Source organism: Callorhinchus milii, unplaced genomic scaffold, assembly GCF_018977255.1.
Source record: "Callorhinchus milii isolate IMCB2004 unplaced genomic scaffold, IMCB_Cmil_1.0 Scaffold3, whole genome shotgun sequence".
NCBI classification, from domain to species: domain Eukaryota; kingdom Metazoa; phylum Chordata; class Chondrichthyes; order Chimaeriformes; family Callorhinchidae; genus Callorhinchus; species Callorhinchus milii.
Genome location: NW_024704744.1, coordinates 12,647,936 through 12,769,831, shown reverse-complemented (window position 1 = coordinate 12,769,831; position 121,896 = coordinate 12,647,936). Strand labels below are relative to the sequence as shown.

The 121,896-nt window shown below is 40.9% G+C and overlaps 1 protein-coding gene across 1 annotated transcript; it reads left to right on the top strand.

Moving 5' to 3' along the window:
* Positions 1-1,497: 1,497 nt before the first annotated feature.
* LOC103185976 (peroxidasin homolog) lies at positions 1,498-111,961 on the top strand. The gene is made up of 23 exons (XM_042333275.1): positions 1,498-1,694; positions 41,613-41,684; positions 54,710-54,781; positions 62,296-62,367; positions 75,565-75,636; positions 76,907-76,978; positions 77,589-77,758; positions 78,256-78,373; positions 79,329-79,498; positions 82,723-82,995; positions 83,533-83,649; positions 84,573-84,731; positions 85,541-85,653; positions 87,009-87,165; positions 88,553-88,661; positions 90,615-90,772; positions 93,953-95,456; positions 95,726-95,860; positions 98,456-98,664; positions 106,187-106,322; positions 107,082-107,229; positions 108,403-108,516; positions 109,733-111,961. The coding sequence occupies exons 1-23, from the start codon at positions 1,525-1,527 to the stop codon at positions 109,856-109,858; spliced, it is 4,446 nt and encodes a 1,481-aa protein (XP_042189209.1). The 5' UTR covers positions 1,498-1,524; the 3' UTR covers positions 109,859-111,961.
* Positions 111,962-121,896: the final 9,935 nt, after the last annotated feature.

Here is a 121,896-nt window from a genome sequence, read left to right as displayed (position 1 = left end):
CTGGCAACAATTTAGACAAGACTTGTGATGGATTAACTTGCACCCTTGGCACTCCCAACCCCAAGATTTAAAGGCAACTTATTACAGTCTGCAGATCCAAGTGAACAAAATAGCACTAAACCAAACCACTCTGTAACTGAAGCTGTAAACAACTGAGTGACAGGTTCCGAGCCGGAAAGCAGGGCGACGCATGCCACACAAGGATTAATTTGAGCTAATTTGAGTTAAACTCCAGCAGCACCCCCTGTCGTCCTCGTGCATTGGTTATGCCAACTTGCAACTGATGCTTTCTGGGTTTAGGGTAAACCTAGAGGCGTTACTCTAGGGAAATAATGCACTCCACTCCAGACAGAGAAGCTTCCATACATATTGTGGAACTCTCAATAGTCTGGCTTTGATACCCAAGTACAAGTGATGGGTTTAGGCACATATCAAAAAATAATGGTCCATGTCAGCAGTGTCCGGTATCCCATTTCTGGTGTACCACACAATACCAAAGCCGGGCAGCCTGGAGATGGATTAGATTTTGCCCACAAGTACACAGGCAATCCACTTTATAGTATATCCTGTGAAGCGCTTTGAGACGGCTAGAAAGGCACCAAAGAAGCGCAGCAGCAAACGCAAGGATTATTATTATAGGATGATTATCGTGGAGTCCTGTAGCTCAGTGGTTAGAGCACTCGCTTTGCAAGTGAGAGACCTGAGTTCAATTCCAGGCAGAGGGCGAAACCTTGGGCAAGTTTCCTTACTCCACACAGAGCCTAATAATAATCCCTCCAAAACTAAAAACAATAATAAAATTGGTCATTTTTAATCTACGACTTTGTGGGACATTGCTGTGCGCAATTGGCTGCCGCGTTCGCCCACAAATATACAGTCAATTCACTTTACAGTGTGTTCTGTGAAGCGCTTTGGGACGTCCTCCCGACGTGAAAAGCGCTATATCAAATGCAAGGATTATTATTATTATTATTATGATTATAGATCTCAGCGCACCACAGCTGAGCTGCTTCAGCCAGGACGGCTGACTCCTTGCAGGATTGCACCGTGTGTGTGTGTGTGTGTGTGTGTGTGGGGGGGGAACACACACACACACAGATCCTAACCCCAATTGCAGCCAAGAGAAACCCACACAACTGACCACCAAACCAAACCCCCAGTCTGATCCACACACCAGGGAGACCCCGCCCACCGGGCCCCGCCCACCCGTCAATCACCAACCCCAGCGAGAGAGAGAGGGGGGCGGGGCGGGGGCGACGGGGCGCAACCTAACCTGCGCGGCGCTCCGATTGGCCGGGCCGCGCGACAGGCGTTCCACTCGGGCGGCGCCGGCCGCCGCTGTGTGGCCGAGGCCGGCGTCAATCGTCGCGCGTCACAATGGGAGGGGGGTGGGGGCGGGGGGTGTCATGTTAGGTTGGCCGGGAGGGAACGCTCTGTGCGCAGTGAACGGCGGAGAGAGTGAGAGGAGAGAGAGAGTGAGTGAGTGTGAGAGAGAGAGAGAGAGAAGGCGAGAGAGTGGCGACGATGCTCTGCAAAAGCGGCTCCTGGCTGTCGGTGGCGTGGCTGCTGCTGGTTGCTGTCCCGCAGAGGGCCGGTTGCTGCCCGAGCCGGTGCCTTTGTTTCCGCACCACGGTGAGATGTATGCACTTAACGCTGGAGCACATACCTGCCGTGTCCCCGCAGACCACCATCCTGTGAGTATACACAGCACAGCGTCTCTCTCTCTCTCTGTGTGTGTGTGTGTGTGTGTGTGGTCAGGGCTGCAGCTCTCAGGGTAGGAGTCAAACCCATCTTTATTTGGGGGATATGTATGCCTTCCGTGCATATAGTGATTTATTCTTTTCTCCCCCCCCCCCACCTCACCCCCCACCACCTCACCCCCCACCTCACCCCCTGTGCATTCGAGGGAAATGTCCAACCATTCGGGGGATGCACTTAACATTTTGCTTCTTGATGGGAGACTGACTGTCTGACTGACTGTCTGTGGCTCCGGAGTTGAGCTGCACTCGTTAAAAGAGCTCTGTTCTGCTCGCGTTGAACTGTGTTCCCCCTAAATGGGGGGTGGGGGGTGTGTGTGTGTGGTGGGGGGTTAAAGGCAGTCATGTCTGGGGGTAAAGGAGGGAGTTTGTATGTCCCTCTTTATTGCACCTGTTGAACAATCTGAACTCCTCTTCTTTCCCCCCAGTGTTACAGTTGTCTTTGCTTTGAGCGGTGACCCTGAGCCTCTCCAGAGATCCCTAAAGCCCAATGATAAACCTCAGATGTTTTGGTGTTCTTTGAGGAAGGGGGTGGGGGGGAGGGTGGGGGGAGGCGGGGTGGGGGGGGGTGGGGGTTTGGGGGTGGGTGGGGAGGGGGGGGTTTGGGGGGTGGGGGGAGGGTGGGGGTGGGGGGGGGGAGGGTGGGGGTGTTTGGGGGGAGGGTTTTGGGGGTGGGGGGGGGGGGGTTTGGGGGTGGGGGGGGGGGGGGGGGGTTTGGGGGTGAGGGGCGGCTGTTGAATCGCCTGGATATGCAGTGTTGGGGGCAGATGGAGGTGTAGGTGTGGATGGCACCAGTCACCAACACCGGCAGTTATTTGCTCAAACGCCTTAAGATGTGTTGTGGAGATTACTTTGCAATCCAACACTTCTTTTGCGCGCACAGCACCGAAACATCCCCCTCACCCCCTCCTCCCCCTCACCACCCCCCTCCTCCTTCCCCCCCTCTCCCCCCTCCCCTCCCTCCCTCCCCCTCTCCCCCCTCCTCCTCCCTCCTCCCCCCCTCACCCCCCCTCCTCCTCCCTCCCCTCCCCCCCCCCTCACCCCCCTCCCCTCCCCCCTCACCCCCTTCTCCTCCCCCACTCTCCCCCCTCCCCCCCCCTCACCCCCCCCCTCCCTCCCCCCCCTCCCCCCCCCCCCCCTTCTCCTCCCCCACCTCCCTCCCCCCCTCACCCCCTCGCCCCCCCCTCCCCCCCCCCCCCCCCCCCTCCCCTCCCCCCCCTCCCCTCCCCTCCCCCCCCCCCTCCCCTCCCCCCTCCCCTCACCCCCCTCCCCTCACCCCCTCCCCTCACCCCCCCCCCCCTCCCCTCCTCCCCTCACGTTCAACACGAGCACAGATGCGGAATGTAAACATCATCGGTTACACCTCGAAAGGAGTCGACGATACAGAGGGTCTGAGCTCTGACTCTCTGCGATGTTGAACACGTTTACCTGAATGCAAAGTGTCCTCACACAGTCCGCACGTTGTCAGCGACACATAGTGACTGAACTCTGCCGAAACTTTAGGTAGAAGTGGATACAATCTTCCGTCTTTCTTTCTCTCTCTCTCTCTCTCTCTCTATCTATTTCTCTCCCTTTCCCACCCACCTGTCCAGGTGAGCACTTTCTGATCAATGTGAGGTACATCTATCCTTGTGTGTGTGTATATATATGTGTGTGTATATATATGTGTGTGTATATATATGTGTGTGTATATATATGTGTGTGTATATATGTGTGTATGTATATATGTGTGTGTGTGTATATGTGTGTGTGTATATATGTGTGTGTATGTGTGTGTGTGTGTATGTGTGTGTGTATATATATGTATATATGTGTGTGTGTAACCTGGAAACTCTCAGTATAACTACGTGAGTGAGTGAGTGAGATCAGCCCGAAAAATAGTGGGCAACTGTTCAAGAATGTACAAATAACGGAGGTTGGAAGCAAAACATTTCCTTTTTTTTTGTCGCCTGCCCTTTTGATCGTGGTATTATCTCATAAATCCTAGGCGTCCCGGCTGCTCTGTCATAAAAAAGGATCTCTGAATTGACTGTCTGCCACCCTCGCTGCAAAACCCCTGAAGCGACTTCTTTAACCCCAATGGGATGATCTGAGCACTGAATGGAAATGCTGTGTTATTTATTGGTTGGGGAGGGATTTTCCTGTATTGATGTGCGGGAATGAGCAGAGGTTGGAATGAGGGCTGTTTTTTATTGCAGTGAAGTTTGAGTGGGAATGCGGTTGTTTGCACGAAGTCTTAGAACAAGCCAACTGCAGGTTTGCGTGTGTGTGCGCGTGTTTGTAGACTTTGCCGGACAGATTGTGTGTGTTTTATGTTCTGATTTTTGGAGAAGGCTATACAATACTCAAATGAATCCATAACTTGGCTTGAGGAGGGAGTGATTATCCCACTGTACACTTATATACAGTAAATCTCACATAAGTTGTATCGCTGGGACCATATATTTCATACGACTTATGCAAAGTATAAGTTATGTCAAGCTTGCGTAGAATATAAACTTCTGAAAGGGACCTGGGCAGATGTACGACTGATGCAGTTATAAGATTGATACAGATCAGCTTTATGCAATTTTTACTGAAGTATCAACATCCCCCTGACCGTACTTTGATCCAGTTAAAAAGCAGAAAAGACTGCAGTTCCACGTCTTGTGCCTGGTATTCTGTGTGTGTGTTTTGGGAGCGAGAGAAAGAATATTGCCCTCTGCTTGGCTCTTAACCCTTTGCCCTCATTTGGGACTCTGCGAGTCTGCTTCACCAAAAAGATATTCTCTTAAATGAATGAATGTCCTTACTTCTGGCAAGGGGAAAGGTTAAAGGCTTGTAAGTGAGTTTGACTGAGGTACTGTTTGATGCTGTTAACTTGTGACTGATTAGAGAAGGCAGAAAAGTGAGGTGATACTTTCACACATTTTTATGTGTTTCTTTGTTTTAAAAAAAGCGCTGCCACAACTCAAGTTGCTTTCTCTTTGGGAATCATTGGGAGTTCTTCCACACATTAGTTTCATGCCTTGATTTCTTTTATAGACTGCTGCGTGTGTATATTTATTTATATATGTTTATAAACATCTCGCTTATCCATTAATATGAATCCAGCATTGGATACGTTTTTGCGAATGTCCGAATGTCAGCATTCAGGCTTATGTCTCCAGTTTATCTTAATAGGTTGATGTTTTCCTATGTTGTGAAGGGTATTTATGAGGCAGGGACCTACTGAAGAGAAAGTTGACTTTGATAGTGAACAGTTGTCATTTTTGGCCTTTGTCACCACAAATTCTGAACGTATTCTGTTGATGAATAAACATGTCTCTAAATCTGAAAGCCTTTTGATCAACCCGTAAGATTTTCCCCTGCAAATTTAACACTCTTGTATGTTCTGCATAAGAATGGGATCACAGTGGAGTCTCGAAGCTGAGGAGGTGCAATTGTTATAATTGGAATGAACTCCAATGGTTGGTATAAACCCAGATATATTAATTCTCATTTTTAAAACTACATCCAGTCCATGACTGATTTTTCTACCCCAAAAAGGTGTTTGCACAGGAATCTGCCTTCTCATTGTTACCTTGAGTATTTTTGTTTGCAATGCCCCGCGATGATCATGTTTTTCAAATGTGCAGTAGAAGGATTGAGTGTGGGGGTGGGGTGGGGGGGGGGGGGGGATGAGGGGAGGAAGCAAGATTCCTCTATACAAGGATTGACATTATCAAAATTGCAGGTTTAAACATTTCCATTTAATTACAGACCCAGAATTGTGTAATCAGAAAAGGGAAGAAACAGATTGTTTAGGATTAATCATTTCTTCACAGAGAGTGGTGAATCTGTGAAATGGAGGTGGTCAATACTGATTGTATCAGCAGATCTAAAGGGATTTAAATTGATTTGGTGAATAAGATGGTTTGAAATTATAAATGGATCTTAAAAAAAACACCCTTTGGGACAAGCTTGATGAGCCATATGCAGCAGAACAGTGCAATAAATCTCATCTTTTTAAGGTTGTGTACAGATTGGCTGCTGCACTTGTTTGCAAATAGTCCTATCAGTTTACAGAACTTGCTGTGAAGTCTTGGCAATGTGATAAGGTTGTGTTTTATCAAATGCAAGAATTTTTATGACATTATGAGCGACAGATTACTGCTAGGATCCTGTGCTGAATAAGGATATAAATGATTGATTTACAAACAATGTGCAGTGCAGAAACAGGCCACTCGGCTCAACTAGTCTGTGCCAGTCGGTGTTTCTACTCCACCCAAGGTTTCACCCATCGCTCCCTTACCTTTCTGTTTCCCACTCCCTCATGTCAAGGTCTAACGTCCTCTGGAATGCATTAGATTATGACATACATAGTTAATTGTGCCGTGACAATTTGCAGCAGTGTGGTGCAACACATTGAATATGCAGGATTTGTAGTTTTTGAGGTTATACAATGTGACATGTAGTTGCATGCTATTCATGTGCAGTAATCTGGAGCAGTGGCAGTGCAGAAGTGTCTTATCCAACCCAAACACAAAATGCATTCACTTAATGCTAGATGTGCTGTAGGTTCCAGAATAAGAGTAAGAGCAGGTCTCCTTCTCCCCTTGCTTAAGAAAAATAGTAAAACTTGAAGAACAAATGATCACATGGAAACTCGTAGTCACATGTATTGTAATACAGTAGTTTTCGATTAAACTGTAGTACTGTTGTGTATGTAAATAAGTACAGAAAAATGTAATGTACATTATTCATTTGAACTGTACTGGCTTCAATTTCTTCAATGGGTTTTGCAAGACGTATAATTGGATTTGTTTTTTTACCATTGTATAACAGATATGTTGTTTATATAAGATTTTTGTCACTGGACCATCAATACAAATGTTGTAAATTGTTGCAAGTTTATTTGTGTGGATTGAAGAAAAGCACAGACTTCAAATGGCTCTGAATTAACCGTTTAGTAATCACTGTCAGCACACTGCTCAGGCTTATTCAAGAATGTTCACTGGAAACATTTCTCAATAAAAATAAAACTGATGAGTTTGGCCACATGGAACTCATGTTTTCACGTGACCATAATTGCTGTGACAGACCAGGGTAGAAGCAGATAGACCCATTTTTGGTCAATGTTAGACAAGGCAGAAGGTACTCGTGTTCATTCCATTTCTAAGCCACCGCTCCCCCCCCAAAACACTGATAATTGGATAAAATTTTACCAACTTATATAGGTACTAGCTGTACCCGTTGCGGCTTCGCTTGCAACCAAAGGATCCAATATGGAATTTAGATTGACACACAGACAGATATTTCATCTTTATACTCCTGGTGGGAGGACTCCTGGTGGGAGGACTCCTGGTGGGAGGACTCCTGGTGGGAGGACTCCTGGTGGGAGGACTCCTGGTGGGAGGACTCGGTGCTTTAAAAATGTAATTTTGTTGTTATTGCCGTGGCTTAGCTTCGTCTGTGTTCCTTATTTTGTTCCTGCCCCTTGGCTATGTTCATGCTGTATGACGCAGGATGCCACAGTGCCACGGTCAACCGGTGTGGCCACCAGGTGTAACTGCAGTGTGTGCGTACATACGTAGGTGCTCTGTGACCCATGATGCCACAACGCCACTTTGACGCTGCGTCCACCAGGTGTAACTGCAGTGCAAAACATAAAACTGAAAATAACTCATGAACGGTAGGAGATACACAAAAACAAATATGCCCATGTTACTCCCAGTAGCATGACCTTTCTGACGAGATATAAATCATGTCTCTCCGTCAATCGGTTATTGAGATTCTTCTTGAAGCGCAAACAGACATTGTTGTTCTGTTAGTACAGAAGATTAATATAGAAGAAGAAGATAGATAGAAGATAAAAGGAAGATTTCTAGACACACAGGCAAATTGTGGAGCATAAGATTTATGTAAGAGCAGGGGACAGGTATGATAATTTTTAGTAGATTATGAAACTATTCAAAGCCAAAGTAAATGAATACAGGTCAACTTCAAAGTGAGTTAGCTGTAACAGCTTTGTTTTTAAATAGCACAATATTTGTCTCTGATATGGTAACAAAAATATAATCAAATGCAACATTTTGGAAGGTTAAACAAAGTGCTTGTGCTCAATTGCTTCCTCTCGGATGAAGATGTTGAATGACTGGTATTGTAAGCAACCATTTGTCATCGTTGACTGGATTGTATTGCAATATTACACACTATGAAAGATTATAATCGATTTTATTAAGCCCTCAACGTGGAGCTCAGGTTTATACTCCCAAGTCTAGGTACGTTTGAAATCACAAACTCACCTAACATTGTGACTAGTATGTCAGTCATAAATGTGATGTATGGAAGATGTATGGGATACTTTAAACCTTTGGTCCGATTTCTGAAAATTCATCTTGTTATACTATAAATTGTTTCCGCTTTAAACACATTTGTCTTTTTCTTGCATTTTACTTTGGACATCGTGGATAGGTGACAATTGATATTTGCAGTTTCATGCTGTGACTGGAAGCCAAACTTATAAAGTTCCACACTTTTAGAGTTGAGAGGTTGGTAGAAGCCTGTGTGTTCAGGTGAACTTCAATGCTTGAGGTGATGGTTGATATGATAGATTAAGGAGTTAGGTGCAAACAAAGGCAGAAAGGCCCAACCTCAGCAAACAGAAGGAAACGGCTCTCCTGTGGAATTTGCTGCAGTGAGGTTTCCATTCTTTGTGCTGTTGTGGAATGCAAAGCCAAAAATCCCTAAAGCATTATAAATTCCTGCAGACGCCTGTAGTGTTTTTGTAGGACAATGGATACAAAACATTGTGTTTTGTTTCCACAGCGCTGTTAAAAGCCAGATGACATTGTCCTTTTTCGTTTCAACTGTGATTGTTTTGCTTCTGGTAACTCCATTTCTTTTAAATTTAAGTGATTATTACTTAGCGCTTGGTTCTATTTTGGAACGAACTTGCACCAGCTACCTTGTGCCAACACAACTGTCAATTCATTCCTTGGTAATCCTGAAGGAACAGCTGTGGTCATGCATCTGTCTAGGCAATGAAGCGGTCCTGTTGTCCAAAACTGTGGAAATTGATAATAGGCTGTACATTCCTGACCTTATTAAATACTCATCAAAATTGCTGCTGTTCTGTGTGATGGTGAGTTCCAACTTCATTTTCAACTCAACTGTTAACATCTTCTCCCTTTTTTATAAATATTGTTACCAACTCATCATCATAGTTGATTGTAGAATTGTTTTTTATATATACAGTATTTATGTATACACTGTTGTCATAACTACATAAAAATCATCTTAGTTGGAATGGTGATTATCTCTGTATGTCTGACAAGCGCTCCGGGGAACTACTCCAGAGCTAAATAAATGCAAGTTGTTGTTGTTATCGTTGACTTATAAGCTTCGCTCTTTCCTCTCCTCTCACTCCCTCCATGAATCCCTCCAATCGCTCTGGTCAAGGTCACAAACGACATCCTGACCATGTGTGACCAGGGCTCCCTCTGCCTTCTCGACCTCTCCACCGCGCTTGACACCGTGGACCACTCAATCCTCCTCCGCCGCCTCTCCTCCCACCTCAACCTTCAAGGTTCTGTCTTTGGTTATTCAGGTCCTACCTTTCACACTGCTTCCACTTTGTCGCGGCAAACGGCTTCTCCTCCAGTCCCCGCACTGTCTTGTGCGGCGTTCCTCAGGGCTCTGTCCTTGGTCCCCTCCTCGTCACCCTCTACACGCTCCCCCTTGGTGACATCATCCGCAGACATGGGGTAAATTTCCACATGTATGCAGATGACACCCAACTCTACCTCTCTGCCTCCACCCTGAACTCCAGGACTACTGGCGTCCTGACCGACTGCCTGTCCGACATCAAGTCCTGGACGAGGGCCAACTTTCTGCAACTCAACGTCAGCAAGACCGAGGCCCTCCTGGTTGACTCGCGCCAGCACCTCCGCACCTCAGGCGCTGGCAGCATCAGCCTCCACGGCTGCACACTGAACCTCAATAAGCCAGACAGGAACCTGGGTATCTTGTTTGATCCCTGAACTGTCCTCTCTCCCCCACATCTGCGCCATGACCGGCACTGCCCACTACCACCTCCGCAATAAAACCAGACTCCGCCACTGCCTCACCCCTCAGGCTGCCGAAACCATCACCCATGCCTTCGTCACCTCAAAGCTTGATTACAGGAACTCCCTCCTCATCGGTCTTCCCAACTTTTCCCTTCACAAGCTGCAGATTATCCAAAACTCTGCAGCTCGTGTACTCTCACGCACCAGGTTCCGCGACCCCATCACTCCCACCCTCGCCCGACTCCACTGGCTCCCCATCCCCCAGAGGATCGAATTCAGGATCCTCATCCTCCCTTTCAAGGCCATCCATGGCCTTGCCCCCTCCTACCTCTCTGACTTGCTGATTCCCTACCAACCTGCCCGCTCCCCTCCGTTCATCGGGCTCCGGCCTGTTCCATGTCTCCCGCCCTACCATCAGTGGCTGAGCTCTCTGCCCCCACACTCTGGAACTCCATCCCACGGTCCCTTCGCCTCGCTTCATCCCTTGTCTCCTTCAAGGCCGGCCTCAAGATCTTTCTCTTCGATCGTGCCTTCGGTCGCCCTCCCACCTCTCTGCCTTCCCTCACCCCTACACTAGCCCTCCCCCATGCTTGGGCCCCGACACCTTACTGTTCAGCGCTTTGGGACATCATCCCGACGTGAAAGGTGCTCTATAAATGTAATTTTGTTGTTGTTGTTATAAGTATCTGTAAGATTCACACAAGAATCATATCCTGTAAGTAGAAGTTTAAATTGATTTCACAGTGTGCTTTTGGTCTGTTCCTGTTTTGTTTAATTCAGTGGGATGCCTTAATATATCTTACTTTTTATCCACCAACTTTACAGACCAATTACCTTCAACAAATAATGATAATTATTGCATTTGATGTAGTAGTCTCTTGTCAAGAGGATTTCTCTAAGTGCTGCACAGGATTTACTGTAAAATGTAGTGACAGTATTGTGGAGGCATTTGTGCATTGCATTGTCCTACAAACAGCAATGAATCTAGAAAATTCTAACATTATAATTACAGTTGGAAATTATGTTGGAACTCTTAAAAGTAGCAGTGATGTTAATGAGTATAATGTACTGAAATATTGTGCTGAAAAAATGGCGACATTTGATGTAATAATTGTAGCATTGAAAGCAACTGGCCTGGATTCCTGTATTGTTGGAGGTTGAAAAGTAAAAGTGCCAACAGTCCACCAAATAAAATTGGTCATTCACTTTAGACTATAAATCAGGGCAATATAAATTCTCACTTAGAAAAATATGGTTTAATTAAGGACAGTCAACACGGATGTGTTGAAGGCAGACTGTGTCTGACAAATCTAATAGAATTTTTGGATGAAGTGACTGAAAAGATGGATGATAAACTATGTCTACTGCACTTAGAGTGCAGTAGACATAGTTTATCTAGATTTTCAAAAGGCATTTGACAAAGTGACTTATAAACAAAATAGAAGCCCACAGTATTAAAGGGACTGTGGCAACATGGATTCAGAACTGGCTAGGATACAGAAAGCAGAGAGTGGTAGTAAATGGGAGATGTGTAATGGTGTCCCTCAGGGGTCGGTATTGGGACCACTGCTCTTTCTGATCTATATTAATGATCTGGACCTGGATATAGGGAGCACAATTTCCAAATTTGCAGATGATACTAAGCTAGGAAAAGTAGTTAATGGTGAGGAGGATAGCACCAGCCTCCAAGAGGCCTTAGACAGATTGGTAAAATGGGCAGAAATGTGGCAGACAAGGTATAATGTGGAGAAATGCGAAGTGTTGAATTTTTGGTAGGAAGAATGAGGAGTGGCAATATAAGCTGATGGTACAATCTTAAAGGGGGCAAATGAACAGAGAGACCTGGAGGTCCACATAAGCAAATCTCTGAAGGTGGCAGGATAGGTAGATAAAGCTGTTAAAAAAGCATACGGGATACTAGGTGTTATAAATAGGGGCATAGAATTCAAAAGTCAGGATGTTATGTTGAGTACTTATAAAATGCTGGTTAGGCCTCAGTGGAGTATTGCGTTCAGTTCTGGGCACCACACTTTAGGAAAGATATTAGGGCATTGGAGAGGGTGCAAAGGAGGTTTATTACCAGGATGGTACCAGGAATGAAGGACCTGAGTTATGAGGAGAGGTTAGCAAAACTAGGATTATTCACCCTGGAGCAGAGAAGATTAAGAGGGGATTTAATAGAGGTTTTCAAGATCATGAGAGGATTTGATAGGTTGAACCGGGAAAAACTGTTTCCACTGGCATGTGGGTCAGTAACCAGAGGACACCAATTTAAGTTAGTTGTTAAAAGAAACAGAGGGGAGGTTAGGAAAAAAAATTTCACCCAGTGAGTTGTTCGGATCTGGAATGCATTACTTGAAAGGGTAGTGGAAGCCGATTCAATAACAACTTTTAAGAGAGAGGTATTTGGGGAGGACAATATTGCAGGACTATGGAGAGAAAGCAAGCCAGTAGGATTGAGTTGGATTGCTCTTTTCGGAGTTGGCGCAGACACGATGGACCGAATGGCCTCTTTCTGTGCTGTATGATTCTATGATATGATTCTATGATTTATGGCTGTTTGTGGGCCATTGCTGTGCAGAAATTGGTTGCTGTGTCTGTCTGCAAAATACACCTTCACAACACCTTACAATGACCCATGTGAAGCGTTTTGAGACGTCCTCCTGATGTGAAGCCCGTTGTATCAGGTGCACGTTTTACATTTTTTTATTATAAACTATTAAAAGGTTTGAGAGAATAATTAGAAAATGTATATGGATGGGTAGTGAATAGACAACTGGTGATTTTAGTAGCATGGAGTTTATTTTGCCTTATGATGGACTAATGTGTTGAAGTGAAGAAAAGTGGGATAAGACCTGTGGAATCCACTAGAAAGTTTCTGAAATACAGAAAAGACATTGCACTATTTGATAACAGTACAATACATAGTTTTCTGTACTGAATAAATATTATCTATTTTGATGAAAAACAAAATGAAGTGGATGTTCTTTCAGAAGTATAGAAGTGTTTTATTTTGTGAAGTTTATTTTATTCTAAACCAAAATCTATAATCACTTTTTCCAAATTATCATTATTTCATTACTGACCATAGAGTTGTTGGACCTTTGCCTTTTTTATTGGTAATCAAACATGATGGAAATAATTACGTTGATTCAAGACACCAGTGAATTCTAAAAATGGTTAGCAATTGTGGTTAGGTTTAAATTTTCTAACTTCCTCGGTTTATGCTGACATTAAGAATAAGGCCCAGCTCATTTGGAACATACATTTATGATTATAACTGGAAGAGTTCTAATCTTGATGGAATATATTTTGATTTATGGCCACACCATAATTGGATGATTATAACTGGAAGAGTTAAAGGGGTGGTTAACATAAACAATTTCCCAAAGAAGGTTGTCAGAAAAAATGGAAATGTTTGCTACAAGCGGTTGTTGAGGCTGAGAACATAACATTTAAAAAGAGACTGAATAAATATTTGTAGAGGAAACTTGTTTCTTGTCAGCTGGGTGTCTGATACACACGGAAACGCATCACCATGCTTAATAGTATTAAACCAGGCTGCAAGTTCCACATATGTGTGCCACCTACACATAGAGATTTTGCTGTATCTGGAATGGAAAGTGCACTCTCCCTGGAGGACGTACACTGGTTACCTAATTCCGAAGCGTTTTGAGTACGGTTGTGTGAGACAAGACTTTGGGACCCCAGAATGTGCATTAGGGTTCTGCTTGGTTTGACGATTTAAATCGGCTCTGGTGGCCGGCACATGGGGCATCAACAAGTAGCCCACCAAACATTCGCACTAGTCTGAATAAGTCTGTGTTAATATAAGAACATAAGAAATGCTCGACGAAAAAAGACCAAGGTCCATCTAGTTTGCCTTCCATCATCCTGGCAGTCGCATGCACATATCTCCCGAACTCCCTCTGTACTATATGCCATAGCGTTATTTCCTAAAAAGAGAACTATCTAATCTGTGTTTGAAGGAATCAACATTTCCTGTTTCAATTATCTCCCGAGGGAGCCTGTTCCACAGGTTCATTATTTGTTCACAGAAAGTGTTTCCGTAGATGTGTTCTGAATTTACCCCCTTCAATCGCAGGCCATGTCTTCTGGTTTTACTATTCTGGACAAGTTGAAACAGCCCGTCATGTTTGACGTTGTCTATCCCCTTTAGAATCTTAAAGACAGCAATCATGTCACCTCTCAATCTTCTCTTTTCCAGCGTGAACTTGCCCAGTTTACTTAGTTGCTCCTCATAGTCCAGTCCTTCCATTCCCTCAATCATTTTGGTTGCCTTCCTCTGTATCCTCTTGATTGCTCCCATATCCTTTTTGTACTGCGGCAACCAGAACTATACACAGTACTAAGTACGGTCTCTCCAATGATTTATACAGTGGTAGGATTACACCACTGCTTCGGCTTGCTATTGATCTTTTGATACATCCAAACATCTGGTTTGCTTTACTCACTGTTAAATCAATATTTTGTTTCCAGTAGCTACTGAGTACCGATATTTGTATCGTGGCCATAAATCAAGAAATATTCAATCAAGTAAACAATATTTGGTTGGTCACCAGTGACTTAAACCACATAGTGTACCACTGTTTGGCAAGCTTTCTTTTGCTGGTTCAGCTTGAACCATCCTCTTGTTAGAACGTTGGCTTGCAGGGGTATCAGAAGGCGAATGGAAAGAATCACTGACACCAGTGATCCTCCCAAGTTCTGCTGATCACCCAGGATGGCTGGTCTGTCGCCAGCTGTGCCTTGAAGTACTGTGCACCTGCCTCACTCAGGATCTAGAGACTGCTACAGAGGTTGACTTGATTCTGACATTCTGTTGCTAAGCATGTCACCTCCAGCTCAGCTTCAAAGAGATCCAAGTTTATCTCTGCGTGTTCAGGTGGACATGAAAGGAAAGACCAGACAGTTTCTCCCAGTGTCTTGGACAACAATGCAGTGATCTTCAGGATATTGACACTTTTGACTATTGGCTAAAAAACGTTCAGTTCTGTTTTATTGCGCAATTCTGTAAACCAAATTTTGGTAGGGATCTTAATCCTAATCTGTGCTCAAATAGCACAGTTATGATGAAGTGTATTTATTTTGTCTATTTAAAAAGATTACCTAAGATAAAAAGTTCCAAAGAACTATTTTAGGAACTTTGACTTAAGCTGACTGAGTGGTTCTTTCCATTGACAAATGGTATGCTATTGATGTTTACAGCGTGCAGGTATTTGCATTACCAGTTTGTTCTCAGAAATGTTGGCTATCTTTGTAGCATTATCTTTAGCACATAATTTGTTGTGCTAAAGTCATAAAACGGTATTAATAGTTGAGGTATTCCACATGTGTATCAGAGAATGGAAGTGTTAGGGATGCCACAATCTTTCCTCCATAGGAAACCAGAGATTTTATAAGATTTTTTTAATATGCTCTTTGCATTTCATTTGTTTATTGCTCTGATTTGACCAAAGTACAAATTTAATAAAGGAATTGTTGCTAATAATAATAATCCTTGCATTTGATATAGCGCCTTATCACGTCTTCTAGGTGTCTCAAAGCACTTCACAGAATATACTATGAAATGAACTGACTGTATATTTTGTGGGTGAAACATGCCAGCCAATTGCGCACAGCAGTGTCCCACAAACAGTCTTGGATTGAGTGACAAAATTATTATTATTAAGCAAATCACTATAGCTGTAAATATATAATGTAGCAGAACTTCAATATTACAGATTGTGAATTGGAGAGGGGAGAAAATATTATAACTCATTTGAATTTAAAATATGATATTCTACAAGCTGTATTTGTTGTGTTAATTGTGATTTCTGGTTGAATTATAACATTTGCAGCCAGAAATCTGTTTTTAAGTCCCCCAAAAAGGCTTGTGGACAAAACAGCTGAATGCATTTTGTGACTATGATGGTTGAGCCCCAATTGTCCTACAACTTTCAATAAAACTACCTGTTTTACTCGCTGAGCTTCATATAATAACCTAAATCTCTGCTTCGGTCTATAGAAGCAGTTTTGGTATTAGTAAAGATTACCCTTGGATCTAGCTCATTCTTAGCATGTAATCTGTTTGATCATTTCTGTAGCGTCACTTTTGTGCTACAGTACTTTTAGTATATGAAGATTACAAGTAATAGCCCAATAACATCTGCTGTACATTTCCTTGAGGATCAATTTGGTTTGGGATTTAGCCATGGCATTCTTCCAGAATCAGATTACAGCTTCTTCTGCTGCACTGCTGGCTTTTTAAGTCTCCTTCGCAGACCCTTTTATGTGGGCCAGTTGTTCAGTTCTCTTTGACTTCTGTTAGCCCAAGGTCAAGATCTTTGAAAAGGCTTCTTAAGCAGTAAAATAGAATGACAGTGCATCCTGCTGATGAAACAAAAGGCTTGACAGTTCACACCTATTGTCACTTTGCTTCAATATTGAAGTGTGACTCCGTTTAAGGAAGCAAGGTTTAATTTATTCAGGTCGCCATGTGAAAAGTAGGAGGATGTGTTTCATGCATTAGTCTTGAGCAAATAAAAAGAAAGACGGAAGGCTGTATAACTGTGAAATTCCAACAGTGTAACCTAGACTAATCCAGGAAATGATAGGTCTAGGATGGCTGACCAAATGAATGTGCTGTTGACCTTAATTGTTGTGACTAAACCAGTATTCATGCGTCACTTACTTTGTAGTTTTCATGTTCTGCTCTTTTTGGTGGGAGCCTTTGTCTTGCATTCCGTATCTTGCTGTGTTGCTCTTCAATTAACCTGGTGTAAAAGTGAAATGGATGAAAGACTGGAAAGCTCGCTGACATTTGGAGAGTTTTTATTCTGCAAATCCCCGCTACCAAACTGGGCATTTTGCCTTCCAACACAACTTGGAGCTGCACTTGTGAAATACATAATGAGCCAGGTTCAATAAAAGTTTAGACTAATGGGTGTCAGCCAGGCTGTTGGTCAGGCTTTTTTTTAGATTACAAGCTTTTTTTTCCTCTCCTTTCATTAATAAAAGCCATTGAACCAAATGAAGGTACAGTAAAGATCAGTCACATAAAAGTGGCTTTGAACATTGGCTGATTAACGCGGCTTGACAATTATTGCTAACAGGTCAAGATAACTGCAAATGCTGACTGGATGTGAAATGTTACCCACTACTTTGGTTGGTCTGCATGCATCTGAAGTGAAGTTACTTAGCTAGTTATTAAAGTAGAGTGATGGACAGATGCTGCTTCACCTGAATGCTTTGGTCTGACGTTGCCTTATTCTGAGAAATCTTTGTCTGGAAAGGTTAGGTTTATTTAGGTTCCCTTTTAACACCTGGCTTGCTGCCAGCGACATGTACTCTTTATGTGGCAACTTAATTGCAAGAACATTTCAGCACTTCTGTAAATTCACCTTTCATGCTGGTTCATGTTTGGGTTTGGCTATTTGGAAATTTCACAGCAAATGACAAATTGTCAACTTCGTACAAGTACTGCATTTCAACAAAAGTGAATACACGTGTCAATGTATCGTTTATTGATGGTGACTTTTCTTAAGGAAATTATTAATTTATCCTTGGCCTCTGCTTTCTTTTTACGCTGCAATACTTTAATAACAAAACTTGAATTTAATATAGCATTTTATCACGTCATCAGTGTCGCAAAGCATCAATAATAATCTTTGCATTTGATACAGCACTTTATCACGTCTTCAAGATGTCTCAAAGCGCTTCACAGAATATATTGTGAAGTGAATTGACATAAAGTGTATATTTTATTCAAGCGTTACGCAAGATTTATGTAAGTGTAATGACTGTGCACCTGTAGACAAACTTGAATACAGTGGTCAAATGGATATTTCTTGCTGTTTACTAAGGATCGTAATGTTAATTGATGATCTGTAGTGTTACACAGCACTTCACATATCTTGAATCCTGCACTGAATTCATACATTGTGCCATCTACTGCGATTAAATGGTTCAGATAAAATATTTATTTTTGTTGCTTTATATTTTAAACTGGCAGCCACACAAGTGGTACAAATCATAGCATCAGGAGTGTTGGTTTACTCAAAGCAAAACTGGAGTAATGTAAATCCATTTTATTCTTCTTTGACTTTTGAGCTTGGAGATTCCCTAACTTTGTCTGGACAGCAAGACAATTGTTTTTTGTATGTGGGACAGCAGCATCGAGGAATCATTTGATCGTATCCAAAGTAATACCATTCAGTTGCTTTAAGTTGCTCAAACTGCTCCCATCATCAAAGTGAGTGATTTTTACAGGTTCCTACAAGCATGCCATGTTTGTTCAAGCAAGGAAATCCAGTAAAAGTTAACCACGACCTTAAAGAAGTAGTTGTAGAATTTCTTTTGATGTGCGCCACGGTGTTCGTGCATTCTAAAAGCAAAGGTTTGCAGTAAAACCTGTGAAATTTATTATCTACTGTTTCTATCTCCTCTTCCTCCCAAACCCCACCCTGCAAACAGTTTAATGGTTTTTGGTTTGTAGACCTGATTGATCCAGAAAGGGTTAAGATGAGGCAGTGGCACTCTTTGTGATGATTGTGTTGACTGATTACTTTTTTGCCCTTATACACAGTAAAACATTGCATTATTGTATTTCTACCTCCTTTTTTATTCATCGTTAATGCCCTTTAGATTTTATTAATGGATGATGATGATTTGGGGGAGCCAAGAGAAATTCAAAGGAAAAACAAACTTTTTTTTAATATATAAATCTGTCAATACTAATCAATTAGGAGTGACATTTACAACTGCTAAAAGACATGAAATGATGTACATTATTCAAACAATCTTGTGCTGCATGCTTCACTGGCGGAAGTTTAAAGGAAAAGCTTAGGGAGGTAGAAAATGAGTGCGATAGGTAAGGTAGGATGGATAGTTGAAAAGACAATAAATAGTCTGAGTGTTTTGTACCGACTTGAATAGAACAAAAGTTACCAATATAAAAATGAGAGGCAGGGAAGGGGCCAGCCAGGTGTCTGACACATGCGGAAACCCATCACAATGCTTGAGTATCTAAACCAGACCGATGGTTCCATGGACTCTCATTAAATTTGTATTCTTTTCAAGGCAACTCCTACATAACTGCTGGTGAGGGCAGAATCAGGCTTCCTTATGATACCACTGTGATCAAAGTACGTCCAAATACTCTCTGCTAGGGCTCAAGCATGATTAATGGCTGCTTGGGTAAGGTGCTGGATGGTGCCTGGCACTTGTGGAATTGTACCTGAGAAGAAAAAAAAGGAGACTTCAGAAGGAGAAAATTGCAGGCGGAAAAATTGTTGAGAGACTGGGGCAAATTCGTGCTTTGCTTGAATTTCACGTGTCAACCTGGCTCGGTGGTAGCACATTGTCCTTGAGCCAGAAGTTTGTGGATTCAAACAGGGCAGGCCAACTGCTGGCCCTTCTCCTCAGCTCCAGAGGGACTTCCTGAAACCCTGCAGTCATGCGAAGCTATGTTTCCACTCTCCACAGCAAAATGTGCTGCAATGTCAGGCAGCCCCTCTTTCACCCACAAATTATACAGTCAATTCACTTTACAGTATATTCTCTGAGCGCTTTGAGACGTCTCGGAAATATAAAATCAAATGCAAGGATTGAGCTGAGGGGAGGCAGGTGGGTGTCCTCATCAAGCAGGTTCTTCCCGCTGCCAGATAATGAGCCCAGTTTGAGCCGTTATTAGGTGGATGGCAAGTACCAGGAACCAGCAAGTACCAGCAAGCTTCCTGCTGGGCAACGCAACTCAGTTTGAAATGCATGAGATCATTGCTACCATCCATCTTCCTGCCCTCAGTTCGGACACACATCAAGGTGGATTCCAAATACTGGATATACGAACTCATGTTCATGAATTCGGATTCGAGGTAATGTTTTCCAGCAGCTGTGAGTTGGTGACATTGGGTAGCCTCGCCCATTTTCAAAAAGGATGGGCTCATTGAGTCCATTGTCTGCACTTATACAGATCTTGGAGCTGCAATGCACATTCTGAATAAAATTCTTGATTTGGCCAAGTATTAGCATTGCTTCCACTTTCATCATGAGATTCAAGGTTAAAAACTTGTGAAATTGACAAGTGCAATGTTGATGAGTTTAGCTTAGCCTTACGACATTCTGCGATCATACACACATTCCTTGCGAGAACGGAAACCAGCCTGTTCTTTCCTGATCAAATCCCAAGCCTATTGGACTGGAGTGTAACTAACCTGTTTTTTTTATAATATTCATTTTATAGACTAAACTAGACATTCTGTGTGTTTATATATAACTGCAACATGGTCACGAATGTACACAGAAGGTGAACAACCACCACATAAAGGAGCTTGGATTTAAAAAGCCTCTTTCCATGAAGTGCAATTTACAACACGCTTGTGTGTCTGGTTTGTGCTGCAGTTCGTGCTGTTCAAAAGAATTATTCTCCAGTTTTGTTTGAAGAAAAGGTTCTAAGCTAAACTCAACTCGGTTTACTACTAATGCCCCATTATCTCTCTCCCGCTCTCTGTTCCACTACAAAAGGTTGAGCCTTCAGCCCTATAGTCTGGAATGCTTCCAATTCACTTCAACTTTGTACCTCTCTTCCTGCCTTCTGCAGACTGGGAAAGACCTTTTTGTTTTTTACTTTGTTTTCATTCTCCTCAAAATTCCTCACACTTTTTTTTGCTTTTATGGGAACCACTCATTTGTTAAGCACTTTGAGACATTTGTTTGTACAAAACTGTTCTGTGTATTTTGTTTGTACATACTAGCCTATTACAGTGTAGCCCTGTAGCTGGGGTCCATAACTTCCCAATGCAATGCTATAACTGGAAATGATTGCTGTGTTCACTGTGCATGTGTGCAGAAAGCCAACATACCATCCAGGTGCAGGAAGCCACAAAAGGGGTGACTTTGTGGGCATTCGGTCTCTTGTTGGGCTGGAAGTCATCCATTGCGGCTTCCTATGGTGGCAACGCACCAGTGAAACTGAAGCACATTTTTGGAAGTTTTAGGTAAGTAAATGGTGGGGTCCACATCCCAATATATAAGGAAATCCATGTTATAATAAAGCATTTAATAGTCCTACTGTAGAATGTGATCTCCCCCAGCTCGGGGTCAGACTGCCACTGTCAAGCGCTCCAGGACTCTACCCCAAGTGAAAGCTGTTGTTGTAGATGAAGATTGAGGATAGACGTACAGGGACATGTGATGGTGCTTTTCTTGCGTTGTCTGGGCACAGTGGTGGTATGAGAAGATTAGAAAATAACCAGCGTTTCCAATGTTTCCCAGAGGTTAGATGCACAATTATGGAAATTTATAGGACCTTTAGCTCAACAAGTGTACTGGAGAGTATCCATTTGAGGATATTGTAAACAAGTAGTTAAAGCGCATTACTTGAGAATAAGGCAATAAATTCAACCCAACGTGGTACTGTGAAGGGAAGATCCTGTGGATCAAATGTTTGGCCTTCTTTGAATGTATAGCTTTGTTGGTGGGAATGATTAAAGTTAATATGAAATATTTTCTAAATGCCCAGATGCCTCATTTCATCTCACAAAAGCTTGCGCAATGAAGAAAGATGTCACAAATCCAATAATAAATTGGCTGGAGAGCGTAAGAAAGTAAGGAAAGCAAAACTCAAAATACTGCAGATGCTGGAAATCTGAACCAAAAAAATAGATGCTGGCTGATCTGCTGAGTGTTCCCAGCGACTTCTGTTTTTGTTTCAGAAAGTAAAAAAAAAAGTTCTGACTTGGATGATTGTCTTGTATCGCTGCCCCTAAGATATCTGCCAATGCTTGTTCATGATGATATTCTTATAAAGTGTTGAATATATTTAAATTTTGAATTTCAAAACGTTTTAGCAGCAGAGGACAGTGTAAAACATGTGAATTGTATTGTAAGGTAATATTCTTTGGTGCTGAAAAATCATTGGGCGAAGTGCTGAACGAGCTAGAGCGGGAGAAAGTTCTAGGTATAACTGTTACAAAGGCTATTGGAATGCTGAAGTTTATAAGAGGTCCATACCATACATGCCCGAGATAGTAATGTTAACTTGCATGTCTAATTCCGGCGCCAAATTGCCACTGGAATTGGATAAATGTGGTGCATACTTACTTTCTGGGGGGGAATGTACATTCTGTTCAAGATGCGTTATGTGTATGTAACTCGCATCTACTTCTGCCTCTCATCATAGCGAAATTCCTTCACCCCAAGTATTAATTTAGTGAATTGTTCCTGGATGTCCTCCAAGACCAGTTTATCCTCCCTCAGATTTGGTGCCCAAAAGCTAAACATAATACTCCAAATGAGGTCAGACAGGCATTCTGTTTAAACGGAGCAGCACTTCCTCACTTTTATATTCCAGATGTCTTGTTATAACGCCCAGCTTCCCATTAGCCTGATTGATTGCTTTCAGCAATTGTCAGCTAAATTTTAACTACCTATGTACTTGGACCCCTCTTTGCTCAACTACCCTGCAGAGATCCTCAAGTTACCTTGTGCCAAATTTGTACTGTAACTTCCATAAATTTCTGTTTGTTGGTATCAACATTTAACAACAATGAAACCAAACAATAAATGAGTATGTTGTGGGAAGCAGCAGAACATGGGATTGGTGTAAGGAGTGAAGAGAGGTTTTATGTTGATGAACAGTCCATGAGGGTATTGGAAAGGTGGACCTGAATGAGTTTGGTTCATTCAATGAGTTGAGAGTTGATGCTAAGCTTGTTAAATTGCTTTACTGTAATAATAATAATCCTCGCATTTGATATAGCGCTTTTCACGTCTTCTCAATTACTCAAAGCACTTCACAGAATAGACTGTAAAGTGAATTGACCGTATATTTGTGGGCGAAACGCAGAAGCCAATTGCACACAGCAGTGTCCCACAAACAGTCGTGGATTGAAAATGACCAATTTATTATTGTTTTTGGAGGGATTATTATTAGGCGTGTGGAGTAAGGAAACTTGTCCAATGTTTCGCCCTGCCTGGAATTGAACCCAGGTCTCTCGCTTGCAAGGTGAGCGCTCTAACCACTGAGCTACAGGACTCCACTACCTACTTTCTCACAAATTCCCATCTGAAAGGAGCTGGTAGGCTACCTGGGCTTTGACTCAATAGGCTCTTGACATTTTACAACTTGGCTGAATAAATTATTCCGATCAGTGACGTGGAGCCTGCCAATGGAAATATTGTGCTAACATTTTCATCTACTCTACAGCTTTTTGATATTCCATTATCAAAAGATTATGTTAAGTTTTATTTTGGGTGAAAAAAGATGAATGCATTTGACAACATATTGCACCAGTAGAAAGGTACAAACAGGATATATTATGTCGAGGGAATGAGAAATCAGTTGAAATGTCCATTTAGTATTTTTGTTTGTTTTAGACAGTCTAAAGTGCTGCTGTTACTGAGCATGGATATCAAGCGTTCCAGAACCTGGTCAGTTAGGATAATGTTTAATCCATACCCTCCTCCTTGAGTGGGGTCTCCATGAAGCTGTACTGGCGGCCAAGTGACATGCCTGGCAAGGAATAACAAAAATCGAGTCAAGCCTCTGTGGTGGTCTCAGTAGTTCAGTTCCTGAGGAGATCTGCAGCATTCCAGGGCATTGCTAAAGACAGACCAGCCAGCTGGCTCATTGATGAGATTTGGAGAGGCACAGATTCTCCCCACTCCTATTAACCCTTTAAGCAAAGAACCTTATGGCTTACGATGATTCTAGCTGAATAAGCTTTGGCGGATGGTGTTCTCAATCCAAAATATGGGGTTTTCCTGGTTAAATTCTAGCAGTATCCCAGTGCACATGGCTCTTGCCAACCTATGTAGGGCAGCAGGGTGTATTCTTCTGGGGAGAGTGGACATTCCATCCTAGACACAAGGAAATGTACGTATGTACATGTACATGGAATGTGAAATCTGGTTTGGATACTCTTAAGCCTGGTGATGGAATTTTTGAAATGGGTCCAACTCCTGGCTGCAACCCCCTCCCCCCTACCCCCCAGTATTAATCTATGCAATAGTGTCTAGTTTGAGTCTGAGTTATTGTAAAAAAAATTAACTTTTTGATGTAATCTGCATGTTCTGGACAATTGCCAATAATAAATAGTATTCCTTGTACAGTCAAAACGGTTTTCAGCAACCACTTAGGGGACTGGACCAAAGTGGCCTTTTTTTTTATAATAATAATAATAATAATAATAATAATAATAATCCTTGCATTTGATATAGCGCTTTTCACGTCGGGAGGACGTCCCAAAGCGCTTCACAGAGCACGCTGTAAAGTGAATTGACTGTATATTTGTGGGCGAACGCGGCAGCCAATTGCGCACAGCAATGTCCCACAAACAGTCGTAGATTGAAAATGACCAATTTAATTATTGTTTTTGGTTTTTTGGAGGGATTATTATTAGGCGTGTGGAGTAAGGAAACTTGCCCAAGGTTTCGCCCTGCCTGGAATTTAACTCAGGTCTCTCGCTTGCAAAGCGAGTGCTCTAACCACTGAGCTACAGGACTCCACCCTTTATATAAGGGTGGCCTCGGAGTAAGGGTTTGTTGGTATGTATAGAATGTTGAAGTGTACAGAAAAATATAGTGCACATATGAACCCATAAATCATACTAGTTTTAATAAAGTAATAAATGAATTACAAAAAGCAAATCTGATCTGGCCTCTGAAAACACCAGTAGGGATTTAAAAAAAATGATCACTGGTTGGGTTAGAGTGTTGGTTGTCGAATGGAGGTGGTATATTATGGAAAATTGGTCTGGAATGGTGGTTGACAGCAGGTGGTTGCCGAATAGAGGTGGTTGCTTCAACAGGTTTGACTGTACTTGATCTTGTGCCTTACCCCATCATCAGTGTCTCAAAACGCTTCACAGTATTTACTGTAAAGAGTAGTGACTTGATTTGTAGGCGAACCATCTCTATTACCTTTCTAATTGTATCCATATTGACATTTACAGAGCCAGAGATTCCTGTTAGTTGGAGCAACTTGAATCAAAATGTGGCAGTAAATTTTAATTTCTAATTAAAAAGATGAATTAACTGTCGGTATGCTACGTTCTCTGACTTCAGTACTACTTCTGTGCAGCAGTTACTAAGATTAACCTTGATCTGCAATACATTGTTCAGTTCCAGTTGATTTATTAATGTGCCTGATCAAGGCGCGACATTGTTTAGATGAACAGTACCTGGAAACTATTCATGTTTTTCTTGACGAGGGGAGATTGATTTTGTTTCCTATGAGGCAAAGCTGTTCCGTTGGATACACTATATTTAATTGTATTTTAAAATGGTTTTAAAATGCTACTACATATCCTTTGCCTGGCATTGGCAAGATACTTTTCAGCCAGAAGATTTTTTCCATTGGTATGTGGTTTACTGTAAAGTGTTTTTAAGTTTTTGTGAAGTCGTTTGTGCGATATTGTAACCGTATCGGACACCAAATGTACTAAAACTATTTTGAGTTCAATTCCAGACAGGACGAAACCTTGGGCAAGTTTCCTTACTCCACACGCCTAATAATAATCCCTCCAAAACCAAAAACAATAATAAATTGGTCATTTTCAATCTACGACTGTTTGTGGGACATTGCTGTGCGCAATTGGCTGCCGCGTTCGCCCACAAATATACAGTCAATTCACTTTACAGTGTGTTCTGTGAAGCACTTTGGGACGTCCTCCCGACGTGAAAAGCGCTATATCAAATGCAAGGATTATTATTATTATTTGGTCACCTTCATGGATGTACTCTACACCTCACGGAGCCGATACGGAACCTTGGTTTCCTGTTCAACCCTGAGCTGTCCCCCACATCCATGCCATGACCCGCTTCACCATTCCCCAACTCCGCAACATTGGCTCCACCACTGTCTCACACCGCAGTGTACTGCAAAGGTTCATCGTTTCCACCTGAACCTCCATCACACAAATATTTGATTTTACAGGTTCAAAATTTTAAATAATGTCCATTTTGAAATACTTCCAAGGTTGTCTTTAATCTTTTCATGCCACACATTTTTTTTTGTGTAAGAGCCTATCTTCACTTCTAACCAGCAAAACACTCAACTCTGTCAAGTTGCCGCACTATTCTCTCTTATAGATCATCATCAACAACACTACTTTATGTTCCCAAACAGTGAGTACTGTTTGTGGAACATTGCTGCGCACAAATTGGATGCCATGCTAGTCTAAATTACACAGTCACTACACTTAATAATCATTTCTGTGAAGCACTTTGAGACATTTCAGTGACGAGTGCTTTATCAAGTTGAAGAATGATTTTAATATTTATTATATTGCCTGGTTCAGTTGGTAGCTCTCTCTGAAGGTGGTAAATTCAGACCCACATCAGGATTTTGAACTGTAGTCTAGGTTGCCACCGAGGTCTCCTCTGCCTATTCAGGTGGACATTAATGATTCCATGGCATTATTCAAAAAGAGAAGGGAGGCTTACTCTGTTCTGACCAACAATCCCCCAGATCAATTCATGCCCCACAAACAGTCATGAAGTGAAGCCCGAGTAGATTCGCTAGGATACTTGGGAGAAATTCCCTTCTCTTTTTGAGAAGTGTCTAGGGATCATTAATGTCCACCTGAACACATAGATGGGACTTTGATCAAACGTCTCACCTAAAGTATGGAACTTCCAACAATGCAGTTGTAGCTCTATATGTGATTGTCAGCTTAGACTATGCAGGTTTGAAGTCCTGAATTGGTGTATTGAACTCACAACCTCCTAACTCTGAGGTGGGAGTGCTACCATCTGAGATGGGTTGTGCCACGCTTGGGGGATGGGAATGGGGGGTGAGAGCCACCCTTTCTCCTTTCAGATAGTGCATTAATACTGTAAAATTGAATTGTATGATGATTTTTCTACCTTTTTTTAAAATGGTTGCCTTAGAGATGAAGGAAACGGATCCAGTAAACAGTTGCGTGAACGAATACACAACATCTCATCCATTTCCTGTTTAGTCTTTCCATCACAAATTACTTTAAGAGACTGTCTCCTTTCTGTTCCCGGAAACATCTCATCCAGTTTATTTAACTAATAATTCTATCCCACAACACCCCCTGAGTTCCCACAATCATTCAGGGTCTTGATGTTCCAAGTTACGTACCACATTTTTAGTGGCTTTGGTCATTCTATCATTCATGTGTCCTTTTGGGTGAGTCACTTTCCCCATTGTGGAAATCCTCCCTCAGAGTATGGCCACCATCTCATTGTAACCTTGATCTTCTTTTCTCTCTTTCTCTCTCTTTGTAGTTAGATCAGTCTTGAACTTCGCAACTGGAGGTTTCCTGTGCACAAAAAGAGGGCATATTGTGACTCAGCAAATTGCAGATGTTAATTTTCTCAGGGCTTTCTACCGAGTGGCTTCACCAATAACAGATGTTTTAGTTTCAACTTCATTCTTCCATCCTTCCATTTGGAACACCAGAGAAGACTGCCAAATAATAATAATAGTAATCCTTACATTTGATATAGTGCCTTTTATGTTGGGAGGATGACTTCAAAGTTCTTCCCAGAATATATCATCATGCGGAATGTCCGTCTATTTTATAGGCAAACGTGACAGCCAATTTGTGCACAGCAGTGTCCCACAAACTGCTATGCTTGCATTGAAGACAATTTTGAACTAATGCCCATGCACAATTGTATTAAAAAAATCTGTGCTGAGTGCATATTGCGACTCAGCAAATTGCAGATGTTAATTTCTCAGTGCTTTCTACCAAATTGTTTCACCAATAACGGACGATGTGGTTTCCTTACATTTGATATAGTGCATTGCCAACAGCATCTATTCAATGACGAATGATTATATTGTGGACTATATTCCATGCCACTTCATGTGTTCCCCTCCTGGCCAATAGGCTGACCATTCCCTATTCCTGGTCTCGGTTTACATATTTAGCTGCCGCCCCTAACCCAAAGACAGTGATCCGAGATACTATCATGTACAAAAGCTGCTATACAAATGCATGTTGTTGCACTTAATTCTTTCTGACTTCACGTGTCCTTGTTGTATAAATTGAATGTTTTTTGGGTTAGGTGTCCCAATCCCAATATTTGAAAAGTGAAATTGCCTAAATCTTTTCCTTTGTGATCTTATTATTCCCTTTCCTCATCCCTCACTTCTGCTGTACGTATAGAAAACATACTGGTGGATTACAAGCTCTACTGACGACTTGTCCTTGCTCCTGTCCAGGACAATATTACGGTGATATTTAATGTGAGATTCTTGTCAGCCTGGCTCAACTGGCAACACTCTTGCCTCTGAGTCAGTAGGTTGTGGCTTTGAACACCATGTAGGGACTTGATCTCACTTGACACTCCAATGTGGCGCTTGTGGACGGCTGAATTGTCAGAGTTGCTGTGCTTTGGATGAGAAGTTAAACTCAGATCTGTCTGTCTATTCAGGTGAACATTGAAGATCGCATGGCATTATGGTACTATCCCATGGTACCCTGGCCAACAAACCCTTGCTAAGTTTGTTCATTCACTTTGTGTCTGTTTATAGGATGTTGCTGTATATAAATTAGCTGCCTTGTTTGCCTACAAATAGTCACTACACTTTGAAATCTTGTGAACGCTTTGAGACATTTCAACAATGTGATAAGGCGTCACATCAAATGCCGGTATTATTGTCCTTTCTGGATCTGGATATAATCAGTTTTGGTGGCGGAAGTGAATTATTTCCTTATTTACTGATTGAAGAAATGAATGCAACATCGCTTGGCTCCACCACTGTCTCACACTGTAGGCCGCCGAGACCCTCATACACTCATTCATAACATCCAGGGTCGACAATGCAAACTCCCTGCTTGTCGGCCTCCCCAACTCCTCCCTCCATAGGCTGCAGATCATCCAGACCTCTGCAGCCCGTGTCCTCTCCTGCACCAGGCTGTGCGACCCTATCACCCCCATCCTCACCCGACTCCAATGGCTTCCCATCACACAGGATACAGTTCAAGACGCTAGTCCTCACTTTCAAAGACCTCCAAGGCCTTGCACCCCGTCCCCCACCTCTGCGACCTCCTAATGCTCTACCTACCTGCCACCCGCCTCCGCTCAGCGGGCTCCAGCCTGCTTCATGTCACATGCCTCATCCGCCCCATCTTTGGTGGGTGGGCCTTCAGCCACTCTGCCCCCATCCTCTAGAACTCCATCCCTCCGTCTCGCCCCCTCCCTTGCCTCTTAAGACCCTCCTCTTCGACTGTGACTTTGATCACCCTCCTTGCCCCCCGCCCCGGCCCTCCACCTTCCCCAATTCCAACCCTTAGTTCAGGTCCAAAACACTGATTGTCCAGCGCATTGGGACTGCCAATGTGAAAGGCGCTATGCAATTGTAATTTTTTGATGTGGTTGAATGGCATGCTTAAGACCAGATTTACCCAATGTAGAAGCAATCCTGTAATTATTGAAGAGTTTGGGTTCGGGGAAGGAACTTGCTCAGTATTATGATTTCTATAAGAATATGTGGAGTCCTGTAGCGTATTGGTCAGGCACTCGCTTTCTTACTCCACATGCTTCTGTTTACCTAGCAGTGAATAGAAACCTGGTTGTTAGTCAATTGGTGGATCGCTTTATGGGGCTAATAATCCTTTGGAAAAAATAATGATTTGGTCACTCAATCCACGACTATTTGTGGAATATTGCTGTGTGCAATTGGCTGCTGCGTTTCGCCCACAAAATATCCAGTCAATTAACTTTATAATATTTTCTGTGTAGTGATTTGATGTCTCAAAGACCTGCTAATGCGCTATATCAAATTTAAGTATTATTATAACATAGCTGCTTTGTTTTAAAATAAAACTGCAAGTGTGGGGAGTTGGAGGAATCTTATAGAGTGGATGGAGTGTCCCAGTGCAGCAGAAAACCATTGTGAAATGGGGATTTACTAAAAATGCTTAAATTGGATTGCATGTGGTTTTCTGTTGCTTGAAGGGATCCTGTTGTCATTAAAAAGTTCTCATGAAAACTAACTTTATATAATAACTCCTGAAATATGTTGCAGGAAGTATTCATGAAAATCGTAAAACAATGGGATTTTACCAATCAACAGATTGTTGTTGTCTTTGATCTTGTTGCTTTATCTACAGTATAAGTGGGGTGTGGACCCTGAGGTTTACTTAACAGAAAATGTGCTTAGAAAGCACCCAAATACTAGCTGGATCATTGTGTCATTCCATGTGACAATGGTGACCCAATAACCCAGAAGCTGGCCATCCACTCGCCTGTGAAGTGGCTGTTGTGTGGGACGATAGTTAGCTTTCTGTGCATGAGCACAGTGACTGTGGAAGCACTGACCACCGATTGTGTGCTGTTATAATCCTGGTTGGTATTTGTTGGGATTTTGTGGACCTCCCAATGACCAGGTATTATTTGGGCTCCACAGTGTGTTACTTACTATTTTCTGCGTTGTTTTTGATTGTGAGAAGATGAGAAGACTGGCAGTTCATCAGAGCTGAATGGGTCATGTGGGCAATAATAAGAGCTAAGTATGACACTTTAAGTACCTGACCAAGTAAGATCTATTCTTACTCAGGAGCTAAATTCAGTTATGTACGGTTTCTATAGTTGCTAATACAGGAAATAACCTGATTTATGTACCACCATCATCACGTTCAGCATATGCTATTGTTGACAACCTGACTTATGTGGCTTGCTCTAATGAGCTGCCAGTAGTTTTGCTATTAGGAGCAAGGGTTCGAGTTTAGAAGAAATTTTTTGTTCAGCTGGGTGACTTGACAATTCGAAACCCATCACCATGCCTGAGTCTCCAAACCTGACAGAGTTCCACATATGTATGCTATCTACACATGGAAATTTCCTTGGTTCTGGGTTGAATTGGACTATGCTCTCTCCCATCCCTGGAGGGATGGACCCTGTTTACCTCATTTTGGAGAGTTTAAGCACTGGTTGGCGAGAGTTGACCCCAGAGTGTGCTTTGGGGTATTGCTAGCGTTTAAAGAGCTAAAACCGCATTACTTGCCATTGAGTGAAGATACAAGCAGACCGTTCAGATTTAATTATGTTGCACGCGTAGATACTGGAGGCTTATATATGCACTTGGTTTTTAAAGCAGTTTTTCATTTCATGAAAAAATAGAACTTTCTCAAATATACAGCTCTATTATTCGGATGGCATTTTTTCGTCCAACACTTTTCTCCTATTGAAGCATCTTTTAAAACATTTGTTGACTTTTGATTTCAGTGGTATTCTTAATCTTGCATCTATTTCAAATTCATTGGCAAAATGATGCTAACAGCAGTACTATTCTGACAATAAAGCAGTAAATTCACAAACCGTTTCTATGTCTCATAACCTGTGACCTCAGTTAGTGTGCAGAGCTATGAAGTTTTTGAAAGATGCATGTTTATCCCTTTAACTGTGAAAAGTTTCAAGGTCTTGGCTGTATCTGAGAAGCAGTTGATCTGCCCCATGTCAGTTCTACAAGTTGTTTTGAAATGCAGGCCATTATAGTACTTTGATTTGTTTCTTTATCTGGAAGTGGATATAATGTTGACATCTAAAACAGTTGTTCATATTCTTTAACGTCTCTCCTGACAGATACAGCTGTTTTTAGTCCACTTTTGTCCAAATTCCTAATGTAATCAAAGGCTCAATTAAAACTTTCATTTAGTCCCACTCAGTCTTTGGGTATATAGTACAGTTTTGCGTTTGTAGAAATACACAACAGTATTTTTTAAAGTAGAATTAGAATAGGAGCATAATGATATTTTACAATTAATAATCCTTACATTTGGGTGGATAAACTGTAAAATGCAGTGACTCTATTTTGTGGGAAAAAAATCTGAATACATTTCTATTTCATCCAGGCTCTTGCTTCAAGTAGCAGTCAGTATGTTGGTTCAGTGATTAAACCAAAGAAAACTTGGATTCCATAATTAACTCTACTGAAGCAGTTTGGTTGATTGAATACTACAAAAACTCTGGAGCAGGCATATTTGTTTCTAGGGAAATGTTGTCATAGGAACATGCCCCATGTTTCATGTTTACGGATGAGCATCATTCTTAAAATATTCATGATTTTCCAAACTCTTTCCTCTTCCATCCTGCCCCCGAGTTTTTAACTGTCTGAATTAATAATATGAATGCATTATGACTGGGTGGTGTTCCATACTTTCCCCTTGCTAAGTTTTTCTGCTTGCTCAATTTCTCCATTTCCTTCCCCTATTAACCTTCCTATCTCCCTGCCCCTATCCTGTCTCCTCTAGCTAGGAATATAGTGAGTTGAGAAACCTTTTAAAGTATAGATTTCACTGATTACAACTGGGCAAAGTTTAGATCCGCTCAAATTGGCTTGGGAACCAATAATCCGCGTAGTGATCAATGAGCACGTCCGGAAGAAACTCCAAAGAATTAAAATGTCTGCAGGGCATATGAGAGAGAGGTTAGAATTCTCAAGGGAATGAGAAAGGAAGCAGTCATGGGTTTAATGTAAGAGCTATACCTGAGCAATGAAGGATAGTAAGACATGCATCAGAGAACTGCAGTCAAGTTGGTGTAATTTCCATAGTGAAGAGTGCACTGGCAATATCTCGAATCTCTCTCTGTTTTCATATGAAGAGAATACATGAACAGACAGATTAGGAATGTAGTAGCAATTTGGGGCAGGAGTGGACCGTCTCACCTATCTATCCAATTTCCCAGAAGATTCCAAAATATCTCTAAATTGAATGACCTTGAATCATTTGACAACTGTTGACGGTAATGTCTAGTTTTACAAGCAGTCAGTGATGCATCACAAATCTGCTGGAATTCATTGAGGATGTAGCTGAGGTAAATTAGGCCTATTCACCATGCGTAGCTTACTTACAACTGGTGGGGTGGGGGAGCAGGGATTCTTCCCACTCAACCCTTGTTAACCTTGCAACCCAACTACTGATAATAGGTTGTCCAAGCTGGATAAATAGCAGGAAGCTTGCCAGACAGTGCTCTCAATGGCAAGCTATGTGATTTTAGCTGGTTGAACTCTAATGGTATCGCAAGCACATTCTGAGCTCCCCAAGGCTTGCGCATTCCATTTGAAATTTCCATGTGTAGGTGGCACAGGTATGTGGAACTCTAAATCTGTTTAAGACACTTTGCACCCTAAGCGTGGTGATGGCTTCCCCATGTGTAAGACACTTGGATGACCAAAAAAAATCTTTACTTTTTTTAACAGACATTTGATAAAGTTCTTTGAAGAAGATTAAAGTTTGTAGAATAAGTGGCAAATAAACTGTTTGGATTGAACTAATCTTGGAACATCAGAGAGACCTTGCCAAAGATGCCAAGCTGAGTGGCTAGTTAATGTGTGTAACAGAGATTAGATATTTATTTGGAATTATCTGAATGCTGAGTGGATGCTCTTGTACGTAGCAGTTTTTTTTAATAGATGAATATAAACTTAACTAGAACTGAATTACAATTCTTTGGCAAATGGGAAAAAGGAGAAGAATGTATGTACATCACACGTGACCATATTGTTTTTTGGTGGGGGGGAGGGGAGCAGAGGAGAAACTGTTTGCAGAGAAGAAGTGAGGGCGGTGAGTTAAGTAGGACTCATACCAGAAAAGTCTGGTTCCCACTGAGTTAAATGAGTGAGAAGAGGCAGTTGAGGAGGACGGCATAGTTGACTGTGTCAAAGATAGCAGAGGAGGCCAAGGTGGCAAAGGGAGCTGTGGACAGAGAGAGAGAGGACATCATTTGTGACTTTGCCAAATGCTCTCTCACTGCTGTGGGGAGGGTGGAAACCACCTGGAGGAGCTTGAGTAGGAAGTGCAGAGAAGGGGTGAATCACGTTGGTTGGCAGCAATGTGTTCCAGGGCTTAAGTTACCGGCTTGATGCACATTGCAATATTTTCTTCTCTGTAACAATTACTGATGACAGTACTTAGTGCTTATTTGCAGTTTTTTATGTGCAGAAAATAATATAGCTTTATCTTAACATGAAGCGCCGCTAAAAATGCCTTGTTATCGTCCAAAACAGGGCTTCAAAGTTGCATGCAACAAATGTCTGGTTTGTACTAGTGTGTCATGGATTAGTGAGTGGAAAACCAACTACTGTACTCCTTGAAGAATTGACATTAGACAGAAGAAGTCTTTGTCCAAACAACTGCTGGGAGCTGCTATACAACTGGAGAATACAGTAGGGATAATGTTACGCCACTGTTGAAGGTTTTAGTAATTTGAGGCCGTAACTGCTGGTGGCCCTCGCTGTCTCACTTCTGTTAAAGTGTGAAAAGTACAAAGCCGTGTGGCTGAATAAGTTGCTAGAAGGCTTCGGATTTCAACCAGACCAGTTAGAACGTAATATGAGGAATAAAAGGCGACCACAGATGGTGGCTAAGTAGTGGCCTTTATGTTAATGCAACAACAGTGCTACACTAGAATGGCATTAATCTGGACTTCTCGGATCAAATTCCTGAGCTGATTTTGGAGATGAAAACCTCATGGTGGCTAATGAACCAAGTGAGACATCTGCATGTTGAGGCCGGCAGGATCTTTTCTTTACTGTGTGTACTTTTTAAATAGTACTTGAAAATGAGAACTTGTTTGACAGACAAATGGGTTGACCATCCTTTATGTCGCTTTACACTGAGGGTGTTAATCAGCAAGCTCCTTTTTGATTGTTTTACATTTCAGATGATTAAATGCACTTTTGCACAATTCATCTCTTTGGCCTGCATTAAACAATACATCTATTCTGGGTGAAAATGAATGAAACGTTAAAACGGAGGGCTCATCTGGCTGATCTTGCATTGCTCTAGGGTCATCTTATGCTCGAAAAGTCGATGAGATGAACTTATGGCTTGTGATATTTGAGGCATCCTTCTGAACTGAAAAGCGCTATATAAATGTATATTGTGGAGTCCAATAGAGTATTGGTTAGAGCACTTGTCTCGCAAGCGAGAGGACTTGGATTTGATTCCTGGGCAGGACAAAACCTTAGGCAAGTTTCCTTACTCCACATGCCTCTGTTCACCTAGCAGTAAGTAGGAACCCAGTTGTTAGTCAATTGTCGGATCGCTTTTCCGGGGGTAATCATTCCTTCAAAAGAGAATTGGTCACTCAATCCATGACTGTTTGTGGGACACTGCTCATGTGCGCAATTGGCTGCTGTGTTTCGCCCACAAAATATACAGTCAATTCACTTTACAGTATATTCTGTGAAGCGCTTCAAGACATCTCAAATATGTGATAAGACGCCATATCAAATGCAAGCATTATTATTAATATATAGTGATGTACTCTAGAGCACGAGCTTGCACTGTTCCTGGCATCACTTTAGTACACCAATTTCACTAACAAAAAATTCTCATTGGATGTCAACCTTTCCACATGTAACTGTTTGAATTGAGTAAAGCCATTTAAGAATGCATGAATCTCAAACACAATAAATTAGTAAATTACAGGGGTGTAGGGGAAGGGCAGGTAAATAGGACTGCAAGGATTGCTCTTGAAAGAACCAGCACAGACACAATGGGGGCGATTGGCTTTCTTGTGTGCCGTAAATTTCTTTAGTTCTGGTAAATCTGATACTCGTTTGGATAACAAATGCTGTGCTTATTTGTTGAGCTTTTGGAAAAGGATGTTTGACTTTTTTTCCCATGACATTTGGCTCTGCTACAAATTTACTCGTTAAAATTTTAAGTATCAACTTTATATTGGGCAAAATTCTTGAAATTAAGAAATCTTTTCCCCTGCACGCCTGACTTCCTGTTGATAACTCATTCTGATCTTTTCTGAGAAATGCTGAATTCCTCTCTCCCTACAGAGGATCATAAACGTATCATCTTGGCTCAGTTTCTAACCCTCTTTGTCTCTGGGTAGGAACAGCAGCCATATATATGGATAACAACAAAAAAAAATACATTTGTATAATGCCTTTCACGTCGGGAGGATGTCCCAAGGCGCTGGACAGACAGTTATGCCCAATCCACTGTACTTTAAATGCTTTAAGATGTCGTCCTGATGCGAAAAGCACTATATAAATGTAAATTGTGCTGCATCGTAAATTGTATGGTATTCTATGCATCTATCCTGTACTGTGCACACCCAGGACATCCTCTTGACGTGAAAAACTATGTAAACGTAAATTTGTATTGTACAACAACAACTTGCATTTATATAGCACCTCTCACACAGGGCAGCGTCCCAGAGCATTAGACTTCAGTAGCAACAGACTGATTTTCAGACATTAAGCCTTAACTTACCCGATACACTTCCAAAATCCACCTCGCAGCCCCCTTCTGCTTTTAAACTTTTTTTAAAAAAACTGACTGCACTTTAAGGCACCTCCCTCCTCCTTTCACCCTACTTCCCATCCTGCTTGGGCTCCCACTCTTTCTCTTTAAAGCCCTTTGAGATGTTTTCCTATGTGAAAATGTTATCTAAATGCTAGTTGTTCTGAATGACAATCCTTCAAATAAATTAGCCAGTCATTTGATGGCTGTTAGTGGGACCTTGCACAGAACATTTGCCTCCACATTCATCTACAAATGCACAGTCACCGCCCTTGACAACATTTATTTGTGAAGACTTTTTGACATAGTAGAAGCTATAACAAATGCAAGAATTATTATTACTGTACATAGTTGCATTATAACTATATCAAATGCAAAGATTAACAAAAGTTTGCATTTATATCGCGCCCTTCACATGGGGCTTATGGTCACTCTGTTTCCTCCTTTGCCTCAGCATCAGGCTCTGCCACCATTGAGCGCTCTGACACGCTACCCTATGTGAAGTGCGCTATATAAATACAAGTTGTTGTTATTGTCTTGGAGCACTTGATTAATACTTGTGAAAAGAGAAGGCTATTTTTTCCAATGCCCTGGCCAAAACCCCTCCAGATGTATTCATCATTTACATCATGGTTGCTTGTGTGACCTTGAAGTGTGCAAAATGACTGCTGCCTTTTCCCCCTCAAAAAATCACTTGACAATTAATGTAAAGTGCTTTGAGATGTTTGACGTGTGAAATGCTGTAAAACATTGAAATTCTTCAGCAGACTTGGTTGAGGAGGCAGTCAAAAGTAATATTTTTCGGACTGTTAGCTGTAGTACTGGGTTAGAGTTCCTGTGTGATGTTTCTGCTGTTACATAAAACTTTTTGTAAAGCCATGAATGTGGTGACACTCGACTTGTGATTAGCGCAGAATATTAGTAGTTTTGTCTTTGAAAAAAGGCTAACATTTAGAAGATAATGATAGGGAATTTGGATATCATGCTGTACATTCCACACGAGTTCAGAGCTTCGCAAAGAATAAGTGAAACCCTATTGCTCAGAAAGCAGCTGGGTTTAATTTTAACCCCATGTATTAGACACTGAATGGACAAAGCTTTTGGCAATGCTTAAGCGTCTCATTTTTGAGTGCAATATTTTAGTTTTACACTGGGTATTACGAGTTCAAAAGTGGATTCTAGAGTAATCAGCGGCTGAGCAATAGCTGATAAATTGAGCACTTCTGTAAAGCTTGGATTAAAATTTGGACTGACTGACCTTCAAACCATGTTGAATATGGTCCCTTTCACAACAACAACAACAACAGCTTGCATTTATATAGTGTCCTTTAAGTCTCGCAGCGCTTAACCGAACCGGGGTAAGGTAGGTGACCGGAAGCATGGTTGAAGAGAAAGGTCTTCAGTCATGAAGGGGAAGGAAGGGACAAGGCTGAGGGATTGGGGAGAGAGTTCCAAAGCTTCAGGGGGTAGTGGCTGAAAGTGCGGCCTCCAATGGTGGTGCGGAGGGGACAAGGGACAAGCAGGAGGCCAGAGCCAGCCGAGAGGAGGCAGAGTGCAGTGGAGTGGGGAAAAAAGAGGTCAGAAAGATAGGAAAGTGCCAGGGAGTGACAGGATTTTGCACTATTCATTTACTCTACACTGCCTCCAACACTAAGAAAAACATTTCTACTTTGAATGTGCAAATATTTTTAAGGAACTTTTTCTGCTGCAGGTACACTGTGGGTATTATGTCTGCGCTGATGTTTTCTTGGTCAGCTGGGTGTCTGACACTTGTGTAAACTAATCTAACGAAAGGAGAAGGGAGTTTTTCTTCCTGTCCTGGCCAACAATCCCCCAAATAAAATTAGTTGCTCACTTCATGGCTGTTTGTAGGACATTGCCGTACGTAACCTGCTGCGTTTTGCCAACAAAACAGTCAAAACCACTTTACAGTATGTGCTGTGAAGCACTTTGAGGCATCTTGAACATGTGAAAAGACGCCATATCAAATGCAAAGATTATTGTTAGAAACAGAACCATAAAAATCCTATAGAAATCCTGTTTTAAATGATGTAACTTAATTTGACTATAATTTGGTTACAATTGCAAACTTTAAATAAGCAATGTAAAAAATTTATACAAATTTTAGAACGATAATACAGCCAGCAACAAGTTATCTGTGTGTCCCTCTATCTCTGTCTGTCTGTGTGTGTGTGCGTCCCTGTATCTCTCTCTCTCTGTCTGTGTGTATGACTATCTCTCTTTCTCCTGTTAGCGGTTTGAAAGTGTTGGACTGGTTCTGCTGCTAGCCAGAAGCCTGGGCTCTGGACACACAGTGGAGTCCTGTAGCTCAGTGGTTAGAGCACTCGCTTTGCAAGTGAGAGACCTGAGTTCAATTCCAGACAGAGGGCGAAACCTTGGGCAAGTTTCCTTTCTCCACACGCCTAATAATAATCCCTCCAAAACAAAAAAAACAATAATAAATTGGTCATTTTCAATCTACGACTGTTTGTGGGACATTGCTGTGCGCAATTGGCTGCCGCGTTCGCCCACAAATATACAGTCAATTCACTTTACAGTTTGTTCTGTGAAGCGCTTTGGGACGTCCTCCCGACGTGAAAAACGCTATATCAAATGCAAGGATTATTATTATTATTAGTGTGACTGTGTTCGCAGGACAGAAGAAATTATCCCTCGGACTGAATGCGTCCAGTTGGACCACCCTGGTCCAACTAATGTCTTGTACACATTCAGCAAAGTCTTTTATTTGTATTCAGTTCCCCTATCTTATTAATATAAAAAAAACTCAAAACCCATTTAGCCCTGTTTATTGATTTTTACTGACCATCTGGAATCTCACTGCAAAAGATGAGCATCTGGATCTCTCTGTGCGTCCTCTCTGTGTACAACCACGATATTGCCATTTCATGTTTCAGTCATTACCTTGTTGGAATGTTAACTGCTGTGTCAACAGCCTTTTCACAGATGAGAATTGTGCTTTGGGAAAATATCCTGGTAGATGCATTTGTCAAAATGTGGCATCAGTTAAATTTTGTGCCAGCATATAGGGCGGACAGTATGAATGGGTCCAGATACTAGTATTAGGAGTAGAGCCGGGAATCTGAATTGAACAAAAGTACTGAAATTGCCCAGCAGTTCATTCAACAACTGAGAGAGACAGCAAGAGAGAGAGGTTAATCTTTTAGGTTTGATCCTTGTTCAGAACTTTTATACTGCTGAGTATTTCCAGCGTTTGTTTTGTTATGACTGGTCTCAATCACATTACGTTCAGCCATTTTTTTTGTTCATTAGACGTGGCTATAGACATGATAATAATCCCTCAAGAAAAAAACAATAATGATTTGGTCATTCAATCCACGACTGTTTGTGGGACACTGCTGTGAGCAATTGGCTGCCGTGTTTCTCCCACAAATATACAGTCAATTCACTTTACAGTATATTCTGTGAAGCACTTTGAGAAGTCTAGAAGATGTGAAATGCGCGATATCAAATGCAAGGATTATTATTATAACTTGTCTCACAGATGTATTGTTCAACCCAATTTGATCATAAACACAAGTCTGTGCGGTTTCTGGCCATAATGAACTGCTTTATGTGATTCTCTTAACTATGCAAATACGTTTTTGTGCAATAGTGAGAGAGAATCTTATGAGAATTGAATAAATAGTTTAGAAGGGCTAAAGGCTAGTGCTGTCTGAAATTGTTACTATGTCTAGTTCTGGATAACTGAATCCAATTGCATCACTTTCCCACAACCTAAGTTGCCAGCAGGTCTGCCTCACCCCCCGATTATGCAACACGTCATTCGATCAGTGGTCGAAGCGGTCTCTTGGAGATCAGCCAGACTGATTCAGATCTGTGGTGACCTTCTCTTTCCACTGCTGGATATTGCAGTTCTCAATCACAGCTGGATGCTATTACGCGCTGAAATAGTCCTTGATTGGTTTGCTCTGACATAGATGTGTGTTGACAATCCTAAGCTTCTTTTGGATTCATGTTGACATAATCTCAACGTTGCAATGACAAATTGCAATGAACGCACCTTTTTTGGTAGGAATTCTGAAAAATTACGGAACTGTGGGAATTTTCGTCTGGACTACTAGCAGTTTGTTATCACTCCCGAACTCCTTTGTCATCACTGCTAAACGATCACCTCTACCGCATATTGTTTGGCATAGCACGTGAATAATAGCACAGGAAAGACCAGCATCTCTGTTTCACTTTTAAATGAAATATTGGAAATGTCAATCTTTTCCTCATCCCTTGTATCTAAATCTTACTCTCCCGAGTCTCACTTTATCCTGTTTTTGTTTCTCTCTCAATCAATGGAGTTATGCTTATTATTGTTCTGAATGTCTCTGTTCTCACGAATACTGATGTGCTATGCTACATGTCGGTCTTCCTCCCAGTGTGTTGAAATCAAGAGTCAGTACATGAATCATTCATTTCCCAGGACTTTAGAAGTGCTTTCCTCCTTCAATTTTTCCTGAACTCCCACAGATGAAAACTCAATCTCAGGAGCATTTAAGAACTTCAACAACAACAAGATTTCATTTATAGAGCGCCTTTCACGTCGGGAGGACGTCCCAAGGCGCTGGACAGTTGGGTCGGGACCCGAGCAGGGGGGAAATGGTCAGGGTGAGGGGAGGGAGGAAGGAGGGGGTAGAGAGTCGAGAGGGGAGCTGAAGGCACGGTCGAAGAGAAAGGACTTGAGACCGGCCTTGAAGGAGGAAAGGGAGGAAGGAAGGCGAATCTATATAATTGTCTATATAATCCTAATCTATATAATTGTCTCTACTTTTTTTAAAATCTTGGTGATGTGTTACACTGTGGGTCATGGGTGTTCAGAATGTCCAGGTAAACTCGCACAATTCATCTCACTGTAAATCGTATAAACCTCCAAATTGTACATGTACCCAAGTCCTATTCAGTTTCTACCCGAAAGGCACTTAGATTTCTTTACAATAGTTGTATTTTACAAGTAAGATGAACGGCTAAATTGTAATGGTTTCTTAATCTCAAATAATTCTAAATCCTGATGCAAATCATCTTCTAACTCGTATCACCACTACCGCATTTACCATCTGCACTGATGAAGTACTAATACGCAGTGCTGCGTTTGAAACACTAAAACCCGGGAAACCAGGTCATCATGGCGCTGTACATTGTATAGGTCCAAATATAGCTCAAGGGACTGTACTTATTCTTTGCTTAAGAATGTCAATTCGATGTCTAATAATACAGAAACTTAGAGTTTTTTAACAAAAGAAAATGCAAGTTATACATAATTTCCCATACGTCACATTAAGTTGACTGATATGAATTGTGCGAGTTTACCCGTTACTCGTACTTTGCATAAATACACTAAATGTTAAGGTACGTTGTATGAATTCTTTGATTTTTGTGACAGTAGCACTTCTGCAAGCTGTTAAGGAGAGGGTAAGAAAAATGTAAAACCCTAAAAAAAGGCAGGAACTGTTACTTTGTTGTAAATACCATGCAAGCTTCTTGCGAGATCTTGCAAGACAAAAGTAGATAATTTGTGACTAAAGTTATGATTTACTTCTTGTTTCTGGCAGGGACTTGCGGTTCAATAAAATCAAAGATATCCCGCCTGGAGCCTTCCGACGGTTGAAGAACCTTAACACACTGTAAGTGTCTCTTCCATTTTTATTTCCCACATTAAGCTTCTTTTCAAATGTTTTAAAGGGGTAAGAAAAGCCAGGTGCACTTTAACACCTTCTGACCTTTAAGAGCTACTTTTGGTTAATGATTGCTGCCTATAGATAACCATAAAGTGAATTTATTTGCGGGTGCCTTCAAAGCAATCTTATAATGCTGTCAATCTGACTGTAGGTAGGTAGGAGCTATCTTACATTGATAACATTGCAGTGCCTCTCTTTGAATATTACAGGAATGCCTGAAAAAGAAAATTTGTGTCAGTTCATACTTCACAGCAGGTTCACTAATTCAAGTAACCTTACATTGTGTTGGTTTATGATGATTTAACCTCCAATCTAAACTGTGTGCTTATTAATAATAAAGTTCTGAAATTTGTGTGTACAAATGCGTTTTTATCTGGTCAGCCATAAACCCATCACCTTGCTTAGGAGTATCCAAATCAAACTGAGAATCCCATTTACACATGGAAATTCCAGAGATAGATGGTTGGAATGGAATGCACTCTCTCCCCAGAGGGACTCATCCTGTTTACCTAATTCTAGAAAGCGTTAGCGCAGATTGGCAGAAGCCCAGACTGCTGGAGTCAGACTAGATAAAGCTACATAGCTTGCCATTGATGTCGCTGTCTGGCAACCTTTCCCGCTGCTTGTCCAGCTTGGATCACCCTATCTGTTAGGACTTTGGCTTGCAGGGTCAACAGTAGCTGTGTGGGAGGATAGGTGTCAGCCTGGCTAAGTTGGTACTTTTGCGTGCGAGTAAGAAGGCTCTGGGAACAACCCCACATTGGGACTTTGAACTTGTTGTCTTGGCTCACACTCCAATTCAGTTCTGTGCTGTGCTCTGTGGCTCTGGAGGTTCCATCATTTGGCTGAGATGTTAAATGGAGTTCCCGTCTGCCTGTTCCAGTCAAATATAAATTTACTAAAGAAGGGATGGAAGAGACTAAAGTGGTCTTGGATGCCTGCAAAGAGGAAGTGTCCAAAGGAAAAGTAAGATTTGAGGCATGATTTAAAGACAACGAGAGGGTCTGAGACAGAGTGATAGAGGGAGGGGGTACAGCTGTTGGAACTGAAGGCTCGGCCGCTGATGGTGGTGCAAGGGGAGGAGGTGTGCAGCAAGCCTGAGTTAAGCAAAGTGGAGGGGATGTGCGGAGGAGAAGCTTGGAGAAATGAGGCGACGCATGGGAGTGGATAGATTTGTAGATGAAGGTGAAGACCTTGAGATCAAAACCATTGAAGTCTCAGCAGACACATCTTGTGGTGTTTCTCTTTCAATTCTGCACTGTGTCCTTTAAACAACAAGACCAGCTGCGCGGATGTAGGATTCCAGTTTGTTATTCCCCATCTGTACAAGTGCAGCAAATGGTATAAACACTTGCATGTTAAAATCATTGCAATAATGTTGCGGTTGCATCTTAACGTTAGAATAGTGTCAGCCTCAGTTGGTAACACTCTTCTAAGTCAGAAAGTTGTTGATTCAAAACCTTATGTGGAGAATTTGAGCTCATAGTCTCGATACTGACACTCTAATACAGAGCTGGGAGAGAACTGCATTCCTCAACATGCAGCTCTTCAGATGCCACATTAAACCGAGGCCCCATCTGTTCCTTCAAGTAGACTTTAAGATCCCTTAGCATTCTTTAAAAAGAGTTTCTTCCAGTCTAGTGACTGTCTATTTGTTTCGCCTCTAAATGCATAATCACTACAGTACAGTAAAAATCCTGTGAAGTGTTTTGACGATGTAATGAGGTGCCAGCTCAAATGCAAGGATTATTACTGACTGTTCAATCAAAACATAACCAAAAATAACATGCTGCTGTCCTGAAAGTCTGTAAGATGGAGCAGCAAAAATTAAAATACGGCTTTACCGGGATCAAACAATTGGTAATCTTGCTAGATACATTATTTCCATATATATTTTGTAACTGTAGGTTGACCCCATTATAACTATGTTTTGGGATCATAAAATTAGGCCCCATTGTAGGATTGCTTCCAAGTCACACTGACATCACAGCTGGCTTGCTGGGCACACAGGAACTGGGGGATCCAGAAGACATGCAAACCTATAATTATCTTTAAAAGTGAACTTGTGTTCTAGTGAACCACTTTAGAAGTTAACTTCTGGCTTGGTTTTGTCACTGCTGTTTAGGGTTAGATTTGATCACAATCCCATATTAGAGGCAGTGATTTGTTTACATTGCGAAAATAAATAAAAATTCACTGAAATTCTGATTTTCATTGGAAAAACAATCAAATCTTTGGATGCTCTTGTTGGAAGTTCGACTGATGTTTTGGAGAGAGAAAAAGGGGCCCAAATTGGAACTTGATGTTGGTAACTGAACATAAACCTCAACAGATGTATAAATCTGAATATTTGGTTCCCACGCTGTCAGAGCAAAACATTACAATGAGAATGGACACAGAAATGGCACAATTCATTGCAGATCACAGAGTAACTTGTCACTTTTTTTTGAACTTGTCATGGAATTATCACTTTGTTGTATGAAGTTGATTGAAGTTGGTTCATGTGTTCATTCCAGTTCTGTTCTACATTCTTCCTCCTATTCATCTGAAAGATTATCAAAGGTACAATACTTCATAATTCATAATAATCCTTCTATTTGATATATTAATTTCACTTTGGGAGGACATCTAAGAGTGCTTCACAGTATATATTGTAAACTGTAGTGACCGTTTATTTGGAGATGAACACATCATCCAATTTGCACATAATACATTTGCCACTTTCCCCTCACCTTTACATCAGTTTATTAAGTGCTTTGAGTCGCTACCCTGCATAAAGGGCGCTATATAAATGCAAGTTGTTGTATTATTGGACGCTGGGAGAACGGTATTGAATGTTACCATTTCTGAACATTGTGAGGGAATTGAATCAACAGTAAAATAAATCGGACCTCCAGTATACCCTGGGAAAATGACTTCTCAGTTTGTTAATTTAGTTCCCATTGTGTTATGGGGCTTAGTAGAATTAATTACTCCCAATGTTTTCATTGTATTATTGAAACTTTCAACTTTGAGAAGCTTTTGACCTGCCCTCTTCATGTGAATGCACCAATTCCTGCTTCTTAAATACTCATTGAAATATTGGAGGAGTTTATCTAATTTAACATTCTTAAATTTGATGCGAGTGTAAGATTGAAAAATGCAAATTCTAACATCTGATGGATGTGAACTACTAAGTTGGAAATCTAATAATTGGTTGGAATCTAGATTTAAATTGTATACGTCCTACTGCTGTACACTCCAGTTATACTGCATTTCCTTGGCCATGGCACAAGAACAACAACTTGTATTTATATAGCTCAGGTCTGGGTGGAAGGGGAGGTGACTGTAGGCTCCGTTAAATAGGAAGGTCTTTAGGCACAACCTGAAGATGAGGAAGGAACATGTAAGGCACATTCCAAAAGCGAAAGAAGTTTTTCCCGATGTCCTGGCCAACAAGCCCCCAAATAAACTTTGGTCACTCCATAGCTGTTTGTGGGAGGGTGCTGTGCGCAAACTGGCTGCCGCATTTGCCTACAAAATATAGTTATAGTATATCCACTTTACAGTATAGACTTTGAAGTACTTTTATTCATCTCAACAACATGATAAGCGTACTATATCAAATGCTATTATTATTTTTCCAACCCTCCTCCTTCATTACTGAAGACTATCCGTTGCTGGAATAAGGTACCTTCAGCTCCTTCTGGTACCTGGCTGAAGTGACCGTTCTTCATGTGTCAGCCCAGATAGTGAGTGGGGACATACTACACAACTGTGAGAAGTTTGAACACTGATGGAAGTGCTAAGAATCAACAAAAAGTTAGGTTAAAACAAATTAAAACCAGAGGCAAAAGTTTTGAAATGATCTGAAATATTGTAACATTTTAAGTGTGGACCAGATATTGGCTGCCATGACAAAAGATGTATGCTGCTGAATAGAAGGCAGATTATACACACTTACTAAGTTACAGCCTTGAAGTGGAACCATAATTAGACAGCCCTGAGGCGGAGGAAGACTAAACAGTGTTGAGACTAAGGTGAATTGCCATTTTATGTAGAAAGCATAATTAATTTAATTAATTGGTCATACAAACAGCAATGCGTGACAATTTCATACAAATAAATAATCCTTGCATTTTTAATACAGCATCTTATTGCACTTTTGAGACCTCTCAAAGCACATCGGGGTATACTGTAAAGTGGTGTGACTGTATGTGCTTGTGGGTGATAGTCAGTTTGCACACAATGTTCCACAAACAGCCATGGAGTGATTGACAGAATTTTATAGAACCGTGGAAATTTACAGCACAGCCATTTTACAGCTATTTGACCATTATGTCTGTTGGCTCTTTTAAGAGCAATCCTGCCTGTTGCATTTATCCACCTTTTCCCCTTACTCCTGAGGGATTATTGGCCAGGACACAGGGAGATACTCCCTTTTCTTTTCAAATAATGTCTTGGGATCCTTAACATCCACCAAAACAGTTGGGCAGAACCTCAGTTTAATGCCTCATCCAAAGGATGGCAACTTCGGCAATGCACTGAACTCTCAGCCCAGCAATTGGAGTGGGTTGAATGGCCTCCTACTTCAACAGATTTCTAAGGTGCTTGATCAAAGAAGGCTTTGGGAGCACAGTGTTAAATGAGTATTCGGGCACATCTGCACTCTGTTCCTGCCAATGAGTTTTGATTTTGGAATCTGAGTTGCGTTATGGAGGATGATTTGGAGCGAGTGAAAGCCCTTATTGACTATAAAGTCAAACTTTGTTTTCCTTCCAAGAAAATGACATAAATGATTGTTTTTAGCAAGACATTTAGAAAACTTGATTCTTTCTCACTTCTCTTCCCCCTTTCCCCCCAACCCACACACATTTGGTTGCAGACTTGAGTCTGTAAAGTAAAATTATGTTTTTTTTGGGGGGGTTGGTGGTTTAGCCGAGTGAACACATACAAAAAAGCATCACGATGCTTGCGTTTCCTAAACACGTGACAGAGTTCTGCACATGTGTGGGAATTTCTGTTTGGCTAGTATGGAGTGGGTTGCATTGTTTAGCACAAGCCAAAGCTTGGGGGCCCCAGAGTGTGTGGTGGGTTACTGCTACAGTTTAAGCAGTGAGTGCTGGTAAGCTTTCAGCTGTTTGTCTGATTTGTCTGACTTGGACCTCTCTGCTCATTACTATTTTGTCATGGAAACTGAGGAATAGCCAAGTTGAAGAATCCCAGCCCCCAGTGACTGGTCTCCTCCTTCAAGTCGCGTTGATGAGTCAGGCTGGCTTGCCCATCATTCACAGTGCCTTCTTGTTCTGCAGACCTGCCGGTCTCAGGAACAAGCCCGAGGAAAGCACTCTGGGATGTTACCCTACGCGAAGGGCACTACATAAATGCAAGTTGTTGTTGGCCTAGTGCAAGGACCATGGACTTGATTTTGATATTCCATTGCCAAGCATATCACCTTGGATCTATTTAAACCCAAGGAGACCCTGCTTGCCTCTCCTCCCTTGGAGAACAATCACTTGATGAATAAACAAGCCCAAAAACTGGTTCCGGGGCTGAAAACAAAATTTGGACCCAGAAAGTGGCTTTCAGGATTCCTGTAATGTTTGAAAATCATCGTCATGTTAAACCATTATGCAGCAGTGGGTGGAGGGAGGTTCACTCTCACTTGCTTGGGAATGTCATAAAAATGTGACATATTGTCAACTTTGACAACCATTTAATAATCATTGAATTGACTTTGTCTAAATTGAGTCAGGGAGGACAGTCTAGTACTTGCTGCAGATAAATAGGCAAATTATAGAAGCCCAATAAGATTGAGTTACCTGCATGGGCATTTGATAGAGTAGGGGTGTGTGTCTAATTCAAATAAAACTTTTGTGGAGCTTGATCTAGATGACAACAAGATTATTCCAAGGCACGTCCATACAAAGTGGTAAAGTTAGTTGGGACTTTTCAATATTCATGTTCATAGAATCATACAGCACAGAAGGAGGCCATTCGGCCCATCGTGTCTGTGCTGGCTCTTTGAAAAGAACTACCCAATTCAATCCCATTCCCTCTTCCCATAGCCCTGTAAACTTGTCATCCCCAAATAATTATCTAGGATTATTATTATTATTATTATTACTTCTCTCTTGAAAGTTGTTATCGAATCAGCTTCCATCACCCTTTCAGGGAAAGAATTCCAGATCCGAACAACTCGCTGTGTGAAGAAAATTCTCCTTACCTCCCCTCTGTTTCTTTTAAATCAGTGCCCTTGGGTTACCAACTCACCTGCCAGTGGAAATGGTTTCTCCTTGTTCACCCTATCGAATCCCGTCATAATTTTGATAACTTCTATTAAGTCTCCACTTAATCTTCTCTGCTCCAAAGAGAATAATCCTAGCTTCGCTAGCCTCTCTTGATAGCAGAAGTTCCTCATAGCTGGTAAGTCTCCTTTGCACGCACTCCAATGCCTTGACATCCTAAATATGGTGCTCAGAATTAAACACAGTACTCTAGCTGAGGCCTAACCAGTGTTTTGTAAAGGTTCATCATAACTTCCTGACTTTTGTATTCTATGCCCCTATTTATAAAGCCTCACATCCCGTATACTTTTTTTAACAGCTTTATCTACCTGTCCTGCACCTTCAAAGATTTATTTACATGAACCCTCAGGTCTCTCTGTTCCTTCACCCCCTTTAAGATTGTACCATCAGCTTATATTGCCTCTCCTCATTCTTCCTCCCAAAATGCGTCACTTTGTATTTCTCCTCATTAAATTTCACCTGCCACATGTCAGCCCGTTTTACCAGTTTGCCTATGTCCATTTGCAGTTTGCTGCAATCCTCCTCATGGTTTAGTACTTTTCCTAGCTTAGTATCATTTGAAAACGTGTATTCCCTATATCCAAGTCCAGGTCATTTATATAGATCAAAAACAGCAGTGGTTCTAATATTGACGCCTGGGGGACACCACTGCACACTTCCCTACAGTCAAAAAAACATTTATCATAAACCTTTTTTTTTAATCCCAATTTCCTTCGTCATCCAGGGAGGTTTTCCCCTTTGTGGGAATGCATCTGTTCTGTCCCCGAACTATCTCCTCCTTGAAGGCTTCCCATTGCTTGTTAGCTGTTTTACCCACCAGTCTTTCTTTTCAGTCCATCTTGGCTAGTCCCTTTTTAACCTCACTGAAATTAGGCATCTTCCATTTGAGTATCTTCATCTTTGATTGCTCCTTGTCTCTTTTCATAAGTACTCTAAACCTAATGATGTTGAGATCACTATTGTCCAGATGCTCTCCTACTGAAACTTGCTCCACTTGCCCAACTTCATTCGCCAGAACTAGATCCAGCACTGCTTCCTTTCTCGTTGGCCTGGAAACGTACTGATCCAGAAAGTTATCCTGCACACATTTCAGGAATCTTTCCCCCTTCTTACCCTTTACACTGTTATTTTGCCCGTCTATGTTTGGATAATTGAAGTCCCCCATTCTCACTACTCTTATTGGTTTTGCATCTTTCTGAAATGTGCTTGCAGATTTGCTCGTCTATCTCCTTCCCAATATTTGGTGGTCAATACTATACACGTAACAGAGTAACAGCTCCTTTTCTGCTCCTCAACTCTAACCAAATAGATTCTGGTTTTGGACCCTCTAGCACATTGTCCTTTTTCAGGGCCATAACCATGTCTTTAATGAATATTGCCTCCCCCTCCTTTTTTTCCTTCCCTATTCCCCCTGAATACATTGTAGCCAGGGATATTCAGCTCCCATTCCTGCCCTTGTTTGAGCCGGGTCTCAGTTATTGCCACTACTTCATAACCCCATGTGGCAAATTGAGCCTGCAGCTCACCAATCTTATTTGTCATACTCCTTGCATTTATGCACATGCACTCCAAGACCAATTTCGTCTGTTCTGCATTTCCCTCCCATTTAATCCCTCCTTTTTCTGGATTACTTCTTATTCGTCTCTCCCAGCCCTCTATGTAACTTCTTTGTCCTGTCTAATGCTACATCCTGATTCCCTTCCCCCCTCGAAATTAGTTTAAATCTTTCCCCACAGGACTAGTTAACCTCCCTGTGAGGACATTTGTCCCAGCCCTATTCAGGTGTGACCCATCCACCTTGTACAGGTCCCAATGATTATATAATATAAGTTATATTAAAATAATGTAAAACATGTCTGGGAACATGGCAGGGCAGCTGAGACTATGGAGTCCTGTAGCTCAGTGGTTAGAGCACTCGCTTTGCAAGCGAGAGACCTGAGTTCAATTCCAGGCAGGGCGAAACCTTGGGCAAGTTTCCTTACTCCACACGCCTAATAATAATCCCTCCAAAAAACAAAACAATAATAAACTGGTCATTTTCAATCTACGACTGTTTGTGGGACACTGCTGTGCGCAATTGGCTGCCGTGTTTGCTCACAAATATACAGTCAATTCACTTTACAGTATATTCTGTGAAGCGCTTTGAGACGTATAGAAGACGTAAAAAGCACTATATCAAATGCAAGGATTATTATTATTATTACTAGTTGCATGCACAGAACTGGTCCCAATGATTCAGGAACTTAAAGCCCTCTTTTCTGCACCATTTCTCAAGCCATGCATTCATGTGTTTCATACTGCTGTTTTGATACTCACTTGCACGAGGCACTGGGTGTAATCCAGAGATCATTCCTTTGAGATCCCACTCTTTAGGTTTTTCCCTAACTTCTGACACTTTCCCTGTAGGATCTCAGCCCTTTTTTTCCCCCTACATCATGGATCCCAACATGGACCACAACTTCTGGATGTTCCCCTTTCCCCTGTAGAACGTTTTGCACCCACTCCGTGATATCTTCAACCCCGGCGCCAGGGAGGCAACATACCATGCAAGAGTCACGTCTTTGGTTGCAGAAACACCTGTCTACTCCTTTCACCATTGTGTCCCCAATGACAATTGCATTGATACTCTTGCCTGTGTCCCCTGTGCATCCATTTGCTTTTGACTTCCCTCCCAGAGGTGTCATCACCCTGACCAGTATTCAGTACAGAGAACTGGTTTGTGAGTGCCACACTCTCAGGTGATTTTTGCACTGCCCATACCATCTTCCTACCATGCCGGGTGGTCACCCACTCAATCTCCTTCTGAATCCTCTGTGGCTGTGCGGTGACCACTTCCTGAAACATTCAATCCATGAACTCTTCAGACTCCCTGTATGCTATGTAGTGACACCAGGCTCTCCTTGAACTCAAGCAGCCAGAGGCACTTCCTACGCATGTGTTTGTCCAGGGCACACAGTATCCTGAAGTTCCCACATGACACACATTGTGCATACAACCACTCTCAGCTGCCCTGCCGTATTCCCAGACATGTTTTATATTATTTTAATATAACTTATATTATAATTATCCACCTCTTTCCCCCCGATGCACCAAATTCCTTAACAGAATCCTCATTCTGTTCCCTCCTCACACTGCTGGGCTCTCCCAAGTCTTCCCCTTTATATTGGACTAAAACAAAAGCACCCAGTTTCAACTGGTCAGCAATTTTATTAATTCCCAATGCCTTGCCAATGATTAACTGCTAATTGACTTGTTTGCTGCTTACATATAAGGTTGCCTGTACCTCAAGATAGATTTCCCACCCTTCTGTTGAATGAAAGAGTTCTCTCTTTCTCTCAGATATCTCTCTTGCTGAAGAATTCTCACTCTCACCAAATTCATTAACAGAATTCTCGCTCTGTTCTACCTCACTCAGTCCCCTCCTCACGCTGCTGGGCTCTCTGCTCAAACTTTACGCAATAATCTAAATGCAATACAAATTCTATGAAGATTACAAAAACAGAAGCAACATCAGTGTATTATTTATTAGAAATGGCATATTTTGTTAATGCTTGTTTTTTATTTTAAGATACCCATTTATTATAATCCAGTATATACTGGATAGTGTTGCATTGTCAGAGGTGCCATGTTTTCAGCTACTATTTTCCAACCCTCTGCAACTCCCTGCCACAGTTTCTATGCCTCACCCACTCTTTGTCTTCGGATCACACTTGAAGACTTTCCACTTTGATCTTGTTTCCAATCACCCCTCCGGCTCAACTACGTTGCTGTTACATGTTCTGAGATGTTTACCCAGGTGAAGGGCGACATAATCAATGCAAGTTGTTGTAGTTTTTGATGAAATGTTAAACTGATGTGCCAACTGCCTTATCGGTGGACGCTAAAGATCCTTATGACACTATTCAAAATGAGAAGGGAGTTTCTCCGAGTGTTCTGCCTAATATTCCCGCAGATTTTTTTTAAAACAAAGTTTGTTCATTCATTGGCTTTTTGTAAGACATTATTACTGTATGCAAATATGCTGTTGGAAAATGTACTTACCAGTGTCGTTCAGTACATAATCAGTTGTACAATTGAAGACTTGGGGTTGCAGTTTATCCTTGCATTTGGTGTAGCACTTTTAGCTTTAGGAGAAGTTCTCAAAGCACTTCACATGATGTACTATGCAAGTGGTGTGATTGCATATTTTGTGGAATATCTGGCAAAGAAGGGTAATTTTAATTTCCCAGCTCTTGTGCAGTCCCACAAGTATTGGACAGTGAATAAACACAACAGCAGCTGTGTTATCTGGAAGTCTAATCAAGCTTCTTCAGCTGCTGTATATTAATAGTTAGCAGGTCATTCATTTCAAATCACTCACACTGTCAAATTATTCCAACCAAATAGTTGCAGTGATGAGATTTTATACATAGCTTTTCACCATACTTTTATAACACAAATTCTTCTGTTGTTCAAAACATAAAGACGGAATGAGGAAGACCATCAAATGGATGACCAATTTCCACCCTCAGCAATGAGGCCTGATGTTCAAAATGTATAACTTCTTTCACATCTAGAAGATGTCTCAAAGTGCTTTACAGGAAAAATTGTTTTACTGTGTATTTGTAGCCAGTTTGTGCAAAGTGATGTCTCACAAACAGCCATGAAGTGGATGACCATTTTTTTTTTGGGTGGGGAGGTCAGACAGGTGTTCAAGTGTCAGCCCTAGGATACATGTTCAAAAGGCCCAACATGTGCCTTGTACCCACAATCTTCTGATTCAGAACTGATAGCGCTACTAACTTAGCCGGGCAGTTAGCCAGACACCCAATCTGTGGAGGAATTGAGTAGAAGTTCCTCCTCATGACTGGATTATATTGTTCTACTTAGAACCACAGAAATGTACGACACAGTAGGAGACCATTTGGCCTATTAGTTTGTCAGCATTTGTTCCTCTGAGAAATCACCATCCTAGTCCCAAATCCCTGCTCTTTTCCCATATCCTCTAATTTGCTTTCTCTGCATGTGCTTATCTAATTCTTTGTCAAATGCCCAATCATCTTTGCTCTAATCTAAATAGCCAGTCCAGAAAATTCATTCCATCCTCTGACTACCCTCTGGGAGACATTCTTCTAAATCTTTCCTTTCATTCCCCGTGTCACAATCTTGAATTGATGCTTGTCCTCTGATCCCCTACCAGCAGAAAGAGCTTTTCATAATTATTTCTTTATTGGATAATGATGTTGTAGAATTCCTTGGCTTTGATACATGCGTGTGTGTGTGTTGCACTATATTGTTTGAAACTCCATCCCACACTCCCTTCGCCTCACTCCCTCCCTTGCCTCCTCAAGATCCTTCTTTTGGACTGCACCTTCAGCTACCCTCCCTGCCCTCCTCCCTGACTCCAACCCCCCCAGCCCCCTGCATGGGACCAAATCCCTGACTGCGGGGGTTTGGGACATGAAAGGTGCTATGCAAATGTAATTTTGTATTGTATTATTGCTTATTGTATTGGCACAGCACTACTTGTGCTGTAATTTTGAGTAACCAGTGAAGGGGACAGTTCAGATAACCTTCAGTTATTGCAGTGCAATTGTATTTCAGAAATACTAGTACAATGTGTGTCAGCCTAGCTCAGTTGGTATCACTTTCATCTCCGGTTGTGGGTTCACGCCCCTTGTCAGTTCTTGGAACTCATATAGTCTATGCTGACATTCCAAAAAGTTACTGAGCAAAATACATAGACAATCCACTTTACAGTATATTCTGTGAAGCACTTTGAGGCATCTCAACGATGTAACAAGGCGCTATATCAAATGCAAGGATTATTATTAAGCAGTTTCTTGCAGCATACTAACTGTTATGGGGAGGGGAAGGGAAACACAGAATACAAATAAATCTGTATCTAGGTGGTATGGATTTAAAATAATCATGAAAGGAATTGAAGCGACGTTTAGAGAAAAATATCTTTGCAGAGGGCGATTGGAATGTGGAATATGCTATTGATGGGAGGCAAAGCAAACTAGATTAACTACTTGAAAAAGAGTGGAGTAAGACCCAGGCTTATCAAACTCCAGATATCCAGAATTGAAACCTTGCTAATCTTCACAGTGGACAGAAATATCAACTTTGACTCAATGTTTGAATCCCGCAAGCAGAAATTAGTTTATCCGCTATTTTCTACTCATGTAATTCAAGCATTTTTTAAAAAAATGCTGGCATTGTACTTGCACTTCGCCAGAAATTCTGGGTTACCAGACGAGATCTCCACACCCCCGTTTGTCTGGCTAGCCGGGGTTTAGTGTAATGATTAAAATGGGCCAAATGGTCACCTCCTGTGACACATTTCTATGGGTATGGGGAGTGATGAAGTAAATGGAATTGGATTATAATCCTTGCATTTGATATGGCAACATATCATGTCTTCGAGATGTCTCAAAGTGCTTCACAGTGAAGTGTAAACTGTAAAGTGAATTGACTATATTTTGTGGGCAAAGTGCGGCAGCCGATTGCACACAGCAGTGTCCCACAAACAGTTGTTGATTGAGTAACCAAGCTTTTTTTTATTATTTTGAGTGTCTTGGGCAAAATATTTGATGGTCACGGTGGCCTGTTTCTGTGCTTTAACAGTCTATGAACACAAAGTTGGGTATTTTATTCTTTTGGGTCTGTAACACAGCAATTGTTTTTTTTACCATTTTCCAGACTATTGAACAACAACCAAATTAGAAGAATTCCCAGGGGTGCATTTGAAGATTTGGAGAGTTTAAAATATCTGTGAGTAAACCACTTCAATGCTTGTCCCCAGTGGAAAATGTTATTTATCGTGCATTTTATTATTGATCAGGCATGTGTTCTGTTGCTTCCATCATTCTCTCATCTAATGTTATTAATGCTTCTCAACTTCAAAATGTTATGATAATTGACTGATTTTAGTAATTCATGTGCTTCCTCATGCTGTGATGTTTGATTTGAGTCTCAGTATCCAGTGTGGAAAAATGGATTGCATGTTTGAACGTGTCAGGGGAGGTTGGCAAATCCATCATTGATTCTCTTGTGTTGCTGTTGATTATATTGCCAACTAATTTACATGTTAAGAGTTCGGTTTGCAGATGTTCCTGGCAAAGGCTACATTGAATTAAGTTTCTGAAGCATTTAATACGCCATCCTGTGTAAACTGGAAGAGCATCGTAATGCAATCTGGTTTAAGACTGTAACAATTTTGAAATAGTGAAAAATCAAACCTACACAAGATTCTTTGCTGTTCATGAACAAAACCACCATGAAAAGAATGTTGATTGCCAACTCATGTAACGGTAACAGATTGAAAACAAGAAACACATTGGAGTGAATTTCTGAAACCTTACATTCAGTTTATATTAATCAGTTAGTGATTGTAACAGAAACAAGAGCTATTTCTTTCCTTTTAGTAGTTCTGTTGCTTGTGCTGGATAAAACTGATAGATGTATATTGATATTGCGAGGTGACCTACCATTTCTTCCCTGGCTTTATTCCCTTTTTGTTTGAAGATGGTGACTCAAAATGGGGTGCAGTATGTGGGAGTCAGCTACCCACAGGTACCTTTCCTTAAATAGCCATTCTTTATTTGTTGGCTTACCAGTGAGGCAATTACTGAATGGTGATTCCCTCTTCCCCACCTCACACCCCAACCCAACCAATTATGGTGTCATAGCTGCCTCCATGGCTAAGATCAGATAGATCAAAACTCAATACAGACCAACGAACAATCCTAACTATTTGCCTTATTATTGCCTCAAATGGTGCATTTACACATTGATCCATTGAGGAGCTCTTTCTTTGTACTTCATAAGTATATTTTTAATTTTTTAAAAATGAATCTTCAGAATTCTGCTTGATGTACAATTTTGGTCTCTGTATTGTGGCAGGTCATTGTGTAACTAACTGATGGTGCTGATGCAATCTAAACAGAGTAAGCATGCAAACACTCTGCTTAAAACTATACAAATTGCAAACTATTTGTTAGAAAACTGCTGAACCTGAATCAAAACAAAGATCCCCTGCATTAGAGCTAACTTGTTTGAGTTTCCCTTTTTATCTGTGCCAAAAGTTAAGATTATGCTGCGATAATATTTTCGTGTCTCTGCACTTTTTTTTCCATGGCATTTTGGTTGCTTTATGCCAAGCATTTCACAACATTCACTAACATGATTCCAGGTGAGATTTGTGTAAAATGTTCATGTCATTTTTGGGGGGATTTTACTCATGTTTGAATTACAATATTACTGTTCCTGAACTGCATCTAAAGTAACTCCGAGAGGCTAGTCATTTGAACAAGAATAGAAAAAAGCCATAGAAGACAAGTGATTCAATCAAGGATATAAAAATCTATGCATCTATTACTTATGAATGGATTGGTTACACATTTGTAGATTGATAGACCAGGTAAAGGGATGAGGTGGTGGTAAACAAATAGAAGCACAAAATTTTACTTTGCTTTCCTTCAATATGGTGCAGATTGAGAAAACATCTTACATTGCTGACATAGCTATTGTGGGTGCAGCTGGATATATCTGTGATGCAGTATTGCATAATATCTTCACCATTGGCTTCAGACAAATATACATTTTATTCTTGTGTAGGATGCCTGTTTCCTAAAACTTCCTATTACCGTTGGGCACTTCCTGTCATTATATAGATTTCCTATTTCAAACAGAATGTAGCAGATGGGAAATCCAGTTCATGTGTAAAATATAAATGTACTCTCCAAATTGGTGCACAACTTTAGCATTCAGCTTTCTCCTTTGTATCTGGTCTCACCAAAACTGGTTTTGTTTACGTCCACTACCCGCTACTACCCCTATCTCGCACTCAATGCCGCTGAAACACTTAATCGTGCCTTCTTTGCATCCTGCTTAGACTTTTCCAAAGTGCAGATCTCCCTTGCTCGGCCATTCATAAGCTGCATCTCAACCAAAACTCTGCCATCTATTTAGAATTAAAGTATCTCAGAGGTTAAGTCACTTGACTTCTGTAGATTTTTCTATTCTTGTTCAAGATTTAATCAAGAAGAGAAAAAGCTATGCAATCTGTTACTTATGAATAAATCTGGTTCCACTTTTGTAAATTGATAGACCAGGTAAATGGATAATATTGTTAAAACATAGAAGCATAGAATTGTGCTTTGCTTTCCCTCAATATGCTACAGATGAAGAAAACAGCACCAAACTTGGCATACCCCAGTCCTTGCCAGTTTCCACTGGCTCCCTGTCACCCAACATATCAATGTCAAGGTTCTTCCCCAGGCCTACAATCCACTCACTTAAAACTTTCTGATTCCTGTAATTTTCTACCCTGGTCCTCAGCTCAGCTAACTCGGATTTTCTGTGCTTCTTCCTGTCCTCTCCATAGTCCAAACATTCAGTCCCTACATCCTAGCCTCTGGAACCCTTCTGGCAATGTTTCCTATCTTCTATACCTGACATCCTGGCACTTCTCTCCATCTCACTGAACTAGTGTATGTGTTCAGCTTGACCCCCTCATCTCTCCTCATCCTAGTTTCTGACAAAAACTGATTTTCTGCATCTTCACCATATTGTCCCCCTCCATCCCTTTTCCCTCTCCAGTGCTGGAGTAAATCTCATTCAAGCCTTTATCACCTTCAGTCTCAACTTCTCAAATGCCTTCTTGCTGGCCTCCCCAGCTCCACTATCCACAAGCTCATACAAAACCCTGCTGTCCACTTTCTTACTTGCACAAAATCCTTGTATACCCATCACCCTTTCCTTGCCAAACTCCAATTTTGTCCTAACAATCCTAATTATCAATCCTAATCCTTTGAAGTGAAAAAGAGTTATCATGAAAATGATTATTTTCAACTTGTCACATTGTTTTCATCTGATTCCTGTTTTCTTTAGTTGAAATTAATATCCTTCACTACATCTGCATTGGCCAGTAAATCCCCTATATAAAATTGGTCACGCACTCTGTGGCTGTTTAATGTATCACTGCTGTACACAAAGCTGGCTGTTGCGTTATGCCCACAAATGCACAGTCAATCCACTTTACAGTATATCCTATGAAGTGCTTTGAGACAGCTCGGTGATGTGATAAGGCGCTATATCAAATGCAAAGATTATTGTTAAGAATTTTCCATATGAACCGAGAATGTTAAGAGGAGATCCAATGAAGGTTCTCAAAGTCATCAAAGGTTTTAAGAGGATAGAGTGATTATTCCAACTCTTGAAAATCAGTACCAAAGGCACAGTTTGAAACCTCACTGGAAGCATTATAAGGGGGACGTTGGAAGAAACTTTATCATGCAGCTTACTATCAGAATATGGAATGCTTTTCCACAAATTGCAACGGTGCCTGAGCCCATAACATTGGAAAGGGAATTGGATGATTAGAAGTGAGGAAAATAAAAGGGTATGGGGGTGGAATACTAGAGATTTGGGACTATAGTTGTTTGCTTCAATGGATGAACTAGCATCAGTTTAGGCTTGATGGGTTTAAGTGGCATCCACCTATGTTTCTCTTATTCTAATTCCTGCCTTGCTGTGTTCAATTCCACTGACTGTATTTTATGTTTTTCTAGTCATTATGATTCAGAAGATGAAAGTGTATCGCAGCTTTTAGTTATTACAAGTCCTGAAGACTCATAGGACAGCTGTAATTCCCTATGTGGAGATCATAGTCTTATGGTTACTCAATGTAGAAAATGCTACTTTTGACACCAAAGGTAGAAAATAGTGTTCAAAAAACAATACTGAGAGTTCAGTTTGTTTTATTTTAAATTACTGTCCTCCTTGAGTGGAGGTAAGTGGGGTTTTCTTAATAATAGTTGAAATGACATGGCTTCAAGGTGACATGTTTGTCAATAGAATTTCTCTGTGTCAGTCTCTGTATTCTAGTTCATGAGCCAGGCAAGTGCACAGTATTTCAGGGAACAACTGATGCGAGTCTAGCAAACCTAGACATTTTGCTGTGTCTGGAATGTGTAGATTCTCCCTGGAGGGACTACCCTGCTTACCTAGTTCTGGGGAGTATTCGGTGCAGGTTGGTGAGAGGGAGGCTTGGGGATCACAGAGTGTGCATTGGGGTATACTGCTGGAGTGTGACCAGGTAAAACCGCAGAGCTTGCCATTCAGAACACTTTCCTGCTACTTGTCCAACTAGGTCCACCCTACCCTTTAGGTCTTCAGTTGGCAGGAGCTGAGTGAAAAGAATCCCTACCCCAAGTGAACAGTCTTCCTCTTCACGTTCTGCTAATGAGCTAAACTAGCTGGTCTGTCATCAACAGTGCCCGGGAATACTGCAGACCTGTCTGGCTCAGGAACCAAAATTGCCATTGAAATATTGACTTAATTCCGACATCCCCTTGCCCAACACATCACCTTAAAGCCATCTCAGCTCCGAGGAAACACTACTTACCTCTCACCTCTTCTTCTGCTTCTTCCTCATTTTCTCCGCTTCCCCCCTTCTCCCCCATACACAGGAGTGTAGAATTCAAACCAAAATTATTACAGGTGGCAATTTAAATCTGTAGAGATACTGCCACAGGGACAACAGTGGATTTCCCAAAGGCTCCACATCTTCTGCCTATAACGTGGCTGGAAGGAATCAATTTTGAACAGATGCATATTAAGTGCGTGGATTTTGAAGAGGGCACCCTTTACATTTTCAAGAGCAGTCTCCACATTTCTGCAACTTATTGATCCCAAAGCAACTCAGTTACTCACTCTTTGTCCAGTTTGGCTGCAGAAACGTGAACAGTCCCTTTGTTTTAATTGCATCATAATGGCAAGAGTTCTGCTCTCTATGTTTTATGGCACTTCAAGGTCCTATTCGAGGCCTCAGAGAAACTCAATAATTTCTTCAAATGAGAGGAATTCAACACCGCAATCCAGAAGTAAACAATCCAGATGATGTACCATGTAGAGTTATTGAGGCAGTTGATTTAAAGCTTGCTTGCTGTTGTAATACAATTTGGTTTTATAAAATAACTAGCATTCAACCTCTGGTACATAATGCTACTTTCACCCTTTGGCTCAGAGTTTCACGAATGCTATTCTGTCGTGGAGGCTCACCTTAGGAAAGGCAACCTACGTATCTGTCTCGGTCTTCTGTTAATCGGAAGAGCGGTACACCGGGATTCCAGCCTGACTAGCAGGCTTCTTGCTCTTTTAAGAATAAGTCAGCTTCTTGCTTGTCGTGTTGCTCTTGATGTCGCTTCCTGTGTTATGCTCACAAAATTTATGCACATAGGCCAGAATAGAGGAAGTGATGTCAGTGGAGATGTGACCCAAATGTTGGCCTTTTTTTGTTTTGAGCCTCACTTGTAACTCGGCTACTGAGACATTGAACCCAGCCAACTGCAGTATAACTGGGTTGTTCTTTACAATTTCATATTCTGGCAACCTTCCAATATGATTCTAGACAATGAGAATTTACATGCTGTTTATTGGGTAACCAGCTTAGTCAGATTCTGGCCTCATCTGAAATCCACACATGAACATTCTCCAAGTGGGAAATGAAAAGATAGCTGGGAACTGTTTTATGTTCGTGGAACTACTCACTAAGAAATTAGATGGAGGAGCGATTCTTCTCATGTCATTGCTATATACATTTTTTTTTTTCAGATCAACCATCATGTGCTTTACTCCAATTTGCATTTGCCATTTGTCATCCTTAAATATTATTTATGCATTCCTGAATTGGAAGTTTCCTCTATTGAACTATCACTGAAGTACAGTTGTCAGCTTTTGCATCCTCAATCTTGGTAAAAGAAATGCATGTATATTTCTAGCATGGAGAGTATGATGCTACATTACTGTCTATCATTTTCTAAGTACTTCTCTATTACGTCTGACTTCTATTTCAGAGAACATACTGTAATGGAGTCGTGTAGCTCAGTGGTTAAAGCACTTGCCTCACAAGTGAGAGACCTGGGTTCGATTCCCGGCAGGGTGAAATGTTGAGCAAGTTTTCTTACTCCACACGCCCCTATTTACCTAGCAGTATGTAGGAACCTGGTTGTTAGTCGATTGCGAATCGCTTTTTCGGAGGTAATAATTACTTAAAAAAATAATAAATTGGTCACTTCAACCCACAACTGTTTGTGGGACACTGCTGTGCACAATTGGCTGCTGAGTTTCACCCACAAAATATACAGTCAATTCATTTTACAGTGCATTCTATGAAGTGCTTTGAGACTTCTCAAAGACACGACAAGGTGCTATATTAAATACAAGGATTATTATTAATGAGAACATAGAAATGTACCACACGACTCATTGAGGTTCATCTGGGTGACCCTGAAGATCATTAGAAATAGAACTTAGACAAAATATACAAGATTCTTGAACGATTTTCTTCCATTGTTAACATTGATTATGTCTATTACTCACTATCCATTTATATTCATTTGTTATTTAGAAGAGAATTCAAACACTAATTGTAGAACATATTACTTATGACACATTCCAGCTCAAGGTAGTGGAAGAATTAACCTATTCATTTTTTTATTTGTTGCTTTCTTCTGTTTTATTTTGCCATGAGTTATCTGTACTTACCATCCTAATGTTCTAACTCCTTTGTTTCTGTAGTTTGAACCAACACAGGCAGTTGTGCTTCAATAGATCACTTGTACCTCAGGCAGAGTTTCACAAACTAACATTGCAAAAACTGGCTAACTTTAATGTTATTGAAATATAAGTTTTAGAAGTTCCTTTTGCCCCCGATGTGATTGAACTGAATCTGAAGCCACACACCACCATTTCCTGAGGGCAGTGTCTTCTCTTATTGCATCTCTTAACCTGAATCGTGCTCCAGTAATTGCAGTTTGATATGAAAGTTGCAGAAAACTGATGCAAACCTGGTTTCTGGTCTTATCAGAAGTGTCGCCATGACTTTTCTTTAGTCTCTCTCCCTTTGCAGTTGAGTTGCAGAAATGTCAGGGTAGAGGGTAAGAAATGTTGATCTACAGTGTAAGTTGCTAGTCTAGTGTTCGTTTATTTTTCATCCTTTGTTGATAAGTAGAGCTGCTATAAATGCCTGGTGCATGCAAGTATTCACCTAAAGCCATTCTACTATGCGGTCCAAACAAAACCTCAGATTTATCAGATTGTAAGTCCACTACCCATGCATAATTTGTGTGTCTGGTGTATACATTCTAATACCTGTTTTGATGGCAAATAAAATATAACTTGTGAGTACCATCCAAAAGACAACATTTGCTTAGAGAGCCAAGATGCCTCTTCAGTGCAATAGGTGCCCGTTCACTAATACTACTGATTATTTCTTGTTTCAGCTATTTGTACAAGAATGAAATCCAATCAATTGACAGGCAAGCATTTAAGGGACTTGTCTCTCTAGAACAACTGTAAGTGCCTTTGCTATTCCGTGTTCTATTGCTGTTTAATGTCTATCTTTCTATAATCTTATGCTTGGCTTTTGAGTTTATCGGTAAGGTTCTTTGGCTTTACAGCCAATACTTGCATGTGCTGCATGTTCCATTTTTGCGCAGTGCTGTACTGTAAGTGAAGTAAAACAAGAAGTATAATTCAGTTAGGGTTGGACTTCACCTTGTAACATTTAGACTAACCATAATGGCTGAGGAGCATCTGTACATTGTAGAAATACTAAATATTGATCAGACATTTGGGCTCTTAAATTGACTTTCTATCCACAAGCGATACAGTAATTTGGATGTTTTTTCACTCAGCAATGCAATGTAGATAACTGGAGGAAGTCACCTATATTAAATATAATTGCTAGAAACTAAAATGCACCACTGCTAAGTATGCTAAGGCTTATGAGTACTATTTAAACCACATACCATGACTTTTATACACAGCCTCTGCTATACATGTTTGCACTGACTCTATTTGATATCAATTGATAGAATGGTATTGATAAAAGTGCTAAATTTGCTTTTGGCGGTCTTTTGTTATTGAAATAAAATCTTATTTATATTGTATAGATCGTTGCTAACTGACATAGTGTCCAGGACAACAGCATTATGAGTTAAATTGCCCAAGTATATAAATGTCTTATATAGTCTCGCTGGTAGATATTCTGTTTATTTATATTACTAAAAATTGACCGCCCGTTATCTTGGTTCAATGAGTATCTTGTTTCCCACAATATAAGAGTATTTATCACACGTTCATGTTCCACTACATGCCGCTGTGATTTATTGCAGTTCACATCAGTATCAATTGACAGAATGAAATGACACCAACTTTGTTGCATTATCCGGTGTATGCGTGTTCCATTCATGCAACCACATTTTGCAGTGTCTAGTTTCAAACAGTAAGAAACATTAGTTGCATTTTGATTCAACACTTGTAAAGCCAACTGGCACAGTTTATTGCAATTTGTGTGCACCTTTTCTGTTAAACGAGCGCATAGTTTTGGAGCAAAATTAAAAAGTGACTAATATATACAAGAAGAACCGCATCACTTATCTGTCAGTTTTGAGGCCATTCTTGTCTTTTGATCAACACCTTAAAAAGTTTTTTTTTTTAAAAAGTGTGTTATGTGTATTTAGATATGTTAAATCTACATTTGTATGGTGTAGTGCATTGTTGGAGATGCCTTCCTTCGTTGAGATATTAAACCAAGGTCCTGTCTGCTTGCTCAGGTAGACATTAAACATCCCATGTACTACTTGAAAAGAGAAGGGAGTTTCTCTTGGTATCCTGGCCAATAATCTCCCAAAATAAAATTGGCCATTGTTTTAATTTGTGGAACGTACGTCAGCCCAGCCCAAATGGGCTGAAAATGCAAAGCCACTATACTTCATAGTAAACTCAAGTGAAGCACTTTGAGATGTCCTCCCAACATGAAAGACGCTATATCATATTGCAAGGATTATCATTATTGTTGCTTTCATCACTTCCAAGCTACACTACGCCAACTCTTTGCTCTGACAGATTTCCCAATTCTTCCCTCCACCATCCAGAACACTGCAGCTCACGTCCCCTCCTGCTCCAGTCTCCCCCTCCCATCCTCTTCAGCTCCACTGGCTCTCCATCCCTCAGAGGATTGAGTTCCGAGTTCCTCACTTTTAAATCTCTCCACAGTCTTGCCCCACCCTACTTCTATGACCTTTTTAAACCCTCCCAATCCACCTACTTCCTTCAGTTGGCAGGCACTGGCCTGCTTCACGTCTCCTACACTGCCCTGATACTCCATCACTGGTCATCAGGCTTTCAGCCTGTCTGCCCTCACTCTCTGGAACTCCATCCTAGAGTCCCTTCGACTGACCCTTCCTTTGCCTCCTTCAAGCACTGTCTCAAAATCTTCCTCTTTGACCACACCTTTTTCCCCACTTAGCTCTGACCCCTTTTGAATTCATCCCTCGACTGTGCAGACCTTGGGGCATCCTCACGATGTGAAAGGCACTATATAACTGCAACTTCTTGTTTTTGTTTTATTATTTTAACATGCGTTCAACTTGTATGAAGATTTTAATAAATTATAAGGAATTTAAAATAAACAGTTCCATACATTTTGAGCAACATTGTTGATTTCTGATTGATCATGTAGTTGTCCTCCAGGTGTTTATCTGTTCCTGACAAATGGGAACAAATAAAATACAAACATTTCATGACAACTTGAGAGAAGGAACTATCCAAATTGAGCCAATAAATTTCAATCAAGAGAGAAGGGTTCCTTTATTGCTACAATAATAGTAAGCAATAATCCATGCATACATTTCGTATAATGTCTTTCACGTTAGGACGACTCAAGTGCCGCCTCTGTCTTTACCTCACAACCAAAGCAGCGAAAACTCTCGTCCACATCTTTGTCACTTCCCGGCTTCTATTCCAATGCCCTCCTCACTGATCTCCCCTGCTCGACCATACACAAAATTAAACTAATTCAAAACTCTGCCTCCCAGATCCTCACCTGCACAAACCACCGTGCCCCCATCACACAGTCCTGCTTGGCTTCACTGGCTTCCAATTACCGAATTAATTGATTTCAAGACCCTCTCCCTCATTTTCAAATACCTTCATGCCCTCGCACTGCCCCACCTATTCAATTTGTTTACTCCCCACTCCACCGTCCGGTGCATCTGCTCAGCTGGCTCAGGCCTCCTGTTTGTCCCTTGCCCGTTCCACTCCACCATCGGTGCTCATGTCTTCAGCCTCTATGCCCCGAAACTCGAACTCTGTCCGTCTACCTTGCCCCCTCTCTCCCCACCTTCAAATCCCACCTAAAGACCTTGCTTTTCGATCGTGCTTATCAAGCACTCCGGGCTACCCCGCTTGAAGGGCACTATATAAATGCAAGTTGTTGTTAATTGCTTAGGCTAGGTAAAGCCCAAAACTCTTAAAATCAACAATTTGCTAAAAAAAACTCTTCATTGCACTCGCAAACTATAGTAGATGCAATCCCATTTCACATATTGTATCATCAGGGTGATTGAGAGAGTAGATTAAAGTTATCACCAGGATATTTTCATGAGGGTGAAAGTATCAATGATAGGTACAATGAATATTTGATTCTCAAAGGAGAATGTTCCCAGAATAACCTAGCTAGTCGAAGATGGTAACAGTCAATCAGTACAAGCCATACAGACAAGAGCTTAGTTAGTTTATTAAAGATAAGGGCGATGGTTCCAGCAGAGAATTGGCCTCGATAACCCTGCTTCTGAACGCTACCCCATGACTTCTTGAAATTGCCTGTGTGTGGACATCTGGTGAGAACTGGATCATGCTCAATGTGATGATGCTCCAAGTGGTCAAATAACTTGTCAACACTGACTAGGCTCAGATGAAGAATGGCCACTTGAATGACTGTACTTTAGGGCACTTGGTGCCTGTTGAATTGTATTCCAGCAAAGAGTTGGCTTCCTCAGGACAACAAAAACAACAAAATTATATTTGTATAGCACCTTTCACGTCTGGAGGATGTCCCAAGGCGCTGGACAGACAGAGTTACGGACCTGAGCTGGGGGTCAGGGTGGGAGAGGGTAGGAAGAAAGAAATTAGCAAAAACGATGTGGAACGGTGTTTATAGTCCCAATGTAATTTTTAAAGAATCCAGCAGATTTCCAAGTAATGTTCAGTTGGCCTATAGTGTTTAGGCAGACTCGTCAATATATATTTTAGCCAGCCTTGGCATTGTTACAGTCTTATATTGTTGGACACAACATCAACTAGGAACTAGTGCAATTACTGTGAGGATTCCATTCACTTCAAATATCACTAATAGAAGTATAATGCTTTACAGGCATTTACAGACTTTGAGTCTTCAGGTAGTGGCTAGTCACGTTGCCATTAAATCTTGAGATTGTTTTGAGTCACCTAATCCTTAATGTGCAGCAATGCATGTTTGAGGTCCTGGCTCATGAGCTTGTGGCTGGGTTGCTAATTGAATCCTGCAGTTCTGGGGAATGTCTTGTCTGCCCATGATATCAATCTGATGATGTTGGTGATATTTACATTTGAAATGCAGTCACTGAGATCCAAGAATACTCAGTAATTCAAAGCACTATTGATGACGAGATAAGAAACTTGTCAGGCAGTGTTTTCAGTGGTAAGCTATGTGGTTGTAGCTGGTTAAACTCCAGTAGTACTCCAACACCTCCTCCCCTACCTCCCCACCCGATTAGTCCTCAAGCCTTGCTTCTCGTCAAAATGCACCCAGTATTTTCTGGAATTAGATAAGGTAGAAAGATTATGCATTCCATAGCAAGTTAGGTTAGAGTAACAGCTTCAGGTCTTTATATTATAACATCTATGTGGGGACTATCCATCCCATACATGTGTGATGAGGTGCCTTCCTTAAGACCTTTGTTTGGTCATATTAGACCACCCACCCCCCCCCCCCCCCCCATTAACACCACACTCTTCAATTCCCCCATCCTCAGCTCATGCCCCTACTCACCTGTGCAAAGCATTTTTGGCACTGTTATGTGAGAGGTAAAGAGAGTAGGACTTCTGATATTACATCCGAGGATAAAGGTGGGAGGAAGTGGTGGAGGAGGGCATCTGCGGATTGTGATTCCCCCTTGTGGAAGGTGCCTCGTGGTGCTGACACAAGAATTTAGAGCATAGAATTAATCATTGTTCTCTGATTAACTGCACAAATTATGTTAGCCATCTTCATTTAAGTAAATGCTATCAGTATGTAATTTTAAGGCCCTCTGTGTTTTATGTGAATTGTGTAAAAACATTTGGAGGGATGTACAAGTGCTCTTAATTACATACTAACGAGCAATGAAGAGGATTTTGTAATTCTTTTTCTTAGTTCATTTCATATTTCAGGATCCCCCTATAATGTCCTCTCTACCATTGTGTATGGTTTATGAAACATGCAGAAGACCCCAGTGTGAAAACTGAAGATTTTTTCATTATTTATTCTTCATTTCTAAGGTAGTCTTCAGAATTTATTCTATCCCATGAGTTTTAAACCAGTGTAATTATGAACATCAGTTGCTATTTATTTCAATAGCCCTGCACTCAGTGAGGCTGGATAGTCAGAAGCAGTACTGGTGTCTGTGACAGTGACATTAATGCAAGAAATCGCTTTCTTAATTAGGGAAGTCAAATTGGCTTTTGAGGGTTTATAACAATTATTTTCATTTTGTTTGACTGTAACTAAACACTAAACATAGGAAGATTTCACAAATTTCTAACTACAATAATGACCATTTGATTTACAGTAATCTTCATATAAGCCATATCAGTTGGGACCATATATTTAGTATGACTTATGACATATTTTGTATGAGTTATGTCAAACTTGCTTTGAATATAAACTCTTGAATGGGACTTGGGCAGATGTACAACTTAAAATGATTATATGAATTATATAGATCAGACGTATAGATTCATAGAATGTTACGGCACAGAAGGAGGCCATTCGGCCCATCGAGTCTGTGCCGGCTCTTTGACAGAGCAAGTCACTTTCACTAACCCCAATCACCAGCTTTCTCCCCATAACCCTGCAAACCTGTCTTCCCCAGATACCTATCCAGTTCTCTCTTAAAAGCTGTTATCGAATCGGACTTCACTACCTTTTCAGGCAGATCATTCCAAATTTGAACAACTCGCTGAGTGAAAAAATTTCTTCTAACCTCCCCTCTGCTTCTTTTGGTAGATATCTTAAGACTGTGACCATGGGTCACAGACACACCTACCAGCGGCAACAGATTTTCCTTATCTAGCTTGTCGAAACCTTTCATGATCTTGATGACCTCTATCAGGTCCCCGCGTAACCTTCTCTGCTCTAATGGGAAAAGTCCTAACTTCTCCAGCCTGTCCCCATAGCTAAGGTTCCCCATTCCTGGTATCATTCTCGTGAATCTCCTCTGCACCCTTTCTGGTGCCTTAATGTCCTTCCTGAAGTAAGGTGCCCGGAACTGGACACAGTACTCCAGCTGAGGCCTAACCAGTGTTTTGTATAGATTAAGCATAACCTCCCTACTCTTATACTCTATGCCCCTACTAATAAAGCTCAGTACACCAAATGGCTTTTTTACTGCCTTATCTACCTGCCCCGCTACCTTTAATGATTCTCTTACTTGAACATCCAGATCTCTCTGTACGTTCACCCCCCTTAAGATTGAGCTACCAAGTCTATATTGCCTCCTATCATTTTTCCTACCTAAGTGTATCACCTCACACTTATCCACATTGAAATCCATCTGCCGCATGTCAGCCCATTCCACTATTCTGTGTATGTCTGCTTGCAGTTGGTTACAGTCCTCCTCGCTATTTACTACCCTACCTAACTTTGTATCATCTGCAAACCTGGAAATAGTGCTCTATGCCCAAGTCCAGATCATTAATATATATTAGAAAGAGCAGTGGTCCCAATACCGATCCCTGGGGGACACCGCTGCACACCTCCTTCCATTTTGAGAAACACCCATTAACCACCATCCTCTGCTTTCTGTCACTCAGCCAGTACTTAATCCAAACTGCCACTGTCCCCTTAATACCGTGGGCCTCTAATTTTTTTATTACTCTCTTATGCGGTACTGTGTCAAAAGCCTTTTGAAATCCATGTAAATAACGTCCACCACATTTCCCTCATCAACCCTCACAGTCACCTCTTCAAAAAATTCTATTAGATTTGTTAGGCAAGATTTGCCTTTAACAAATCCATGTTGGATTTGTTAAAGGCAAACCAACTGCAAGCAGACATACACAGAATAGTGGAATAGGCTGACATGCGGCAGATGGATTTCAATGTGGATAAGTGTGAGGTCTCTAATTACCTCATGTTCCTCTAAGTAGAGATTTATTCTATCCCGGATTAAGTTTTATCCGGGAGATTGTTGGCCAGGATGCTAGAAGATATTCCCTTCTCTTTTTGAGTAGTGGTTTGACATCTCCAAAAGAATGGCACCTCTGACAATTGCAGTACTCCCCCAGAATTGCATTTGATCACCAGCCTTGATGCTGAGCCCAAAGTCTCCATGTGGATTTCAACCAACAACCTTCTGACTTGGAAGCAATAGTATTACCAACAGAGGCAGTTTGACACCTGAACTTTGGAGTGCACCAGAGTACTGACATTAACCTGATTGGCAATTTATAGGGTGAACTCGTGTTCACAGATTTGCCTTCACTCACTGTAGCGCATCGGAGCTGTTTTGATCTAAACAGCCTAAGAGCTTTACCACCTTCCACAATACGAAACAACAACAAAATTAGCTTTGGGATAACGTCTTCAGAAAAAAATGTGTTTAAAGCAGTTGTTTCTCTCTTCCCCTCTTTTCCTCCACCACCCCTCCAATAAAAGAACAATTAAAATCCCATTTTTTTAAAAAACGAGTGTCAAATGGCACTTTACTGAGTTGCTATTTGCCAAACTAGAGAACTACTTGAGCCATATTTATACCACCAAAATCTAGCCTATTTTTCTCGGTCATGAGAATGTACAAGTGCCCCACTGACTTGTGTTTGGAATACAATCTCAATTAAAAAAAATTGTGTGCACGTGATTTTAACTCCTGCTGTTCAAAGCAAACTCTGCATTTCCTGTCGAAATGGAAAATAGAAGAATCTATACTGCAAATATGAGCAATTGTGCAGACGCTTCTGATTTGCGCTTGGTTTCAGTTGAACTTTTTCATGGCTCATCACCAGCATTGAGCAGCCTGATCCAAAATCACATTATGCTGGAGCCTAACTGGCGAGAGCACCTTAACTAGATGGTTTTGCCAGCCCACTGATTTGAACCACTTCAATGCAAATCCAAGTATACGTTTCTGAATTGTCTTGGGCTTTGCGCAGAAATGGTCCCCATTCAGAAATTTTCCTTCTGCGATCAGAGAACGTTTAAAGCAATATTTTAGCTCTTTGTTGTTTTAATTCTAAAATAGTACCCCCTCTCCAAGCGGAGCTCTGCCCATGCAAGCAATTCTCCCCGAACCTGTTATATGTAACAAGTCCAGAATGTCAAAATTGGGTGTATTGCTCTCATATTGCATTGTTGCCTGAAGTGACATTGCTTTGCTTCCAATAACGTAAACTGGGAAACGGATTGATCTGAATGGGCCACCAAATTCATATGGTCTTCTGAAACTGGTTGAATACATATCATTACTGAAGTCTTTAGACTCACAAGTAGAGTAACAGCAAATATTTCATAGGCACATAAATGTAAACGGGTAGTCAAAGAAAGCATGGCAAAATATTATAATAATAATAATCTTTACATTTGGCATAGCACCTTTCACATTGGGAGGATGTCCCAAAGCACTTCATAGGATTTACTGTGTGAAGTGGAGTGATTGTGTATTTGTAAGGAATGCAGCAGTCCAATTGCACACAAAATGTTAAAGCAATTAAGAATAACTTGTTCTTTTTAATAAAAAAAATGTTGAATATTCAATAGCAATCCCCATCTTTTAAAGGGTTCAGAAATTCTATCTGGTGTTAAGTCTTAAAGTCGTAACTAATTCCTATACAATTCCTTGTTTTATTCCTTCCCCTTTCTTAAACACAGTGCAACATTTCATGCTCTCCCGTTCTTTGATAATATTCCGGTTTCCAAAGATTTTTTTGAAACAAATTTTATTTGGGGCTTGTTGGCCAAGATACTGGGAGAAACTTTCTCTTTTAGTAGTTCCATGGGATATTTAATGTCCATCTGAACAGGCAGATGGGACATCGGTTTAACATCTCATCCGAAGGACGGCACTTCCGACAATGACACCCCCGCCATCCCCCCAGCTCTGTATTGGGAGTATTAGCTTAGACAGTGTGAGTTCAAATCCCGACATGGGGCTTGTACTCCCAACCTTCTGAAGATTTTAATATCCGATGGAATTTCTGAAGCCTTAAAAAGATGAGAATTTATTTGAAATATTCAACACATTTTGTTTCCAAAGAACAAGTCAGTTTGGGCTGCTTTGATTTAACATTTTGAGACAATCATAACGTTTATAGAATGTGTGTGTGTAAATGGATGTAGTTGGTGGTGTGCCCCAGAGATCTGCGTGTGACCACATTTCATTGGGGAATGATGTCAAGGCTTGATGATGATATTAAATTAGGGGATGGAATAAATTGCGAGGAAGAATGCAGGAAACTGCAAGGGTTCACAGCAGAGTGGCGGGTGGGGGGGTAGGGAGAAGATGATGTTTAATGTTACAAAATGTAAAGTGATAAACTTCGGACTAACTGGGCGGAGAGATCCGGTCCGGTTTGGAATTTCCAGCTAAGTGTAATAACAATGCCAGTGATTGGAAAAAAAAAGGGCATAGGCAGTAATGGATTTAGAAACAAAACACATATTTCTTGATTGGTGGCATAAATTTATGCTACTTTGTTATATCTGTGATTATTTTGTTGGCTAACCCAAAAGATTGATTTGTTGGGAGGGTTTGCTCTTCGATGAGATGTTAAATCAATCAAATAAAGATCACATGGAACTGTGGAAAAGAGAAGCCAATTATCCCTGAGGGGGGTGGGGGGAAAAAAGGTCATTGCTGCTGCTCGCAAATTGAGTACCCATTCGTCTACAAATACACAATCGCTACAATTTAAAGTAAGATCTTGTGAAGCTCTTTGAGACATCTTATTGAAATTATAAGGCATTATATCAAAACACTGATTATTTATCTAGGGATACAGTTATATAGGTTTTTTTTGGTGTGGGGGAGGGTTGGTCAGTCAGGTTTTTGACATTGTTGGAAACTCATTACCGTAGGTCAGAATATCGAAACCAGACTGAGTTCCCGATATATATGCCACCTATATATGTTTCCGGAACATCGCCAGACTATGGCACTACCTCACCCCTCACGCTGCTGAAACTTTGGTCCACTCCTTTATCACCTCAAGGCTGGACTATGGGAACTCTCTCCTCGCCGGCCTTCCCGGCACCTCCCTCCACAAGCTGCAGGTCATTCAGAACTCTGCAACTCGTGTACTGTCCCGCACCAGGCTTCGTGACCACATCACTCCCACCCTCCCTCGCCTCCACTGGCTTCCCATCCCCCAGAGGATCGAATTCAAGATCCTCATCCTCACCTACAAGGCCATTCATGGCCTTGCTCCCTCCTACCTCTCCGATCTACTATTCCCCTACTTACCTGCCCGTACCCTCCATTCCTCTGGCTCCGGTCTGCTCCACATCCCCCGCCCCAACTGCCCTACCATCGGTGGCCGGGCCTTCAGCCTCTCAGCCCCCAGGCTCTGGAATTTCATCCCCCAGTGCCTTCGCCGCCTCCTCCCTTTCCTCCTTCAAGGTCGGTCTCAAGACCTTTCTCTTCAAACGTGCCTTCAGCTCCCCTCTCGACTCTCTACCCCCTCTTCGCTCCCTCCCTTCCCTCCCCTCACCCTGACCATTTCCCCCTGCTCGGGTCCCGACCCAATTGTCCAGCGCCTTGGGACATCCTCCCGACCTGAAAGGCACTCTATAAATGAAATCTTGTTGTTGTATCTTGTTGTACACATGAGAAACCTGTATAGTGCGTCTGGCAAGCTTTCCCCTGCTTATCCAACTTCGATCCACCCTACCCATAAGAACATTGGCTGTCAGGGTTAATCGAAGCTGAGTGAGAAAATTCCTTGCACCTAGTAACTGATGTGCCTCTCTTAAGTCCTGCTGATGAGCCAGGCTGGCTGGTCCATCAACAGCAATGTCCTGGTGGACTGCAGACTTGCCTGGCTCACAAATCAGACTACCGAAAAAACCGCAGCAGAATGACTCAATTTGGATATTGGATTGCAAACGTGTCACCTTGTTATGCACTTCACAGTTATACAAATGAGGCACCAGTTCAACTAGAAAAATGGGATTTAAATGTATTTAACATAAAAGAAAAATGATGTTAAAGTTATATCGGCCATTAGTTAAGCTTCTGTTGGAGTGCTGCAACTTTTAGGTGCTCCAATTACAGAAAACATCAGAGTGGAAATAGTACAGCATCGGTTGACAGGGATGACACAAGGGATGAAGAGTTATGATTATGAGGACAGTCGTAAACATGTCTTTCCACAATCCCAATTTCCTGCTCTTTCTCCATAACAGCAACAGCAACGTGCATTTATGTAGCAGCCCTCAGGCTGGGTAGCGTCCCAGAGTGCTTGACAGTGGTGAAACCAGACGCTGGGGAGAGGGGAGGTGACTTTAAGCATTATCGAAGCATGAACTGTAAGCATTGTGGTCTTGTTCCATAAATGCTCAGGGGTTTTATTTCACAATTTTGAGAGAATAGATGGTGAAAAACTTTGGGGCGGTTTTATTTTTTTTAAAAAATTTCACATATAATATGGAATCATTTAGCGCCAGTGTCTATTCAAACTGTGACCAAAAAATTCAATGTGAATCGAATAAGGATTGTGGAGGAAGAATATAAGAGTGTGGAGAAAGAGCAGGAAATTGAGATTTCGACTGGTTATCTTTAGTGGGTGAGCACAACAGAAACGTGATGCACCAAATGGCCTTCTCTTGTCTTGTAATTCCTCTACATGACATTTGTGATTTGGTTGCTCTAAGTCTGAGTAATACAATCTCTTTGAATTCTCTTCTTCCAAGATTTATTTTTAACAACCTGAAATCAAAGTAATGTAACATGGTCATGATGATAACACTAGCATGTACAAAACATGCAGAAGATTGAACCCAGTGCGTGTACATGTCACCTGAAGTTAGAGTTATTATGTGGTTAATTGAAACCATATTTTTCTTAAGTTTTTCTACCAAAAACTGCCTAATACTGTCACTAGAGTATTGGTCAGATGCATAGATTCTGTGCACTTTCATTTTTAGGAAACCAGGTCACCAACCTTCCGTGAAGAATGTATCCCAAGACATGTAGGAAATCGGGAAACCATTTAGGTTTTATTTTTCTACCTGACAGTTGAACATTATACTGGAGAAATATATTTCATATTGGGATTGTTCTAAAATGAGATCTAATGCACTCATTGATGTGTGGGATGTTAGTTCTGTAGAATGGAGCACTCTCTCCAGCACATTTGTGAGTATCCAGCATTCTCAGATTAGGTATTACTCACACCACTTATTGTAGTCTGTCTAAGCTCTTTTATGTTAGAAGCATTGTTGGCAATGTTTCCAGTAGTTTAGCCATTCAGTGAAGAAAGAAACATGCCCTTAATTTCTCCAAATGGCACTCATGAAGCGACTGCATGCGTGCAACTAAACATATGTGCAGTGGTCCACTTATCGTGTTGAACGCCTATTACATTATGATTTTTAAACAGCAGAAATGCAGCCAGCTGTTTAATATCGTTGAAAAGCTTAAGGATGGTCCATTGGCAAACAGAAGTTTTAAAGCTGTAACTTATGGCTTGGATTAAAGTTGTGAAGTACAATATTAAGTGAATAGTAACAGTTTCAAGCAGAATCTGTATCTGATCCCTTTTTATTTCCTGAACTTTGTCTACCTTGTGTATGATTAGAATCCCTCTCATAAGTATACAGTGTAGCAGTGGTTGAAGGAACTCATCGAGTTCAACGGCTTTTGTTGATTTCTTTGTGCTATTAATTTAAAAAGGAAAATGTTCAGGAAAGTGCAGATCTGTTTCATGTCCAGCAGTTTCCCACTATCGGCAGGCAGACTGTCAGCCATTCTGTCCCTGCTCTATGGAACTCCAACCCAGAATCTCTCTTCCTCGCCATTATCCCCACCCTCCCTCCCACCTTGAAAACCCACCTTAATACCTTTTTTTTTCAACCGCACTTTGGATTATCTTTTATTATCTCCCATTTTTCCCATTCTCCCACTCCCACCAGCTCAGGCTCCCAGTCACCTACATGAAATACTTTGAGACGTTCTCCCTATGTGAAAGGTGCAATATAAATATAAAATTGTTGATGTTCTTTGGAAAAAATTCCCGACAGGGTTTGTTTAATCAAAATGTTGTTCTGTAGGTTTAATTGTTTCCCCTTCACTCTCAGGTTAATAGATATAATCCAGTTACATTTGCAAAATGTATCATAATATTAAAATTTAACAAAGGTAAAAAGAAAGCTGTGGGCATTACTTGTTGGATTTTATTTTCTGCAGCAATTGTATTTGTCGGTTGAAAGGCTGAATGTAAACCGGATGCTTTGTTTTTCTCTGTTCCTTGTATAGGTATCTCCACTTCAATCAAATAGAATCTCTGGTACCAGAATCCTTCAGCCATCTTCCAAAGCTTGAAAGACTGTAAGTGCTTAAATGTCCTCATGCGTTTAATAGGTAACATCTTAGTAAAAAGCTTTAAAGGCATTGCCGGGCCAACTTGAAAATTCCTGCCTCTAAACTGAGCCTAGCTTGTGCTCTTGAGAAATCAAGCAACCCTACATGTTAATATGATTGAATGCTTATTGGAGATATTCTAGCCATAACACTAGAGCATTGTCTCCCATCTAAGGAGATTTCAGTTTCATTCAGTTAACCCATCACTCATGGCATCACTTGGATTACGATCTTTCACCATTATTGAATGAAATCAAGGTCTTTTCTTTGTTCAGCCGGGTGTTGGACACATGCAGAAACTTATCACCATGTTTAAGATATCGAAACGAAGCTGAATCACACCTACACATAGAAATTCCAGAGATATTTGTTGAAATGGAATGTGCCCTCTCTCCCTGGAGGGACTCATCCTGCTTACCTAAATCCAGAGAGTATTAGGTGTAGGTTGGCAAGACCTCAGACAGAGTGTGCTTTGGGGTACTGCTAGAGTCTAACCAACAAAAACCGCATAGCTTGCTATTGAGAGCAACCTATCTGGCAAGTTTTCCCACCGTTTGTCCAGCTAGGACCACCCTACCAGTTAAGACTTTGGCTCATAGAGTTACCAGGAGCTGAGTGGGAAGAGTTCTTGCCCTTCCAAGTCCGACCAGTGAGCAAGCTTGGCTGTGCTCTGGAACACTGCAGAACTGCCTGACTCAGAAATTGGACTGTCAAGACCACTGTAAGAGGGTTGGCTTGATTCTGAAATGCTGTTGCCAAACATGTCACCTTTAAATCGATTCAGCTCCAAGGAAACCCCGCTTACTATTATATTATTGCCTCCTCCTTCCCTGTCTTCAGATTGTGCATGAAGACCTTCCTCTTTGACTGTGCCTACGGTCACCTCCCCCAGCTCGGTGTCATGCTCCGCCACTGTCAAGAGCTCTGCGACCTACCCTGCATGCAGGGTGCTATATAAATGCAAGGTCTTGATGTTATGACTTATACAGAGGATTTAAATCTTGAAAATTAAGCCAGTTAAATTTATATTGATAATTTCAGCAATAAGATATTAAGGCACATGTTGAGCATGGTTTCAGCTAAATCATGTGCAACAATTTGGACACTGTTGTCTCTAACTGTAATCATTTATCGTTCAGTCTAAAAACAGTATCGCGTACATTTAAAGCAAATTTAATAGTGAAAAGTGAACGCTTCTGAATATTATTTTTGTATTGCTCCCCCTCCTATTTGACAGATTCTTGCACAACAACAGACTTTCGCAGATATTGCCAAGAACTTTCAGTCAATTGGAAGCTATGAAAAGACTGTAAGTAAAGGGCATAAGCTTGCTTTAAAGACTCGTGATGGAGAAGTTATCACTATCAATCTTGTTGTGGCATTCATTAGCTAAAGTTCTAGCATGATGGCTTTATTACTGAAGGTGGAACACTCATGTTATTACGTATATTGTATATGATGAATTAGATAATGAGAAATGTTTATACAGTTTAATAGCTGCAAATGGCACCGACAATACAAGGGTACAGTCTTGAAAAATAAAAATAGTTATCATTATCATCAATTCATTTTAGTTTGCCCCTCCCCAGGCAAACATTATAGTTTGTTTTCTAGTTTCCAGTACAATGATGTGGAACAAAATTGTATTGAGATTTGTTTCATCAAAAAAAGAATAAAGCCTAATGATTGAATAATTTAGAGGAAGCTGGACATACACATGGGGGGAAAAGGAATAGAATGGTATGGCCGGGAGTCTGGGTGGAGGCTCACGTGGAGTATAAACACGGAAACGGACCAGTTGGGCTGAATGGCCTGTTTCCATGCTGCACATTCTATGTAACTCTATATCAGCAGAGTGAAAACAAGTGCACGTTAAAAATGGCAATTGATGACTTTACTCTTGACTTTTATTAAAATAGGAGGCTGGATTCGAACAATCTGAACTGTAACTGTGATCTGATGTGGTTAGCTGAGATGCTGCAGCAGTACGCAGAATCTGGCAATACCCAAGCAGCAGCGACCTGCGAATATCCCAGACGCCTCCAGGGAAGATCCGTTGCCACAGTTACTGCCGAGGAATTTAACTGTGGTGAGTTTGAGCTGCTAAGCATTTGCAGCACTGCCCTCCTGAATCAAAAGGCTGGTTCGCCCAACCTGCACTCTCTTCCACACCCCCTGCGGCCTCAAATTGACCTGGTATTTTATGAGGAGAAATTAAATGCCGATCTGTTGCGTTTGGGTCGGGGGTGGGGGAGTGGAAGAAATTACAAAAAAAAGCCACAAAATGTGAATTTTCCTGTGAACTTTGATAGCGATATGACAGTACCTATACTTTGCAATGTGAATTTGTAAGCCTGGCTTATTCATTGCATATGTTACAGTGTGTTATGTGGGCAGACAATCTACAGATGAACACTTCACATTATGTATTGTGTATCAAAAAATCTCAATTTCACAAGCAGTTTAATTTAAGAAAATCAAACTAGGGGTAACTTTGCAATTACAGTTACCTGCCTTTAGTAACTTTTTAATCCTTTTTTTTAGAAAAGTAAAGTTGAAAACTAAATGGTTTTTGAATTCATGTAGAAAAACCAAGAATTACAACAGAGCCACAGGATGCAGACGTAACCTCTGGGAACACCGTATACTTCACCTGCAGAGCTGAGGGAAATCCGAAACCCGAGATTATCTGGCTGCGTAACAAGTAAACCAACATTTACTGTAGCTTTCATAACCTTTTGTTCATGTTGCTAACCTCCTAAGTAGCTCAGTTTGGTTAATGGGAGACTTGGCCGGATTAGATGGTTCCAATCAGCTCTTCTCAGATTGTTAAAGTGAGACCATGTCTAACTGTATTTTTTGGGGAGATGGAAGTTAAGTGGAGTATAAACTGATGGACATGCTTTCCACTTAAAGCCACCAAGTCTAGGGTGTTCCTTAGGGGCACAAATACCTGCGCTGCACAGTTACCTTTCATTTCCTGTACACGGTATAAATTGGGGCCAGATTACACAAGGGATAGAATTCAACATAATTTTCCCTGACTTTCTCCGTCCTGTCATTGGCTGGCGACCTTTCATTCCCAAGTCACTCCAACTTGCAACCTCCCTCCCCTATTTTGATGCAAGTACTTTTTTTGACCACACTTTTGGTCATTCCTCCCTAATCCCTCATCAGCTCCCACCCTCAGTTTCGGTGCATAGCTGTGTCCCACAAACAGCCATGATGTGAATGCCCAATTTTACCTAGAGGATTCCCCAGGATACCCGAGGAAAAAAATTTCTTTCTTTTTTTGAATTGTTCAGTAGGGTCTTTAATATCCATCTGAACAGGCATCTGCCTGTTTTTGGGGGACTTTAGTTTAATGTCTCATCCAATGCAGAGCTCCTCCAGCATCCCACTGGAATGTCAGCCTAGATAATTAGCTCAAAGTCCCAATGTGGGGTTTGAACTCACAATCATTTGATTTATGGCCCAGAGAGCTACTAACTGGGACAGTTTGACAACTGGTTGAATTTCTCATTATACGCCTCTACAGAATGTCGTTTTAATTGATGGAAGAAAACATTGGAATCCCTAAATGCTATTTTTAACATTTATTTTATTTGGAATTCTAAACCTGGGGACAATATTTACAGATGTTTGTGTTCTCTTTACAGTAATGAACTAGATATGAAATACCACCCACGCTTAAACCTGCTGGATGATGGTACTTTAATGATCCAGAATATTCAAGAGACTGACCAAGGTGTTTACCAATGCATGGCCAAAAATGTAGCCGGAGAAGTAAAGACTCCTGAAGTTATTCTTCGGTATTTTGAGATACCAGGTAAACTCTAGTTTCTTTCCAAATCCACATAAATGACACAGGTACCCTTAGAAAAGTAGGAGATAGTAGAAATTCATTCAGCTTACTTTTTCATGTAGGTGTTTGCTTCTCCAAGGAGTTATTCATCCTAATCCTGATCTCCTGATCTTACCCTGTATCATAGAAAAATAGAAATTTACAACACAGAAGAAGACCATTCGACCCATTGTGTCAGCTCCCTCAAGAGCAATCCTTTTAGTCCCACTTACCTGCCCTTTCCCCATACTGCTGTAGCTGACTCTTTAAAGTGTCTGTCTAGTTCCCCTACCAGTCCTGGCAGGGGATTCCATATCCTAACTGTTCTGTGAAAAATTTCTCCTAAGCTATCCCCTCATACCCTTCCTTAACATGTGCTGGGCAATTTATTTTTTTAAATGCCCCAATTCACTCTGCCCTGGGAAATCATTCCATCATTACTGAAAACCCTCTGAGAGAATTTCTTCTGAACCTCTCCTTTTATTCCTCTTGTCACAATATTTAATTCATGCCCTCTTGTCTTTGAATTCCTCAAGTACAAGAAAGAAGAGAGTGTATTTATTCTACAATTCTGTTGAGACATTTCTAAATAAAATACAGCAGGATTAAGTAACATTTGTTCCTTCTCGTGTACCAAGTTCAGTTGTGGACTTAATTTATTAAACCTCCTGGGAGATGGATATGCAATCAAGGCGAAGCTCCACCTTCACAAGAGAGAGGGAGGAATAGAAGGGTATGGGAGGGAGTAGGGAGTGGGTGGAGACGTGTGGAGTACAAACACTGATCTAGACTGTTTGGGCTGAGTGGCCTGTTTCTGTGTTGTACATTCTTTGTAAGGAGTTGTTGAGGGAGTTAGAATTTCTAATGAGATTAATTTTCATACAGTGGAGCCTCATTCCAACATGGTCATAAAATCCCGTCCTGCACTACAGCAAGACTCAGTAGCTTGTTTCACTGTGCATGCATCAAATGAAAATGGCTGACTTCTGGGTATTAGGTCGTCACTGATGTCTCGTCCTGTTTGCTGTCCATGTGCAAAGCAGGAAGTGACTTTAGCAGTAACTTGATGACCCAGAAATTGGCCTTTTTTTAAGCATTGGAAGCTAAAATGATGCAGTCTATTGGGGCTACACTATAATTCTTGATCTTCCCCTCCCTCTCCCAAGGTGAACAAGAAAAGGTCCTGAGACATTAATTTAATGTTATAATTTCTTACACTCTAATTTTGCTGATTGATATTATCAATATAACCGGGTAGGGTGCAGGATCCCATATTTCTGTTGAAAGCTCTGAGAAATGGAATTGCGTAGTGTTCAGTTGCCTCCAAAATTTGACGTGAAGAGAAAATATAATTGGGGATCATTAGTCTACATTTATGTATGCTTGGATCAGATTTCCTATATGGTAGGAATGAATGGGAAGTGATTTATTATCTTGGAATTCTCTGTTTGGTGTAGGGATAGACTTATAACGTGAACCATTTTCTGAAGACCCAAGTTTAAAAAAAAATCGCACTTTTCTCATATCTCAAACCTTATATTCTGATATATTGACATTGCCTTGGATTACAATGTAGCCATGTATTTATGGATGTCATATGACTGGCTGCTGTGCTCTCAGTTGGCGTCACCAGGAAATGAAAGTAGATTCACATTTTAATGAAATTCAGCATGCAAATGGAAATGTTATTTATACTCCACTGAGGATGTGGAAAACACAAGCAGTTATTGCAATTATTCCTCATCTCTGGTTGCGTTGACCACTGAATGGCTTGCTAGGCCATTTCAGAGAGTGTTGAGAGTCAACCACATAGCGTGGATTTTCCAACTTCACTCTTGGTAACTCTACAAGCCAAGCATAACTGTTAGGTGGTCATAGCTCAACAAACTGTGAGAAGCTTGCCACAAAGTGCTCACAATGAGAAACTGTGCTTTCAGCCGGTTAAACTCCAGCAGTACCCCGAATGCACACTCTGAATTCCTCATTTGAAATATGTAAGCAGAATGGGTCCCTCCAGGGAGAGAGTGTGCATACTATTCCCGAAGCAAATAAATTTCCAATATGTAGGTGGCATTTTTAAGCATGGGGATGAGTTTCCACATGGGTCAGATATCCAGCTGAACAAAACAAATCCAGGGATTTTAACCCTTGTTAAAATGTAGCTTTAATTAAAAAAAAGCAAATTTTGAACTTCAACTTCCAACTCCCTAAATTTTTGAGAAGTGAAGGAGTGATAGTCGACCTAAATGAATAGTCGGTCAGAGGCAGAATAATAAGTGACATTTAAGAAACTGTTTGATTAGTAATAATAATAATAATGTTTGATTAATAATTAATGATTGGTAAAACCATAAGGTTAATTTTTCTGGAAGAATGAGATTAAATAGGTCAAAGGGTCTTTGGATGATTTGAAACTCTTGCGGCCTTCTGCTTATGGAATGCACACTGCAGGAAGAAAAAAATCCCTTCTTGTAGTTTGTAGATAATATTAAGCAGGTCTGGATTCACCTCTGATAATATCAATCAATTCTCAAGAACACAGTAATTTAAATATAATGAAAACGTAACATTTCTGAGACATTGCAGCGTTTGGAAATGTTTGTGTTGGACGCTAGAAATGCGACATCATACTTCAGATCTTGTGCAAGTGTGGGCATGACTGGAGCCATCGTACAAGTGATGGTTAAGCCTATGCTTCCTGCAAGATCTTGAATTTGTGCCTCAGCTAAACAAGACAACTGACTGTACTTTCGAGACTAGTGAGCTCAGTTGCCTTTCTCAGGGTCTGGTTTATTGATCTTAGCCATTTAGACAGTACTTTTCAATTCCATTAATCTATTTTGAAATCTTCAAAAGGCTCATAGTATTGTGTGCTGTAAAATAAATTTCCAAATTGCCTACACATTTACCAGTGTACATTAATAGGAAATGCCTGGCACCCTGCAATACAAAATTAATTTGGTGGAAGTTTATTTTGCATAAAAAAGGCTATGTTGTTGCTCTGAGCAGCTCAGAGGATGATGGACATGTTAGACTCGAGGTAGATGAATCATTACTTCACAAGTATTCGTAAACACTGATGGTGTCTATTGGAAAATTGCCCTTATTCTCTGTCTTTCTAAATGTATGTACTGTATTGGTTGTACTGTGGGTAAATGTTGGCTTCATTTGTTGAAAGTCCTATATGTATTTGATTTTGTTTTTAATAGCCAGGCCTGCTTTTGTAATTCAGCCACAAAACACTGAGGTCTTGGTCGGAGAGAGCGTCACTTTGGAATGTAGTGCGACTGGAAACCCTCAGCCACGGATCATCTGGACAAGAAGTGATGGGACTTCATTACCCCAACATCCTCGATATACCACAACTTCCTCCGGAGGACTCTATATACGAAATGTAGTTCAGGCAGATGGTGGCCAATATACCTGTCATGCAAACAATAATCAGGATTCCATTCAAGCAACTGCATTTATCATAATTAAAGGTAGGCAATGCAGGTTCTCGACTATTTTAGGCCATTTATGTCGAGAAATATTTACAGGTACTGAATTTAATTTTGCCCACAAAGCATACAGTTAATTCGCTTTACAGCATATTCTGTGAAGCGCTTGGAGATGTCTAGAAGAGTCGCTATAGCAAAGTGCAAGGATTATTAGTGTTCTGTATGCAATTGGCTGCCACGTTCACTTGCAAAAATACACAGGCACTACACTTTACAGTAAATCCTGCAAAGCGCTTTGAGACATCCTCCAGATACGAAAGGAGCTACATCAAATCCAAGGGTTATTTACTATAATCTCTATTTGGGTCCTTTTGTCCACTGGCCTGTTATAAAACATTGTAATGCTTTAAATTGTTTTAAGTTATTAATATTCAGTCACATTGTATTGTTTACATAATTCCTTTGTGGCGACTCATTTAGTTGTCAGTAGGAAAACGTGAGTCTCAGTTAGTTAGCTTGTTGTGTGAATTAACTGTTGAAATTCTGTGAAGAGTTAATATTTTCTCCTTTTCCCTTTAGCTCCACCTCAGTTTACAGTCTTGCCACAAGATCAAGCTGTTGTAGAGGGACACTCTGTAGATTTCCATTGTGAAGCTCAGGGTAATCCCACACCAGTTATAGCCTGGACCAAAGGAGGTATGAAATATCACTTGTCGTTTAAACTCAAGCCGGAAAATCAGCGTTTAACCAGCCACCTTCTCCGCGCTCTCCACAGACAAAATAAATAAACCAAGCGTTCATTTCTGGCATTTGGTGCTTAACATGGATGAGCAGTTTTCCTTCCTCTGCTTCTGCCTTTTGGGATATAGCCTGTATCCATAAAGGCTAATAAATTCCTGGAATTTCAACTGTTAGCTGGTAAAGAATTTCCTGTGGTGTGATTTCTCTCCTCCTCCAACCCCCATTTTTCTCTTGCCGTGCGCGTCTAAGAGCACTGTGGTCTCTGGTATCTTGTCCAAGTGACTATTCTGCATGAACCTGTATAGTGAGCTCCAATGGGCCATTTGATTTCGGAAAGAATCACTGCTGAGCCCGATCCTGTACTATCCTGACGTCCACATTCACACACTTTCTGTGAAAACAAAAGCACTTTGGGAAGCTAACCGTATGAAAGACACTATATAAATGCAAGTTGCTGTTCTGGCAGCTAGATAGCCATCTGGAAAGGAACGGGGATTGCTTTCCTAAAATGCTTTCCCACCCTCTCCCCCTCCCTGGCACAGGAGTCAATTGTAGTCTCTCAACTCCTTTCCTTGTTTTGACGTGTGTGGCTTAGTGCTACCCTCGTTGTGTTATCTCGGGTTGGTCATGTTGAAGGGAACAATGTGCACTTGCAGTGCTGTGTTATTTTTAACCCAGCACAGTATTGCTATTACGGAAATACGTAAACAAAAGCTGTTAATATGAATATCTGAGCCTCACAGATGTTCTGCCTCACAGAAGCCCTTTGGTCATAGGAGGAAGCAAAATGTGAAATAATGCAGCACAACTTCGCAATGTAGAAAAGTTACAACTCATCAGTTGAAATAATGTACAGTGGTACTCTGTGTTCTCTTTAGGTAGTCAACTTCCGGGAGACAGACGGCACATTGTCCAATCTACAGGAACGTTGAGGATTTCAGGAGTTGCACCTCACGATCAGGGCCAATATGAATGTCAAGCCATTAACATTGTTGGTGCCCGACAAGTTACAGTCCAGCTCACTGTACAGCATCGAGGTACTGTTCAACACAAAGCTGGCGTTGAAACATGTGCCAAATACACAAAGGAAACCCAATTGTCATCTTACTCAGTATCTCTTCAACTATTTGGGCTCATATGATACCTGCATTATGATTATTGTTTAAACCTAACAGAAGTCAACGGCAGAGATGGGGTAAATATCTTTTAACAGGGAATTGGGTTCCTGTGCTGTCAACTGGTCTGTTTCTGTGCTGTAGATTCTAATATAATTGATTTGAAATTCCACACTACCAATGTTATCTTGCTGACGGCAGGATACAAAAGTGGAGGCCAGACACTTCATTACCAGAAGTAGTAACAGAGCTGGCAGAACAGCATTTGGGGACCTTACTTGTACTCCTCACCCAAGGGCAGTCTGAGTATCCAGCTGTTAACATCACTAGTGTTTGACTTATTGTGGTCCAACTAAGAATTAGAGCAATGTGCAACCAACTTAGAGGCCAAGGCTTTTGTCCATTCAGTGAGAGTGAGAACGTGGAGCAGTTTGGTGGTGATTCTGATTCCCATTATAAGCTCACACCACCAAGATCCTGATGATTGAAGTTCAGAGAACCAACCTCTTCATACCCTCAGCAAAGAAATCCAAATAACACTAGAGATTTACTGTACAGAATGCCATTCAGCCCAATGTATCAGTCTTTTTAAAAAAAACTTTCAAACATTTTGCCTTTTTTAAAAAAAAAACTCTTCCTTCAGCCCCCATTTACGTATCCTTTCCTCAGACCCCTATAATTTACTAATTGTTACGCCATTAAATCCTTTTTTTTCTCTTTGGGGTTTCCAGTAACACCGGTTTTCATCACTACCCCAGCTGACTTGACTGTAGTAGGTGGAACAGATGTGCAGATTCCATGCAGTTCTCAGGGGGAGCCTGAGCCAACTGTGACGTGGAGTAAGGTAGGCCAACTAATGTTTCAGTATGATCAGCTGCATATTTTATATGTATATCTTTAATCACTTAAATATTTTCCTCTTGAGGCTGACTGACTTGATAATGGCTTTGGGTTATCCATCTAGCTTTGCTTATATAAATAATAATTAATAATAATCATTACATTTGATAAAGCGCCTTTCATGTTAAGATGTTTCAAAGTACTTCACAGGATTTAATGGAAAGTGTAGTGCCTCTGTATTTTGTAGAAGGACGCGGCAGCCAATTTGCACACCATGTCCCACAAACAGCCATGAAGTGAATGATCTTTTGTTCTGGGGAATTGTTGGCCAAGGAACAAGGAAGAAATTCTCATATCTTTTCAAATAGTACCATAGTAACTTTTAACCTCCACCTGAACAGACAGATAGGATCTTGATTTAACATTTCATCTGAAGGTCGGCACCTTGAGTAATGCAGCACACCTCCAGCATTGCATTGTTGCGATCTTGCCTATGTGTGATCAATATCCCATTGTGGGGCTTGAAACCACAATCTTTTGACTCAGGAGTGAGGCAGGGCTTGACTGTCAAGCCTCAAGGGCACAGGTACAATGTTGTAGGGCACATTTTTTCATTTTAGGTGACTATTGATTAAAAATGAACAGAATTGTGAAATACAAATTTGCTAGTTATTTGTATGTAGGCATTTAGCGATATTCTCTTTATCAGTAACGGTGGTGTGAGAAGTAGTGGGGTGGTGTGGGTCAATGTCCAAGCAGTAAATAGGAACCCGGTTGTTAATCAATTGGCAGAATGCTTTTTCAGGGACAACAATCCCTCCCAAAAAAAAAAAGAATTTAAAAAAGAAAAAAAAAGCGGTCACTCAATCCATGACTGTTTGTGGGACACTGCTGTGTGCAATTGTCTGCTACATTTCGCCCACAAAATATACAATCAATTCACTTTAAAGTATCTTCTGTGAAGCGCTTTGAGACGTCTAGGTGACGTGATAAGGTGCGATAGCAAATGCAAGGATTATTATTTATTATTATTTTTATGTGCAAATTGTCTGCAACTTTCACCTACAAAATACAGTCAATGGACTTTACAGTATGTCCTGTTAACTGTTGTGAGATGTCCTCCGAATGTCATAGATACTATATCAATGCAAGGATTTTTTTTAAATTCAAAACAATTTGCCGACTGAATTTCAGACTCGACTGGGCACTTGAGTGACTGCAGTGTCGCTGTTGTCGTCTATTTAAACTGTTGCTTAACGTGTTCAGTGGGATGTTAAGTTTTTAAAAAAAAACATTTCCCAGAAGAACTTAGGAAACATTAAAGCCATCTGACAATACATTAACAATACTTTTGCACAGGATGGAGTTCAGATAACAGAGAGTGGGAAGTTTCATGTTAGTCCAGAAGGGTTTCTTTCAATTCGTGATGTTGGACCTGCAGATCAAGGGCGATATGAGTGTATTGCCAGGAACAGCATTGGCCACTCTGCTGCCAGCATGGTGCTGACAGTGGTTGGTAAGTTTATTTCATAAATTGACTGGAAATACAGATGACAAATGCAGTGTTCAGATTTATGGCTTTCATTAAGGGACAGTGGTACATGGATAGTGGGGTTATCAGCGTCAATTCATTTCATTGGCAGAAGATTCTGTCTGGGTTGCACGTGGCTCATAAAATCGTGGTGTTAACATTCATTCACCACCTCCCTATTTTTTTCCATTGAAAGGCTCCATCAATTCATCAATAGTGTATCGATGGTGCACAGAACTTCACCTTTTCTACATGGACGAAACCCTAAATACTCACCATTCAGTCCAGGCAATTGCCTTTATTTTTGCCCCGTCTCTTCCCTCCCCACCCCCCCTCCTCCACCACCACACTTAAAGTACTTGATCTGTACTCCAGTGCTTACACTTGAACGGAATGGAGTAAAGAGCTGCCACACAGGGTCCAGCAGCTCCCCATGGCCTTGTCCCAAGTGGGCATTCCTCACACGTGAATGCAGATGGTGAGTGCTATGGGACTCATTCAACTGTTGACGGCATCACAGCCGAGTCTAAAACTGTCCCGTGCATAGTCCACACTCATGCCCTTGCAAATAGGGGAGAAGAGATGATTATTATAAATGGGACCTTTGCTCCATTTTATTTATTTTCTGTATTTGCCAATTCGATCGAAGGATCAAGCCAAGGATTTTCTCACTGTAAACCTTGGATAAATTCATCACTGAGCAACCGTTGATGAATTGGTTAAGAAAAGTGCGTTGCCTTGTTGGTCCCTGGAAGGAATCACAAGGAGAAATTGGCGGTTATTCAGACTGTCCTGTGACTGCTTCATGACTTCATGGTGCCTCCTCTACAAACTGTCTGGCCTGTAGTGCTGGCTGTAGCAATGTGAATATTTCTCAAGTAATTCCATGTGACAGCCCGAGATGACAATGAAACGATTCACCAGTAATTTCATACGTAATCGTACTCATTGATGTTGGCTGAGCTGAAGATCTCTTCTCAGACTACCAGCAATACTGGTGTTTTTCTAGCATACCTACATTTTACCATTCTGTGGTGGAGTACAATGAGAGTCTGTTGTGCTTTTATTTAAAACTTGTTCGTGATTGTAATTGTATCTGTTATAGAATATGAGAATAGCTGCCCCAGTTGTTACAATTATGCTGACGTGATATTAACAACAAAGGGATGTCTATTGTTGCTAATTCAACAGCTTTGTTTAGTCGGATGAAACCTTTTACAGTACATCGTACATCTTGTATTGTCTTTGTTTTGTTCTTGTGAACGAAAATCTGATTTTTTAATTTGCTAAAGCAAAACTAGAAGATTGGCTCGCCTTGTGTCTGTCTTGGAATTAGGCTGTAATTGTGCCCAACTTTGTTATTCCACCACAGTCCCAGAAGGCGTTCGAAGTGGGGACACTTTTGTAGTGTCTTCAATTCAAGAAGCTATTCAGAGTGTTGATCGTGCCATCAACTCTACTCGCAGAGATTTGTTTGACAGGTAAAGCAAAGCTTTATTAATACTTCAAATGTTATATAGGCTTACTGAATGCCTCTCTGGAGTGAAATGGTATTCGATTTCATCAGGGTTTTTGTTTAGATTTCCGACGATGGCTTCAAGACTGGCACAGAGAAAATACTAAAAGAACACTTCATACTTTTGCTGTTTACAGAAATGAGTCTATCTGTGGTTTTCCCACTGGATGATAGCCCAAAAATGTTAGAAAACACTTGAGCCAAAAATCCGCAGCACTTGTTACTTATGCAAGAAGCAATCCAATAAATTCCTCGACCATGTATAGCACTGCCAGTGCAGTATCTATCAGTGCTCGTCACCTCAAGGCTCGACTACGGAAACTCCCTCCTTGTCGGCCTTCCCAACTCTTCCCTCCACAAGCTGCAGATCATTCAGAACTTTGCAGCTTGTGTCCTCTCCTGTACCAGGCTCCATGACCCCATCACCCCCAATAGAATTCAGAATCCTCGTCCTCACTTTCAAGGCCCTTCACAGACTTGCCCCCTCCTCCATCTCTGACCTGCTGACCCCCTATCAACTTGTCCGCTCCCTCCATTCAGCAGACTCCAGCCTGCTGCATGTCTCCCACCCTACTATTGGCGGTTGGGCTTTCAGCCTCTCTACCCCCACTCTTTGCAACTCCATTCCACAATCCCTATGCCTTGCTCCCTCCCTTGCCTCCTTCAAGACACGACTCAAGAGCCCCCATTTTGACCATGCCTTCAGCCGCCCTCCTATTCCCTCTGCTCTCCCTCATCCCAAACCTGCCCCACCATGCTCAGGTCCTGATCCCTGACTGTTCAGCACCTTGGGGCATCCTCCCAACGTGAAAGGCACTTTACAAATGTAATGTTGTTGTTGCTTACAATTATATCAACCAGCCCACCAATGTGACGTCCATTAATAATATTCAGTATGTTTGCAGAGCAGTTAATGCGGAAGCTACATCAATGTTATGGAACTGATTAGAAGATGGTTTCTGCATATTCAGTTATTAAATAAAAAAACTATAGTCAGAATGAGCATAGGAAAAATAAGCCACTTATTTGACTGAATTGATAAGTTCCTGTCATATCTTGCATGAGTTGAGAATAATACACTAGAGTGCTAACCAATTAGGTATTAATAAACACAACCCAATACCACCTGCAAGTACTTCATTACCATTTTTTAATCAAATCTTTACTCTTCAATCTTCAAACAAATCTGGTTATTAAACATACAGGAAAATAATAGTGAATAGCAATCTTTTATATAAAAATAGTCATCTGCTTAACTGATAAACTGCAGTATATTTCAATAAATAACAGTGTCCTTTTTTTCTTATCTTTCTAACCATGTTGGATCATATAGTGCAGGTAGAGTATAAGGTGCATCAATGTTTTATATGCTATTTGAGCTTTTTTTATAACAACTATTTGTACTGCTTGTAAAGGCTAGAAATGTATATGTGTGCAATACTTGGGTTAGCTTGTTTTGACAAGAGACAAAAAAACACAAAGTGAACCCGTATCACACACTTTTAAGGCAATCTTAAACATACCACTTTGTCTTTATTATGCTTGGTATATATCGTTTATGAGGATAACATGATTACACCATTTAAAGTTTACTCTTTCCAATGTAATGGGAGTAAAAATTAGCCTAACAATATTAGAACACACTTCTGCCAAAAAAAATCACGTTACTTATTACTTGTTCAATAAACAATCCAAAATGAATTCCTCAATCATTTATAGAACTGGTCTAGTTGGAAGTGAATTGCTAAATACAGAGTGTAAAAGGTTTTACATTTAAAGAAAGCAGAACTGTATTGAAATCAAATTGCACAAGATGATTTTTTTTTTACATTTGCCATGAGACTAGATAAGCCACATTAAACATGGGAGCCACGAATGATTTTTTGAAAAAAATTGTTCAAACACTTTCTCTTAACAGACGCCCTCAAACTCCAAATGACTTGCTTGCCTTGTTCCGCTATCCAAGGCTCCCATTTGTTTTCGATCTTGCAAGAGCCGGGGAAATATATGAACGGGCCCTGCAACTAATTCAGGAACACGTCAATGATGGACTGATGGTCGACTTGAATGGAACAGGTCAGTAAGAGTAGCTTTTGTGGTTGACTTCCAGAATGGCCAGTAGATGGCTTTTAATGAACACTTTATTCATGGCAAGGTTTTGTTTAAAGAAGACCTTTCCTGAGGCACCAGTCAATTTGCCAAACGCTGAGTGTTTGCTCAATGAAAACAATTGGATAAAGGGGTTATTTGGTTTCCCACGGAGGTACTCTCAAAAATGAACTCCTACTCTATTAACAAAGGATTAATGCTTTTTGTATAAACTGTCAAAGTATTTTGTTTAAAAGTATGACATCTAACATGAATCTGAAAGTAGTTAGCACTACAACTTTGATGACTCCATTGTTAGTTAAACAATAGTGAATGGTTGAATACAATGGTTTCTAGGGGCTCAATAGAAGAGGTTACAATAGTTATGACAGCATTTTTGAGTCCTATGTACAGTTTTATAATTTCACAAAGCACAGAGATGTTGTTGCTCAACATTGTGCTGTTTGAATAACATTATCTATGTTTGGATTTTGTGAATGGCAGTAATGTGTGTCCTAAATTGAAGAAGTTAGGATGCAATCACCACTAATGAAATGACTGAGAGTAGTAATAAGTAACTCCCACCCCTCACAATAAAAATAAATAAAACTGCTTTTGATGTCCAGAGCTATTTAGGTAAACCAAAGCTTTTCTTTTTTGTACATTTCTGAATGCATGCAGTTTTAAGTTAAAGAATATGACTATTTGGCTGGAAGACATAAAATGTGGAGTCCTGTAGCTTAGTGATTAGAGCACTCGCCTCGCAAGCGAGAGGACCTGGGCTCGTCTTCCGGCAGGGTGAAACACTGAGCAAGTTTCCTTACTCCACTAACCTCTGTTTACCAAGCAGCAAGTAGGAACCCAGTAGTTAGTTGATTGGTGGATTGCATTTCTGGGGGTAATAATTCCTTTAAAAAGTAATAATAATAATTTGGTCACTTAATCTATGACTGTTTGTGAGGCACTACGGTGTTCGCCAATAAAACATACAGTCGATTCACTTTACAGTATATTCTGTGAAGCGCTTTGAGATGTATAGAAGACATGATAAGGCTCTATATCAAATGCAAAGATTATTATTATTATGATCCTATTGTTTTGAAATGTTTCCCCATGAAGAATGGTAAAAGTGAAGGATCACAAGAGAGGTTTGGATGACAGCTGTCCATTGTCCTTTTTGATATTATCCCTTCAGAATACCTGCTATATTAATAATCCTCGCATTTGATATAGCGCTTTTTCACGTCTTCTAGACATCTCAAAGCGCTTCACTGAATAGACTGTAAAGTGAATTGACCGTATTTCTGTGGGCAAAACGCGGCAGCCAATTACGCACAGCAATGTCCCACAAATAGTCGTGGATTGAAGTGACCAATTTTATCATTTTTTTGAAGGATTATTATCAGGTTGTGGAGTAAGGAAACTTGCCCAAGAGTTCGGCCTGATGGGAATCGAACCTAGGTCTCTTGCTTGCGAGGCCAGTGCTCTAACCACTGAGCCACAGGACTCCTATTGTATTTCCTTTGCAAAATTCAGATCCTTAGGAAATCATTTTTCTGGCCTCAGCCATCCTTCTGATCAGGCATCCACTCATTGATTACTTTTTGTGGAAAGTTAAACACTTGCTAGTGTCTTGACCTAAAGTTCCCTGACCATGTGCCCTCATGTCCAGATGACTTGGCGCATCTGCCTCTATTTCTCTCTATTGTGGGTGTTTCTTAACACAACGATCTCGTTTCACTACATTATTTTAAGCGATAGCTCTGGGTTAGAAAGAAGAATTTGAATTTTATTAATAATATCTGTATGAAAAAATTATAATATTGAGTAATGCCTCAAAGCATTTAACATTAACCACAACAACGTCTGTGCCTTTTTTTGTAGGCAATCAAGGTAGCCATTTTGCACAGACCAAAGTGTCAGTCTAGATTGTGAGCTCAAGCCTGACTGTTGAGCTTTAACTCACAACCTTCTGACTCGGATAGATAGCTGCCAACTGAGACAGACAGCATTTCTTTGATTTATTTTCAATGGCTATGCGTGACTACCACATTCTTTGCTGAACACTCTTCTTTTGTTGTATATTGGTCTCTGCAGTGCGATTCAGTTTAACTATTTTTTGGTCAGCTGGTTGTCTTGACCCATATAGATATCTATCACTATGTTTAACAGTATCCAAACCAGTCTGAGTTCTACACATGAATGCTACCTGTGCATTGAAATTTTCACGTGTCTGGAATGGAATGGGCGCGCTCTCCCTGGAGGGGTGCACCCTGTTTATCTAATCCTAGAAAGTATTGGGTGCAGTTTGGTGAGAGCCATGCCTTGGGGTCCCCAGAGAGTGCATTGGGGTACTACTGTAGTTTAACTAGCAAAAAATGTATAGCTTTCTATTTGAGAGCATGGCTGCCAAACTTCCCACTGCTTGTCCACCCTACCTGTTACAGTTTTGGCTTGCAGTGAGAGCCTGCCCCCAGTGACTGGACTGCCTCTCCCATGTCCTGCTGATGAAACAGTCTGGCTGTTCTGCCATCAGCAAAGCCTTGGAGTACAGCAGACATATATTTAAATGAAAACAGTTGGACAGCTATGATTATTAAAAGTGCTCAGAGTAAGAGCCATCTGAAAAAAGACTGGTAATGGTAAATGTAAAAAGTTTTTAAGATAATTATATGCCTTATATAAACAAATCAATTTAAAAAAATAAATAATTTATTTGGCCTAAGGCTGCAAAATGTTCATTTAAAATCTTGACTCCGAAAGCTTGAAGATTGATTTTTCTGTGGCTATTTATCTCCCATTTTTACGTACTGCTGGAATTTTTCATGATTGAAAGAATTGTATAGTCACTCAGCCAAGGTGCCGTCTGCCTGTTTAGGTGGACGTGAAAGATCCCACGGCACTATTCAAAAATAGAAGTGAGTTTCTCCTGGGATCCTGGCCAACATTCCCCCAAATAATAGAGACAACATGGCTGTTGCGGTGCGCAAACTGGCTGCTTTGTTTCACCCACAAAAATCAGTCCACTTTATAATATATCCCTGTGAAGCGCTTTGGGATGGCTCCACGATGTGATAAGGCACTTGATCAAATGCAAGGATTATTTTAGTATTATTTAAATTGACCTCTTCTTGTTTATTCTCTCTCTTTCCCTCCACCCCCCAATAGGTTTCCGCTATAATGATCTTCTGTCACCGAGATTCCTCAACCTAATTGCAAACCTGTCTGGTTGCACAGCCCACCGGCGGATCAATAACTGTTCCGATATTTGTTTTCATCAGAAGTATCGGACCCACGACGGAACGTGCAATAACCTGCAGCACCCCATGTGGGGAGCTTCTCTTACAGCCTTTGAGCGTCTTCTCAAATCAGTCTATGAGAATGGCTTCAACCTGCCAAGAGGAATTAATCCGAACCGTTTTTACAATGGATTTCCTCTCCCTCTACCTCGTCTTGTTTCAACCTCTTTGATCGGCACTGAAACCATCACACCTGACGACCAGTTCACTCACATGCTGATGCAGTGGGGTCAGTTTGTTGATCATGATATGGACCTGACTGTGGCAGCACTGAGCTTGTCGAGGTTCTCAGATGGCCAGCACTGCAGTTCTGTCTGTACAAATGATCCCCCTTGCTTTCCCATCACAATCCCTCGAAATGATCCCAGAGTGCGTAGTGGGGCACGGTGCATGTTCTTTGTACGTTCCAGCCCTGTTTGTGGGAGCGGCATGACATCCTTGTTAATGGAATCTGTGTACCCACGGGAACAGATCAACCAGTTGACTTCTTACATTGACGCATCCAATGTGTATGGCAGCTCAGATCAGGAGGCTGAAGAAACGCGTGACTTGGCTAGTCAACGAGGCCTGCTGAAGCAGGGCATAGCACACAGGTTGGGGAAACCTCTCTTGCCTTTTGCTACTGGTCCACCAACTGAATGCATGAGAGATGAAAATGAAAGTCCCATTCCTTGTTTTCTGGCTGGAGATCAACGGGCAAACGAGCATCTGGGTTTAACTAGCATGCACACTGTGTGGTTCAGGGAACACAACCGTATTGCTACTGAATTATTGCAACTGAATCCACACTGGGATGGTGAGACAATCTATCATGAAGCCCGGAAAATAGTTGGCGCACAGATGCAGCACATAACCTACAGCCACTGGCTCCCCAAAATCTTTGGTGATGTTGGAATGAAGATGCTTGGGAACTACAAAAGCTATGATCCTAATGTAAATTCAGGAATATTAAATTCCTTTGCCACAGCAGCTTTTAGATTTGGGCACACGCTTATCAACCCCATTCTCTATCGTTTGGATGATAACTTCCAGCCGATTTCTCAAGGCCATCTTCCTCTTCACAGAGCATTCTTCTCGCCATTCAGGATAGTCAATGAGGGTGGCATTGATCCATTGCTTCGAGGTTTGTTTTCTGTGCCAGGGAAGAAGAGAATTCCTACCGAGTTGCTCAATACAGAACTGACTGAAAGACTGTTTTCCATGGCACATACAGTAGCTTTGGATCTGGCTTCAATGAACATTCAGAGGGCCAGAGACCATGGAATACCTCCTTACAATGACTATAGAGTGTTCTGCAATCTCTCTTCAGCTCATGAATTTGAAGAACTGAAAAATGAAATTAAGGATCCTCAGATCAGGCAAAGGCTCAGAAAGTAAGTGTTGTAACCTTGACTGGTTCACAAAATGGTAATGAAGCCTTTTAGGCCAGAAGAACGTCTCAAAAGCATTTAGCAGGGACATAGTGGCAGACTGAGCTGTGAAGGGATAAAGGAGAGATACTTGCAAGTACAGTCAAAGATATAAATTTTTGGTCTCAGCACAGTCTTAAGAGTTTGGTGTTTTGAATGCAGAGAGGGAGGGAGAAATTGGAGAGAATGCGGCCTTCCTGAATAATATTTCCTTTGCTCTTTCATTCTCTCAGTTTATATGGCACGCCCTTGAACATCGATCTTTTCCCTGCATTAATAGTGGAGGACGTGATTCCTGGAACCAGAATGGGACCTACACTGTTATGCTTGCTGGCAACCCAGTTTAAGCGTCTTCGAGATGGTGATAGGTATGTGGCAACCGGTTTGTGGTCTGTTTTCTTTCTTTCAACACTGATTATGAAGGCTGCTTTGTGTGTTAAGGAAGGTATAGTTGAGTGCACTTTAACCATAATATAGATTATTCCAAACCACAAATAATTTTATTCATAGCATTTTGCATACGTCCAAGTGGGCTACCTAACCAATCGAGGAGGGGAAAAAACTATGTTGGATCTGCCAGCAAATTTTAGTGACCTGTAAATTGGAAGTACTTTTTAAATTAGAATTTTTTTTNCCTATACTCAAAAAATCTCTCCCTGGACCCATTCCTGCTCTCAAACTACCGCCCTATCTCCAACCTCCCTTTCCTCTGCAAGGTCCTGGAACAAGTCATTGCTTCCCAGCTTCGCTCCTTCTTCTCCCACCAATGCCTTCATAAACCCCTCCAATCGGGTTCCCGTTTCGCCCACAGCACAGAAGCAGTCCTGGTCAAAGTAACAAATGACATTCTGTCCATCTGCGACCAGGATTCCCTCTGCCTCCTCATTCTCCTTGAACTCTCTGCTGCCTTTGACATTGTTGACCACTCCTTGACCTCATCCACTGCTTCTCCTCTCATCTCAACCTTCACTGCTCTATCCTTGACTGGTTCAGATCATACCTCTCACACCGCCTCCACTTTATGTCTACAAATGATTTCTTCTCTAGCTCCCGCACCGTCTCATGTGGCATTGCTCAGGGCTCTGTCCTTGGTCCCCTCTTCTTCAATATCTATATACTCCCTCTTGGTGACTTCATTTGCAGACATGGGGTCAACTTCCACATGTATGCAGATGACACCCAACTCTGCCTCTCTGCCTCCATCCTTGATTCCAGGATCATTGCTGGTCTGACACATGTATGCAGATGACACCCAACTCTACCTCTCTGCTCCCATCCTTGCCTGACTCCACTGGCTTCCCATCACACATAGGATACAGTTCAAGCTCCTGGTGAGAGGAGGTGAAATTTCCATGTTTAGATGGCATGCTGATGTGGAACTTGGTCTAGTTTAGATATTCTTAAACTTGAAGATGAACTTCCACAAGTGTCAAGGCAGCCGGCTAACAGGACATAATAGGAGTCGGTGTTAAATAAAGAACTTCCTGCCAGTGATAGACTGAAAATCTATAAATTTTGCAGGGCAGCTCATGTGTCTGTGCCTATATTGGGAGAGACTGGAACCATTATTGTCCATCTACATTTATAGCTGAGTAATAGATCAAAATCAGAGTCTCTTATTGTGCATCTCATCTGACTGACCAAAGATGTTGCCAAACGTTACATACTTTAGGACCAGAATGTTACATTCCCCATCATTTGAGTAATGTTATAAATTGCTTGATTTATTAACTCAATATTTTGATAAATAGTGTTAATGATCACCATATTGATAAGAGCACTAATGACTTAATTTTATGATTAGCACAATGAGGTAAATGAAACTGAGCTGGAATGAACTGAACAGTCTTGCATGTGCCTCCTTCACCTAGTTGATAAGTATTCTGCCAACTGAAGGGATTTTCTTTATGGAAAAACAAGGAAAGTAGAGCAGTACTTCGATCCTGGATTTACACTGCTGGAGCGATTATTGCTTCAATAGCAAAGCCATTTGGAGCAGGAACCTACACTTAATGTTTCCCACAACATAATTGCTTTGGCCAGGCTTGAGGATAGTTCTCCGCATGCAAACTTGTGTGTGTGTGTATAGCTCCTGCAACTAGGGCCATATGCTATTTTTTTCTCAATGTGGAATAGTCTGTCGTAAGATCAGCTCTTTAATAACAATAAAAGCTGTTTGGATTGCACAACTTTGCCTGCAAAAAATATAAAACTGTATCAATCCAATTCCTGAAACTACTTCTTGAAATGATTTGGGGAGTGGAACTGGAATCAAATCATACCCTGAAATCTAGTTCTTACTGAACTTTGACTCTAATTAGGGAAGTAATGTAAGATAATCATCTCTCCTGTTTTCTACATACTTCATCACGTGGAAGATATCTGGTCTAGATATCCTTAAACATGTGATGGGTTTCTGCATGTGTTAGACACCCGACTGAACCCAAAAAAATCAATATCAGGGTATCAAGTGCTAAATAAGGGTCGTTGAAGCGTGCATTTGGCCATGATGTGACTAAGCCTCCTTGGCACTGAAACAAATTCGGCAGACTCTTTGCAATCTCAGCCACCAGGGTCCATTTCATGACACCAATTTATTGCTGCCTCCAGCTGTTATCATGCCACCTAATACCCAAATACAAATTGTTTCTTGTTATTGTTTCTCACCAACAGGAAGCAACTATTTTTGTTCCTGAAACCATAGCATTTCCACTGATGTGAACAATTATGTATGTTGTGGATCACAGAACATTGATTGGTTTGTTCTTTAATTTAGTTTAAATTTAAATTGACCTTATGTTGGGTAAATGTTTTTTTGTTGAACCGGTATTGAAAGTTGGGTCGGGTTTTCGAGCTGATGAAGTGACGATCAGAAGGCATTGTTCAACACAGAAATTAAAAAAGTTTCAAATGAACATGACTGGCTTAAAAAATGTGTTTTCCCCTTTCCTATGGGTGAACAGGTTCTGGTATGAGAATCCTGGGGTGTTCACTCCAGCGCAGCTCACACAGATCAAGCAAAGCTCCCTTGCTCGTGTCCTATGTGACAATGGAGACAACATCACCAGGATCCAACCTGATGTGTTCAAAGTGGCGACATTCCCTCATGGTTATGAGAGCTGTGCTGACTTACCAAAAATGGACTTGAGGATGTGGCAAGATTGTTGCGAAGGTTCGTAACTGATGGGTGAGGTCTGAGTGACTTGTGGGGGAAGAGTCTTTGGGTGGAGTTTCTCTTTTGTGGGAAGAAATTTATACTAAGTTTGAGCATATGTTAGGTTTCAGAGGATCATTGATGTCAGCTTGAGTGATTTTGCATCTACCCTTCCATAAAAATGCAGTTTATGTAAGTGCATGGTTGAAAGTGCATAGTTTACCTTCAATGGTAAAAGTAATTGCTGAGTTGTATACCAGGGAGAATTATTTTTTGTACTCCACATGCTAATATGAATTAAAGTCCACATATGCAGATTTGGTTTCTATTTTAGAGCAGAGGTTCGTTCTGTATAATCAGCTCTTTCAAATTTGAAGTATGCAAATTGAGGTGAATGTATGAAACGTGTGTATTGTGGCCTCACTGTTTTCTGTTTTGCTGATCATCAAACCTAAGGAATGTTAATCTTATAGAATCTTCATTCCGTGAATCCAGATTATGTTCAGGGTACATCTGTGTTTACCATTAGTATACATACATCCGTTCCTTTTCCAGCCAAATGGAAAGTTTTGCAGCTGAAAACTGGTTTAGCCAAATATAAACTGGTCCCTGGACATAATTTAGTCAAAAATAATGAGACTGACAATGCAGCTGTTGCTTTGTTTCCTGTCAAGCAGTGCAGGAAAATTTAATTTATTTGTTTTGTGATGTCCCTATTTTGAAAGCATTAGTGGGCAGAATTATTACTTTAAAGACGTTTTGTTGCAACCTATTGGGGTCAGCAATTTGCATTGGGATGCACAGATAGATTTAAGTCTCCAACTGAGAGTGACAAGATCACAAGCCTGGTTTGGATGAAGAAGGTCCTTTTGGCCATTTGATCTCATCTTTCCAAAATACCCACCCTACCGTCCTTCCATCACAGGATCAAACTATTTCTTAAATGAATCCTGGCATTAACTTGTTCCAGTCGTTAATTAACCTCTGGTATGAGAAATTGCCCTTTGTTACTCTCAACTTATGTTCTCTTGTTCCAGTGTGTTGCTGCAGGTAAGTACTTTGCAGGTGATACACAGTAACCCGTGAGGTGGTGATGTTCCAGATTGGGTATCCTGTGAGTCGGTTGTGACATACCATAGGTTTCCAGTGTAGTGACTGTGACTTCCTCTTGCTGAATCCCATTGTGAACCGCTTCTCTTTTGACCCCATTGAATCTAAAAGGCTTAATTTATCAAAACAGCAAGTGAGATTTACCAACAAGAAGCCAGCAGGTTTCTTAACCATAATTCCTGTCATTCTGCAGCCTTTTCACTAAAGTCTTTGATTGCATGAGTAGTGCAGTCACCTACCGATTACTATGCTGTGATGTGGCTTTTTATTTTGTATTGAAAATTTAAAAAATGTGAAACGGTATAATTTTTTGTGCTTGATGTGTTTCAAGTCATCCTGTTAGAATTTAGCTTTGTTTGAAGACCTAAATCGGGGTGGATAATGCTGTATCTGGATGATGTTTCAGTCTTTTATGTGAAGCTCCTGGCAGAACAGAAGAATTTCCATTCAGGGAGCTTTAGCTGGATTCTGTCTAGACTTATTGCACGGAAGAAACTATATTTGTTACTTGTGTTGTATTCACCAATTTTGAATGAGCCAACATTCTCATCTGAAAAAGCAGCTGCCTTACATTAAAGATGCAGCCAAATAATCAAGAACTATCTGTAATGCGCACAGAACCCAATTCATGCAATCTTACCTTGATGAAAAAAATGTTTCAAATGTGTGACTTGCTTAGCCTATCCAGCTATTTGAGGGATATAACTATGGGTTGCGAACATACAGATTATGCAGTCAAAGTGAAGGAGAGAAACAATTTTTGCACTAGGTTGAGAAGACTATACAGTCAATTCACTTTACAGTATATTCTGTGAAGCGCTTTGAGACATCCCAAAGAAGTGATAAGACACTGTATCAACAACAACATTACATTTGTAAAGCGCCTTTCACATCGGGAGGACGTCCCAAATACAAGGATTATTATTATTATTAAAAACAATTTGCTTACTGTTGTATTCACCACTGTGACAGTATAAATCTGTCCGCATTCAGAAAGACTATGAAACTTGGTGACATCTGCAATCACACTCATACACAGCAAAGTGGTAGGAAAAGGACTAGATAATGTCGCTAACCATGTGAATTTCAAAAAGTAGCCAGATGTTATGGCAGATGAGAGCAGTTGAACATACCATGTACAAAGACCAATTCAGGTATATTTGTCTGCATAGTTGGTGAAGCCCCAATTTGTTTCAGTATTTTAGTAGATTAGAAGATGTATTTGTGATGGGTTTCTCCATGTGTCAGACACCGCGGTGGCTGACCAAGTTAAAAGGAACATGTGCGAATGTGTACGAATTAAGGCATCTTTAATAATTCGGTCATTGCAAACCAATAAAATGATTACCGGTTATTTTGTATCCTTTACTTCGATTGTTAATCATGTTAGGTTAGGACACCTGTGTGCTTTTGCACATTTAAGCCAACCTGCAAATTGTGCACGTTTTGTTAACTCAAAATTTAGATCCAAATGCTTACTTTTAAAAGTCCCGTATGCGCCTTGTATTTATTTCTGTCTTCATGTAGCAACTATAACATGCATTGATATAATGGCTTCATATGGGTTAAAGCCTCAGAGTAGTGTTTGGATACCAGCGAGTGGGAAAGTTTATCGTAGATACGGTCAAAGAAGTAAGTTTCGGGTGGAATTTGAAGACTGATAACAAGGGTGCGAGGCAGAGGGATAGAGGCACAGTTCCAAAGGTTACAATACAATTTACATTTATACAGTATAGCATCTTTCACATTGGGAGGATGTCTCAAAGTGCTTAGTAATGTTGCCTGGACACCTGAGTCAAAGCCAAAGGTATGGGGAAGGGAAAGCTGACTGAAAGCGGAGTCAAAGAGGCACGTCTTAAGGTTTTGTGGTGTAACCTCGTGCAGAATACTTGTGGTTATTTAGGCAGAATCTATGCAGTTGAGGATTCAATCCTTCTATCAAATAGACCTTTGAAGCTTCTAAGTTATTTCTGAGCTTTTTTTCCCCAGAGTAACTGCTATGTAGTTGGCATGTGCCTTTTTTTAAAAAAAACAGCTCATTATAACCAGGTGAAAGTGGTAGCTGCATTGGGAATCTCAGTCCCAAAGATGTGGATAAATGTTTTCTTATGAATGATGTTACACTGCTGTCGCCATCACACTGCTCTAGCAATGAGAAATGTTATATAAAGTCAGGAAAAGATATTCAGATAACTCCAAGCACGTCTCATTTGGTTCATTTATCCAGGTGCAGGGACTAACTCCATGCTCTAACCATTCCTTCAATTAATGCTTGGAAAACAGTATATTTTCAGCTTGTCTGCATGAGTTCAAATTTATATCTCTGACATATTAAAGCTTTGGAACGGAACTGGGGAGGCTTCCTGTTACCATTGGCACACCAGCTCTGATAGATACTATATTCTTGCAATGTTTAGAGCACTAAAAAGTCTGGAGGTTAGAAACTTGAATTGGCTCCAAGAAAGGTTATTAGAGTTGTACCTGGCTCTAATTCTCAGCTTTGAATCTTTTTTTCGAACTAATAGAAGTGACAACTACATCACATAAAGATGCGGGAGGTATTAAAGTCGTTTAATAAGATAAAGTTCAAGGGGAGGACGGTACTTTCTGTTCTAAGAGCTCTTGTGTTTGGAAAGTGTAGTTGTGTATCCATATTCCTCAATAGAAAATATTGAAACATGTATAACATGAGACCCATAATTTTGGGCCCCTTTTTTCTACTGACCTCCTTTCAGAAGCAGCTAATTTTCAAAATCGTATCTAGTCCATCGCCAAACTTTGCTGTCTTCCACCTTCAGAATATTGACTGATTATCCGCACCTCACCTCCATTGATGGAGAAACCTTTTCCAACCTTCTGTTAGCTCCTCGATAGATGTCCCATTGTTCTCTTTGCTGACTTCTTTAGCTCCATTCTCCAGATACTTCAACGGGTCCAAAACTCTTAGCTTAAGTTCTCTCCTATTACCTCCATCCTCATCAATCTCCTATAATTGTCTTTATCTCAGAGGATCAAATTTAGTTCCTTGTCTATAAATTGTTTTATGGTCTTGTCCCACCTTACCTATGCAAACTTGTCCAGCTCTACATTCCAGCCTGTACACTCTGCTTTTCAGACTGGGCTATTACTTATTCCCTTTCTCTTCACTCCACCATTGATCCATAAATGCCAAGCCTTCAGGTACTACGCCCTCGTCATTTGGATCCCCCTTCCAAAATCATTCCCTCTTTCCCTAATTTCCAAGAAAATTCCAATGCTAAGCTCCCTACTACACATGTACACAGCTGTGCTCAGCTAATGATGTATGTCCAGGGTTAGGGGGCTCTATAAAGGGATCTAAATTGGCTCTCATATTATACACAACTGTAATCTATTCTACTGAGGAACTTGAGAAGGACGGAAACCCCAAATGATTGACAACCACCTAATTTTTACCAGCTAATTGCTGCTTTTGTTGTATCTAGCTACCAACATATAATCTGCCAAATGCAACAGTCATATTTTTGGTATGTTTAAGCAACAACTTTAATGCTCATCATAAGTTCACCATAACCTTTTAGACTATGGAGAGTTGTTTCACTCCAGATGTTGGGTTGGGGCTCCAGCAATTTCTAGACCATCTCCACCTTCCATTTGATTGGAGTCACATTTGGATTTGACACGTCTACACTTGAAATCTTAGTGCTACATTAATGTTTCACTCTGGGCAGTTATGGTGAGGAAGTGCTCATAAACCAAAGTTATGCAGCAATAAAAATAATAGACTTGCCAACCACAGGCAGCTTCTATTGTAGAATAATTCAGTGTGAATTCTTTAAATACCTCGACAAAGTTAAGTATTAATATGAAATTATCATCCCATCGATCTTAAGCACAAAAAGAGGGAAGAACATCTATCCATTAAAATGAACTGATGCCAACCTGAAAGTTATTTTTTCCTTATATGCCCCTAACAAGGCGTGACAAATTTGCCTGAAGCTTTTCATAGTTTGCCACTTTTAGATTTTGGGCCCCAGCTCAGCTGCTGTTCTTAATTGCTGTCTAGGAATCCCTGCTGAGTGTTATAGGGATGTGAACATTGAGGACAAGATAGCACTCCATTGTAATAGGTTTGCCAACACTTAGTCAAGGCCCAGAAATGAGTAATGATCTTGCTCTGTAACTGTATCCCAAGAGTAGTCAAACACTAACAGTGGACAGGAAAAACAAATTGTGTTGTAAAAATGCATGAAATGATCAGTTTTTATTTAACTGTAAATGCCACAAGGACGATTCAAACAATTTGCCTGATGTTGTCTGGCAGCTGTTGGGTATAGCCAATGCAAAAGATTTGTTTGTTTTCTTTGGTTGCTATGGAAAATATCAAGTTTATCTCGGGGTCATTTATTCAGAAACGGATTATTTTGCAAACTGGATTTTTTAAATTGTCCCGGTTTGGCTCATAACGAAAGCAGTTGAATGTTGTGCATCTCTGTGAGCGATGAAAGTAAACAATGCCAGCAATGCTCTTCACTGAGCAACTTCCACCGAGTGCTTGACATTGCTCCAGCTTGCCCAAGGAACTCAAACTCTGGGACAGAATTAGTTTCAGATTTTGTTTTTGAGCATTGATAGGATAAAGCGACAGGCAAAAACTGAATATAGATTCTCAAACTGCATATTAGTTTGGCGTGACCTGAATGGACTGAATATGAAGGTTAGATATTATATGATTCTTGTTGGGATCATTCTTTGTGCAGAGAGAGGCTACAGTTTGGCAGGAGTGAAGGATGCAATCTATCCAATGTTTATATATTAGTCATTCATGCATGTTGTTTATATCAACAATACTCTTATGAATCTAGCTATACAAACCGCAAATATGGGGAGAAGGTGGCTGAATTCACAGTCAGAAAAGATAGTTCGATCTTTCTTTCTATAGCAACCAAGGAAACCGACCCATCCTAACTTGAGCCTGCAATGTGCGTTTGCTTGGGGTTGGGTAGCTCACAGGGGCTTGATCTGGGTCAAGGACCCCCCCCATCCTCACAATCAAAATCAGTTTAATAATAATAATCCTTGCATTTGATATAGCGCTTTTCACGTCGGGAGGACATCCCAAAGCGCTTCACAGAACACACTGTAAAGTGAATTGACTGTATATTTGTGGGTGAACGCGGCAGCCAATTGCGCACAGCAATGTCCCACAAACAGTCGTAGATTGAAAATGACCCATTTATTATTGTTTGGGGTTTTTGGAGGGATTATTATTAGGCATGTGGAGTAAGGAAACTTGCCCAAGTTTGTCAATTCTTGGTGTTTACAACAAACTGGAATTTTGCTAATCCGGCCCACTTTCATGTATCAACTGATCCCCAGTATGACTCAGAATACATTTGTTCACAAATGCTGATTTTTCCTGAAATGACAGCTATTATAAACGTATAATATTCCAGCACATGTACAAGAAGAGCCCAGGTTAAAAAACATCTAGTTCTGCAGCAAACAAGTCAACAGGCTGCATTGAAAGCTTTGAAAGCTGACATTTCGCCCACAAAATGTAGTCAATTCACTTTACTGTATATGCTGTGAAGCACTTTGAGACGTCTCGAAGACGTGATAAAGCGCTATATCAAATACAAGGATTATTATTATTTCATTTATTCCCGTAAATGAAAATATTCAGTCATCCACTGCTACGTTGATTTTAGTCGACTATAATTACCCTTTACTATATGCAACAGTACTAAGAGAATTTTTAAATTAATTTTAATATTATGTAACCAGTTTGTAACTTGTGTCAATTTGGTTCAGTTAGTACCACTCTTGCCTCTCTGGGTCCGAGGTTGTGGCTTGAAGCCTCCTATTGAGACTGCAGGCTGACGTCCAGGTTGATTCAGCAGTGCAGTGAGGGAGTACTGTTTTAGTTGTACTTCGTATGAGACATTAAACCAAGGTCCTGTCAGATGGATGTTAAAGATCATACAAGATTGTCGGAAAAGAGTGTGTCTCAGTGTATTGGCCAACAATCCTTCAGATAAATTGACCAAGTTTGTTTGTGGAACTTGCTGAGTGCAAAATTGGCTGCTACATTTGCTTACGACTACACAGTCACTAACTACACTCAACAGCAATTACCTATTTAAGCCATATTGGCCTGGATCACATGCAACAATTTGTATTTGTTAGGTAATCAAGCCAGAAGAAACGGTACGGAAAAATGTATGTTTTATCAAGATGGTTATAGTTCAATAAACATTGCATTTGTTAAATAGCAAACATTCTCGATGACTGGGACAAAGTGTAGCATGGTCCAGAAACTAGATTTTATAAGAACAAATAAAAAAAATTGGAGCCTTATTTTCAAAAGTCCAATATTACAGTTTGGATATACTGCAATTACCTTCAGTATTTTTTTCGGTTTGACAGAATCTTTTATTTTGTTCCTTAGACTGCAGGACTAGAGGGCAGTTCAATGCTCTGTCACAACACTTCCGTGGTAAAAGATCAGCCAAGTACAGCTTCCAAGAGGAAACCCCGATAAGAAAGGGGAAACGCATGACGCTCTCCGAGTTTCTCTCTGACAGGTGAAAACTGCTTTGTGTAACTTATTCGCTTCTGTAAATTGTGTATTTAAGCAGAAGCTGGGAATAAAATACAAAGTTTTTTCAATTCCAAATATTTGTTCCAGTTATCAAAACTATTACAGTGAGCCTTTTTTTGTTAAAAAGCCTCAATGTTGATATTATGCTATTTCTAATTTATAATTCTGGGTTCAAATTCAAGCCGATTATTCAATCATGCAACTTTCAGAGTGACGCTAAACATGCTGTCTCTGAATTGTATGATACAGATTCACTCTGGTTATTTCCCTCAATAATTCTCTGGTCTCACCCAGTCCTTCGAAGAATATAAAGTCGGAAACAAGTGGCCCATGAGGCTTGATCCTTGCACAGATTGTTGACTGACTCCATTTGATTCTTGAAGAAATGCTCTGGGTAAATATTCCCAAAGCATCATTGAGCCAAATCTTTAGAATATTCAGGAATATTAGGAAAATAATTCCTTCCAATATCTCCTCTCACTTGATGCTTTAATTGTATTGGCATTTTTCTGGCCTCACTTCTCTTAAGTCAAATAATTACATCTATGTCCGTCATTATCTCAAACGTGGTCCTTTTTAATATATGCAGAACATTACCCTATCCGTATGACCAGTATAATTTGCTGAATGAATGTCATTCACATCCCACTCCTTTAGCTCACTTATAGATGTAATGAGAAATGTAGTTGAAAATTCCTGAGAAATGCAATTAATGCCAATGTGATTTAACATTTCTTTGCAGCACTCTGAAGGATGAAATTAAGACTGACAATGCCACCTTATCATTGAAATCATTGAAACCTGTCTCAGAAAAGAAGGATGCCAACATGGGTGACTTCCAGGATTTTGTGGCAGAAATGCAGAAAACTATTGCTGGTCTTCAAAATCAGGTGCAGATACATTAATCACAAAATCCAATTCTTTCATCTAAAGTTCTCTCTCATTGTACTGGTCACCATTATAGTCGAGATATCGTCTTAAAGGATTGCCTCAAGTGTCTAATGAAGCATTGGCTTGAATGGAGCCTTGGGTTGAGCTGGCTCCAAAGTAACGTGCTTGATAATGAATTGTTGGAATCGAGATATGGCCCACAATGATCCTTTCTGGTCTGGTATATTCCTATGGTCCTAAATTTGGAGGGTTATGGTGATTTCCATGGTCTGCTGTGTGAATGGGGTCAATGGGCCAAGTTTCATTTCATGGCTCTTTATTGGTGCCTCGGCTCCTCAATCCCAGCTTTAGTGCCTTGTGAACTGTCAGCAGCAAGTTATGAGGCTGACTTCACTGAATCCTGCTCTTAGGCAAAGCATAGGTCAGCACTTGCATGCTCATACATGAATAATGGTATCTGAATGTAAGTGGAATTTTTAATGTTAGTTGATTGTTAGCTGATTGTTCTGTATTGCCCAAAATCTTTTTAACCTTCAAATATAAAAGGTTTGAAACTATGTCTTGTGTATGGCTTCCTGCCTCTAGTCCTGTGGTAAGTGGTGACATTTCTGTGCTTCTTATCGTGATGTTTAAATGATTTAATTGAATAATAATGCTAGTGTTTGATATAGTGCCTATTACATTGAAATGTCTCAAAACCATTTTCCAGGTAATGGCTGTCACTCTAGTGATTATGGATTTATGTAGGCCAATTTGGAGATAAGAAGATCCCACAAATAGCATAAAGTGAATGAGCACTGTTTTTGGAGGATTGTTGGCCAAGATACCAGTAGAATCTCCCTCGACTTTTCAAATAGTGACATGGGATTTTTAACTTGAAACTGAGCATGGAGACAGGACTTCGGATTAACATCTCATCCAATGATGGCACCTCATTTGACATTATAGCACTCTTCAAGATTGCTTTGGAGTATCAAAATACACAGTCAATTCACTTTACAGTATATTCAGTGAAGCGCTTTGAGACGTCTAAAAGACGTGATAAGACACTATATCAAATGCAAGGATCATTATTATCAGCCTAGATTGAGCTCAAAATTCCAATTGAACCTGTTGCCTTCTGACCCAGAGGTGAGAGACAAATTGACATCTGAATTTAATCTTTCCCACAGATTAAGGAACTTGAAGGGCGTCTCAGTAAATCTGGCTGCACTGATGAAAGAGGAAGTGAGCGTTCCAACAATGAAGAGTGGAGGAAGGACACCTGCACACTGTGCAAATGCAAGGTAATGATATTTGATGGCAGACAAAGTGGTTTCAAACCACTGGGATTTGTGATGTAGACCATTCAATTACAACACTCCCAAGTCTGAATACTTTCAATTCTCATGTGACAAAAAATTGCACAGGATTATACAGCTGTCAGGCTGTCATAAAAGAATGTTGTGCAAACTGTTCTTAATTTGCCTGAGGTTGTGCAGTTTCTTTGCTAATTCATTCAGTTTGTTTGGTGTTTTTTTGAGTCTAGAAAAGGAATAACAGCTGACCTAATGTTTTCTGTCTGGATCAGTGCCATTGGTATGTTATAGACAATATGTCTCTTGTTGATCTGTATTAGTCATGTTTTTAATGTTTTTTTAGAAAAGAACATGTGCAGAATATGTCCTTTTACTTAATAGTCAGCCTCCTGAGAAACCTCTGTATTGCATTTAAATCCAGTTCCCGGGCACTAATCCAGACAAAACCCCTGCAATTCTGGTAAAACTCTGTGTCAGATACTGTGCCCCTTTGCTGCTTTACATCCTTGCCACCCCTAATCCAGACCTTGTTCAATCTGGATCCTTTGGGGTTAGTCATGGCATCTTGCGTCGAGATTAACCAGAGTTTACAAACTACAGTAAGAAAGCAGATAATTAATACAAGGTTGAGTTGAGCAATACTTGAAAATGTATTACTAATTCCTTAACTAATACTACCCTTAAGCACTTGCCTGTTCACACAAAATCATAAGATTGGTCTGGATGAAGAAGGCCCTTCATTGTGACCAATAACCCCAATTGAAAGTCTTAATATGGACTTGAAACCATTTTCTCAACCTGCAACAGGAAACTGATCAAATAAAGTCACTTTTCTGGAGTCTCTTACTTTTAAAAGTGCCTTGGAACATCCTCCCAACATGAAAGGCACAATACAAATGTGGTGGTGGTGTTTAACCGACAAGATGGCAATCCAGGAATTGGAGCTCTGGAGTAGTGCATTGAATGAGTGCTTAACCCTGGGGTATTAATTAAAAATAGAAGCAATGCACAAGTATTCCTTAATCTATTCCTGTCAAATAAGAGATGGATTTAGGATTACATCAAGTTTTACCCAATTGGTTTAAACAACAGGTGACCTTGCCGGGAGCTGCTGCTTTGTGTTGGGTTGGGATGCAATGCACAGAGTTGTATTCATTTGATGCAAACAACAAAAAAAAGAATACTTTTCACTTTCTGCTTTCAGGAAGGACATCTTACCTGCTTTGTTGAAACGTGTCCACCAGCTACTTGTGCTGATCCTGTCAAGGTGGCAGGAGCTTGCTGTCGAGTCTGTATGAAGCAAACTTTGGAAACTGACGAGCAGTCCTAAACCTTCACTGAAGAGCCAGAGGGGTGGGTTGTCCCTTTTATTCTACAATGAGCTGTGATGCCTGGATGTCACTAACTCTAGTACATTTTCAAAACTACTCGTGGGTGTTCATGCAAAGATGACATCGGTCTTTGAAGAAATCACAAGAGATATTTTTTCAAAAAAAGCCCCGTAATCATGCTCTATGCTCCAAAAATGTGGGAAGATCAAACCTGTAATTAAACATTATGCGTGCATGTACCGTCAAAGAGAACCACAATGCAAAAGTATTGAAAGGGAAATAGTTTGTTGTGTATGACAGTGTGATTTTGTCTGCCATGTTTTTCTGGTAAGCTTCTCAGGTTAGAAATGCCAAAAAAAAGTGGTGCTACATGTATTTTCTTGTATATGACATTATAGTGACTAGTAGGAGGTAACATACCATAACATTTTTAAGTTACTTTTTATTTGCTCAAAAGCAAAATTATCTCAAGTACTGACGCTCCTGAAAATCAGCATATGCTTTTTTTCTCTCTTCCACACACACACACATCCTCCCTTCCTTTAACTTACTTTTTCAAAGAGTGTGAGAAAATATTTCAGGAAAAGGAAAAACAATCTAAATAAATGTTTCACCTTCTTCACGCTCAGTCATAGAGCCCCAGATGTTTTCTGTGCTGTATCTGGTGTCAGTCTTTCACCCTTACAAGGTGTTGAGACTTGTACGCTGTTCTTTCAGCTACTGTGGCTCTGCTTGGAAATAATGTGAAGAGATTGCTTGTACTTGTTTGAACAGTTGACTTTCAGATGCCTACTAATTGCATTTCAGTGTACATACTGCATTGAAAAAGTGCCCTGTGTTGCTTTACTAACTTGTGGCAGTAATTGTTGGGAGTTCTCACAAGTTGGGTGGATTTTATCATTCCACATTAGGACGTTTGAATTGAATCTTTTCCTCACTTGTGGCCTGGTTACTGAATTTTCAGCTTTAACCATTGCATTTTATTGGGTTTATGGCATTTTGCACTTCTTAATTATCGTATTACATTTTTTTAAAAATGTGCTAGTAATTTTTTTTACAACATAGCAATTTGTATGCAGACTAAAGACATTTGAAGAGGTCTGTGAAACGGGGTTTTATCGCTCCATGATTATCCATTGAATGGTCGTGCAAACCAGTGAAACAGTATTAAATGCCATCTATCACTTCCAAATGTCGTTGCATTATTTTTTTGAGAAGTTTATTTATTTCCTCAATTAGTCAGAGGCTAATTGAGCACTTTTGACCATCGATGAAGGACATCTGATAATTTTTCAACATTTTTAATTAAAAAAAGCTCATACCTCAATCTTTCATTCACGGTGCTATCTGATTTTACGGCAAACAATCTCTTGTGTTACTTTGAGAAAGTAACCATATTTGTAATATGCCAATCTGTATTTTAGGTTTGTTAATGAACCCCTGTTAATTTATATTTTTTTATATATATCAGGAAATGGGTTGGGGTGGGGAACAGGCAAAATATCAGTGCATCTCAGCAGCAATCAATCCTCACTTGTGTAAATCTAGCAGGTACTAGCTATGTACAAGGGATGTTACATTTCAAGGCTTCCCATTGTTAAGATGTCCGTGATTTTTCTCCCTCCCCCCCTCCCTCCCCCAGTGGTTCTTGGATACAAAGGAGCAACATCATTTGAAACATATTTAAATATCTCCTCAGCTTTTTTAAAAAAATGTTTTAAAAAAAATCATTTAAGGTTTTTTCCCCTGCGTCTGCGTATTTTTGTTTTGTTCATTGTAGCATGCAGACTGTGATGTTAATGAATGAATTGTGATGTGTTCTGCTGAGACAATATGAAGCATATCTGCTGCTTTCTATTTGTTTATTTTTTACTATTTCTCCATGTAACAGCAGTGCTGATAGTTTTTTTTGTACTGACCATTGTCTCTTTGAATTTGATCACATCGTTCTGAGGCTGGCAGTCTGAAAGCCATATTTGCTTTAATGAGACAGAATGCTCTTTATATTACATACAACAATAAATTTACCAAAGAGATGTTTGATGTTTGCACTGTGTAATACATTTGTATGGACAAAATTAAATAGACCACATTATCTTAAACCTGTTGTCATTTTATTAATCTTGCTCTGTTTTGTTTAATGTATAATAGTTTGTTTATAGCTGCTAAAGGGAACGGTGAGTGGTAAGATATGTCAGCATGATTCAATGACAGAAAGGAGATGTAGCCCCGAGGAAGAGTTGGGTGGTCGGGTTCCCCCATGTTTTAAATAGACCGACATTTGCAAGTCTTATTCTATCCTGCAATCCTTCCACCTCACCCCCTCCTCTTACCTCTTTCAAGTCCCGTCTAAAGACCTTTCTCTTGACCTTGCCTTTGGCCCCCCCACCTCCCTGCCCTCCACCCCTCCTGACCCCAATTTCCAGCTCAGGTCCAAAAAACCCTCCTAGAAAATAATATCTCAGGATACAGTATATAGATCGAGACACGACATGTCAAGTGACTGCCAGGGTGGTGGAAGGCAAACTAGATGGACCTTGTTCTTCTTTTGCCTAGCAAATCCTGAGGTTCTTATGAACCTACCTAATCTTGGAGAGCACTAGGTGCAGATTAGCAATAGCCAAGGTTTGTGGACCTCAGACTGTGCATTCGGATACTGCTAGAGTTTAACCTGCTAAACCTGCATAACTTGCGATTGATGGTAGTTTCTGACCAGCTTCCTGCTGATTTCCAACAGTGATTCTTTAGGGTTTGGGTTCACAGAAGCAGATTGTGAAGAATCCCTGTTCACAGTCTGCTCCTCCAAATTCTTTTGTCTAGTTCTGCCGACATTGCTCCAGCTGACCAAAAACAAGTGGGAAGTGCAATAAAGCCTTGTAATTGATATAGAGCTTTATCACATTTTTTAATTGTATCAATGCATTTCACAGAATTTTTGTTAGTGTAGTGGCTATATATTTCCTAGGTAGCCAATTTTTACACAGCAATGAAGTGAATGACTAATTTTATCTGGAGGATTGTTGACAAGGAGAAACCAGATCAGGAGAAAAGCAATGAGGTAAAACAACGAATGTGCTACAAAGCAATAGGAATGTAGTGGAATTGTAACATCACTAAAAAATGCTAATGCTTCTTCATTTATTAATCTTCATAAAAATCGATCCAGAAAAATATTTTTTGGAAACTCATCTTTCTAAAAGAATGTTGGCACCTTGGTGAGCACCTGAGGGATGGAGACTATAGCATCAGTAAACTGAGGAAAATTACTTGGTGTAGCTATGCTGTGTGGAAATTTGAGTGGAGATTGGTTTGTTTATTGCTGAATATCTTGTGCACATTCAAACAATTTTTGTGATGGGTATTGTGATGACCCATTTTGTAGGGTGTTAATAATGCTGTTTGGAGTCTCCGCAAGGGTTAATTTTTCAGACTTTGGCAAAACATTATTATGTCATTTCTGATTTTAAAACGTTATTAAAATTAAAGAAATTTTGAATTTAGCATCCTTATACGCACTGAATTCTGAAAGGTTTAGATCAAATGAGTCAAAGGACCTTCTTCATCAGAACCTTTTTGTAATCTTTTCTAAAGGGAAAAAGTGAAAGCACTTTGAATACCACTCAATGAAGAAAATATAATTTCAAAGCCACTTACTAAATAAAATAAACCTGAATATAAACACAGAAGTCGCTGGGACCACACAGAAGATCAGTCAGCATGCATCCATGGAGAATGGAAAATGAGTTAATGTTTCAGGTCTATGACCTTTTGTCAGAACTGGGGGATGTTGGAAGGGAGCAGGTTACAAGGACAAGCAGAGAAGGGGCGGGGAAGCAGAATAAACCTTTACTTGTTTTTGGTCAACCCTGTATCATACACACCGAAGTCTGCCACTATGTGTAAGCGTACAGTTAAACCTTTCTTCATCAACCACTCGGGACAATGGGCCAAAGTGACCTTTATATAAGGGTGGCCTCTGAGTAAGGGTTCATATGTGTAAACCAGGCTATTCCAAAATCATTGTTTACGGGTGGTTGCTTAATGGAGGTGGTTGCTTGAACAGGTTTGCATTCCGAACCAAACTGGATACACCCTTCTTTCCTAATCAGTGCAGGTCAGTAAGAGCTAACGTGAACTTAGAGTGCGCATTGGGATATTGCTACAGTTTAATCAGCTAAAACTGCAGCTTGCCATTGCAAACACTGACTGCCAAGCAGAGGAAAGCTTGCCTCAATCTTGAAGTCATTTTGGATGCTCGTCAATGCATCAATGTACTTTTGCATGTGGAATGTTGAAAATTGCACATGTTAATCTGATTCTTGTCTTGTACATGACAAGGACTAAAACAAATGTCAGGACTAAAACAAATGGCCTCAAGTTATAACCTTGGGAGTTGCTTGAGTCAGTAACCGTTTTAATGGCATCAAAAGGAATTACATTTGCATTGAAGAGTAATGCGAAACCCAATTATTTTACAGCTGGAAAGGAGGCCATTCAGCCCATCGTGCCTATGCCAGCTTTCTGAAATTTTAGAGCCATCAATTCAATCTGCCATCCCAGTTATTTTCCTTTGATAATGCAACCTTATAAATTATAATTTTGTAAAGCAACTCATTGATATGGGAATGTATAACTGGGTGATTTTATTTGTAAGGCAAATGATTTTCAGAACACAATCCATAAGATATCTAAATGAAGTCATATATTTTTAAAGCATTGACCCATTACTAGTACAATTGACTCCTTCAATGCTTTCCTATTTGTTACCACTGTTCGACTATGACTTTCTTAGCACAACCAAATGGGGTCAAATCAACATTGTTTTGTTTTCCACAGAGATGAAGGAATTTTAACTTTGATCGGAATAATACTTGACTTTAAAGTTTGAGGTTCAAATTCCACTCAAGCGAGGGTGGTTTCTTGGAACCTGAGAGTTAAAAATTATACTAAAAATAAGTGTAGATGGCATATTCATCACTGCCTTTGATAGAAGTACACATTGTTCATCATTGTTTTGCCAAAATGCCAATTCTTACGCCAAAAATGCAAACTGGGGAATTAGAACGCAAACATTGGTCCAAAGGCTAACTTCAAAGAAAAATGTTCTGAGCTCCATCGCCTTAATTCTAAGACAATAGATGTCACTTCAAAAGGTTTGCTAAAATGGGTGAACGTACTTGGTGTCTCAATTTAAGACCGATCTGATTGGCTGGGTTTAGCTAAGTACAACTGGGGCACATGGTGGGCTACAGTTGGCCTCAGATTACCAGGCTAAAGAGGAGAAAAAAACACTAGAGTATTTTCATATATATTCATAACATAACATGAAGGAGCAGGAGTAGACCATTTGGCCCTTCGAGCCTGCCCCGCCATTTAATCATGGCTGATCTTCTAATCTAACTCCAGCTAATAACCTGACCCTGCATTATCCCCATATCCCTTAATCCCTTTTGCAATAAGAAATCTATCTATCTCAGTCTTGAATATGTTCAAGGACTGAGCGTCAACAGCCCTTTGGGGTAGTGAGTTCTATACATTCACCACCCTTTGAGTGAAGAAGTTCTTCCTCAACTCAGTGCGAAAGGGCTGGCCTCTGATTTTAAGGTTGTGACTTCTGGTTTTAGTTTCTCCAACCAGGGGAAACCATCTCCCACTATCTACTCTATCATGCCCTTTGATGATCTTATAGGTTTCTATAAGATCCCCTCTAATTCTTCTATATTCTAAAGAATATAGGCCCAAATTGGTCAGCCTATCCTCGTAACTCAACTTCATCCCTGGTACTAACCTAATAAATCTACGCTGCACTCCCTCCAAGGCAAGTACATCCTTCCTTAAATGAGGAGACCAAAAATGGACACAGTATTCCAGGTGTGGTCTCACCAGGGCCCTATACAGTTGCAGCAAGACTTCCCTACTCTTATACTCTAATCCTTTCATAATAAATACTAACATACCATTCCCCTTCCTAATTGCTGCTGCACCTGCAGACTAACTATCTGTGATTGGTGTACAAGGACAACCCAGTCCCTCTGGACGCTAACACATTCCAATCTATCCCCTTCTAAAAAATAATCCGCTCTACTGTTTTTGCTACCTAGGTGGATAAGTTTGCACTTCCCCACATTATACTTCATCTGCCACCTACCTGCCCAATCATCTAACCTATCTATGTCTCGCTGCATTTTTTTAATGTCGTCCTCTGTGTTGATACTTCCTCCTAGTTTTGTGTCATCTACAAATTTAGATATATTAACTTCGATGTCCTCATCTAGATCGTTGATGTAAATGGTAAATAGCTGAGGCGCAAGGACTGATTCTTGTGGCACTCCACTAGTCACATCCTACCGTTTGAAAAGGACCTGTTTATCCCTACTCTTTGTTTCCTACCCATTAACCATTCCCCAATCCACATTAATATGCTCCCCACAATTCCATGGGCCCTTTTGGACTAACCTTTTATGCGGCACCTTATTGAATGCCTTCTGGAAGTCCAAATAGACCACATCCACTGATTCACCTTATCTAGTTTACTGGAAATATCCTCAAAAAACTCTTGTGAGATTTGTCAAACATGACTTCCCTTTTGTAAAGCCATGTTGACTTGGCCTAATTATATTGTGCTCCCCTAAAGACCGCACGAACACATCTTTAATCAATGATTCTAAAAATTTTCCTATCACTGATGTGAGACTAACTGGCCTATAGTTTCCCATCTTTTCCTTTCCACCTTTTTTAAATAGTGGTGTGACATTTGCGATCTTCCAATCCATGGGGACTATTCCAGAATCCAAGGAATTTTGGAAGATCAGACACAAGGCCTCCACTATCTCATAAGCTCCCTCTTTTAAAACCCTGGGATGCAAGCCATCCCGACCAGGGGATTTGTCACTTTTTAGTGCTAACAGTTTCCCTCGCACCAATTCTCTACTCATAAAAATGTCCCTAAGTTGCTCCCTGTCCTTATCCCCTTGGTGCATCCCTATTGTTGGCAGACTTGTTGTGTCTTCTAGGGTGAAGACAGATGCCAAGTACCCATTTAGGGATTCTGCCATGTCCTTGTCCCCCATTACAACCTCTCCCGTCTCTGACTGAAGTGGACCTACATTTACCCTCACTGGCCTATTCTTCTTAATATATTTGTAAAAACGTTTGCAATCAGACTTAATGTTCCTAGCTAGCTTACCCTCATACTCCTTTTTCTCGCTCTTAATGAGTTTTTTAGTTTTATTTTGCTGGTTTCTAAAACTCTCCCAATCTTCAGATTTGCTGCTTTTCTTGGCAGTTTTATAAGCCTTTTTTTTAAATTTGATGCTTTCCCTAACTGCTCTAGTTAGCCCCGGATGAATTGCTTTCCTTGTGGTGCTCTTATTCCGCAAGGGAAAATGCTACCGCTGACAATTTTGCACTACATCCTTAAATATTTGCCACTGTTGGTCTACATTTTCACCTCCTAATCTTATTCTCCAGTCTATTTTACCTAAATCTCTCCTCATACCTACAAAATTGTATATATATATGTACAAATCACATTCCTGCTCCTGATTGCCATACAGTGATTGCTGTTGGACAGTGTGCACACGTGAATGTCAGACTCGATTTCAAGGTCCACACTCTTATCAATTTCATGTCCTAGTATTGCCCTATCTCTTTGGTCTCCTCCTTCCTCACTTCTCTGCTAACCTGAGCTTGCTGAGCATCACCTGTCCTACTTATGGCACTATCAGTGGTCAACCTTTCCAATTCTACAATCCTTTGGAAGTCCTTCTCTCAACTCCTCCATCTCAGTCCATCTCTATCTTCAATTCCTACCTTTTTGCCCTGCAGCTTAATGGTTAGAGCACTTGCCTTGCAAGCGAGAGGACCTGGGCTCGATTCCTGGCAGGGTAAAACATTGGGAAAAGTTTCCTTGCTTCACACTCCTCTGTTTACCTAGCAGTAAGTACGAACCCACTTTCATAGAATCTAAGAATTGTACAGCACAAAAAGAGGCCATTCGGCCCATCGAGTTTGTGCCGGCTCTTTGAATAGAGCCATTAATGTCAATCCCACTCCCCAGCCCTTTCCCTATAACCCTGCAAACCCGTCCTCCTCAAATACCCGTCCACCGCATTTTTAAAAGTAGTTATCGAATCGGCCTCGACCACCCTTTCAGGCAATGCGTTCCAGATTCGAACAACTCTTTCTTCTCACCTCCCCTCTGCTTTTTTTAGAGACTATTTTGAATCTGACCTCGAGTCACCGACACACCCAACAGTGGAAACAGTTTTTCCCTTTCTAACCTATCAAATCCCCTCATGATTTTGAAGACCTCTATTAGGTCTCCTCGTAACCTTCTCTGTTTCAAAGAGAATAATCCCTTCAAAAAAAAGAATAACTTGGTAAAAAATATTTTGGTCACTCAATCCATGACTTTATGGAGACTGCACTGTGCAATTGGCTGCTCTATTTTCCCCGCAAAATATACAGTCATTTCACCTTACAGTATATTCTGTGAAGCGCTTTGAGATGTCTCCCAAAGGCACGATAAAGCACATCAAATTTATCTTCTAACACCCCTACCCAGAAAGAAGCTATAACAGAGTTAGTTACAGAGTAAAGTCCCTCATTCCTGCTCCAAGAATGTGGAAGAGTGACAAACTTACTGACTCCTTGCTATATTAATGTGACATTAACTCCAGACCCTCTGTGTGAGATTGATAGCACTGAGCGGTGACTGCAACTCTGCGGAAATTGAGTCAAGAATCTCCACAAAGTTCAATTTAGAATTGTAAATCAAATTTGCTCTGTCTTTAATCTTGTTTTCTTTTATATTACATATAATGGTTTTGAATTACTGTGCTTGATTCTAACAGGAGATGGGTTTCGAGGATCATTGATATTCATAAATTAAATAATCACTATCAGCTGGAGTTGATGTTTCAGAGCATATTTGTTTGCTCGGCTGAGTGTAAGACATCAATGGAAACCCATCACTGTGCTTCAGAGCCTCCAAAGCAGCCTTACAGAGTTCCACATATGCTTGCCACATACACATAGAAATTTCCCCGTCCGGAATAAATGCACATTCTCATTCTCTGGAGAGACGCACCCTGCTTGCCTAATTTTGGAGAGGATTAGTTGTCATAGGGAAGAGCTACCGAATCAGTCCCACTCCCCCAATCTTTCCCCATAACCTGCAAATTTTTCATTTTTAAGTACCTATCTAATCCAGTTTGAAAGTTGTTATTAAATCTGTTTCCATCAACCATTCAGGAAGTACATTCCAGACTGTAACAACTCTTGTGTAAAAAAAATTCTCATCTCCTCTCTGTCTTTTTTTGCCAATTATCTTAAATCTATGTGCCCTGGTTACCGACCAACCAGGAAACAACTAACTAGTGGAAACAGTTTCTCCCTATCTACTCTTATCAGACCCCTTACAATTTTGAACACCTCTATTAAATCTCCCCTTAACCTTCTCTGCTCAAAGGAGAACAATCCCAGTTTATCTTGTCTTTCCACATAGCTAAAGTCCCTTGTCCCATTCTGGTAAATCTCGTCTGCACCCACTCTAAGGCCTTGATATCCTTCCTAAGTTGTGGTGCCCAAGTGTAGGATTGTGAGAGCCAAGACTTGGGGTATTGCTGGAGCTTAACCAGCTAAAACTGCATAAGTTTCTATTGAGAGCAACGTCTGGTAGTCTTGTTGCTATCTGTTGGAGGTGTAGAGCTTGAGCTGCAGCTGTTCATGTCTCTACATTCCATTCAACATGGATTCCAAGAATGTACGATATATGATCATATATTCACAAATCACAACTCCAGGTAACACCTTCAACAGTTGATGTTGCAAGCCCCAGAGGTTCCTCATTAGCTATTTGATGAACATCTGCCTACAGCATTATGGGAGGACCTTTACAGAACCACTTGTATCGTGCCAGCTACCTTGATGTTCAACTGGTCCAAATCCAATGTCAATCACAGTAGCAACTTGCTTCATGTAGGGTAATATCTCTGAGCTCTTCACAGGGACAGGGTTGGACACTGAGCAAGGTAGAGGAGAGACTACCTCACACGTAGTCGCACGATATATAGATACAACCGCTTTCTTCCACCTCCACCACATCGCCCGTCTCCGACAATACCTCACCCCAAAGGCTGCTGAAACCCTTGTCCATGCCTTCGTCACATCTCGGCTGGACTAATCTAACGCCCTCCTCACTGATCTCCCCTCCTCCACTATTCACAATATCCAGCTCATTCAAAACTCCGCCATCCACATTCTCACCTGTCCCAAACTTTGTACCTCGATTACTCCAGTCCTTGCCAAACTCCACTGGCTCTCGGTCACAGAGTGGATCGACTTCAAGATCCTCACTCTAGTGTTTAAATCCCTCCATTCCTTGGCAATCTCCTATCTCTCTAATGTCCTCTCTCCCCACAGGAGTACCCACTGCCTCCACTCTACTGGGTCCGGCCTCCTCCACATTCCCCGAATCCTCCGCTCCATCATTGGCAGCCGTCTTCAGCCACTACTTTGGAACTCCTTCCCTCAACCCCTTCATCTCGCCCCTCCTTCACCATCTTCAGGCCTGAAGACCTTCCTGTTCGACCTCACCTCACCTACAGTCACCTTCCCCCTCACCCTGGCTCAGTCTTGGTCTTGGTAAGAGGAAGACGTTCCAGAGGTTAGGGGCATAGAAACTATGGCCACGAATGGTGGTGTGAAGAGGGTTGAATGTGCAACAAGCCCAAGTTATCCAAGTGAAAGGCGTAGGTGGAGAGGTAGGGTAAGAGGAGATTGGAGAGATAAAAGGGTTGCTAGGAAGTGGATGGATTGGTAAGAACCTTCAATCTGATGGGAGACAGCCAGTGCAGACTGGTGAGGACTGGGGTGATGAACGTGTGGAGTTTGGTGCAGGTGAGTGTGCGGGCAGCTGAGTTTTGGATGAGATGGAGCTTGTGAATGGTGGAGTTAGGAAGAGCAGCAAGCAGTGTGTTGGAAATATATAAGCATACTACCAAACTCACTTGATATCAACTGCTTAATCAAGGTCATCATGTGCAGAGCTTTGACAAATGCACGTGCCTGCCAGGAAGCTAATTCCAACTCCAGGATGCTCAGCAACAGGTTAATGTAGGCTGGAGCGCTCTCTCCCTACATTCAGTTCCCCTTTAAGGGGAGTCACATAATGTTAGCAAGACATAAATTGCTGTAGGCAGCAGCTATTTGAAATATTATACTCCACATGTAGTCTCACGATATATAGATGCAACTTTGTTCTCCCCATAAAACTGATAACATCTGTATATGCTCATACTTCATCTGGTATTCATTTTGGACCACTCCTGTCCTTGTATTAGACAATCTGGACTCCCACATCTTACTTAATCATTTCTCTGTATTAAACCCTGCGTAAATGCACTTTGGAAGATTTTGTATTCTGTGCTGTTTCAAAACATGTCATCTGCTATCTAATACAATAATACAGTGCAATTTACTCCAGGCATCTGATATGGGAGTTAGAAGTGTCAAATTGATAGGAAGCATGGTCAAAGAAGTAATTCTTGAGACAGACCTTGAATGAGATGAGGGTGGGAGTCGGAGGGCCTCTGGAATGGAGTGCTAGAGAGCAGGGCAGAATGGCTGAAAGCCAGCCCGCCCGCACACCAATATGTAGTGGCTTTTGACAGGATTCTTTAATACAGAAGCCAAATGGGGACTCAGCACTGCAAAGAAATTATATTTGTACAGAGCCTTTCGCTTTGAGAGGACATCCATAAAACTTCCCACAGGAGGCTGAGTAACCGCAATCTGTAATTATCCCTGTATCCCTCTGCCTTGCCTCCTGCTCAAAATCTGCTTCAACGTCTATCTCTTTGACCTTGCTTTCGGTCCCCTTCTCTTCTCCCTCCTCAGTTGGCCCCTCCCTCTGTTCAGGTTCCTAGTTAATTGTGGATAGTAAATGTAAAATGTTGATATATTGTATTTAAGAGGATAAATTTTGTCATGTACCCACACTTTCTATCCATGCTGCAACATTTCCTACAAAATA

What these genes read in the sequence shown, in the direction of transcription:
- LOC103185976 (XM_042333275.1), top strand. Translation starts at nt 1,525, where the DNA reads ATGCTCTGCAAAAGCGGCTCCTGGCTGTCGGTGGCGTGGCTGCTGCTG. An exon ending in TATAGCCTGGACCAAAGGAG is followed by an intron (nt 83,650 to 84,572) that starts GTATGAAATATC and finishes TGTTCTCTTTAG; the next exon opens with GTAGTCAACTTCCGGGAGAC. An exon ending in CGCAGAGATTTGTTTGACAG is followed by an intron (nt 88,662 to 90,614) that starts GTAAAGCAAAGC and finishes TTCTCTTAACAG; the next exon opens with ACGCCCTCAAACTCCAAATG.